Source organism: Arvicola amphibius, chromosome 7, assembly GCF_903992535.2.
Source record: "Arvicola amphibius chromosome 7, mArvAmp1.2, whole genome shotgun sequence".
Taxonomy (NCBI): Eukaryota; Metazoa; Chordata; class Mammalia; order Rodentia; family Cricetidae; genus Arvicola; species Arvicola amphibius.
The window spans coordinates 78596157-78710840 of record NC_052053.1 but is presented as its reverse complement, the minus strand read 5'-3'; the positions used below and the strand labels follow the sequence as shown (position 1 = coordinate 78710840).

The 114684-nt window shown below is 49.8% G+C and overlaps 1 protein-coding gene across 3 annotated transcripts; it reads left to right on the top strand.

Annotated features, from left to right (window-relative positions):
• Positions 1-1984: 1984 nt before the first annotated feature.
• On the top strand, positions 1985-111732 carry Rin3 (Ras and Rab interactor 3). Of its 3 annotated transcripts, none has more exons than XM_038337021.2 (10): positions 1985-2581; positions 31279-31486; positions 43985-44102; positions 71608-71680; positions 79773-79864; positions 89326-90810; positions 92805-93113; positions 103881-104012; positions 108551-108714; positions 110658-111732. In XM_038337021.2, the coding sequence occupies exons 1-10, from the start codon at positions 2541-2543 to the stop codon at positions 110976-110978; spliced, it is 2943 nt and encodes a 980-aa protein (XP_038192949.1). In that variant the 5' UTR covers positions 1985-2540; the 3' UTR covers positions 110979-111732. The 3 variants fall into 3 exon arrangements, with proteins under 3 accessions (XP_038192949.1, XP_038192952.1, XP_038192950.1); XM_038337024.2 differs by lacking the exon at positions 1985-2581 and adding an exon at positions 2662-2785; XM_038337022.2 differs by lacking the exon at positions 1985-2581 and adding an exon at positions 3167-3290.
• The last annotated feature ends 2952 nt before the right edge of the window (positions 111733-114684 follow it).

Sequence of the window (114684 nt, the reverse complement as noted above, 5' to 3'; positions counted from 1 at the left end):
TGTGGCTGACCTCTATGCCCAGCTTCCAAACAGGAAATTACAGGAATTATTGAAGGAGATGGCAAAAGAGGTGACTGTGACCCAGGGATGAGTTAGCCTTGGAGAAGAGATCCCTGCAGGGCCTGGTGGTGGTCCCAGAGGGAGGCTGCCAGCAATCTGAATACAGAAAGGGGAAGTAGCATGAGCTGGGGTGGCTTTCTGGAGACCACACTTTTTGTGCCTTTCACAAACAAAAACTAGTTTGATTGGGACACAATTCAACCAGCTAAAGTGTATAATTTGATGGTTTTCATAGAGCCACAAAATTGTGCAGCCGGCACCACAGTCAATTTAAAAACATTTTCATCACCACCAAAGAAACACCATAGCCACTGCCAGTCTGTTCTCCACTATCCTCTTCCCCCAGCTTCTAGCAACCACCAGTTTATTTTCTGTGTCTGTGAAATTGCCTATTCTGAACACTTCATACAAATGGAATGTGGGTTTACGACTGGCTTCTGTCACTTAGCATTGTCTTCAAGATTCATCCATGTAGCTGGGCGGTGGTGGCGCACGCCTTTAATCCCAGCACTCGGGAGGCAGAGACAGGTGGATTTCTGTGAGTTGGAGGCCAGCCTGGTCTACAAGGGCTAGTTCCAGGACAGGCTCCAAAGCTACAGAGAAACCCTGTCTCGAAAAACTAATAGCAAAAAAAAAAAAAAAAAAAAAAAAATCATCCATGTAGAAGCACCATTTTGTTTGGACCCCATTCATTTTTATGGCTGAATTATATCCCCTGATTAAACTGATTAAATATCACTTACCAGGTGTACTCATTTATAAGTTGGTGCATGCTTGGTTGCCTCTACATACTGGCTACTATGAGTAGTTCGTATTTCTTTCTGTGCTGGGGATTGAACGTAGGGCCTCACATATATGTGCTAGGTGAGCATTCTACCACTGAGCTCCTGCCCCAGCCCTGGATAAAATAAATAAGGCTAGTATACACAGTCATAATATAAGGTTATTACTGGACACATCATGATGGATAGCTTTGTCAACTTGACACAACCTGGAACCTCTGAGAAGAGAGTCTCAATAAGGGATTGTCTATATTAGTTTGGCCTGTGAACAAGCTGTTGAGGGGGAGTGTCTTAATTAAGTTATTGATGTGGGAAGACTCAGCCCACTGCGGGCAGCACCATTCCGGCACAGGGCGTCCTGAACGAGTGGAGAAACTGAGCTGAGCACGGGCAGATAAAGGCAAACATGCACACATTCATTTCTCTCCGCTCTTGACTGTGAATGTCATGTGACCAGCTGTTTGACAACCCTGCCCTTGACTTCCCCACAAGTAATTGTAACCTAGAACTGTAACCTAGAACTGAAAGCTGAAATAACCCCTTTTGGATGTACAATTGAGGGTAGGATCTCTGGATACAGGGTAACCTTTTTGAGGAACTACCAAGAGTGCTTCCCAAAACAACCACCCCTGGTTCCCTCCCAGTAGGAGGCTGTTAACGATGCTTCTCTCACTTCCACAGTCAGGTTTGGAGGAAATGATAACAGAGAAGTAGAGGTAAGGGGTGTGCGGACACTCTAGCAGAAGTGTGTAACAAGACAGGGTTATGTCTCTGGTAACTAATAGCCAAGGATGTGGATGGACGTTGGTTACTCCTATAATGCACAAGACAGTCCCAAGCGCAAAACTTACATCTGTCCCCAGTTGACTAAATAGTGCCCAGGCTGAGAATGAATCAGACCAGGTGGTATTTTGAGGTCTGCTGTTACCCGTTCTCATGGGCTTGGCAGGCTCAGGAGACATTTTTGAGTGGCTGGACATTTAAAGGAGAGGCCTCAAGCCTTGAGGTTGTTGGATAAGCTGGCAGGTTTTCTTCCTCTGCCTTCCTCTGGGTGGGGTACCTAGCACAGGTGCGTTAGACGACAGGCTTGACAGACGCAATCTGCCCTGTTAAACAGTGCGCTTATCAACACGGGCAGCATCAAAGGAAGACTGGAGCGGCTAAGTGTCAGGGATGTGGAGGAGGTGCCCGGCCTTGGGAGCTGAGGGTGGGCTGTGTGGCTCCCTCTGGGATGGAGGAGCTCTCAGTCGTGCCCTGGGCCTTGTCACCTGCCGGCCCTGAGCGCCTCGCTGCCCGGTGCCAACTTGGAGACTTTCCTGTAAGTTTCCCTCGCAGGCTCCCCGCGCGGGCCAAGGCGACAAGCCCGCGGAGCCCTCGACCCCGGCACCGCCCGCCGCCAGGCCCGGCCCCAGGGGCGCGGCCCGGCTTCTGCGCTCCCCAGGGGGCTCCGGGCTGCAAGCCGCCGCCGCCGAATGGCTTCTGACAAAAAGCCCTTGACCACCAGGGCCGGCCTCTTCCTGCGAGCCCCGCGCTCTGCGATCCAGGAAGTGGAAGCCAGCGGCCCCGCGCTTCCCCACTGGGCGCGCTGCTGGCGGCGGCGCTTGGCCCGACCCTCGGCGAGGGACAGCGCCAGCGCCACGCGGAGGTCGCCGCGCCCCTGAGCCCGGAGGATCCGCGTCCCCAACTGTGGGCCCCACGATGCGACGCGCCGAGGCGCCCGCGAGCGCCCACCCCTCCGGGTAAGTGGCAGCCCGCGCCCGCCTCTCCCCAGGTGGCCCGCGTCCTGCACCTTTGGTCTGCTTGGTCACCGAGAGTCCTGGCTGCTCAGGAGGGACCCTGAGCTGCGGACGTGTGGGTGTCGTGTTGAGATGGGGGCCCCCTACCTCCGGCCCAGTAGGGACCCAAACCAGACGTGGGTTCTACAGGGAAAAGGGGCGGCACTGGTGAGTACAGCACTTGGCCAAACTTTCGAACTCAAACTTTTCTAACTGGAAAAGCAGCGCACATTCCCCGCGGCTGGGCGGATTTGGTTAGAGTATATGTGTATTTGTACTAGTTCGAGCCCGGTGTGTCTGTGTAGATATGGCTCCTTCCCAGGCTGAACTTTGGATGCAAGCATTCGTTGTCCTGACGCAGCCAGCCCCGTGCACCCCAGTGTACCGCTGTTCTGCCTGAGCCCTAACCCCCCTTGCACCCTCATGTCCTGGGGCTAAGAGGAGAGTAGGGTGGTAGATCAAAGGCATCTACAACTTCAGGAACCTCACCAGGCAGCTGATCCTCTGCCCTGATTGAGGCGCCACCGGGATCCCCTCCGCTAGCCGGCTGGATGGACAGGGACAGTAACCTTTGGACTGTCCTCTGCTTCTGCTAAGCCTGGTGTGTGAGGAGGGTCTAGGGCGCTCGGGTGCATATGGTTGGCGGGACCCCAGGGTACAGATTCATCATGAAGTGAGTCAAACTAAATGGCTTGGGGACTGCTACTTTTCTGCTCTTTCCTACCCCCCCCCCCCACGAGAGATTAGCTCGCGGAGGGTCAGTTTTAAAGCGGAACAGAGTAGGGAGCGATTTCTGTGAAAGCCTTCCAGGACTTTCTGAGGTGCCATGGCTGATGGGCGCATCTGGGGCGCCATACCTTTGTATTTTCGTTTAAAAGTCCCGGGCCTGGTCTTGCGGCTGGCTGGCTGCTTTAAGTCTGTGACCTCATCTCCCAGGGCCTTGGGTCTCCACTCGGTAGAACAGGAATTCTGTACCGATCTTGTGCGGGGGAGGGGGGGCTGGGAGTGGCCTGTCGGGGCCCTTAAGTCATGTAGATCTGATTGCCTTCCTCCTACCCCCAATCAGCCACAGCCCGGAAATTCTGTGTTGATGCTTCCTTCGCTGGGGAACTGGGAATTCTGATGCGGAAGGGGACTCCTGGGAGCAAGTATCTGCTCTACCCTGGGTGGAAAGGTTAAGCCGGCTAGAAAAGGAGGGTGAGAAACCAGGCTATGACCTCATCTACTTCCATTCCCCACCCCCCAGCCCCATCCCCACCCCACACCCCAGATGACCTGGCCTGACCCATTTCCTTCTGCTTTTCCTTATTCGTGCCTGCTCCAGTGATTTAATCCATGCCTCAGTTTACCTACAAGGATAAGCAATAGTCACTACTCTTCACAGGCTGCTTTTAGGGTTAAGTTAGTCGAAAGCATTACGCAGATTGGCCGGGAGGCGATGTCCTCGATAGTTATTATGATCATTGTCATCTGTTGGGTGGGGACCTTCCTTTTGCCAACTGGGTGATTGGGACAAAGTGCTCTGACCTCCGCCTCATCTGGAAATCCTCCTTCACTAGGGTTGGAGTGAAGGGATTTTGGTGTAGAGATGGGGGGAGGCTATGAGCTGGTATGTGTGAACCTGACACTCATGTGTGTGTAGAAGCCAGGCGCTGATGTCATGTGTCTTTTTCAGTCGCTCTTGGTCTCAATTTTTTTGAGACAGTTTCTCACGGGACCTCACTGATTCAGCTTGCCTGCCTGGCCAGCGAGCCACAGAGGTCTGCCCACCTGGTGTTACATGCGTCCCGGAGAAGCAGACTCAGGCCCTCGTGTTTACACAGCAGGCAGCTTACTGACTGAACCTTCTCGCCAACACCCAGAGGAGTTGTATCTAAGCCTCTGTTTATAGGCAGTATAGGAGCTAGGCCACTCTCTGACCTGCTTACGACAGCGCCTGGTTCACGCTAAGCACTCTTGAGCAGAAATTTGCTGCAGGAAATGTTTGTTACTTTAGAGGCTCTTTACGTGGGAACGGTTCCTAAGTGTCCTGTGTTAAATCTCGTACGTAGGGCAGGGCCCTCAGGCTAACATTTTCAAAATGTCCTTTCCTACCCCCACTGGCAGAGGGCTTGCTACCGTGAGTGGCTACTGTCTGTGTACAGAAACCAAAGTGAGCCTCTAACTGACAGCTGCTTCTAATGGCCCTGGTCCCTGCTCAGGGGTTGGTCCCTTCCAAGTCCTGGGGGGTACTTTCTAACACACCCTGCCCCTGAGCTACACATCTAAAAACCCAGAGGCCTTTCACCCCAAAACATCCCTAGGCCCTGCTGCCATCAGGACTGGTCCTGAAAGCTTTTTGAGTCTCTTTGCACCCTACTGGCCCAGAACCCTCTCCTTTCTGGAGTGGGAGGCATTCAGATAGCTGGGGAATGCTACTACCTGCAAGCAACCAGGATAATGTCACTTGAGTTCTGACTCCTGTATTGAGGGTCTTTACAAGCAAATTCTGCTCCTTCTTGAAACGGTTGACTGGGAGAAGAGAAAATGCAGAGAGGTTGCCAGCCATGCTGGGGGCAGCCATTTTTTCCCACCAACTGTTGTGGGAGGGATACACTTAAGACTGTTCACAACCCCTCAAACAGGCTCTGCACACTGACTGGTATCCTCAGAGGACGGAGGAACCATCAGAGCATTCTAGACAGGTGGTCAGAGGAGGTCACTGGGACGAGAGGACATTCAGCAGAGGCTAAGACAATCTAGAACACTCAAGGGGTGGGGCGATGCGGTTAGCGGGAGCTAGAGCTACAGAAAGTGGGTCTTGCAGGGGTTGAGCAGTCTTGGGTGAGTGCTCAGGGCCTAGCTGAGGTTTGCACAGAGGGTGACAGACAGCAGCTGGGAGGTCCCGTACAGTAGCCTGGTAGTCAGGTGTAAACAGGATGGACCGGATGGACCACTGAGGCAGGAGGAGTAAGAGTGGCAGACTTTGTTGATGGATTGAAATTAGACTGATGAAATAGGGGATAGGGGCAACTCCAGAGGCGGAGCTGGTGGAAGGCAGCTGCTCAGGATCACACACCCAGCTGTGTGGAGTCCTAGGAGATTGAATAATGGTGTTCCTTGGAGCCTGGGAGAGCTGGAAGTTTTCTAGGCCCAGGGGAGACGTGGCAGGCACCCCACACCACCCTGCCGTGGAAAGCGTGCCCTATACATTTTCCCAGGTTTGCTGTGTTGAGGATTTATAGGTTTACTTTAAATTGTATTTGTAAAAGAATTCCTTTCTTAGAAAAACTTGGGTGGGCCCCTGACCCAATCTGTCCTCAGTGTAGCAATGAGGAAACAGAGACCCTGAAAGAGGAAGATGAACTTGGGTCTCTGAGCCTTTGGCCTGACATGATACAGGGGTCCTGTTGAGGCCATGCTGACCAGTCCTTAGTCTCTCTAGGCTCTGAGACTCAGAGGTCTGAGACTCAGGGAAGCCCCTGTGCAGGGCATCAGCTCCTACAGCTCTACTGTCTTCTCTGACTTCTTGGCGTTCAGGGTCTGATGTTCTCAGGTTGCCTTGACTGGCATCCACCTTCTGACAGAGACCCTGGCCTGAGGCAGTGAAGGGTTTTCTTACCAGGGATGTGGGGGAGGAATGCAGCTGGCATGGCATGGAGGAGTCTAGGCATACCCATCCCTGCGGTCCTCCTGGACTCTCCTTTCTATCTTGACGCCTACGTGTTCTGGTCCCAGGTTGGCACTGGCATTCTGACACAGATGGAGTCTAGACATCACAAGTAGAAACACCTATAGAACATCTCTGTTGGAAGCAGAAGGGGGACATGGATCAGGGGCAGGTCCCTTACCACCCTCTCCACCTCCCACAACTAGTCCGCAGAGGGAGTGAGAGCTGGCCTTCAGGGTCCCAGCGTGACTGCCGTCTCTTCCCTCGGGCCCTCCCCCAGGTTCCACCTGTCATGGCCAGTGAATCATCTCTTGGTTCGTGTCACTAGACAGTGACAAATGAGCTGAACTGGCAGGCAGCCATGAAGAAGAGGGGGGAAGTAGGTTTGGAGAAGCGAGGAGCCGGGAAAGGCTTGGAACTGGGATCCTTGGCTGGCCCGGAAGGGAGAGTGGTTCTGCACTCCCCAGAAGTGAATGGCCCGAAAGGGAGGGTGGTCCTGCACTCCCCAGAAGAGAATGGCCCTGAAGTTTCTCCAGTGACTGGAAAAAGAAGGCATTGGCTGGGGCTAGAGGGGGTGATAGATGGAAATGATACAGATCTGTGGAGGTGGCTTCCTAGCCACTGCAGGAGTTTGAGAGAATCATGTCCCCAGAAAGAACCCAAGCACAGGGAAGGGGATCTAGAAGAACCCCTGAAATTCTTATGTGTCCCTTTATCAGCCCCTTATTAGTGAAGGAATAGGTGACTATGAGTCACCTTGTTCTCACTTAGTGGATGATTTCGTTAGGGTTTCTATGGTTGCGAAAGAACATCATGACCCCAAAGCAAGTTGAGGAGGAAAAAGTTTTTATTTCATCTTACACATCTGCATCATAGTCCACCATCAAAAACAAAGGTCAGGAAGTGGAAGCCACGGAGCAATGCTCTTACTGGCTTGCTCCTCGTGGCTTGCTCAGTCTACCTTCTTATAGTTCCCAGGATCATCGGAACTGCCCACAGGGAACTGTACCTTCACGCATCAATCACCAATTAAGAAAATGCAGCACAGGCCAATCTGGTGGGGGCATTCTCTCAGCTGAGGTTCCCTCTTCGAAGACGACTCTACCTTGAGTCAAGCTGACGTAAAATTAGCCAGCACATTGGGTTATTGCAGACCCGACAACCGATTCTAGGCCTTTCTATCAAGGCACCCCCTGCCCAGAACTTGCCTTTTATTCTTAGAATCAGGAAGTTGCACTACTTTGTCCCCAAGGGAGGTCTGGACCATGGAAGTCTCGACTGAAGGACCTACGGATCAAAACCACAACTGTAGTGGCTTTTCCCTCCTCTCCTCTGTGGCACAGTGTTGAAAGTTCGAAAGAGGACAGCTGTTTCAGCTGCGTGGAGGACTCTCAGGCCAGGCAGGGAGAGCAGCATGCCCCTCCAGCCCCTTGTCACCGTCAGGTGCGTGCCCCTCAAAGGAGTGCAGGCCCCAGGGTCTTTTCACAATCCCTATCCTGGAAGGTAGAGGGGACTGGATACCCAGGACCTTGTGTGGGGACCCGGCTGAGCCCCATTCCACCATGATCCTTACTGACAGGATGTTATGAGCCCCTCTCAGGGATGGGCAGAGTTGAGCATCCTGAGCCTGGAAAAGAGATAGGTGGAAGTTCTGGGGTCCCTGGCTGCTTCACAAGGCTTCAATTGCAGATCTCTGAACTCAGAGAAACTTGGATTTTAAAGGCACTGTTGTTGGGGAGGGTTGCAGTGCTGGAAGGGAGCCTGTCTTTCTTTGATCTGAAGACTGTTCAGGGGCTTGCATATATAGAGATCATCTGCAGAGCTAATGGGCATCCTGGGGTCCTGTCCCCTCTCAAGTTTGGGAATTGGTTTCCTAATAAACAATTCTCTGCAGCTCTGGTCTCCAAATATCTTATCTTTGAACAGCTGCTCCAAGGATATCCAGTAATTCCCTCCAGGGCTGGCCCATGGGCAGGAGGAATAGGGTCCTGCAATAAGACTAGGGTGCATGCTTAGGGCAGGCCGTGAATGGGCCTCCTGCCGATGGCTAGAAAGGTGACCCACAGAATAGTCTAGAACATGCTATTCCCTTTCCTAAGAAACAAAGGCAGACTCAGAAAGGAGGCTTCTGGGCCACCTCTCTGTTCTAGCAGTTAAGGGGTAATGCTTTCTCATATTGTGGGGTTCAGTTGACAAAACTGGTCATGCAAAAGAGCTGAGTCTGAGCGCTCCCATGGCTAAGGCCAATGGTTTCCTAGTGGGGCTTTGACTGAGGGTGGGTGGGAGGGCTTCTCCAGGAAGGGTTGACATCAGGCCGGTTCGAGAGACCTCCCAGCCACATTGGGAGAGGGTTGAAGGGGAGGGGAGAGGTAGGGAGGGAAACAGAGAAAAATGTAGAGCTCACTAAAAATCAATTAAAAAAAAAGAACAGTAGGGAAGCCCCAAAGCTTTCAGTTGTCTACACGGTGTGTAAGTTGCCTGTGACGTCAACCTGAGACAAGGTGGAAAGATGGAGGTCAGAGGAGACCCTGCCTGGGAAGGGTTCTCTGGCTGCCTACCAGAGTAAGGTCTCCTCACCACACTCCCAGGCCTTCTTCACATCACTCAGCCAGTCTCTGTGTAGGAGGCCAGAAAGTGACTCTGTGTCCTCCATCTCCATTCAGTGTGTGAGAGTGTCCTTGAAGGAGAGAGAGAGGTGCACAGGCCAGAAGAATCTATCTTCAGATATCAACAAGGCAGAGGGAGGGCTTTCTCAACTCTGTATCTCTCAGGCTGTCAGACTCAGCTTTTCACGGAAGAATCTGGAAGTATCTTGGTTTCCACTTCAGGGGCCGTTCCTCTCCCCTAGATAGAAGCCTGTGAGGGCTGCGCCAAACCTGATACAAGGCTGATAGTAAATAGTCACAAACTTTGGAAAGGGTCACAGAGGATCTCATGGTGTCTCGCCAATTCCTGGGATGTTCCCACTCTGTCGGTAGATTTAAAAGAATGAACCAGCCAGAGATAGAATTTTAGTTCCTTTCAGACAAAGCGGCCCACCTCTAGAGGGTTGTGGTCAGGCTTGTCTGTGTCAGAGGTAGCTACAGTGAGCTCAGGCCACATCCTATAAAGCATTGGCCCCAGGCTCTGGGCTAAGACTGCATCTTCCTATTCAGGGCCAGGTGGACTGGGGGGGGGGGGGGTTTCTCTATTTCTGGCCTGGGAAGGAAAGAATCTTTGAGAGAGAGGTAAGGGTGGGCCTTAGATAGGCTATCCTATTAGACACTGCCCCCTGGAATGCTGGCCTCTTATTGTTGCCGACTCTGAGATCTTCAAACAAGCCAAGAGCTTGTTTTCTCTAGATGAGACTTGAGATGCCTTTGCCACTCCACTGATGAGTGGGGCCCAGTGGGGATGCTGAAGCCAATGGGAGGAGCCTGTTTTCTTAAGGGCTGGGTGGAGTGGGCTAGCCCAAAGGGAGGACCTCTGGCATTGGGAAGCCCTCCTCTGTAGGCTCCCTGGGGCTCTGAGGTTGGTGAAAGAACAAGCCTGACTTCATCTAGACTGAACGTCTCTGGCTAACTAGGAAGACAAGATTTACCCAGTTCTTTGCCTAGACTCCTCTCTCTCAGCCTCTCAGAGGCTGGCCATGTGGATATGTCTAGGACATTAAGTCAGCTTCTAAGGATGGCATTTGATGACACTGTCGGTTATACCTGTATCTTCCTGCTCTGCGTGTTAAGTAGAGCCTCCTTCTGAAGCATATTCAGACATTCTTTCAGTCAGTAAATATCTTCCTGTTCACTCATTCACCCATTCTCCTCCAGCCACCTATCCGTTCATCCATCCCTAACCCGCTCAGTTATTCAGACAGCTAGCCATCTGTCTCCCACCTGTTGATCCATCCGCCATCCACTCATTGTCCTCCTACCACCAGCCAGCATCTGCCACCTGTCCACCCTTTGATTGCCCCTTTATATAACCATCTAGCCAGAAGTCAGTCCATCTATGTTCCATCTGTCCATCCACTCACCTGTCTATTCATTCATCCATCTATTCGTCCCTCCACTCACCCATTCATTCATCAGTTCATCTCTCCATCATCCATTCATCCATCTCTCTGTTCATCTGTCCCTTCATCTATCTGCCCATCTATTCATTCATCTATCCATCATTCATCAGTTAGCCACTCACTGAGCACTTAGACGTCTAGACGTTTCCAAATCCACTAGGGAACAGAAGAGAGGCATGCGCAGAGCTGAAGTACTAGGTACTCTAGACAAAGGTGCTGAGGGGGTACTGCCATTGTCTGTGGTGAGCAGGGATAGCTCTGGGGTCATGTCTTCAAGGGTGAGTGTGTATTAAACGCTGAGATCAGGAATCCAGGGAAAGGAATTCAGTTAGGAGTTGGATTGAAGTAGAAAAGTTGGTACCAATAGGGCATGTGTGTGGAACCCTGAAGAGTCTAGTGTGGAGCAGGGAAAGGTGCTGTGTGAAGGCGTGGAGGGGCTTCTACTTGGCTCTCTGTAGAAGAGTTTGGGGTTTATTTCCCATAGTGATGAGCAGGGCCTGTTCCTCCACTCAGGGCTCAGCAGTGGTAGGCAAGATGCTGCAGCTGAGCCTGCCACAGTACCTCCTTCCTCTCGCATGGCTAATGGGGTGGCAACCCCAGCTCCCACAGTATTGTCATGGTGACCAGCCCTCTGGACTGTGAGGCCATGGTGTTCTCAGCCCTCTGGACTGTGAGACCATTGGGAACTCTGTGTGCATGCGTACATGTGTGTATGCTTGTTCATGCACATACATGCTGTTACGCATGTGGATATTATTGATCCTCAAAAATAATTTTTATTACATACTTCAAAAATTCATGGACAAAAATAATGAAATTGAAAGCCTCAAACATTTGTCTCTTAATCTGTACCCTGATCAAATGTGTGTTTGTATAATTTTAATCTGTGTGTACATGATAACTTGTGTTCCTTTTTTTGCACCAAGGGTTACTTCCTTCCATGTTTCTACATATACTGGGGACATGTGTTGCCTGTCAACCATCATAGTGCCATATAATGTCAAATTACATTTTGTATGTATGCCATGTGCACAGTGGAGATTAGAGGATAACTTCTGGAGTCGGTTCATTCCTTCCTTCATGGGTCCTGAGAGTAGATCTCAGGGCATCAAGCTTGGTGCCAGGTACCTTACCCACTGAGCAGTCTCTCTTGCCTATGTTATAGTCCATGTAATGAACAGAGTCAGCTTAGTCATTGCCTGTGTGGACTGTTCATCATCATCCCAAGACTCTGTGTTGAATGAGACCTCTGAAAATGTGTGCAGGTCTAATGTTTAGGGACTTTTGATTTTCTCGAGAGTAGTTCTGGTCTCTATCCAAGGACCTTTATAAGAGTAAAGAAAGCCTTTGTGGTTGGCTCCTGCATTTTAGGTGTATAGAACTTTTAAACCAAATATTTTGCAATTTTCTTGCAAGTAGATATAGTCATTTGATTTTTAAGTTCAGGACAGAGAGGTGTAAGTAGGAAGTGAAGTTTGCCCTTACAATGAAAGGATTTGTGCTTCCTATTGGCTGAAATCAGATATCATGGCTGGAGCTGAGGCAGCCATCTTGGATTCTGAGGTAAACTTAAATGCAGAAGCTATGCGAACTGGGATAACAATATAGTTAGGGTGTCAAAACATAGGACATCACCCTCACTGTGGACTAATTATCCAGAGTCACACACGTCTCCTCAGATGAGGGAGGAACACATTCATCTTGTTTAAATCACTGCAATTTTATTTTTTCTATTACAAATTCTATTCCAAGTAACAGAGTTTTCTATTTTTTATCCATACCCAGAAATACTAAACTGAATTTTAGGACTATGTATGAGTCCCTGTTCTCAGTGGGGGCAGAAAGGAGAAAAAGAGAAAGGAGAGGCCACCCTTCCAGGACTAGATTGCAGGCATGTGAGCTTTAGATTTCGCTGGAAGCTTCTGGAAGCTTCTGGCTGTTTATTCTGGTTCACGTCTGACTGCAAAGCCTTGTGCTCTGGGATGCGTCATACCTCCTCAAGACTGTTGCATGCCATGGCGCAGGTTGTTCACTGGCTCAGATGTGCCTGGCTGAGGGCGTGCCAGTGGGGGAGGGGGAAGGAAATTGCATTTTACTCCTGACAGTTGTGTGGGAGGTGGGGTGGGCTCAGCCTGCTTCTGGGAGAGCAAAGAGCACCTTTTTCCAACTTGTACAGAGGTACTCTGTGGGGCCATAGGGGACCCCCAACCAAAGAAAACACTAATTAGCATATGTAGGGCACAAAATACTCAGCCCAGAGGGACAGTGACCAGGGCTGGGGGGAGCTTATATTCCAGGGCTCAGAGGGCATCCCCCTGAGTGAGGGATGTCAGCTCCCATGGGGCCACCCAGACATGTATCCACTCACTCCGGTGCCCTTCGGTTTTCCCTGGAATGGACCCAGTGTGCCCTCTGTAAGCAGGCTGCCACTTCCTAACTGGATGAGTTTGCGGCCCTCTGAGCCTTGGGGCTTAGCAGATATTTCCTGTTTTGACTTGGGATCTCACTGGGTTGGTATGCCGGTTTGTATATCCAGGTTCTCACAGCCCAGGCGGTGGCTTCCAGTTGGGGTGATCACAAATACAGGCACCACAGATGTCTATGCCTAGATTTCCATCGTGGAACCCACATGGCTGTCCGAGCTGACGGATAAAGAGAGTGGGTGGCCCCAGCTGTGTAGGCTACTACAGACTGAGCAAGGCTCACGGTCTGCACCAGAACTTAGCAGAGGAGACAGGGTGCAGTGGGGTTGCTTAGAAGGGAGAGTGCATGGGACCTTACAGGAGCTGTGTGTGCACGGCTTAGGTGGGGTGGGTGCTACTACCTAGGCTCCTCTCCAGGCAGCTCCTCAGGCACAGGGACAGCCATCGCTCAGGGTACTCTCAGTGAGGCCTGGACACTGTGGTTAGAGAAGCAGGGCCTAGAGCAAGCTGGCAGGACTCACTTTCCCATCTCTGCCTCAGTTTCCTCATTGTACAAGTAAAGTCATAACTGTTCCTAACCCGTGGAGTTATTGCATTTTGTGAGTTAATACGTGTTAGCAGTTTGAACAGTGTTGAGCATAAAGGAGGTGTCCCACGAGGTGCTGTTCTGAGGGTCCCTGTGCCTCACGCTCTTGTCGCTGTCACTCAGACTTCTGGCAGTAACCCAGCTCATGGGGTTTCTGTGCCTTGTGCAAACTGGTATCTAGTTCCCGACCACAGTCCCCTCTGACTTGCTTTGAATGCTTGGGATGGATGCTTGCCCTCTCTGGTCTTCGCTTCCTCTGTGACTAGAGCATGGAAAGGCAGAGGTCCCATGCGCTTGTCGCAGAATGAAGTTAAGTGGTGAGTGGCCTCTCAGCCCTCTTGCAGTGACACTTCGCAAAGACTCATGACCCCTCCATTTATGGTGGGATGAGAGGCCTGGGTGCATGTTTCTTGGGAGACCGCCCCCCAAATTTGGAGGCTGGGAGAGCCTATGACAGCTGCCACTGGCCAGTCCTTCCTTTTTCTCCCAAGTGCATCCTCTGCCTCCACTGGGAGCTGAGAGCAGGCTGCTGCCAGGCTGTATGTGGAGAGCCCCTACCCTCACCTCTCACCCCCACCCTCACCCCTCCGATCCCCACCATACACAGGTCTTGTTTTCCCAGGGTCCTGTGTAGAAGCCAGGCTCACAATGGCTACTGCTGGTATCGTAGCATGAGGACATTTCCGGTGGATCCTCATACATCATGGCTTTTGTTTGAAAACCTGCCGGCTGGATAACACGTGAAATTCTCTAATAGTGCCTGCCAAGAGCTAGCAGTCCTCTGATCGGAGGACAGGTGGCAAGGTGGACACGCGTCCTTCCACGGTCTCTCCGCCTCACGCTGCAGACAGATGATGTCCTTGTCAGAATACCCTTCACATTCTTATTGTACCTGTTGTTGTTGTCAGTGGTGGTCATTTTATTGTTCTGAGTGGCCCCAATAGCACTGAAATGTCTTGTCCCTAGCACAGGAGGCCATGGTGTGCCTGGGAGAAGGTCTGTGGGCTCTGCAAGCTTCTGATGTGTGTGAACTGTGATGTCGTGGCGTGTGGTGTTTGCTAGTAATGAATGGAGGATGTGTGTTCAGTCAGCACAAAACTGAACCTTAGGCTGGCCAGAAGCCATGAAAACAGGCTTCAGTATTGGCTCTCAGTAGCTACAGGAGTAAGACTCTACCCTCTGAGGATAAGCCTGCCACCTCCCTCCGTCCTAGGCCTCCAGGCTATAGAGTGTCTGCTTTATCTGTAGTCTGCCTAGAAAAGCACATACTGTCTTAGGCCCTGCCTGGGGCCTGGGGCTTCCCTCACCTCCACTAAAGTCTGAGTTTAGAAGGTCAGCAGTCACTGCAAATGGCTTTGTTCTGTGACTCTAATAGAAGAGCATGGTTATTTGTGTGTCATTGGGACAGGGGCAGGGACTCTGGGCACTCTTGGCTGTGCCCTGGTAACCCCGCTTGCATCCTGAGGATCTACTTCTGACCGCACTGTTGAAAATTCTCCCTATTGTCACCATCTTCCAAGGCTGGAGTTCTGGTGCCTCTTGGCAGGCCAGGAGACAATAGCGTTGGAACCAGAGTGAAGCTCCGCCCCAGCCAGAGCCTCTGCTTAGCCACAAATCCCCTGCATTCTGTATCCTGTGCCACCCCTGAGGCTCACAGCTGATGCCCTCCATTCAGGAATGCCCTGAGTTCCATCGCCCCAACCCCACTGCAGGGTGACACCCAAGTTGGAAGGCACAGAAAGGATGTCAGCTTCCTACTTGCTAGTCTCACCTTTGACACCTGCAGACCACACTCTGTCCTTGGAATTCCAGGGACACTTGAAACGGATGTGTGGGGTATATACCTGAGTGTCTTCCTACAGCTCCCATTCTCCCCCACCTCAGTACCTCACCCTGCCTCAAGTTCACTAGCCAGCATCTTGCCAGCTCCTGCTGCTATGACAAAATGCCAGAGCCGGCACCTTTTAAACAACAGTGGTTTCCCTCTCACCGGGTTGGGGGCTGTAAAATCCAAAGTCAAAGTGCTAACAGGTTGGGTGTCAGTGGGGCCATTTTCTGTTTCTCACAGGCTGCTGGCTCTGTCCTCACATGCAAGGAGACCAAGTTGTGTCTGGGCCTCTATATGAGGCAAAAAAATCCACCCATGAGGCTTCACCCTCTTCATTATATAATCCCTTCCCAAAGGTACCATCTCCTCATACCATCCTACAAGGTAAAATTTTGCATTGAGCATCTGAAACACACAGACATGGGTCTGTGACAGCCAGTATCTTAGCTTCTTCCAGCCTGGCGCTTGAACGCTCAGACCTGTCACATGTCACATCTGTTGGGGTAGCTGGGCGTATACGAACAGGGAGTAACTGAGTGGCAGGGTTCCGGGCCCAGGCAGGCAATGCTGTTTGACTTTTGGAGGTTGCTTGGGAGGTGACTCCCTTAGAATCGACAGGAGAGTCAGCCTGGGGTGCACACATGGCATACCTGACACCCAGTAGAGGAAATGTGGCCACAGCCACTGCTTGGGAGGGTGTCAGGTGACTCACTGTCACAGATGCTGGAGAGACGTGATGCTTTGATGGTTTGTGCAAGATGCGGGTCAGACCTGTGTCCTGTCTGCACCCTCTCATTCTTAGCAGTGACCCAAGGAGAGGCAGCTGCTGGAAGCCACACTTATGTTCTGAGTCACCTCTCCATTCAGAGATGGGGACTCCTTTGTCAGAGGACACTTTCTCCCTTCCCCCACTGACATCCATGCCCTCCAGTAGCCCTGTGGAGCAGATGGGGGCTTGTAACCTTTTTCTTATTTTACTGCCAAGGAAACCCCGATTCAGAGCAAGTCGATAGCAGAGGCTAGACCAGAGGATTGCTCCCTTTCCAAGACAGAACTTTTCCTACCCTACTCGAGTAGTACCCTGTGCAAGTTGGATGGTGGCCGTAGCTGACCATTTATTTAGCCATCTCTAAGCTCCAGATGCCCTGGTTCTGGTGTTCCCCCATAGCAGCCCTTCCGGGTCAGCCAGGGTTGGTACTCTGACTGAAAGATTGATATGAGAGTCTCAGTACACTGCCGGCAGCTGCCTGGGTGAAGAGCTTGGTCTCTGTCCTCTTCTGGCATGAGTTGTGTGTCCCCTGCCAAGCTCCTGTGTCAGTGCGTGGTGGGGTCTGTGTGTGTTGTCTCTTCCTTCCTGCCACCTCAATTCCAGATGGTGAGACCCCTGAATAAACATGCAGCTTACAGGGCCAGAGGCAGGGTGGCTGTGGGACATGGGAGACACTCCATGCTATACTACTCAACTCTAGAATAGCCCATCTGGGTGAGGCCCCCACCCATGGCTGTCTGCACCTCAAGCCTCCTTGGTCCGGTTTTTTCAACCGCTCCCACTGTGGGAAAAGAAAGCAGCAGAAACAAGGAGGACACCAAACTTAGGGGTCAATAAAAAAGCCCAGGAGCCCCGGGGCAGCTGGGGTCAACCTGCTAAAGTCGAGGCCTGGTGTCCAGCCTGCCGCATGGCAGCTCCTGGGAGAAAGCCATCTCAGGCTGGAGCTCTTTCCTGAGCTGCTTTCCCAGCAGGGCTGTGCTTAGGGAAGGGACACACAGCAAGGATGTGCTTCTCTCTCCTGGGCCCCCTTTGCTTTCCAATCGAAAACAAATCGCAGGAGACACAAGGTCACGAACACCCTGAGAAAGCAAACAATAAAGAGGTCCAGGTCTGCCAGATCCCTTGGGGTAGCCACTGGCCTCGGGTACCTGTCACACACCGAGTGAAGCCCATGAAGACCGCACTGGGCGGTGTAGGTCTACCAGTTGTCCCATCACCCTAGCTTCCAGGAGACAGCTCTGGCTAACACTACAAACTAGCAAAGCCAGCAGCCACTGACTAACACTTGGGATGAGTTGGAGCCCTCTGGACCCATCTTCTATACTGATCCTTTTGTAGTATCCTGGAGACAGCGTCCCTGCACTTGTCCAGCCCCACATACACAATCCTGTCTGATGCCCCTGGCTCTGGCCCTGTGGATATATGAGGACATTTTCCCTCCTTTTTTCCCCTCCAGAGGAGGGATCTGAATGTGCTGGCTGGCTTGGATGAAATACCTAATGATTCACTCAAGAAGGAAGGGTTTGTTCTCTCTCACGGTTTCAGGTTCCCATCATGGTCACCGGGCTCAGTTGCTTTGGGGTCTGTGTGTCCAGACAGAGCATCATGGCAGGAGTTGTCTGCCTCACCGTGGCCCGGCAGTGTGAGAGAACCGACTTGTGAAGTAAAGCCACGTTTCCCGAAAGCTAATGGAGCCATCATCCCCCAGTGAATGACCACACAGATGAGGTTGGGGTCCCTGTGGCCTGTCACCTCTCTCAGACCTCACCTCTTAACTCCACTACCGTGGGCCCTTCACTTACAGGTTTAGGAGAGGCACTTCAGATCCACTCTGTGATGCTGGAACACAGAGAAAGCAAAGGGCCTCAAGTGTGGGGAGTCGTGGACCAGTCTTCCCCTGGCACCATCAGGGTGTCCAAGATGCTCCCAGGCAATGAGCTGGGCTTTTGAGTGCTCCAACCCAAATTCTGCTCTGTTTCGTACAAGAAACACAGATAGGCAAGTAGCACGTAAGTCTGGGTATTTTTTCTTTCACTTTGTGTGTGTGTGTGTGTGTGTGTGTGTATCTGTATGTCTGTCTGCATGTGATGTGTGGTGTGTATGTTTGTGTATGGTGTGTGTGTGTGTGTGTGTGTGTGTGTGTGTGTGTGTGCACATATCACCTATGTGTGCTCTGTATGTAGAGAGCTGAGGACAGCCTTGGGCTTGGGAGCCTTTTGCTTTTGGTTTGAGACAGGGTCTCTCGTTGCAAAGCCAGCCGGCCAGTGAGCTCCAGGGATATCTCCATCTCCCATCTCCCACTTCTGAGATTGCAAGTATGTGCCGCTGCGCCCAGCTTCTTAGGTGGGTTCTAGAGGTAGAACTCAGAGTCTGCCGTTCTTTGAGGTCGACTCTTTACTGACTGAGGCTTCTCAGCCCTATTTGTCTGTCTTCATAGTTTCCTGTTACTTTCTGGTAACAACAATTAGTATTAATAAAACATAAAAAATACAGACTGTGCAGGAAAGTATAAAGGAGACAGAGATCTCTGTATCTTGATGTGAAGAGACCCATGGTGCCCAGCGCCGTCCCCATGTAGAGCCAGGGCCAGGTTCCCCTCTCCCACCCTGGGGGGAGGGGTGCTGTGTCTGTCTTCATGGTTATCCCTACAAGTGCTAGTCAGATTTTCAGCCTTTCCCTCTGCATCCTCCTTCCCTCCTCTCCCTCCATTCTCAACACCACCGCCACTCCATCCGACAGAGAAACTCAGGACATACTGTTCTGTCTTTTGCCACTAACCACTTCCGGTCACCCTTTCCATATCAGTGCGCAGCCTTCTCTCTCTCTCTTTTTTTTTTTTTCAGTTGCATAGTTCGTCCTTCATTTTCCTGATCCCTTATCAACGGGCACAGAGGTCGTTTCCAGCCGTGTCTCCTGTGCAGACAATGCCCCAGTGGCTCCAGGGAGCACTGGTTGTTTCAGGAATCATGTTGCACATGGCAGCTCTATCTGCAAAGATGACTCTCCTCAGCTGTGGGGTCAAAGGGCATGCACACCTACAATTGTGCTATAAATTAAAAGTTACCCTCCATGGAAGCTGTACTACCCAAAATTCCTGCCAGCTAAATGTCCCTTGGGAACCTTTTAATGGCTGTACTAAGTTCATCATCTAAAGTTGCTTTCTCTGTAGGTCGAGGATGGATGGATATTGCCAGTTGCCTGGAATGCCAATGTGTCTTTATTTGTCATTCCTTTTTTCTCCTCCACCCCTGCTCTGTGCTGGGCCTGGGCCGTAGACATCCTCAGCACCAAACACAGACAGGGAAGGAGAGGGGATCTTCATGGGTGAGGGTGTGACACCTTCACCGTTTGATTTTCCCTATTTCCTCAGCTGTGAATCCTGCCCCAGAAAACACTTGCATTCTTGAGAGATCTCCTTGAGGTAGGTTCTAAAACAAAACGGCCTACTACAGATACACTTAGCCCAAAGAGGGCCAAGCCCTGAGTGGGACTGCATGGTGCAACTCAGCCACACATGGGGCCTCCTCCTAAGGAGAACTTGGCTTGCTTGGAGTTTCCAGCCACCTCTGGTATATCCCCAACCCATAGCATAGTCACATGAATATTCAAAATCAGAAAGAACATCTGGGTGCCGTGGAAGGTCCTCCCTCTCTCCACCAGCTCTCTGTCCCCTCTGGGCACCTCGTGGCCACCTTTCTCTCTGTCTCTGCACAGGCATCCTGAGATCGTCCTGATATGAATGTTCAACACATGTGCCCAGAGCTTGTCCCTGCCACAGGGACCTGGGTCCTGTGCCTTTGAGGGTTTTAGCTTCAGTCCTGGCCAGTACATGGGTTGCTGAACCCTGCCTTCTCCATGTCTAGTGATGCCTCTAGGTGTCTCTTTGGGGCGGGTGCAGGATGCCAGCTACTCTCTTCTTTAATGGTTTATTTCTAGTTATGTGTATAGGCATGTGTCTATGTGTAGGTATATGCACATATGAGTGCTGGTACCTAAAGAGGTGTCAGGTTCCCTGGAACTGGAGTTACAACTGGTTGTGAGCCACCCAGTGTGAGTGCTTGGAACAAGCTCAGATTTTCTGCAAGAACAGTACACGCTTTAATAATGGAGCCATCTCCCGAGTCTGCCAGCAGCAATGCTTACTTCAAAAGTATTGTGATCAACCTAGACTGAGCAGGTCTATAGCAGAGCTGAATCAATATAATAGATGGGTGGATGGATGGATCAAGGGTTGTACCAACATTATCGGGCATTGTTTTCACTGAAGCACAGTCTCAAGCTCTTAGAACCAGCATATAAAGTGCTAAGGCTCTCATCTCACCCCCACTTAAATACATGTGCAGAGAGGCAAAGACAGGAGCAGTCACTGGGATTCTTTCTGCAGGCTGCCTGGTTTGCAAGCTCATGCCTTCAGCAAGTTAGTTTTGTATCAGTTTCATGCCTCCTCTAACAAAGCTAATCCTTCCCAAATGGTTCCACCAACTGCGGACCAAATATTCAAATACTTGAACCTATAGGAGCCATTCTCACTAACAAAAAAAATAAAAAACAAACCCACACAGCCTCCATCAGAGTGACCTGTAGACAAGCCTGTGTGGCATTTTATTGATCAGTGATTAATGTGGGAGGCCCCAACCCACTATGGGTGGGGCCACCCCTGGGCAGGTGGTTCTGGGGTATATAAGACAGCAGGCCGAGCAAGCCAGTAAGCAAGCAGCTTTCCTCCATGGCTTCAGCCTCTACTCCTGGTTTAGTTCCTGCCCTGACTTCCCTCAATGGTGGGCTGTAATCTGGACCTATAAGTCAGATAAGCCATTTCCTCCCCCAAGTTGGTTTCGGTCAGTGTTTTATCACAGCAATAGAAAGCAAACAAGACCACACCCTAAGCACCAGGCAACTCAGCCCTTGTCCTACCGATGGCCAAGAACCGGGACAATCACCTGCAAACTGGGACCTGATGGGAGTACACAGTCCCACCCACGGTGAAGAGAAAGCAGCCAGGGACAGAGACATAGAGGGTGCAACACTGTGAGCAAGTCAGAGCATCTGAGAAACAGGGTTAGGGCTGGCATGTCATGGTAGGGACTGCCATCTGAAGAGCCTGGGCACGGAAACCACTGCCTCTGTGGCCTCCGTGGGGCCCATTTGAGGGGTGAGTGTGAGTCCAGAGGGAACGCTGGAACCCATGGTAGATTCAGGAAGGCAGGGCTGGGAACGGGGCTGGGACCGCTGACTTATGAGAGACAAAGGCCTCTGCAGGCAGACACAGAAAGCTTGAAGGCTTCTGACTTGCCAGACCCCTTGATGTGGGCTGTGACGTATGAATTGAGGTGACCTGGTCTGCTCTCTTTATTTCCGGGGGCCGGAAGACCTGCTTGAGTTGACTTCCCCTCTGAGGCTGTGGGCAGCCTGCAGAATTGGTCAGTGCCGGGCACAACTGTGGAGGGTCTATCTTATCCTACAAGTCTTTCAGCGTTAGGAGAAGGAGAAATCCGTAAAACATGGGCTCTGCTCACTGTCCTTGAAATCCCACGTGCCTGTGGGTACTGGCCTGCCCCTCTAACAGTCATTCCACGCTGGAAATGGGCTGCCTGTGTCGGTGGAACACCAGTGGAAGAAGTCTGAATCCAGCTACTTCTCCTCTGTCCCACAAACCCTGCAGCTCTGCTTTGCATCCTGTGTCTCTACAGACCAGCCCAGGAAAGAGGCAGCAGCTGGGGCCGAGCTGTGCACACTCAGGGAAAAGGATCTGGCAGAAGAGACAAGGCTGGCCTGGCCGCCTGCCTTTTCTGTGCTGTCTTCTGAGGCAGGGCCAGCCCAGCTAGAAAGAGAAGCCTTCAAAGGCCCACAGCCAAGGGTCAGATGAGACATGGAATTCACAGGGCTGGAAGGACCTTAGTCTTTGGCCTGAGAGAAGCCCAGTCAGTATATAGAGTAGCAGGCACAGCTGTTCTCCCATGTGGAGCACCCCACAGACATTACAGACTTTACTAGTTGATCCCCAAGTTCTTGCTCTGTGGTGCACTTGGTGTAACTGTCTGAGCACTGCCAAGCAGCTGGGGTTCACGTGGGGGGAGAGTCGACCTACCAGACATCTGAGGTTGAGCCCAATCGTCTCCTTTTCCTGAAGACGCTGCTGAATAGAGAGAGGGGAAGGGTGGTGTCTGGTTCACGATCAGACTCCATGCCCAATGCCACACCCGTTCTGCCGACAATAGCATTTGTTCTGAACCACTTGACTCATGAGTCCTTGTCTTCCTTTATGTCTACAACGTAATGTCACCCACAGACAAATTAATTTGCTGTAATTTCTGCAATTATTGATGATCTATAGGAAACTGATTCTTGCCTCCTTAGGTTTTGTTAGCAAGAGTTGCATGGGTACCTAGAATGTGGTCTGTCCATAGAAAGCGATGTGGCCTGTCGATAAGAAATAAAAGGTTGCCGGGCGGTGATGGAGCATGCCTTTAATCCCAGCACTAGGGAGGCAGAGGCAGGCGGATCTTTGTGAGTTTAAAGGCCAGCCAGAGCTATAGAGTGAGTTTTAGGACAGGCTCCAAAGCTACACAGAGAAACCCTGTCTCAAAAAAAAAGGAAAGAAAAAGAAAAAAGAAAGAAAAGTTGATTCAGAAGTCCTGATAGACTCTGCTAGTCACCACCCTCAGGCGGGTGGACCTCGAGAATGTTCAGCAAAGTGGAAGAAACTGAACAGTGCCCAGGTCCACTTACAGGAAATACCTAGGACAGGCGAGACGGTAAAGAGAAAGTGCGAATGAGTGGACGCTGGTGACAGGGGATGGGGACTGGCTAGTGACTAAAATATCCTAAGACATTCTAACACAGCTGCACAGCTGTGACAATACTAAAAACCATAGAGCTGGACCCTTTAAGAACTATTCCAAAAGAGACTGATTGGTCAGCATATTTCTCGTGGTGGTGTGTGCCAGCATGCGGCTTGTTGTCTGTCTGGAAGAAGCCGCTGACAGATGTTCCCACTGAGTGCTGTTCAGCCTGGATGAGGACTGTTCAGCCTGGATGGCAGAAGATCCTAAGTGGAAGGTACACATTCTGTCATCACAAAGTCATTGGGGGAGGGCTGTCACCACAGCCCTGTAAAGTGCAGAAGAAGCAGAGTCTCTCAATGAATCTAGAGCTCAGTGATCGGCTAGACTGGCTGGCCAATAAACCCTGATCCTCAGCACTGGGATTACTGGCACACATTGCCACCCCCAGCTCAGTCCTCATGCTCTCACCCCGTCCCTCTCTGTCCCAGTCCTGCCTGTTGTCCCCTCAGCCTTGCCTCCTTCCTGACACTGGTCTGGGGACCTCATTTACCGGTTGTCATTTGCTCCATCAGTGATGGCCTGAGTTCTCGCCTGTGCTGTCTCTGTTAGTTCTTCACTCACCACTAAGGCAGGTGGTATAGTCTCCTGGTTATACCAAGGCTGTGAGGCGCACAGGGTGCAGTGACCTCAGAAGGAGGGTCTTCCCTGGGACTGTGACCTGCCTTATGCTACTGTGAACATCCTAAGTCCAGGCCGACAGGTTCATTGACCCAAGTCCTGTAGCTGTCACAGGAGAGAGAGGAACAATCCCCAATGGCCTTCTTGGGTTTCTGCCACGATGTCCTAGAGATGGCTGCCGAAGCTGCTCCCTAAAAATGCGCTGGACTCCAAATCTCTGGGTGGCCATGGACTGCCCCCCAGGCTGGGCTCTCCAATTCCTTCCTAACATGGATGTGCAGGCTTCTGACCTGACTTCAGAGCTCTGAGGAGGCAAAGCACAGATGTCAGCCACATGGCAACCGAGAGTAGCTGCTGCTGTCAGGCTGCCCAGGAAGGTGGTGAGCCCCTGTCCCTCCCCTCGGATGGGGTAAAGGGCTGTGCCAGCCGATGGAACAGGTTTGGGTTCCTCAGACTACCTTCCCCAGCACCTCAGAGAAGGAGTGCAAGCATATGGACTTTTTGCTTTTTCAAACAAATGTTGGAGTGCAGGGCTGGCGAGATGGCGCAGCAGATGAAACACTTTGCTGCCAAGCCTGACGGCTTTAACTTTGAGCACCAGGACCCACGTGATAAAAATAACCAACCAAACTCTCACAAGTTGTCCTCTGACCTTCACACTGTTGTAGCAGATGGGATCCACATCCACACACAATAAATAAACATAATTTAAAAATTTAAACTATTCCAAGTCCAGGGAAACCTACAGAAAACTCAGTGATACCCTGTGTAGCTGCAATCCAGCTTGTGACATTCCATATTTGCCTTGTCTTTCTTTTTAGTTGTCTTTGAACTCTGGTCGAAGGTTCCCTCACCTCTACCAGGGAGCACCCTCACCCCCCTTTGCCAGGGAGCTCCTTTTCCCCACATACACCAAGGAGCACCCTCAGCCCCCATGACAGGGAGCATCCTCAACCCTCCCTCCCCCTTGCCAGGGAGTTCCTTTACTCCACTCACACCAGGGATCACTCTCACCCCCCGGGCCAGGGAGCACCCTTCCCCCCTCACTAGGGAGTACCCTCACCAGGGAGTACCCTTACCCACATGGGTGAACTGTGGCCACAGAGGAGACACACAGCTGTCATGAATGCTTTTGGACTCGGCAAGCAGTTTGATTATTGCTCTCTGTATTCTGGTGTTTTCGTTTGTTTGATTTTAGGGCTTTCTCTTTGGGCTTCATTCCAGGCTCCTGGGGTAACTGCAGGAACAGAACAAAGAATTCCCGTGGCAGCGCCTCTCTTATGGATGTGAACACTGTGTCTCCCTCCTCCTCCCCTCTTCTTTCCCCTGACTCAGCAGAGCACTAAATTTCTCAGGCCTTGTTTGTTTTGTTGTTTTTAGTTTGTTTTGTTTTGCCTATCAGACCTCAGTGACTTATTCTCAGAGCTGAGGATATACGTCCCTTTCACCTCTGCCCCAGAAATGCAATGGGAAATGAACACCAACTCAGTCTTCAGGATTCTGAGATTCTGTGCATTGGGTGGTGTCAGTTGCCTTGTGACAGCTGAGGGCTGACTGCCTGCAAGTTTATCTGTCCATTTCTTATAGACTGGCACTTTGTGAGGGGGGTTCCCATGGTATGTGCAGGTATGGTACATGTGAGCAGGTGATATGTATGTGTTCGTGTGTGCGTCCATGCATGCTAACATGGAGGCCAGAGGTCGATGCTGAGGTCTTTCTCCACCATTCACTGCCTTATTTTTTGAGAATGGATCTGTCACTGAACCTGGGACTTGCCATTTTTGTTAGACAGCTGACCAGCCAGCTCCAAGGATCCTCCCATCTCTGTCCCTCCCTCCAACACTAGGCTACAGGCATGTGCTCTCACACTTGTCTTTCATATGTGTGCTGGGGATCTGAACTCATGTCCCCCTGCTGGCACAAAAGGCGTGTTACCTACAGCCAGCGTTCTGCCCTGGAATCCACTTTCCTGGTACGTGCTGTAGCAGCGGTGGCCTTTGTCACCATCTCTAGCAGAGAAGGTGTTGGGAAGTGTGAGTGACAGTGTCTCATCTCTCAGATCTGACAGATTGTCATGTGAGCGGGCACAACCTTCGGGTTGTTCCATTCTTAGGGTATGTACCCCCTGGTGCCTGCCTAGCTTTTAGGGCCTGAGAAACGGTCCTTCCTAGCCTCGGTCTGTTACCTGCTTTGCTTCCCAGTAAGTGAAGCACAGTGGGCATGAGAAATGGGGTGGATCTGGGTAAGATGAACTGGCAAGTGACTACAACGTCTAGGTATCCCTGGGAGAAGCATGCGCGGCCAGCAACATCACTGCCTAGAGCCCAAGTGTCGCTAGGAGAAGCACATGTGACTACCCACGCCATTACCTGGTGAGGCCTAGCTGAACTGTTTCCATGGGTCAGGCTTCTCCAGCTCCATGGAGCGGATGAGGAAACTGTTGGTTTAAGATGATTCTCATCACGGAAGCAATGTGTAATCATAATGATTCGAGCATATCTCAGAACTGTCTATAATGATGCCTTGAGTGCCCATCTGGAAATTATTCCTTGTGCATATTTATATGTTTCTGTAGGTATCTGTTCCCAAATAAGATTTTTTTTAAAAAAAAAAGATTATTGAATTTTCTTTGCCAGCTACTACAAGAATATACAAATATAGAACTTAAAAAAAATCACCTTTTTCTAAAGATAAAGGTTTTAACTAATTTTTAAAAACTATTTTTATTGCATTGATCCTTTAATTACTTATTGTCTGTGAGGGTCTGTGTACCATGAGGTACGTGTGGAGATCAGAGGACAAGCTGTAAGGGTCAGCTCTTTCGTTCTACCATGTGGGTCCTGGGGACCAAACACAGACCTCAGACTTGGCAGCCAGTCCTTTTACTCACTGAGCCATCTCATTGACCCGATTTTGGGAAACTTTTTAGTGCAATAGTTAGAAACAAATTCCAGAGCCTGACCTTAGGAGGTTTCATCTTAGGACCCTTACCTTGATTCCGCCTGGCAAGACCCTTTCTCCAAGTCTCTACATGGGTACTGGGGTTGAGATTTAGACTCTCTTTTAGGCACACAATTCAGCCCAGTACAGCAGTCATGAGGGTGACAGAGCTCGCATCACCTCTGTGAAGCTCTTCCTGCCTCCTCTGCTTCCTTGGAGCCTTGTGCAGAGTATCTGGGCTTTGCCAGAAGGTATAATAATAGGTGGAGTGGCATGGCTTTTTCCTGGTCCTCCCATCTCTCAAACCCTCCAGTTTCTATCCAAGACTGCACAAGAGGTCTCAGTTCTCCCAGTAAAGCTTCCAGGAGCTCACCAGGCAGCCAAAGCCCCTGGCTCTTGGCCGGGAAACTTCTGTCCTCTCTTCCAGGTGGGTGGCAGTTAGCCAGAGCCCAGGCTGCCATTCCACTGCTCTGACCCCACAAGGTTTCTATATTCTTCCCACTTAGGTTCATTAGGCCTGTGACAGAGTCCAGACCTTCCTCACTCTTCCAGGAGCCAGCTCTCTCCTTCCTTCCGGACCAGAGCTGCTCAGAACATCCCAGAGAAACTGGGTGCTGAGGGGCAGCTGACCACAAGCACATGAGGCAGCAGAGTGTCCCTGGACAGCTATAGGAGGGGAAGGCTGTGGAGCCACTGGAGCCATTGCTTAAGCCTTTCACAGAAAGAACATCTACTTGGAGGGCTTCTGTTTGTGGCAGAGCTCCTGTAAACCCTGGCCTATTTCCTTTCTGCTGTCAACTCTGTTCATCATGGCCCTGTCACTGTTACATGTCACGCCTGTTTGCTTCTTTATCTATGATCAAAGATTTCAGGGTACAGCGGCCTCAGCATCTACTGTCAGGAGGGAGGGCGTGGGTGTCAGAGTCTCTGCTCTGCCAACCGATGACAGGCACAGTGCCAAGAGGGTTCAGCCACTGTCACTGACAGCAGGAGTCACAGGCAAAGCTCAGAGTGGGCCAGCTCAGCACGTGAGCTCATGCCTCCTGCCTATCCCCTGTGGACAGTTGAGAATCCAGGTTTCCCGTGTCATCTGTCTTTAGCTATGACAGATACCACGTGGTTCTTTGGTTTCTTCACTCTTCCAACCTCATATGAAGTCTACACCTCCCAGGGGACTTGGGTTCTCCAACTTCTATACCTTGCCAGGAGACAAGGGCTGTGGCCTTTGACGTCTTTCAGAATTCTCTAGGCCAAAAAACAAACAAACAAACAAACAAAAACCAACTAAGGACTCTGAGAGCCAGCCTCTGTCTTTTTCATGCTCAGCATGGACCTAGAGAGGCCTCAAGGAGCTGACTTGCCTTGTAAGCATCTTTGGATCCCGTGTTGAGCTGATCCATGGTGCTTGTCACTGCCAGCCATGGGAACTACCCTGGCCTTGCCTGTCTGTCCACCAGCTGTCCTTCCGGCATGAGAAGAGTTCTCCCTGTAATTAGTTTCTTGGTCAAGAAACGTGGATTCTCTTGGCAACTGTGTTTGTGTTCATGTCAGGCTGCATGTTTCCTGTACATTTGAACTCATGGGTTGCTCCCCAGGACCAGATGTGAGCAACGGACACAAGATAGCAACACACAGATGTGAGCACCATCCACTCCAGCCAAATGTGCTGAGTCCTCATACCAAGTCCACACAGCGGGAGATGGTAGCAGGAAGAGAGGAATGCCAGCCAGAGAGCTCAGGCATAGGAACCCAATAGCCAGCTCTGCTGGATCACAGGTAAACACTGCTCCATCTTCAGCAGACGCTGCATCAGACTGGCACAGTAAATCCTGCAAAGTAATCCTGCAAAGCAAAGACATATTTTTTTAAAGTTAATTGAATTAAAGCCCAGAGAGGTAAGATAACGAGCCTAAAGTCACACAGCCTGATTTCAGATCTGGGCTTCTAGTATAGCAATTGGACTTCATCTGAATGGCTTTCACAGGATGTGAAGAATTTTATCTGTTTCCTGAAAAAGTAGTTACAAGTTAAACATGCGAAAGAGCAGATTTTGCAGTGAATAGTCATATCTACCACTTACCCTTAATGTTTTTCTCTGTTTACATTATTGCATGCCTTCATATATCTGTAAATTCACTTTATTTTTGAGCATTCCAGAGGAAATTCTAAACCTCCCTGAATACATTAGCATATGGGGTGTTACCTACAGAGCTCAGTATTCAGTTACCGTTCTTTGCTGCTTTAGTATAAATTGGATAAGAGCAAAGTAAACATGCAAATGTAAGTATACATGTGTTTGGACTTCACATTGATTCATGAGATCTGTTTTCTTTTGCCCCTGCTTTGATTTAGTGTGGGCATTTGTGATTGGCCCATGTGGTTTTTCATCAGTGGGTCCCTTATTGCTAGCTGTTCTCTTGTGTAGCAGCCCAGCCTCTTCATCCTCCTCCCATCCATGAGTACCTGGGCCAGTTTAGAGTTATTGAAAGTTAAGCTGCTATGACCATTTCCTTGAAGCCCATCTTTTTACAGATGTGGCCTTTCATTCCTTTGGGAAACATGCCAAGGAGTGGGACCTGCCATGGAGCCCGTGTGTTCAGGTTATGACAACTTGTCCTGTCATCTTCCAAAGTGGTTGTAGCAACTTACATTTATACCAGCAAACCCGAGAGCCTTCTAGTACCTGAGCCACCCTCAGCAAAATGGGTGGGAATGGTCCTTGTGTCAATCTTCTTGCGCTATAGTATGACCTTGTGCTTTTAATTCACATGTCCCTAATAACGAAGGATTTTTAGCACCTTCTCACCTGCCTACCGATTCAAGCACGTTGTTTTTGGAGAATCTGCTCAGATCTTTTGACTTCCCTTTTTAATTGACTTGCTTGTTACTCATGAAGTATGTGTTTTGCAAATATCTCCCTCCAGATCAACGGGCAGAGGTGTGTGCATGCATAGATCCACGTGTGTGTGGAGAGAGAGGACAAGCTTGGGTGTTATTCTTCAATTGCCTTCTGTCTTGTTTTTTGAGACAGGGGCTTGTGGTTTGAATACGAATGGCTCCCATGGGCTCAAATATTTGTCATGCTTAGTCATCATGGAGTGGCACACACACTTGAAAAGAATCAGGAGGTGTGGTCTTATTGGAGTGGTTATGGCCTTGTTGGAGGAAGTGCATCACTTGGGGGGGGAGGGCTTTGAGTTTTCAAAAACCCAAGCCAGGCTCAGTGCTGCCTGTGGATCCACATGTAAAACTCTTAGATACTCCTCCTCTACCATGTCTGCATGCATGCCAACATACTTCCTGCCGTGATGACAATGGACTGGGCCTCTGAAACTGTAAGCAAGCCCTAATTAAATGCTTCCCTTCATGAGAGTATCTGTGGTCATGGTGTCTGATCAAAGCAACAGTAACCCTAAGACGCTAGATCCCTCACTAGCCTGAAACTTGCCAAGGAGGCTCGGCTGCATGGCGAGCAAGCCCCAGGCATCCGCCTGCCTCTACCTCCTCAGTACTAGGACTGCGAGTGTGTTACCACCATGCCCAGCTTTTTCTGTGGATTCTGGGTATCAAACTCAGATCGGTGCTTGCCTGGCTGATGCTTTACCTTCACTCACCCAGCCTTGGGTAGAAGTCTTCAACTCTAAATTAACTATTTTTTTAAATACAATAGTTATTTCCAACATTTTGTCTCATACTTTTGCTTATCAGCTGGCATGAATCAAATTCCCCTGAGAACTATAGGCAGATAGGCCGTTCAAGCAGGAGACTGGAGAAGGATATGCAGGTTCCTTGGGGTTGATGGACCGCTGCCTTTCAGGGAGTCCTTTCAGGATGAGAATGCCTTGAATATTAGAGCACTGAATTCTCTAGGAAGTGAGAGCCTCAGAAGCTTTTAAAGCAAAGAAGCACAGCTTGAGGTCCCTGAGACTCGAGTTAGAGTCTGGAACAGTTTCCACTTGGTCACCCGAGAGCAGCAGCCTGCAACTCACGATGCCGTGAGGACTGTGGGGAGAGGGAGTGCATCCGCCTCTGTCTGCAAAGATGGCAGACTTAGGAAACTTGAAGTCTGGTCCAGGGAACAGGGTGTCAGAGGCTGGGGCTCTAGGGAGCTGCTTGACTACTTAGAGAAAAGGCTCTCTGGCTGAAGAACTCCTGCCCTCTCTGACTTCAGCTTCCACATGCATCCCTGTCACCTGCCCCCAGCCCTGAAGTTCCTCCTGGTCGCCTCTCCCCCAGACACCTGCCGTTTTCAGTCTAAAGTCACTGTGTCCTGGGGTCCTCTTTGGCCTTCCAGACCCCCCGACCTTCCCCTGCAGTTCCACTGCCCAACCCACTCCACCCATCCCTTTTCTCTCTGGGTGGTTTGTAGGGATCCCTTCTCTTTCTTTTTCTCTTACCATTTTGCACATTGTGGTCACCTGGGCCTAGGAGGCTCTCAGCCTGTATTTTCAGTATGGACCAGTCACTCTTAAGCCAGTGACCAACATGTGGCAAGTCACACGAATGGCTCAGGTCTCTCTCGTTCATGGTGGTAACTATATGGGCATGAACAGGTCAGAATGGAGCTAATTGTATACAAGTCATGTGTACATCTCATAGCCTGCCAGTTGTTCTTCAATTAAAAGGTTTCAAACCCTTCTTCAGGGATCTACTCAGATGCCACCATGCATCTTTGGGTTCACCTGGGCTGAAATTAGCCAAGGTGTCAACTCTACTCTTGTTATATTTAGTCTCTTCTCACGCCTTAGCTGGCTGCTTCTGTGTATGTCTTACTTGCTATAATGATACATGCCTTAGATGGGGACTCATCTGTTGATATCATTCCACAAAGGGCCCTGGCCACATAGATGTTAAATGAGCAAATAGGGTTGATTCAGTCCCTACTCATTGTTCTCCTTCTCACGGATCTCTGAAGAATGTGCTGACCATTTGCTTCTGTGTCCTATTTCCAGTCCTACTCCAGATGCTGGCAAAGGAGAGGGAGAGGAAGACGAGGAGAAAGACAACATGAGGCTTGGTCTGCCCACCACCCCAAAGAACTGCATCCCACGCCGGGGCATTAGTGTCCTGGAGAAGCTGGTGAAGACCTGCCCAGTGTGGCTGCAGCTAGGGCTAAGCCAGGCGGAGGCTGCCAGGATCCTGCAGCGGGAGGTGGCTGGGGTAAGTCAGTTCCTCCACCCAATGAGGATGAACTCAGGATGCACCCCACTGAAGTAGCTGCATGCAAACAGATGCTGTTCGCTCTTCTTCTTGCCTCCCTCTGTTCCTCTGTCATGAGTTTATCTGGAATCAGCAGTGGGGAGGTAAGGTGTGTGCTAGCAGTGCCGTCTGGGGCATTCAGACACCAGAGATACAGGACTGTGCTGACTTTCTCTGACTTTGAGGGCTGAGTCAATGACCAAGGACAAAAGTATCAGAGGAAACATGGTTTAGATGCCCCTTGTTTATAAATAAAGTCAAGAGGCCATGTGGTTTCATTAGCAGATGTTTTGGAGTTGGGCTTTGAGTTGGTTTCTGGGACTCGTTTTTTGTTTCTTTGAAATGAGAGCTTTAAGATCTTCTCTCCGCATGCTGTTCCCAGTACATGGAAAGAGAGATTGAACGGTAGATGGTGGATGGGTGGGTGGATGGGTGAGTGGATGGATGGGTGAATAGATGAGTAGATGGATGGGTGGATGGTTGGGTGGATGGATGGATGGATGGATGGATGGATGGATGGATGGATGGATGGATAGGTGAGTGGATGAATGGGTGGGTGTATGGGTGGGTTGATGGGTGGGTGGATGGGTGGGTGGGTGAATGCGTAGGTGGGTGGGTGGATGGATGATGGGTGGGTGGGTTGATGGGTGGGTGGATGGGTGGGTGGGTAGATAGGAGTATGAATAGATAAGATGATGGCTGGATAGACAGAGGTGACCAGATGACAGTTGACAGAATGAGTCAGAGCGCCTCCCCTGCTCCTGTCACCCCCACACATATTTTCTCAAATGCTATTCCCTTTTGAAAACAGCATGTAATTTGTTTTAATTATAAAAGTGATCCATATATGCATTTGTTATTTTTTTTAAAAAAAATCGAGCTGGACAGAAATGAGCAAAATTGTCAGAAGTAAAATGTCTATTAAAGGCTTTTCCACCTACTCAAGGCCAACTCACTCCCCAGAAGACTTTTTTTTTAAAAAAAAAAAGTTAAAGCAAAATACACATCTCATCAAAACAGACATTTACAGTGTACCACAAGCATTTGGTATGCTCTGGGCACTGTGCTGCTGCCTCCATCAGGTTCCAAGACATTCTCTTCACCTCAAAACACAGCCCTGTCCCCAATAAGCAGCTCCTATCCACTTCCGCTCTCCACCCAGGACCCATTGTGCTTCCACAATCATTTCGACAAGGACCAATGTGGCATCCTTCAGTCGTCTTCCACACAGTGTCCCACACCCTAGCAGTCGTGTTCCCCAAGGAGTCACTGTGTCCTCTCCCACTGTCTTCTCAGGAATGAGCCCTAACCCCCTAAACTACCTAAGGCAGCTATTGCTTCTCCTTCCCAGGAGCCACAGGGAGGCAGTGGCAGAGCCTGGATTGACCCTGGGCTAAGTGCTCCTAGAATCTATCTCACTGTGTCTGTTTGATACTGGGGACTACAGCTTCCTAGCTGTTCTCATCTGCTTGTAGCTTGTGGCACTTCTCTGTCTCCTGGGAATCGTCCTTGGTCTAGGACTTGAGGCTTGTCCCTCACCCCAGATATATAAGATCTACAGAACTGTCATTTGTGCCTGAAATCCAGGGTGACTGGAAGCCAGGGGACCTCTAGTAGCTAGTCCCAGCAGCCCTGTCACAGAGTGTAGGGCTGGGAAGGTGATAACATCCCTGAGCCCACCCAGCCCACCCCAGCTCACAGGTCAGCCTGAGTGTCGGTCCATAAATGCCTCTTTTCCTGGTGCATGGCAGAAAGAAGGGAAGCAGAGAGATGCTGTGGCCCAGAAAACAAACCCACTCTTTATTCTTCTCTAAAGTTTTCTAGTCCTTTAGTGACCAGGCCCACGCAGCAGGTACCCCTAGCAGCCTGTACCGACCCCTGAGTCACAGGCTTCACCCTTCCATTCTGTGAGGAAGCAGCTTACAGGCGGGTCAAGGAGCAAACAGGTGGCTGCTGTATTATTTGTCCCTTTTCCGTTCCTGTGACAAGCGCTGTGACCCAGGCATCCTTCAAAAGGAAGAGTTTATTTGGGTTCATGTTCCCAGAGGAATGAGTCTGTCATGGAGAGGTGGCAGGAGGCTTGGTGACTGGAGTAGCCAGCTAAGAGTTAACGTCTTACCCACAAGCACAGGTGCAGAAAGAGCAAACTAGACTAGGAAAGACTTTTACTCTCAAAGCCCACCCCATTTGGCACACCTCCTCCAGCAAGGCCATGCCCCTTGAACCTACCCAAACCATGCTGCCAACTGGGGACCAAGTGTTCAAATGCCTGACACTATGGGGCGACATTTATCATTCAAGATGACCATCAGGAAGGGTGTGTCCAGGGTGTGTAAAGGTGGGTCTAGTGACTGAGTAGTAAGGAACAGACCTACCCCACCCCACACCCAGCCCCTGGAAGAATACTGTAGGGGTCAAACCACAAACTGAGGCAGTAGAAGTTGTGGCCTTGTCAGAAGCATTTTTGTGGCTGGAGTTAGGCTTAGTGGTGATGTAAATGTTGTGTTTAGCAAGCACCCCCATTCCCCCATACCATCCTTTCTTGGCATCTTCGCAGTCCCTAAGAGCAGAGATGGTTCTGTTTGGGTTGTTTGGGAGCATTGTCCCTGTGCTGTCCAGATACCATCTTGTTGTCAGAGAGGCTCTGCTTTTATCATATTTAGGAACCCTGGGGAAGCCTGAGCTGTTTCCTCAGCACCAGCCCTTTAGAGCCACTGGTGTCCTGAGAAGAGTCCTCAAGAAGCTGCAGAAAGCGAAAGAGGTCAGCAGAGGTTATAGACACTAACTGAATCTCTCTGGAAGGCCGTGTGGAGCACATACCTCAGGGCTCTGTCACCTGATGGTCGGGGAGCTTCGTGCTATTCATCAATCCATTACAATTATAGGGGTTGACAGCTCATTTCCCAGCCCTTTCTCTCAGCCTTTTCTGTGAGAACAATCCCCTGCCAGGAGCAGCCCTGAGGTAAAGAGATGTGGAGCTAGCTGCAGGAGGCAGAGCTGCAGTCTAGGAGTCTAGGGATGGCCCCAGTGCTGAGCAGGCAGCAAGACTGCTAGCCCTGGGAATTGAGGTCACCGGCCTCAGGTTACAAGGCCGGTGAGTGGTGGAGCCAAGTCCAGGTAGAACTACCTGAGGCAGAGTGAGGACTAGATCAGCAAAGGAGAAACAGGAATGAACCAAACACAGTCAACCCCATGTCACCATACTGCACCTGCACATTAACCACAGATGGAAAATGTTTGAGGGACAGCTGCCTCTGCACTGAAGAGTGCCGACTCTAAGTCATGCAGGGTAACTCCTGTTTACACAGAACTGGCCTGGCTCAGAGATGGCAAATGCTCCCGGGCTGGTTTAAAGAGTAGAGGAGGATGTGAGCAGGTTGTATAGAGATTCAGGCGTGTTAGCTAAGGACAGGGATATGTTCTGAGAGGTGATCACGAAGTTATTTTATTGTTGTTGAGCCAGCGACCCAGGACATACTCGCATAAGCTAGGATGGCCACTTGCCGATATTATTTGGTCCCTGCAGCCGTTTCTGTCAGCTAGATATAATCAGCATCCCCCTCTCCAGATGAGGAACTTGAGGTACAGAGATGTTTACTCATTTGTCTAAAGTTACACAGCTAGGAAATGTGGGGCTGGGGAATATAACTCAGTGAGTTCCAGGCCAGTCTGGACCATGGTGTAAGACTCTCTTCCAAAGAAAAAGGAAAGAGAGGCTCATGGTGTAATCTTCAAAGATGCTGGGAAAGCCCTTTGCTGCACAGTGTGGTTCCCAGAGAACCAGTGCAGTGATGTCATTATTTTGAAAAACACAGACACCATGGGTGGTCCTTGTACTGTAAGATACCCAGAAATCTCCTGGGACTACCTCCTGAAGCATTGTGAGAGGCAGCCTTTGTCATGCCTGGAGCCAGCCCTCTTGTCCCCAGTGTCTGTGTGACCTTGGCCACATCTACTTCTTCCCCAGGACCTGCCTCTACTCCCAGCCTCTTCTCTGATAAGGAGTTGGGAACACTGTGGCCCCCTTTTTAAAAGGCAAAAAAAATTATATGTATCCAGCAACAGGGCAATTAGAAAGTTGCCTTTATTTGTTCTGCACTCAGGCTGGTTTGTTATTTTAGCTAGAACGGTTTTAGAGTTATGGAAAAGTTGCAAGCATAGAACAGAGAGTGCCCTGTACCATGAGAACAGAGCATGCCCTGTGCCCACCCACATGCAGGCTCCCCCACTGACAGCAGCCAACCAACACTTGCCACAGTTACTGTACTGGTTCTGGTACATTCGTGTGAGTTAAAGCCTGGAGTTGGTCCTACCTGATGTCCTCTGTCTGTCCCAGGACCCTCTCCAGGTCACATATGCCATGCAGTCATTATACCTCCTTTGACTTCTCTTGGTGGGGACACTTTGTTAGACAGATTTGAGGAAGACAGATTGAGGACTTAGCAGAATGTCCTCCATTCTAGTTTGTCTAGTGGTTAGCCATGGGTTGACAAGTCTCAGTGAAGTAACAGAGGCAAAGCCAGGGCCAGCCCGTCTTTCAAAGGTTCTGTGTTAGTCAGCCCAGCACTCCTTGGTAGACAGGAAGTAATAGAGCGAATCCTATCGCCTCATGGTGGACAGGAAGTAACGAGCAAAGTCCATTATCTCATGGTAAACAGGAAGCAACAGAGAAAAGCCTATCAACTCATGGTGAACAGGAAGTAATGGACCAAAGCCTATCACCTCATGGTGGACAGGAAATGATGGAGCAAGGCCTATCACCTCATGGTGGACAGGAAGCAACAGAGCAAAGCCTATAACCTCATGATAGACAGGAAATGGTGGAGCAAGGCCTATCACCTCATGGTGGACAGGAAGCAACAGAGCAAAGCCTATCACCTCATGGTAGACAGGAAATGGTAGAGCAAGGCCTATCACCTCATGGTGGACAGGAAGCAACAGAGCAAAGCACATCACCTCATGGTGGACAGGAAGCAAGAGAGCAAAGCCCATCACCTCATGGTGGACAGGAAGCGACAGACCAAAGCCTATCACCTCATGGTGGACAGGAAGCGACAGAGCAAAGCCCATCACCTCATGGTGGACAGAACACACACAGCCAAAACAGAAAGGAGCCAGAGCTATATAGGGACCCTCCCCCAACTGACCCATTTCCTGTAGCCAAGCCACACCTCCCAAGGTTTCCAGAGCCTCTGGATTAGCACTCTAAGATAGAGACCTTGGCTTCAAGTCTTTAATACATGACTCTTCTTGAACACGATTTGAATCACAACAGGTACCAAATCGCAATGCAGTTTGTCCCAGTGGTGCTGGCCTTGCTTGCCCACTGCCAGTTGTGACGTCTCTCTCCCTCACCCTCGTTTTTGCCCTCTTCTTCCCTACCACTCTTTGGAAGGAAAGTCATTCTGCTGTAAGGAGGGACATTACACCCTGCCTCCTGGGTGACAGGGCTCCAGAAACACTGGAGTTCTGCATAAGATTCATCTATTCCCCCTTTCTGCTTAATCCCATCCATCAATATATAACCCTGAGACTAGCTTTATACTTTGGGTGCAAACTAATCTGCAACCTTGTATTTGGACCCCTGCTATGGAGGCCAGAGGTCAACCTCAAGTGTTGTTTTTTAAGGCTGTTTTTTTTTTATTTGTTTGTTTATTGAGACAGTCTCTCTCATAGAACCTGGTCTCATTGTACCTTCATCAAGGAGGCAAGGCTAACTGGCCAGTGAGCCCCAGGAATCCTCCATCTGTGTCTGCCTCCTCAGTGCTGGGATTACAGGTGTGTGCCACCACATCGGGCCTTTGTTTGTTTGCTTGCTTGCTTACTTGCTTGCTCGCTTGTTTTGTTTTGCTTGAAACAGGGTTTCACTGTAGCTTTGGAGCCTATCCTGGAACTAGCTCTTGTAGACCAGGCTGGCCTCAAACTCACAGAGATCTGCCTACCTCTGCCTACCGAGTGCTGGAATTAAAGGCATATGCCACTACCACCCAGCCACACCGGACCTTGTACATGGGTTCTGGGGATCAAACTCAGCTCCTAATGCTGCAAGGCAAGCACTTTACCCACTAAGCTATCTCCTAAGACCCTAATATGCAACTTTTGTGGAAAGCTGTCCACATAAGTTTCTCTTGTGGATTATGATGGTTGCGTTTTATCAGCTTGACACATCTAGGGTCATCTAAGGAAAGGGAGCCCCATTTGAGAAAATGGCGGTATCAGATTAACCTGTAGGCAAGCCAATGGGGCATTTTCTTGGTTAGTGACTAGTGTGGGAGGGCCTAGACCACTATGGGCGATGCCACCTCTAGGCAGGTGGCCCTAGGTTATATAAGACAGCAAGCAGAGCAAGCATAGAGTCAGTATGACTCTATGGTTTCTGCTTTGACTCCTGTGTCCAGGTCCCAACCTCGAGTTCCATGACTTCCCCCAATAATGGATCATGAGCGCTAAGATGAAATAAATGTTTCCTCCCCAAGATACTTTAGTAGAAAGTAAACAAGAACATGGCTCTTGTGTCCCTTTGACCCCAGCACTCTGCAGCAGTGAATACAGGTGTCCTTGCCTGCATTCTGTTTGGGGCACTTACTTGTTCTCTGGCCATACAAGATGCTGTTATCTTGTGTGCTCTACCTCAGCCCAGGCACCAGCCACATCCTGTGCCTCCAAGGGACTCACTCTCCTAGAGGCCAAGGTCTGCGTGTGACCTGGATCTGTTGCCACTGAGTTGTCATCGTTTCCAGGTCAAATGACAGTTGTCATTTATTTATCTATTTATGGAGGCGAAGGTTTATCTATTTATGCCACTGTGGGAGTGTGGAGCTCAGAGGACAGCTTGTGGGAATTGGTTCTCTCCTTCCATCATGTGGGTTTTGGGGAATGAACTCAGGTCATCGGGTTTGGTTGCAAGTGTTTTTCCCTAACAGATAGTCTTCAATGAGAAAAGTCTCTGTGGTAGTGAGGGATTAACTTAAGAGCTGTGGGAATGTTTGTTGTCAGACAGACTGGCAGACTCACAAGAGTGCCAATTCCATTCCGACAAGTTTCTTTGGTAATACAGAGAAGTCCTATTTCCCTCTGCGTGGGAGTCTGAGGCCGGGAGAGCAGTGGCATTGACAATGGTGGGGAGGCTCAGCTCTGGTCCCTCTCTCCTCCTTGTAGCAGCCATATGACCAGGGCCACACTCTGCATCCACGCTTTGGAAACAACTCTGCAAGGGGAACACGTGGCCTGAGTTTGGCTTCCAGTTGTGTCACCTCGCTTGATTCCATCGCTGGCTGCCCTCAGAGGCCCCAAATGTTACAGCATCAGCCTCCAGACCAAATGCTTAGTCCTTTGACTCGACTTCAAAAGCTAGGGTTCTTCTGTCTAACATCCTCAGACCTGCTGGGCCAGAGTGGAGGTACTCTGTGGGGGCTGGGACATTTGGATCTCTCCCTTCAAAGCTTGAGAAGCTAATCCATCACTGGCACCAAGACGTGTTTCTCCTCTCTGAAAGAGAAGCTGTTGGCACACTTTAGAAGCTCCCAAGGTGACTCTGAGTGGTGGCCAGCCTTGAGAATTGCTGCCTGGGCCTTGCCATGGCCATGTTGTAAGTCAGAAGAGTGAAGAAGAGCTGCAGTTTCCCCATGTCTCGTAGACGAATCTTGGTCAGTGTGTCCTTCTGTCCACCATTCTGAGGTCTCTGATCTTCTGTGTGCACTCCCCAGCTCTGTTGGGGTAGGAGCCTGGAGTGAAAGGACCACAGCTGCATGAGCCCAGGATGGCCACTAGGCTCCCCATCTTGACCAAACTAGATGCATCCTCATAGGCCTGATGGGAAAGTTCTCCAGCTGCAAGCAGCTCTGGTCCAACATGAAAGATGAAAACACAGCCATTTAGAGTGTATCTAGATTTGAGGTTTTATTTATTTGAGGGGATTGCTGTGGCTATATACTTCTTTGACTGAGTCTTTCCCATCCCAGGTATTGCTGAAAACATCGGTCTGTTCAAAACCCATGTTATCCTATCCCAGCACTTGGGAGGCAGAGGCGAGGCAGATGAATCTCTGTGAGTTCAAGGCCATCATATCCTGTCGCAAAAAGAGAGAGACAGAGAGAGAGAGAGAGAGAGAGAGAGAAGAGAGAGAGGGAGAGAGAGAGGAGAGGGGAGAGAGGAGAGATAGAGGAGAGGAGAGGAGGAGAGAGAGAGGAGAGGAGAGATAGAGGAGAGGAGAGAGAGGATTGGAGGAGAGAGAGAGAGAGAGAGAGAGAGAGAGAGAGAGAGAGAGAGAGAGAGAACCCACGAAAATTAGACATCCTAGCAGGGAATGATCCATGGTTGTACATGTCTGCAACCTCAGCACTCAGGAGGCTGAGGCAGGAGAATCACTGCAAGTTCGACACTATGCTGGACTCCATAGCATGCTTCAGTCCAGCTTGGACTACCTAGCAAGACACTGCATCAAAAAAACTAAACAACAAAAGTACTCCATACTGGCCAAGACAGACAGGGAAGGATCCTGAGTCGTCTGCACCAGCCTCAGAGATTGGCTCAATTCATCACAAAATGAACTCTCTTGTAGCCTTGCCGGGGAGTCGGGCTTGGAAAGCCCCCAAGGTACTGGAGCAAGAAGAGTTTTTTCTACAAGAAAGCTTGGAATCCTTCATTGTTTCCTTTCCTACAAAGCCAGCTCAGAGAGTGACCTCCCTGCCAACCCAGAGCAGTTCTGCATCAGAATTTAGAAGGATACAACTCTCCAGACTCAGCACCCAGGGCTCTCACCATCGTCTAGTTCAGAGTTCAGCTGGAGGAATCCTAACTGTCCAGATGTTAAGCCCCTTTGTGGCATGATGCTCAGTGGCTTACGCTGTTTGGGGAAAGCTGTTCTGCTGTCTAGGGGTTCCTATGGATTGTGTTGGGGGAGCTGATGAAAGGAGAAAAGGGGACAGAAACCAGACAGCTGACCCAGATGTCAGGAGGTCAGGTAGGTGAGGACTCTAGGACCAGCGTAGCCTGGTAACCTGATGCTGGTAGCCTGGTTAATGAGGGAAATGACTCAGGTGCAAGCACCTTGGCAGTGTGGGCAGGAGAGTGAACAGCTCTGTGACTAGCCACTCTTGTGAGTGCCCAGGAATGAGCAGAAGTCCTCAGTGCCTGCTCCTCCCACTTGCATTCCCACGTTGCTCACTCTGGCTTCTCTCCACTCAGAGCCCAGACCTGAGGGCTGCAGCTTTTGGAATCAGGCCTGCCTGGTTCTCTTGCTACAGGAGCCTCCTGCCCAACCTGTCACTTTTCTAGTTCAGAGATGCTTAGGTGGACAGAAATAACAGAATTCCAGACATGTGCAACTGGAGCTAGCCGGCAACATTCTACTGTGGTCTCATTGCCTGGGCAAGAATGAAATCACAGACAACCCGATGGAGCCGGCAGGCAGGCTAGGATCCCTTTTCAGTCCCCCTCTGAAACCAAGGCCCTAAAAGCCTCCTGTTATCATAACCTCATGCCTGGTCGAAAAAGGTACCTACAAATGACAGATGCCCCTGCCTCAGGAAGTTCCCAGGGTTTTGAGGCTCTGCACCAAGAACTGGAAACAAAGACCAGCTGTATTTCCTACTGTGCCACACCCACTCATGCATTCATTCACATGTATTTCCTCCAGCTCCGCTGGTTCCCATGGATCGGTAGACAAGGAGGCGAATTGACCTTGAACCTCTGTCGAAGAAACAAAGTGACTTCATATTTGAGAGACATCTTTGGGACAGTTAAAGTTCAGTGTCTCAGCTATTGTCTCTAGGCAGAGAGTGAGGTCTAAGAGGAGCGTCTAGAAACAAGCAGACTAGCAACTCCTCTTCCCTTCTCTCCACTTCTGCTTCTGGTTCCCATGCTCTCTCTACCCTGCCCAGAAGACACACACACAGACACACACACACACACACACACACACACACGCACGCACACACTGTCTTCCCACTTCAGCTAACTTCCAGAAGTGCTATGCATGCTTGTGAAGAAGGAATCTTTTAAGAGCTTGGTGAGAAGCTTATGGGAAGGTCAGGCCTGGGACCTAGAGTCAAGGGGCTGAATTTAAAACCCATCTCTAGCATCTCCTGTGCTGTCTTAAGCATTACCTGGCTCTTCTTACCCCTGCTTCCTCATAACCACACCCCCTGTAGATTTAGTATGAGAAGATGCAAGTTCCGGCTTGGCGCCAACTGGAGAGACGCACATGTTGGCTGCTGTGGATCAGGAGCAGCGAGCTCACTGTGTATTTTAGTAACAATGCTGCACACATGCCTAAGATGATCTGGCAGTGTCGTGGTGGGATTAGTAACCAGTAGTCGTGGCAGCAGAATTTGGAGGCTAAGGAGAGGTCTTCTCCAGAGCCGCCCACACTTGAGGTCATGTCCTCACACTTGGGGATGTCCTGGTGTCCTTGCTCCTCAGCCAGTCCTCAACAGTTTGGCCACACTCCTGGTCTTGGGAATTCCAGCTGAGCTATTCGGGACCTGAGCCCAGGAGACAGAGTCCAGGGGCAGAGTAGGGATGGAGGGAATGGGAACACTGACTGAGTGCTTCCCTTCCTTTGACAGTGTATTCAAGGAGGCTGGGAATATTCCAGAAGGCGTCACCTGGGAGGGAAGGGCCAGCTGAGCCTGAGAAGGACCTTATTAAACAATAGTTTGTAACAAAGGAGAGGCCTCTCATTGTGACTGCACCTGGGAGGCCACTGCCCCTGGGGACCACACGGAGTGGAGCCACTGCATAGTCAGAAGTCGTACAGCCTAGGAGTCTATAAATAGGCGGTGCCCGTCCTGTGTCCATGGTGACCGCGGTCAGTCAGTACTGCCTTAGTAGAGCACAGACACACGTGTCCCCTGGCCCAGAGGGTCGTCTGTTGGTTCTGTCAGCTCAGAGGGGATCTGCAGCAGAAGAAAGCCTCAAAGAACTTCATTTCAGGTTAAGTCAGGGAGCCCTTGCATGGTGAAGATCCTGAGTATCCTGAGGTGGCTGGATCCCATTCAGCCCTCACAGCCAGGAAGACATGACTGTGTGTGTGTGTGTGTGTGTGTGTGTGTGTGTGTGTGTGTGTGTGTGTGTGTGTGTGTGTGCGCGCGCGCGCGCGTATGCATATATGTGCATTTATATGTATATATCACATATATACGATATATATATATATATATATTATACAGTGAGGCCTCTCTGTTGATACACACTGTTGTTTTATAAGGTCTTGACCAAGCCAACCTTCCTGAGTTCACCCTGTGGTCCAGGCAGGGATTTACTCAGTCACTACACCCTCCCAGAGTAGTGGGCAGTGATGGTCAGGGTCTCTTCATTTCTCACCTGTAAAATGGGGGCAATAACAAAACTCACACCATGGGGTGACAGAGAAAATTAAGCCAATGAGTATATGATGTACCCTGACAGTTCCTGCCACAGAGAGTTTCAAGTTAACTGGTTGTTATTTTTAGCAGGGACTGACAGCAAAGGTGTGTGATCCCAGCTACTCAGGAGGATTAAAAGTTCAAGCAAGGCCCATGTGAGCTAAAGAGTGTATTCAAATCCAGCCCAAGCAACTTAGTGAGACCTGTCTCAAAGAAAAATGGAAAGAGGGCTAGGGCTGGAACTTAGTGGAAGGGCCTTGCTGCTTCCCTGTGTTCAATCTCTAGGACCATAAAGTCCAAACAAAGTATTATTGCTCTATCATCTACCTCTATCTATCTATCTATCTACCTATCTATCTATCTATCTATCTATCTATCTATCTATCTATCTATCGATTTTTTAGGTCAGGTTTCTCTGGTAGTCCTAGTTATCCTGGAGCTTGCTCTGTAGACCAGGCTGGCTTTGAACTCACAGGGATTTGTCTGCTTCTGCCTCCCAAGTGCTGGAATTAAAAGCATGCGCTACCACCGCCTGGCTGCTATTTTTGTTTTTGCAAAGGGAAAAAAAGTATAACCTTTCTAATACCTAGGATTGTTTCCAACAGACATTCCCCACCTCCACCCCACCCTTCCCCACAAAAAAGCTGGGTGTTAGAGAATGAGTTGAAATTTTAATCCCAGCACTCGGGAGGCAGAGGCAGGCGGATCTCTGTGAGTTCGAGACCAGCCTGGTCTACAAGAGCTAGTTCCAGGACAGGCTCTAAAGCTGCAGAGAAACCCTGTCTCGAAAAACCAAAAAAATAAAAATAAATAAAGAAATTCAACCAACTCCCAACTACCAGGGCTTTTCTGAGCCTGGATCCTGGACCACCCTCATACCAAACCCCACTCCCACCCATGCATCAGCGGAGAAACTGAAACCCAAGGACCTCCAATTTGGGTTATGGGTCAGGTTCACTTTTCTCAAGGGATGTGTGACCACTTCCCCTTCAAGTTCGTTTCAGGTGCTCCTGGATGATTTCCACCCTACCGCTGTTCCTCTTGCCTCCACCAAAGCTTCCGATTCACTGAGCCTCCGCTTCTGCCATTTCAGATGTTCCTCGTGTGCCGAGACAGCAGCCTGAAACGCCTGGTGCTGTGTGTCCACTTCCCTTCCCTGAAGGATAGCTCCACTGAGGTCCTGGAGTACCCCATCAAAGAAGAAAAATCTGGTAAGTTCTCACCTCACCTTCCTCCCTCCAAGCGGCAGCAGCAGAACCCGCTAGCTACAAACCCTCCTTAAAACTAGAATGGGAAATATCATTTTTAGAGTTGGGTCCAAGGTGGCAGTTTGGGTCGGGTAAGTGTTTGAGAGGAGACATGTGTTGGTGCGTCTCCTGTGTCCACATTATATGGACGGGGCCTTCCTTGACCAGGCTTGTTTCAAACTCAGTTTATCACTCAAACGTTAAAATTGCCAGGCATGGTAGCACGGGCTTGTAACCCTAACCCCTATAAAACAGCGACAGGAAGGTTCACTGCAACCTGAAGGCCCACCCAGCTACGCAGTGAGTGTCAGGTCACCAAATGTCAAATTAGAAGAGCTCTATTTCAAAACATTAAGCAAAGTCACTGTTTATTTCCACTTTCTATGCTCGCAACTTGGTTGGCTTTGCTTCCCAGTAGCCGTAGTTGAGTTCTCTCCCATGTGTGAGCACAAAGGATGATAGCAAAAGGGGAGGAAATAAGATGCCTGGTGCTGGGCTCCGGCGATGTAGTAGTACAGTCTCAAGTGGCGATCCAGGGTGTGTCTTGTAGCCTCTCAGGCTTTTTCTTCTGTCAAATGAAACTAACGATCACTGTCCTATCTCTGTCCCAGAGCCTTTGTAAGGGTCACACAGGCAAGCACCTTCCAAAGGCAAAAGTTCAGAGCTGGGGGGTGTGGTGCTGAGGGGACCTGTTTGGGGGTCTCTAATCCAAGCTGGCCTCAAACTCACAGTCCACCTACGTCAGCCTCTCCACTGCCAAACTGATAAGTGCACACACACCACCACGCCTAGATCCCAGGGTGGGTTTGTAATGGTAAAGACATTTTGGTTTGGGCCTCTTCTGACCTAGGCTCACCCGTCTGAACCAGCTTCTGCATCCTTTCAAAGACCGTGTTCACATGTTAAGTTTTAAAACCTAAGAAGCCCGTGACAAGCATCCATAGGATAAAGCTGGGTGGTGGTGGCACACACCTTTAATCCCAGAACTCAGGAGGCAGGGACAGGTGGATCTCTGTGAGTTCAAGGCCAGCCTGGGCAACAAAGAGTTCCAGGACAGCTAGAGCTGTTACACAGAGAAACCCTGTCTCAAACAAACAAACAAGCAAGCAAACAAATAAAAAGAATTCATAGTACAATTGAAGCACCAGCTGACACCCATAGGAACAATTCCAGGGTGTTCCCTGAACCTCGTCACCCCCGTCAACCACAGAGTGACAGCAGCTAAGGAAGCTACAGTAAATATTTCTATGCTTGTTTTCCAGACACTGAGAAAGTACATAGATGAGTAAAACGGAGGTCCTGGCCTCGGGAGGTAGGGGGATCCAGTCAGGTTAGAGGGTGGGGGCTACGCTAGAGCCACAGGTGCTACTGCAAGGGTCTCCTGTGGAAGGGTGTAGCGGGCCCAGAGCCCCCTGCTGAGGGAAGAGTCTGGGCGGGCGTCTAAAATAAACAGGCTTCAGGACCGGGTCCTGAGTGAGTGAGGGTGCTTGTGTTAGTTCTACCAATGGAAAGTAGAGCAGGTTCCCCATCCTGCTGGGAGGAGGTCTGGGTGTCTCCTGTACCCGTAATCTAGTGGCTAAAACTCAGTCACATGAGCAAACCCAACCGCAAGGAACCCTGGGAAATGTAGTCAATCATGTGCCCAGGAAAGTAGAGCTACTGGGTTTGAATGAACTGCTGGGAGTGAGTGGCTCCCTGAGTATGAGGGTAGAGGTGTGGATCTGGGAGAGACCATGGAGCCAGTGCAGGAGGATGGAGTTCTCAAAGAGAATGGGGGTGCGTAAACTAAACCACTGGGGTACGTAGTGTCCTTTGATGACTCAGGAGGATTGGAATCGTTTGGGTTGTCTCCTGTTTCCCTGGGTCCTTTTTTTTTTTTTTTTTTTTTTTTTACGGCCAGGGAAAGGTGACCTTCACAGTGCCTGGCACACAGGGTCCTGGATGTGTTTGTGACCCTTAGGCCACAAACTGATGGTCTGGGATTTCAGGATAATCCCGCCTCTACTGAGACGTCTTGACTTCCCAGAGTAGGCTGCCACACATTAGTTACCCCTGGACTTCTAGGGACCCAAGGGCCTTGAGTGAGTTTTCGCCTGTAGGACTGGCAATGTGCTCAGGTGGAGGTGTGCCCAGGGCTTTGTGGAGAGAGTACTGGTTCAAGGCAGGGTTCCTGAGATTTTTGAGGTGATGGGAGAGAGTGGGGCTGGCCCAGAACTGGAGTTCTGCTCTGTTCCTTTGTCCTCTGTACCTTTTCCACTTGCCTGCTATCGCGTTTGGGGCCATCATACCTTAAGGTGGGTCTCTGCACCTTAAACACAACACATCCCTTGCAAGGCAGGATGGTGGTTTGATTTCATGTCCCCTTTCCAAACAAGAGTGGGACAGTGGTGACGGTGGCTAGGGTTAAAACAGACCCAGTTCAGAAGCATCGCGGCTCTGGGAAGGAGCCCTCGGGACAGAACTGGCCCAATCCCGGTTCAGCTTGCACAGGTGGGGATTACAGTGAGCGGACGATTCAGTGGGGTGCTGGCTGGAAGTGGGCGGATGGGCCCCACTTCTCAGGGATGGGTATAGATGGGTATAGATCAGAGAGCCGGGGCACAGGTTCCCGCCACTCTTGAAGGGGTTATTGCTAAAATGGGAAGTACCAGGAGGGGCTCTGAGAAGGCCCAAGGGCCAGTGACAAATAGATCCAGTGACTGTCCCCAGCAAAGTCCATCTTCAGGGTTCTGACATGAGGTTTAAGTTGAGGGTAAGAGGTCTGCATAGCTAAACAGACCTGGCCAAGGGGTGTGGTCATCACTGACATGTTTTCAGAACGGCGGAGTCTCTTTGCTGGAAATAACCCTCCTCTAGCTGGCACTAGGGCTCCAGCCTTTCCCTTCCCCGAGTGACCTTTCAATTCTTTGGAGACAATGACTTCAACAGTATGAAAGCCCAGAGAAGGGGCACCAATTTCTCCCGAATATCTTCATTTCTGTCAAGATACATCAGACCACTCAGAAACAGGAACACTAACATTTTAGGTTCTTGGTTTCCTTCAAGGGCCACATGGTAAAATTCCCTGCATTTTAAGGTTTTAAATAAAGTCAGTGGTCAGCTTTGCCCTGAAAGTAATCAAAACACAGACCAAAGTCATCCGTGTAGCCTGGTTCTTCAATCCTTACTTCTACACGTTGATCCCAAACACAGAGTTGCTCGTGGTTTGTGTATTCTGTTCTCTCTTTACATTACTCTGCTGCTTCCCTGCCTCAGCAAGTCTAGGTTCCGCCCTCCGTCCTCTCTTTTAATTCCCCTCTGTTGCTGTCATCAGGACTCACCACACACCCCGGGAGGGGAGTCACAGCCTGGTTGACTCTCACCTCTGCCTCCTGCCACTTGGGTGCCTGGGGCAAGAGGCTCCGCCTCTCCAGGCCCTGGCACCTGAGGTAGGGATAATGATGGTGCCTTTGCCAGAGTCCTGGAAGGAATTTGTTGTCCAGATGACGTAGGATGTGAGACTCTGTGGCTGGGTGACTGCATTGGAGTGGCCGGAGGAGGAAGCGGGAAACGCAAAGGCCCAGGGCTAGAATTGAAGCTTTCTGGGTTTCCCCACATGGAATGGAGGGAGGAGACCAGGGGGTGCCCCCAAAGCACCCCCTGGTCTTGCGTTGACCGCAGCTGTGTTTTGAAACACTTGGAATCCCTCTCTGATTTCTTTTGTATCTTTTTTTTTTTTTCTGCCTCTGCCTTTACCACGGCCCACCTTCCCTCTTTGGTTTCTTAAAAAGATTTTTCTTTGCCGGGCGGTGGTGGCGCACGCCTTTAATCCCAGCACTCGGGAGGCAGAGGCAGGAGGATCTCTGAGTTCGAGGCCAGCCTGGTCTACAAGAGCTAGTTCCAGGACAGGCTCTAGAAACTACAGGGAAACCCTGTCTCGAAAAACCAAAAAAAAAAAAAGATTTTTCTTTGAAAAATCCTAATCCTATCAGCCAGGCTGAGCTTGTAGCGATAACAGACTATCCTAAAGCTTAGTTTCTTACACACAGTAATATGAATGTGCACATATGATTGTGACACACGTATACAAAGGAACGCGTGTGTTAACACTGATATGACACAGACGTCCTGCAGCTAGGTCTTTTCACACTGCCGTGCTGCTGCTGAACCTTGCCCATCTGGGGAATGAGAGAGAAAGCAGAAGTCCCTGCTGACTCTGGAAGGTCCCACTCAGGAACGGCAGCCACCACTGTCCTGCAAAACTCAGTGACCGAAACAGGCCTCATGGCCAGGCTGGAACCCAATAGGATGGGAAGAATACTCTCCCCTAGTACATGCGGCCAGCAGGAGGGGAAGTGACTCAGAGATTAAGCAAAAGAGGTTTTACAGCAGGATTGCACCTATTGAAGGAGCAGAGGGAAGGGTGGATGGGACTATGCCAGCTTTTGGGGCAACCTTGCCCCTTGATGTTGCTATGCACAGCCTGTCCTAGAGGACCCTGTCCAGGAGCATCCTTCATCCTAAAAGTTTGAGCCAGGAGTGTGGGAGACTTGTGCCTGATTGTGAAGTATTTGCACATGTGTAGTGAGTTGTCCTGGGGCTGAGACCTAAGCCTAATCGGGAAACGTATGCTTCATACACACTGTATACACATAGCCTGAAAGGGACTTTTTTTCTTTTATCATCTTTCCAGTGCACCTGCCTTTTAACCCTACTTGTCAGTTGACCTCAGGTGTAGAAGTCCTCGCGCGTGGCATGATGTTGGTGGACCAAATAGTTTTGGAGTCTGGAGCATTTCTGATCTCAAATTTCCAGATGAAGAGTGCTCAGCTGAACCTGCCTTTTCACCAATATGCATAGAGGTGGTGAGGATGATAAGCATATTCATGGGATGCCATTTTCCTAGTGGTTGCTAAATAAAGGAAGAAGAAGCCCCATTTGTGACCTCTTCTCTCCAGAGCAGCTCTGGTGGTAGCCAGGCCCATGTAGGATGTAGGCTATGCTGTACACAGGCCTGAGCCACAGTTCATCACTGACACCAGTCCCTCTGGCCCCCTGACCCTTGGCTTTAGAAAGGTCTGTCCACCAATACTGAGTAAATCGTCACTCTCAGGTGTGAGGTTTAGGTCAAGTTGGGTACATCAGCACCTGGAGAACAGCCAGTCTCCTCGGCAAGTATGGTGGATTCTCATGATGTTTGGTGTGGGGATCACCAAAGATGCAAGGAAGACATCTTGGGGTGTGTCCTCCTGGGCAGTAGAGATGCATGTGGGCATGGCAGAGTTTTGCCAGAATGCCCATACTCTTGAGCATGATTGTCACTGGCTGAAGCCCTAGAATGACCTGTTTTTGAATGGAGATGGCTCAAGTCCTGAGCAGATGAGAAATTGTTATTCATAAAGGAGGGATTGGTGTAGAGACTCCATATTTTAGCAGGAAGGAGGTGAGGCAGGTTTGATTGCTTTGTGGGAGATGTTGCAAGCTTATCAGTGCAACCCCCCCTTTTTTATTTTTAGAACATGAATTTTGGATAGGGTGACCGTAGGTTCTAGATTTTTATTCTTGTAAGAAGATGTCTGATGTCCTTGTTACAGTTTCTTCATCTGTGAGTTGAGGGGATCTCCCGAGCACAGCTGTAGACAGATCCAGGAAAGAAGCTACAGCAGGGAAGCAGTCAGCATCTTTGTATCTAAATGTAGACATTTCTGGGAAGAAGTCCTGAGCCCCACGTGTAGCAAGTGCTCAGCACACAGCAGCAGTTATAATTAGCAACCTGCAGCTCACACCTCACAACCCCTCATTTCCTGTGCTGCCCATCCTGAGAACGGCTCTAAAAAGCAAATGCAGCTTAGGCTGCTTAGTGGCCACAGGAGCTTGGGCTGAAATAGCCATGCTTGACTTCTTTCTGTCTTCATCATCCCATCGCTGAGCTTCCAGACCCGAAGTTATGTCAGGATGAGACAGTGAGGTCAGGTTAGCTCTAAGAGCTCCACTGCAGAACCTTGGGAAACTAACTTCCTCCTCACCCTCCTCCTTGCCCTCCTTCCTTCTCCTCTCTCCTCCTCTTCTTTTACTTCTTAGTTTTTGAGATCTCCCAGGAACGCTGGGCGATGGTGGTGCATGCCTTTAATCCCAACCCTTGGGAGGCAGAAGCAGGCGGATCTCTGTGAGTTCAAGGCCAGCCTGATCTACAGATTGAGTTCCAGGACATGCTCCAAAGCTACACAGAGAAACCCTGTCTCGAAAAAACAAACAAACAAACAAACAAACAAACAAACAAAAACCCAAGATCTCATAGGGGAGTTCAGGCTGGCTTCAAATTTGACTTCTTCCTGCCTCAACTTCCCAAGTTTTGGGGTCACAGGCGTGCACTACCGTCCTCTCTACTCTCCATATTCCTACCTTTGTATTTTTTGAAGCGCAGGCTAGCCTCAAATTCTTCATCTTCTGCCTCCTGCGTGCTGTGATTACATGCCTAGCTTTTTCTGTTCTTTTCTCTTCTTTCAATTGATTTTGAACCATGCTTACCACTGTTTGCCCTTCCATTTAAACCGTCTTATTTTATTATGAGCTTTCTCAGCTCTGTGCTGCTAAGCGTGTCACAAAAATGTATCCCCAGTTAAGTACCTACCGAATGGGTTTTGAGGGAAGACACGTACAAGGGGCTAAAACACAACCCCAGTCCTGGACCAAGCGAAGAGAGGCACTCACAAGCACAAACAAAGCCACTGTCCTGAATCCTATAATATAACTGTGCTCTTGAGACATCAACACTCTTTATTCCTGGGGGAGATCACTCGGCCCGGGGCCGGGGGAATTGAGAAACAATGATTGAGGAAGAACTTTGGGGAACAGGCTTGAGGCGTTGAAGCCACAGTTTTCTTGTCAAAGCTCAGAAACGAGGAAGCCGTGCTGGTCAGGAGGTAACTGAAGAGGAGACAAAAATCAAGGCTGCCAGGGTGAAATGGACTGGGTCACCAGCAGCTGTGACAAGCACGCCACACTGTTAAGGATGGAAAGGTTTTGAGCAGGAAGTAGCCCAATGAGATGGATGCTTTAGGCCCCCTGGGCTGTGTGGCAGTTGGCAGGGACAGCAACCAATCCCAACAGGAGAATAAAGACGGGTTGTAGAAGACCACCAACGGTAAAACTTGGTGACTGTATAGGCTGGACAGCTGGAAGACAGGGTTGTGGGTGGGCCCTGGGGAAGGAGAGCACTCTTGAGTGGTCATGGGAGCACTGTGGGCAGGCAGGAGAGTCCAACAGGTCAGAATAGGAGCACTCAGCAGGTGCCAGTGCCTCGTGAGAAAACTAGGGGAGCAACACTTCTCCAGGAAACGTGAACGTGGGAGCTAGAGAAGTTTGTTTTGTTCTGAGAGACCTGGACTTGGGAGATGTTGACAGAATCTGAGAAAGATGGAGAGCACAGGGTCTTCTTGGTGGTGAAAGAAAAAGATGGTGAAAAGAGGTTGGTGTTGCAGTGAGTGGTCCTGGCCTGCGTGGGGTGGTCCCGGTCTGCGTGGGGGTGGTCCTGGCCTGCGTGGGGTGGTCCTGGCCTGCGTGGGGTGGTCTCCGTCTGCGTGGGGGTGGTCCCGGTCTGCGTGGGGGTGGTCTCGGTCTGCGTGGGGTGGTCCTGGCCTACGTGGGGTGGTCCTGGCCTGCGTGGGGTGGTCCTGGCCTCTGTGGGGGTGGTCCCGGTCTGCGTGGGGTGGTCCTGGCCTGCGTGGGGTGGTCCTGGCCTGCGTGGGGGTGGTTCCGGTCTGCATTGGGGTGGTCCTGGTCTGCAGGGGTGGTCCTGGTCTGCGTGGGGTGGTCCCGGTCTGCGTGGGGGTGGTCTCCGTCTGCGTGGGGGTGGTCTCCGTCTGCGTGGGGTGGTCCCGGTCTGCGTGGGGTGGTCCCGGTCTGCGTGGGGTGGTCTCCGTCTGCGTGGGGGTGGTCCCGGTCTGCGTGGGGGTGGTCCTGGCCTGTGTGGGGTGGTCTCCGTCTGCGTGGGGGTGATCCTGGTCTGCGTGGGGATGGTCTCCGTCTGCGTGGGAGTGGTCTCCGTCTGCGTGGGGGTGGTCCTGGCCTGCGTGGGGTGGTCCTGGCCTGCGTGGGGTGGTCCTGGCCTGCGTGGGGGTGATCCTGGTCTGCGTGGGGTGGTCCCGGTCTGCGTGGGGTGGTCCCGGCCTGCGTGGGGTGGTCCTGACCTGCGTGGGGGTGATCCTGGTCTGCGTGGGGTGGTCCCGGTCTGCGTGGGGGTGGTCCTGGCCTCTGTGGGGGTGGTCCCGGTCTGCGTGGGGTGGTCCCGGTCTGCGTGGGGTGGTCCTGGCCTGCGTGGGGTGGTCCTGGCCTGCGTGGGGGTGGTTCCGGTCTGCATTGGGGTGGTCCTGGTCTGCAGGGGTGGTCCTGGTCTGCGTGGGGTGGTCCCGGTCTGTGTGGGGGTGGTCCTGGCCTGCGTGGGGTGGTCCTGGCCTGCGTGGGGGTGGTCCCTGTCTGCGTGGGGGTGATCCTGGTCAGCGTGGGGGTGGTCCCGGTCTGTGTGGGGGTGGTCCTGGCCTGCGTGGGGGTGGTCCTGGTCAGCGTGGGGGTGGTTCCGGTCTGTGTGGGGGTGGTCCCGGTCTGTGTGAGGGTGGTCCTGGTCTGCGTGGGGTAGACCTAGTCTGTGTGGGGGTGGTCCTGGTCTGCGAGGGGTGGTCCTAGTCTGCATGTATATGACTGCCCACCCTTAGGGACTTTGCAACTTCAAGAAACCCATCTAAGGGACAGCAGCTTGACTCGGCTGTTTCTAGTCTAGAAGCCTCTACTCAACGCCCCTTCTTCTGAAGGTAGTTATAGAGGGTATCAGGGCCAAGCCCTAGGGTCTCCTGGCTTGCTGTCTCTGGCCTGGGTGATCTTGACTCAGCATGTGTCTGAGTCTATCTGTTCTGCTATAACAAATAACTGGGATTGGATATGGTCTAAAAAAAAGACATTAATGTCTCACAATTTTGGGAGCTAGGAGGGCCAACATTAAGTCATAGGTAGGTTACATTCTCTGCTGAGGGCTGCTCCCTGCTCCAGCATGGTTCCTTACTGTCCTGTCCTTTGGAGGGGTAGAGAGCTGTGTTCTCCATGGAAGGAGGTGGAAGGACCAGTGAGCTAAACCCTGCTTGAGGCCTTGTAAGCCCTTAAGACTGTGGTACAGTTTAGTGGTAGAACACTCACCCAGCACACACAAGGCCTGTATTTCATCCCGGCATCACACATTAAGTCAAATAAAATAATTAAATTAAGAGATGGGAATGTGGCTACATTGCCTCACACACATAAAGCCCTGGGTCCAGTGCCCAGCATTACATAAAACCAGGTGTGGTCCATGTGCGTGTACACTGGGGGCAAAGACAGGCCTATCCCTGGGGCTCAATAGCCAGACAGGGTAGCCTAACTGGTGAGCCCTAGGCCAGCAAGAGACTCTGTCTCAATAAATAAGGTAGATGACTCCCGAGGAACAACACCCAAAGTTCTCGTTCTCTCTCTCTCTCTCTCTCTCTCTCTCTCTCTCTCTCTGTCTCTGTGTCTCTGTCTCTCTCTCTCTGTCTCTCTCTCTCTCTCTCTCTTTCTCTCTCTCTCTCATTAAGACAAAGAGAAATCAGTTAGAAACCTCACCCCTTTATCAGACATGGATGTATAGTGGGAGCTGCGGACTGCATTCCTGCCGCCTGGTTAGCTTATGCCCCAAAATAACAACACACAAATTGTATTCTTTTAAACACTGCTTGGCCCATTAGTTCCAGCCTCTTATTGGCTAACTCTCACATCTTGATTAACCCATTTCTAATAATCTGTGTAGCATCACGAGGTGGTAGCTTACTGGGAAAGATTCTAGCCTACATCCATCTCAGGTCGAAGAATCATGGCGACTGCCTCACTGCCTTCTTCCCAGCATTCTCTTCTGTCCACTCCACCCACCTATGTTCTGACCTATCAGGCCAAGCAGTTTTCCTTATTAATTAACCAATGAAAATAACACATAGACAGATGACCCTCCTCCATCATGGATGGATGCAGCAGGCAGAGTCAGTGAGGACACCGTTAAGCTCAAGAGCCTACCAACTGGATGGATGTCCCAGACTAACTAGACCCATGGACCACTTCATCAACCCAAGCTGTATACACATCCTTCTCCCGTCACAGGAAGTATCCATCAAGCAGACCACACTCTGGGTCAGGAGGTTAAAAAAAATAGAAACCAGATCACACAGACTCAAAGTAGGAATTGATGAACAGAACAGAAAGACAGTGGCAAATCCCTGCTAGATTAAACAGCACATCCGCCATAATCCCAAGTCAAAGGAAAAATATCATGGAAAATGTGTAAATGCTTTCAACGAAAATCCAAACTTCACAAAACGTGTAGAGCACAGTGGGCAGCACCTACAGGAATTATATAGCATTGAGTGCGTACATTAGGAGAGAATAAACTCGGATTTCCTATTCAGTGTTCTCACTGGCTCTGGAAACTGAAAAAGACAATGTGACATTTGACCCTCATTCCCGTCAATCGTACAGGGACCCATTACACCTCTAAAGACGCTGTAGGCAGAAGAGACAAGAAATGTATGTGAACATACCTAAGACCTGCCAAGTACAAGAGTGATCTAAATACTGCTGTGTGTTCCTGTGTTCATCTGCTCATGAATATGAGTACTTAGCATTTGTCGGTGCCTGGATGATGATAAGAAGGCGTTTCCTGTCTTCAAGTCTGGCCAGGGAGGCAGAGCAGGCAGTTACAAGTAGTAGGATTGGGGCTCTTGCAATCAGGTGAAAGGACAAGGGAGGGTCTTGACGGGATGGGGGTTATACTATAAGCAAAGTCCTGGAGAGAGTCCAGATGTGAAGCTGAGCCAGAGTTGGCTCCTAGGAGCCACTAGGGTATCTGAGTGAATGGGAGCAAGAATGGACAAAACCAGACAGTGGGCTTGTTTTTGTCCTGTGGTTCTCAGGATATCCCTGTGTGGAACACCTGACATAGAGGACCTACCTCTAAGGAGAGGTCCTAGACCCTTAGCTCTGGGGAAGTCTGGGGAAGTTGATTGCCACCTCAGCACACCTCAGCTCACTTCCCAGGTTTGCTTTTGCTACGGGGTTTTCCAGGCAGCACTACCCTAAGAAGAATGAGCAGCTGTAGAACCATTGTGAGCTTGGACAAACCCCTGGGTGTGGCTACCAGTGAAGTGGGTTCATCAGACTTCCCCTAATAACTTGTTATGTGTCTTCTGTAAGCCATTCAATTCCTCTAGGCCTGCTGGGAAAGGGAACTCCTGACTTCTCCTGGCAAGTAATAGATTCGAAGTGCCTGGAAGAATAAGGCCCCACACCTTTGCCCAGCAATCGGTGTCCTACTACTTAGACCAGAAAGCCTCCCCACAACCCAGAAAACATGTTACTGTGTCCAGAGAGCCTAGCTGCCTTTGAGGAAGTCATATTAGTGTACCTTTCTCACCAACAGGGCCAAGAACTTCTGGGAAGTTCCAAAAAATGTGTCTTCTGCGGCACTCAGTGCCTGACTCCCCACACTTGTCAGAATCAACGACTGGTTTGTTTGTTCTTTGTGGTGCAATTGACTCAACCTTTATTATGTTTATTGCTCTGTCTTGGTTATCACAGTGTCAACATTTAGGGAACTTGCCCTAGAGGAATTTCCCCTGCTGGAAGGTTCCTTTTATGTAGTTCCCTGTCCAAGACTACCCTTGGCACCTCCAGTGATAAAAGCTAAAGTCAAAACTAAGTCCTCAGCAGTGGGCTCTGAAATCTTAAGCCTTAAGCCCCAGTTGTTGGGGACAGCACATGGCCCATCTATCTCCACTGCCTCTGAAGCAAGTCTTAGCATCTCTTCTTTGCAGCTGAGCTATTGGCACCCAAGGATGTTAACTGGGATTCAAACAAGTCAGAGATGCCTGACTCTTTAACCAGAACCTAGTTGTTTCTGGTCATGTCTCTGTGTTCTTCACTCAATGGACTTTCCAAGGGACAGAGGAAGATGGCAGAGAGGGAAATAAAGCAAACAGTAGTCCGGTCAGTCATTAAAACTCTCACAGTTGTATCATTGTTTTCTCTTTGTGTTCCTGACACAGAGCCAGAACTGGGCAAGGGATCAGGTAGGGCTATGTGACTTTAGCGAGGAAGGCCATGGGGGTGTGAGTTCCGGGCCTGATCCTGACAGTTGGGCGTAAGCAATTGTGTTCTGGGCTATGGCCCTAGTAGTGCTAGACCCAGTCAGACTCACTGGGGAGAGCTGGCTGTGCCTCTTTCTAGCTAGGGAGTATGTATATCATGAAACCGGCAGGGGCCATATCCAGAGTGGTTTTCCCTGGAGACCTGATTATGACCATTGTCCCTGCTGCTACCAATTCCCATCTGGGAAACTAGGGTGTGAATAGCCACCCCTGGGCCTTGACTTGTATGTAAACATCTTACAAACCAAAGTATGGTGTGTGTGTGTGTGTGTGTGTGTGAGAGAGAGAGAGAGAGAGAGAGAGAGAGAGAGAGAGAGAGAGAGAGAGAGAGAGAGAGAGAGAGAGAAAGAGAGAGAGGGAGGGGGAGGGAGGGAGGGAGGGAGGGAGGGAGGGAGGGAGGGAGGGAGGGAGAGGGAATCTGAGCACACTGTGATAGGTGTGATAGGATTGTAGTTTCTGGAGAAATGGATGACAGATGGCTGACGAGACTCAACTACTCATGGCTTTTGCAGTCTCAAGGAACTTTCTCAGAGACATCTGGGGTGCTTCTTGTTGGCTTCAGCATCCTGAGGACCACAGCCTGTTATTCACAGGAAGGATGCCGTGGAGATGGCCCATGCTTTTTCTTGAGAAATATCAGTGGCAGGGGCCGTGTAAGAAAAATCCAGCACACAGGCTTAACTTTGAAGTTCAGTGGTCACAAACCATGTGGATGAACCTGGGCAGGAGTTCAGTTTTCTTTCCTGTGATCCGTGGAGCCTCCCTATAGCAGACTTTGTGGGAGACCCTTAAAGAAGGATGTGTTAGATTGTGGGACCCTCTGGGCCTCTGATGTTGGATTCCTGCCAGTCTCCGGACTCCAGCAGGATCCCAAGTTTGTGGAATATGGCTCATGGATTGGTACAAGGATCTCCCCCTTCTAACCTAGCCTAAAACATTGTCCATATGCCTCGCCCTACACAGAATTATGATACAAAAATCATTTAGTGAAACTTGGCTGCTTGCTGGGCTTTCACTAAGTATAATGGGATTAATGAAGGAATATTGTATAATAACAGTCATTTATTAAGCATTTGGTATGAATTATTTATTTTTCAGTTTGGAGACAGGCTCTCTCTACATGGCCAGACTTGCCTTAAACACGCTATTCTCCTGCCTCAGCCTCCTAATTTCTGAGATTACAATTTAATCTGTTTATCAGCTTTAGGATATGGTGCCACACTGTGGCGGATTTAGGTATTTTGTGATACTTCTTCCTTCTTGAGGTGGAGTCTATTGCCCCTCCCTTAAATCTTCTTTGGCCTGTGACTTCTGTGGTCAACAAAATAAGCAGAAATGACTCTAGCCAGTTCCTCTTAGGTTTTCAGAGAGCTGCCACTTCTTCTTAAACTCTAAGAGTCAAGCTGCCTCCACCCTGGAGAGAGAGGCCTGGGAGGGAGATGGACCTGACTGACTGTAGCCTGTTGACTTTCCCTGCCAAAGAACTAGATCTAAGGGGAAACATCTTGGATCCTCCAAACGAGGCCAGGCCCTAGTTTATACCAGTCAGTAAAAAAGTCAGTTCCGGTACTCAACTTCATATGGAAAAGCAAAAAAGAAAAACCCAGGATATCTGAAACAATCTTGTACAATAAAAGAATTTCTAGAGGCATCACAATCCCTGACTTCAAACTCTACTACAGATCTACAATACTGAAAACAGCCTGGTATTGGCATAAAAACAGACAGGAGGGCCAATGGAACCGAAAGGAAGACACAGATATTAATCCACACACTTTCAAACACCTGATTTTTGACAAAGAAGCAAAAACTATCAAATGGAAAAAAGAAAGCATATTTAACAAATGGTGCTGACATAACTGGATATCAACACGTAGAAGAATGAAAATAGGCCCATATCTATCACCATGCACAAAACTCAAGTCCAAATGGATCAAAGACCTCAAAATAAAGCCAGCTATAGTGAACCTCATAGAAGAGAAAGTGGGAAGTACACTTGAACACACTGGCACAGGAGACCACTTCCTAAATATAACCCCAGGAACACAGACACCGAGAGAAACAATTAATAAATAGGACCTCCTGAAGCCAAGAAGCTTCTGTAAAGCAAAGGACACGGTCAACAAGACAAAATGACAGCCTACAGAATGGGAAAAGATCTTCACCAACCCCACAACAGACAGAGAACTGATCTCTAAAATATACAAAGAACTCAAGAAATTGGTCATCAAAAGAACAAATAATCCAATAAAAAAAATGGAGCACAGACCTAAATAGAAAACTCTCAACAGAGGAATCTAAAATGGCTGAAAGACACTTAAGGAAATGTTCAACATCCTTAGCCATCAGAGAAATGCAAATTAAAACAACTCTGAGATTCCATCTTACACCTGTAAGAATGGCCAAGATGAAAAACACTGATGACAACTTATGCTGGAGAGGTTGTGGGGTAAAGAGAACACTTCTGCATTGCTGGTGGGAGTGCAAACTGATACAGCCCCTTTGGATATCAGTGTGGCAATTTCTCAGAAAATTAGGAAATAACCTTCCTCAAGACCCAGCAATACCACTTTTGGGTAGATATCCAAAGGATGCTCAACCGTACCACAAGGACATGTGCTCAACTATGTTCATAGCAGCATTGTTTGTCATAGACAGAACCTGGAAACAACCTGAATACCCCTTGACCAAAGAATAGATAAGGGAAATGTGGTGTATTTACACAATGGAGTACTACACAGCAGAGAAAAGGTAATGACATTTTGAATTTTGCAGGCAAATGGATGGATCTAGAAAACATCATATTGAGTGAAGTAACCCAGAACCAGAAACACAATTATCATATTTATTCACTCATAAGTGGTTTTTAAGAATAAAGCAAAGAAAACCAGCCTACAATTCAGAATTCCAGAGAACCTAGACAACAATGAGGACTCTAAGAGAGACATACATGGATCTAATCTACATGGGAAGTAGAAAAAGCCAAGATCTCCTGAGTAAATTGGGAGCATGGGGACCATGGAAGAGGGTTGAAGGGGAGGGGAGAGGCAGGGAAGAGAACAGAGAAAAATGTAGAGCTCAATAAAAATCAAAGATAGATAGATAGATAGATAGATAGATAGATAGATAGATAGATAGATATAGATATAGTCTGTTCCCCAAGCCCAGAAATGTCACCCAGCTGAGCACTGCCCATTTCTGACCCACCAATCATGAGTTGTAAGAAGATGGTTGTTATTTCTAAGTCTCTCTTCTGTTTAATCTTCTGTTACACAGCAGTAAATAGCAAGAATCTAACGCCAGTTTTCAGAAGCTGATGCAGACCAGAATCACACTTTACTGACAGCAAAGCCGGGATTTAAAGCCCGGCAGCCTGCTCCGGGCACCTGCTCTTACCACTCCATGGTTCTGTTTTTTTGGCCAGTAAAATGGCTCCACAGGCAAAGGCTCCCACGACCAAATGTGACAACTGAGTTCCAACCGCAGGACCCATGCACATGGTCAAGGAAAATCAGCTCCCATAACTTGTCCTCTGAAAGCCACAGGGGCACTGTTATGTTGCCATGTGCACTGTGGCTTGCCGCTCCCCTGCATGTAAATCAATGTAATTTATAAAGCCAAAAATAAGTGCTGCAGAGCTGCACACCTATAATCCAGCATTTGAGGGGCTGGAGGAGGAAGCAAACATGCGAGTTTGAGGCCATCCTGAGCAACAAAATGAGACACTGTCTCAGGAAGAGGAGGAAGAAGAGGAAGAAAAGAGGTAGGAGGAGGAAGAAGAGGAAAAAAGAGGAGGAGGAAGAGGAGGAAAAAGAAGGAGAAGAAAGGAAGAAAAGGGAGAGGAGGATAAAGAAGGGGAAGAAGGGGAGGAAGAAGAGAAGAAAGAAGGAAGAGGAGGAGGAGGAGGAGGAGGAAGAGGAGGAGGAGGAGGAAGCAACAGCAGCTCCTCTTAGGAAGCTTCTATCCAAGAGGAGTCATTCACTTGCCATAATTAGAGGTCTATTTTCCTTGGTTTATTTGTTTATTCAATTTAAGTGCACTAGGTCCAAGGTACACATAAAAGTCTATACTAGAGCAATGTGAAGAATCCGCCAAACACTGGTGATGGGTAGGTAGGTGGACATGTGGAGTGTCCTAAAGGACAGGGAGAAATGCCCGATTTGCACCAGAGAGGAAGTGCTTATGAAGTGGCAGGACAGCTCATGCAGAGTGCCAGGGTACTGGGTATGTTCAGGGGAACTTCAGAGTGGGCAGAATGTGAGCATGGGGGGGTGGGGGGACAGAGACCCAGATGCCAGCCAAGGCCCACAAGGTTGTTCCAGAGCTGAGCACCAGGCCTTGAATGAGCTCAGCCTTTGTCCAAAGCCCTCCAGACCCCAAGGAAGAACACGTGGGTGGGGACATCATCTCATGTGCCTTTTACAGAGAAGTTGCATGTCTTTCAGAGTGTATGTATGTGTGTGGGAAGAGGGGTGGGGGTTAAAGGCTAAAATGCAAGAGAGGCCCTGAGGTTGAAAACTAGAGCAGCATAGTCTACAACAACAGTTAGGGGCAGCCTGGTGGAACCTGACCTGGCAGTCATGGTTGGCACGAGAAGGAACATGTCCTGAAATACCTAAGAGAACAGGCTTGCAGGAGGCAAATGAGCTGTGGAAGGGAACACAGCAAATGACGTGGCTCACTGTGGTACCTGACATGGGATTGGCATGCAGTGGGTGCTTAGCATATAGTTACCAAATAAAGGCTAAATGAACTCCCGGTCTACCTCTAGGACGAGGACAGCGTTTGGGGTGCAAATTGAGGGCTCGTAGCAAAAGGAAGCAGCTCCCAGGATAAGAGGTTAAAGTGTGTGTGTCTTTTCATGATATTCTTGCCAAGAGGCCCTTTCATCCCTGCAATTAGAGGACAGTCTGATCAGCTCTCCTAGTGTGGTAACTTAACACCAAAGAGAATCTGAATTAAGTCGCCTGCTAGAGAAATGTGGAACCTGAGTCTGCCTTGGAGGACTGCCAGCTTGCGTCCAACTGAAGGGTAGAAAGGGAATGACTAGGGATTGCCTCCAACAGCAGCGATACCCCTTCCTGACCTAGAGCTGTGGTAGGGGTGGATTAGGAGCTGTGGCCTGTGCCTGCAGGCTTATGGGGAAGGTTCTAGCAAGGATATTCCCCACTCAAAACCTATGCCCAAGTAGACGTGGTGAAGAAGATGGATGGACTCATCAAATTGACCAATAGCTAGACAAGGGGATATCCCCATCCATACCTCCAACAGCCTTGTTCTCCAGGGCTGCAGACTCCTGGCTGAGCAAGGGCTCAGTCTGCCTGGATGCTAATGGCAGTCAAGAGGAAGTGGATGTTTATGATAGTCTCCTACAAGCAGAGTACCAGTTGCCCAAGACTGGCCCCTTGTTCCTGATTCATGATTCACACTGGCTCTCTGTTTCTGCATTGCTAGTTTAGGACACGGGAAACCAGACCCTCTAGGGCTGAGGTCCCCATTGAGCTCAGTTACAAACTTTGATGTGGGAAGCCATGTACGCACCAGCAGCAGGCTAGGAGCTGCTATCCAGAACACTCCCAGTCACTTCCAGGTGCTTCAGGACACACACCAGTTCCTATCCGGTCCTCCCTTGTTATAAGAGGCTGTCCTGGGCTTGTCGGCATTCCCGACCTCTGACCACTAGGTGCCAGCAGCGCTATCTCCTGAGGTACAACTGGAAGTATCTACATGCATTGCCAACTCTGGGGGACCAGTTTGCTCCCAGGTAAGAACCACGCTGTGTCTAGTGTGGTGACTCTCAAGCCTTAGAAATGGGACTGAATGGCACTAAGATTACACGTGAGTGCAAAGCACACCCCAGATCATTCACACTTAGTATGGAAAAGAGAACGCAGAATGTCTGCTCCGTATATTAAGTATATTAAGAAGCTAATTTTCCTTATGTTTGTAAGATCCTGAAGTCAAAGAGGTGTTCTCTGGCGATTCACAGTGAGCCCTTCATAACACTTGGAGCTGACCTCCCTATCAGGGTGGCACTAGGGCCACTGCCCTCCTCCCTTTCCCCTTTTCTTTTCATGTGTGGGCAATCACGAGACTCCTTTGGCTGGTTCAGTATGGCAGGGAAAAGGGCTGGTTTCCCGGGTCCACAGCTCCCTCAGCATCCGCCGCCCCTCTCAGCTGTCTCCTCCCAGAAGACCTCCCATGTCCTAGCTTTTATTTAGTCTTCCCTGACACTTGGCAAGTCACAAATCTGTCCAGTGTCCCCTACCGTTTTGTCATCTGAACCTATAAATGGTTTCCAGCTGAAGCTCCCGTCTGCGTTGTGACAGTTCGTCCTGTGTTCCTTTTCAGATTCTTGAAGCCTCTTGTTTGCATTTGCTCGAGAACGAGCAGCTTCCAAAAACAAGAGCCTTTTATTAAAACAAGAATGGTATAATAAGGGACCATGCGGCTGTCCCTGTGGGGCTCTGTATGTTATTTCATGAATGCAAACCTGGGGAGCATGAAACAAGAACCCCCCAAAAGACCCTAGAGCTAAGACGGTGACAAGAAATGAGGCTCAGGCCCAGTGTTCTTCATGCTTAGCCCAGACTGAGCCTGTGACACCTGTGGCATGGTGACATCTTGTTCTAGAGAATAAGATGTGAGCAGTGCCCAAGTCAGAGGGATTCGCATTCTGCCCAGGAAGGCCTCCCAGGTGCTGTCTTCCAGTATCAAGGGAGGAAACAGGCCTGAAAGAGAGGCTCTGTACTGACACCAGGCAGGGGGCAGAGGCTGGTTTCCTGTGGGAACTCTCATGTATCTTCCTAACCCCTATGCCTTCTGCCAACGCCACAAAAAAAGTGCCTACTGAGCTTGCTAGTGGCATCTACCAGGACCTGACCACACCTCCGGGCCAGCTACTGAACATTCCTGGTTTCCTGCCATTAGCAATGACCAAGGCATTCGGAAAGGACCCACATTTTTTTTTGTTTTTGTTTTTGTTTTTGTTTTTCAAGACAGGGTTTCCCTGTAGTTTCTAGAGCCTGTCCTGGAACTAGCTCTTGTAGACCAGGCTGGCCTCGAACTCAGAGATCCGCCTGCCTCTGCCTCCCGAGTGCTGGGATTAAAGTCGTGCGCCACCACCGCCCGGCTAAGGACCCACATTTTAACCTCTGCCTGGGCCTCCTTGGACCTGTCCCATTAGCTTCCAGCTGTGGTACCCCCAGGGCAAGGCTCACTCTGTCCCCCACAATGCTCCAAATCCTGCTGGGTCCCTGGTTGGTGGAGAATTTGGACCTGAGGAAGATTATTATATCCAAGGCCAGGATCTGCAGAGATGGGCTGTACTTTGAGGGTTGGGCTGGCTGGCGGGAGCACAGCGGGCGCTCTTCAGGACCAGCCAGGCAGTGGACCCGGGTACATATTAAACAACACTCTCCCAACTGCCCGAGCCTCACTCTGTGCTCCCTCCACACCCAGGTGCTGCCACAATTGAAATGGCTACTCTCTTTCACCCAGCCTCGGGAGCATGCCACTCTGACCTTTGCACATTGACCCTCAGGGCCTAGGTCAGCCACTGTGGTTCTCACCTTCCCTCCGAACATGAGTCTCAGAAAGGCTTGGCTTCAGTCTGTCACTAGAGATGGCTTGACTGTGTCAGCATATGCAGCCTTGACCTGTAGTGGGAACTAGCTTTCCCAGCCTCGCTCCAAGCCTTCTCCAGAGGAGACAGGAGCTTTTCTAGGTTGGGATGGAGGTGAGAGGCTGGTTAGTCCTTCTCTCGTCCTGACTGCTTCTGTTCTGTGATAGCCCTATGGCTGGCAGCTCTGGTCACAAGGGACTCTTTTCAGCAGGTTCAGATCTCTTCTCCTGGCTCCCTGGCGAGATAATTGCACTACAGCAAGATCTCAGTGCAAGTGAGACCTTAAACTGTGGGGCTCCAGGACTCCCCTCCCCCACCTCCACTTCTCCACCCCCACCCCATAAACCTCTGCCCTCTCTGGGAACAGGGGAAGCAGCTTTCCTAGGTTTTACAAACTTGAACTGAGAGAAACAGGCAGTCCTTCCTCTATGGCCAGCCACAGACTGGCCAAGAGGTAGTTCCTGTGGCAGTTACAGTTACTACCCAACAGCCTACATACACACTCATGCGCACACACACACACACACACACACACACACACACACACACACAACTGTGGCCCTCCAAATGGGGACGGAGCCCACTCCTTGCAATGTTCTGAAGGGGACACTGTGGCTGGGAATGGGATGGTCCCTGAAAAGCGTAGAGAGTAGGGGTGATGTTTCCCTTCACTGGGGGGATCCCTGCAGGCTTTATTCTCTCCCTAGTTCCCAGCCTCTTGTCACCCTCACTCCCTGTCCTTGGAGTTTGCCTTTTCCTGCCAAGGACTTGGTCAGTGACATAGTGTCCCTTTAAAGTAGGGGTGTCACAGTCTACCAGCATCAGATGACCCAACCCTTTCTGGATGACAGGAGAATTCAGAGATTAGATCCATAGTTCTTCTCCAAGCCTTCAAAGAGGTTAGTCTCTCCAGGGGGAGGGGTGCCCAGCTTTCCTGAACCCCCTTTCACAACAGTTTCCTCCTGGGGCAGATCAGATCCATTGCTTGTTCATCCCTTATGTGTGCACCGCGAGGCCTGACTGCATGCAGGATGAAGCAAACTAACATCTCTCCACCCGCCCAACCCCGTTTTCAATCTTCCATAGAGAACAAGCAGATGGCTACATCAATGTCTACTTCTAGGAAAAAGCTCCTGACGGGTCCCCAAGCCGTGAAGAGGAAAAGTCCCCGTGGTCCTTCAGTGAGGTTCATGTCAGTTTTCCTACCCACCTACCCTTTGTTTCTACAGGCCAGGCTAGGAGCTGACAGTGACCAAGCCCTTTATGTGGGCGTCACAACCAAACATTTTATTAAGAGCTCCTGCTGATAGCCTATTGGAAGTGAGATCTCCAAGCCAGGACTATACAGAGAAACCCCATCTCATGAGAGAGAAAAAAAGAAGTGAAATATCTCTGGTTAGTGGAGCTGTCTAAATGTGGAAGGCTGAGTTTCTGTTTCCTAAGTAAATGTGTACCCCACACATACAGTAATCTTTGGCGAGGTGTATCCCCTTTTGATGTTTTTGTATATTCTCATCAAAGCCTGGGGTGAGGGTCCCAGTTGCCCAGCCTTTACTTAGTGGTGGCCCTTGTCACTTAGTGGTGGCTCTTGTCAGAGCTCTCCCATGCTATGTTAAAGAACACAGCACAAAGGACAACTTTTCATTTGTTGAGTACACTTGCCTCAGCCCCTGCAGATTTGTAATGATTAAAACCAGGCATGGTCTGGGCTGACTTCCAGACCATCTATGAAAAGGGGTCTCTGAGGAGAACAGTATGGGTAAGACAGCAGGAAAGACGGTGGTTTTAGTGAGAATGGTGACCCATTCAAGTCCCACAGCATAGTAACTGCCCTGGTTACCTTTCTCCTAACCGTGACAGAATTCCTGGCAAAGAAGCAGCTGAAGGAAGGTTGGGTATGTTTTGGCTCAGGGACTAAGTGTAAGGGTATAGTCAGCCATGTTAGGAAGGTGCAGCGGGAACGGGAGGCGGCTGGTCCCTTTGCATCTGTACTGGGGAAACAATGAGATACCCATGCCCATGCTCAGCTCACATTCTCCTTCTTGTTAAGTTGAGGACCCCAGTCTACAGGATGGTTCTGCTCACAATTGGGGAGGGTCTTTCCAGCTTGGTTAAACCTCTTGGGAAACTCCCCCACAAAAATGCCCAAAGGAATGTCTCCTAGGTGATTCTAAATCCTGCCAAGTTGACAGCAAAGTGAACTTCTAAGTAAACCGTTTCAGAGGGCAGAAGACTGACTGTTAGTGAGAGCCGGTTAGACACGCTGGGGTGGATATGCAATGCCAGTTGGGCATCTCTAATCTAATGGATACATTTAGACAGCATTCTGTCTTTGTTCCTTCTTAAAGCTTTAGAAAGATAAGTTGGATTTGGAGTGAATGTCTACAAAGCATAGATCTGACAAAAGGCATGTATCTAGGCTTTATCTCTCAAAACTCATCATCAAAAATGAATACTCAAAGCCAGGCAGTGGTGGTACACACCTTTCATCCCAGCAATCGGGAGGCTGAGGCAGGTCGATCTCTGTGAATTCGAGGCCAGCCTGGGCTACAGAGCAAGTACCAGAACAGGTTCCAAAGCTACAGAGAAACCCTGTCTTGAAAAACCAACAAAACCAAACAAAACAGAACAAAATGAATGACCACTATGACTGGAGAGATGACTCAGCTGTTAAGAACACTGACCGCTCTTCCCGGAGTCTGAATCCCAGCTTCTACACTGCAGGTCACAACCATCTGTAACTCGAGTCCCAGGAGATCTGGTGCCATCATCTGGCTCCCATAGGTACTACATGTACATGGTGCACAGATACACATGCAGGCAAAACACCCATACCCATAGAAATAAAGAATTTTTCTTTTAATTTTTTGAGTCAGGGTTTCTCTGTCTAACTGCGCTGGCTGTCCTGGAACTCACTTTATAGACAAGGCTGGCCTTGGACTCACGGAGACCCACCTGCCTCTGCTTCCTGAATGCTGGAATCTAAAGTGTGTGCCACCATGCCTGACTCAAGGGGAGAAAGTTTTAAATGAATAACCCACACACAGTCAATAAACACAGACAAATGCTCAGCCTCACCAATCTTTAGGAAAATGTGAATGAAAACTACAGGATACACTTTAGGCCCACTGGGATGGCTGCAGTCAAAACGTCAGACAGCGAGTATTAACAAGGGTGTGGAGAAACTGGAACTGCCATACTTGACTGATGGGACTATAAAAGTGATATCGTTGTGGAAAATAGTTTTGTAGTTTCTTTTTTGTTTGTTTCTTGATTTTATTGAGCTAATCATTTTTCTCTGTTCCCCTTCCTTTCTCTCCCCTCCCCTTCTACCCTCTCCCATGGTTCCCCATGTTCCCAATTTACTCAGATCTTGTCCTTTTCTACTTCCCATGTAGATTAGATCCACATATGTCTCTCTCAGGTCCTCTTTGTTGTCTAGGTTCTCCGGGATTGTGATTTGTAGGCTGATTTTCTTTGCTTTGTGTCTAAAAGCCACTTATGAGTGAGTACATATAATATTTGTTTTTCTGGGTCTGAGTTACCTCACTCAAAATGATGTTTTCTAGCTCCATCCATTTGTCTGTAAATTTCAAGATGTCATTATTTTTTTCTGCTATGTAGTACTCCATTGTATAAATATACCATATTTTCCTTATCTATTCTTCAGTCCAGGGGCATTTAGGTTGTTTCCAGGTTCTGTCTATGACAAACAATGCTGCTATGAACATAGTTGAGCACATGTCCTTGTGGCACAGTTGAGCATCCTTTGGATATATACCCCAAAGTGGTATTGCTGGGTCTTGAGGAAAGTTGTTTCCTAATTTTCTGAGAAATTGCCATACTGATATCAGTTTGCACTCCTACCAGCAATGCAGAGGTGTTCCCTTTACCCCACATCTTCTCCAGAATAAGTTGTCATCAGTGTTTTTGATCTTGGCCATTCTTACAGGTGTAAGATAGAATCTCAGAGTTGTTTTGATTTGCATTTCTCTGATGGCTAAGGATGTTGAACATTTCCTTAAGTGTCTTTCAGCCATTTTAGATTCCTCTGTTGAGAGTTCTCTGTTTAGGTCTGTACTCCATTTTTTATTGAATTATGTGATCTTTTGATGACCAATTTCTTGAGTTCTTTGTATATTTTGGAGATCAGTTCTCTGTCTGTTGTGGGGTTGGTGAAGATCTTTTCCCATTCTGTAGGCTGCCGTTTTGTCTTGTTGACCATGTCTTTTACTTTACAGAAGCTTCTCAGCTTCAGGAGGTTCCATTTATTAATTATTTCTCTTAGTGTCTGTGCTATTGGGGTTATATTTAGGGAGTGGTCTCTTGTTCCAATGTGTTCAAGTATACTTTCCACTTTCTCTTTTATGAAGTTCAGTGTGACTGGCTTTATGTTGAGGTTTTTGATCCATTTGGACTTGATAGTGATAGATATGGATCTATTTTTATTCTTCTACATGTTGATATCCAGTTATGCCAGCAAGTTTGGCAGTTTCTTGAATGGACAGAATTACACCTGATTGATAAATTTTGCCTCTCATATGCAATCAAGAGTACACGAATATGTCCATGCAGGCTGTACACAAAAGTATTCACAGTAGTATTCTTTATGCCAGGTGCTGTGGGTACTGTGCCAAACACCCTCCCAAATACTGGAGGTGCTGTGGAAAAGAGGAGAGCCATAATAGTCTGCCTTTTGCAGTTCATATATTTACAGAGCAACAAAGTGAAATTTCTTTTTTAAGAAGATACCTAATAGCTTTCAAGTTTCTTATGGCTGTTCCATCCTAACATTGGTATTGTAAAAGTCCAGAGCCAACTTGGCACATCTCTACCTGTCCCCAGTCCAACTCTGATGGAGGGTGGGTGCTAAGGTGAAAGGCTTCCTTCTCTCTGAGAGGCAGATTCTGATTGCCGTCCCCTGTGGCCACCTCAGTACAGACTGAGTCCCACCGGTTGGCACTAGAGCTTCACCATGTGAGGTCAAATCTCTGGAATATTCTGTACTAAGACTCTTACTGAGGGACCCTGGAGAGGGTAAACACTAGCAGTCCACCATGACTGGTTGGCCTGGTGTCTTTGTCAGGAGACACAGACTGGCAGGCCCTGTGCTGCAGGATGTTGCCAAGTGCAGAAGTGGGTGCTGGATGTCCCCAAGGCCATGTAAAGGCAATGTGAGGTGGTAAGGTGACCTGGCCTCTTGGCAGTAGTGGGGTCGGGAACTTGTCAGTTTTGGGCAGCTTCTGAGGAAATACTAGAAAGTCATGTTTAAGGGACACCTTTACCAGACCCCTACTTATAGAAGTCATTCTTAGGGCTGGAGAGATGACTCAGGAGTTAAGAGCACTGGCTGCTCTTCCAGAGGACCTGAGTTCAGTTCTCGGCACCTACATGGCCGCTCATAACTGTCTGTAACTCCAGTTTCAGGGGCTCTACTGCCCTCTTCTGGCCTCCACAGGCACCAGGCATGCATGTGGTGCACAGACATACTTGCAGGCAAAGCATTCATACACATAAAAATCAAATATGGTATTTTTCACTAAAAAGAAGTCTTCCTTGCTCATTATAAAAAAAATCCCACCAAAACAATAGAGAAAGGAGAGCTGAGCCCACTCTGTAGAGAATCTTCCTCATCTTCTTTAAGTAACAGCTTTATTTCAAATTTATTTAGATGTGTTTATTTGCTGCGCTTGGTATCATATATTGGCCCATTTAAAGAATATAATTCGGTGGCGTTAGTGTATTCAGAGTCGGGCAACCGTCACTACTCTTTAAGAATGTTTCACCACATCTAAAAGAAACCTCGAGTTGCCTAACAGCGTGAACATACGCGGTGCTGCTGAACTTGCGGAATAGGCCGTCTGTAGTTTAGCACAGCACCCCTCATCCGAACCTCCCCCACTTTCTACCACCTCACCCGGCTTACACATACCATCCTGAGCAACTACCCGTCTTCTCTCTAGATAGGGTACGTTCTCGCTTTCCACACCAGAAGGTCCGTTCTACCCTGCGCTTTGTGGGCCTTGGCTGTGCGCCTGGTCTAGTGGTATGCTGGGCTCATGGGCAAGAAAGCAAGACCTTCTCTGTGCTTTGGTGTCCTGTGTCTTCAAAAAACCCATTTTATTTAAAACAAACAAAAAAAAGGACACCAAACATGACAAAGATTTCCAAACAAGGTCATATGTCATGTCCTAAGCATCAGGACATCATTATTTTTGTTTTTTTTTGTTGTTGTTGTTTTTTGTTTTTAGGTTTTTTTTTTTTTTGAAAGGGGAGCATAGTTCACTCCTCAACAAATGGGTACACTGTACTGCTGGTTCACAGTTGTAAAAACTGAGGCACAAAGAGCCTGTGCAACATCCTGATAGAGATCTGATGCCCAGATGCCCACACATGACCCCAGCTGGTGCAATATTAAAGGTCTCGGGACGGAAGGTGGTTTATCCCATACCAACTTCTATGCTCCGCAGCTCCAGAAGGCTATGAGGCTCTGTCCAGACTAGCTCACCTGGAGTTCAGGGCCCAGACCAACTTCTCAGGTTCAGGGCACCCAGACCAGCTCCCTCAGGTTCAGGGCACCCAGACAGGCTCCCCTGGGGTTCAGGGCCCAGACCAACTCCTCAGGTTCAGGGCATCCACACCGGCTCCCCTGGGGTTCAGGGCCCAGACCAGTCTCCTCGGGTTCGGGGTGCACAAACAGTCTCCCTCGGGTTTGAGGTGTCCCTTTGGGCCTCTAGGGAGAAGAGCTGTGAGCATATGTTGGAAGATCTAAGACCATAGACTTTCAAGATTTCCAGATGGAGCCACAGGGGACATTCCTAAAAGGCAGAAACACCAAGCACAGTTTTGTTTTGTTTATTTCTTTATACATTTTTATATCTAACCAAACAGGAAGCCATAGTCTGTTTGTCATAAAAAGATAAATATGATTTTTCTTAAAAAGAATCACATGAGCTGCTGAGAACAGTACTAGGAAAGTGGAGGCAATTGGAATATGTATATTTGTGGATATGTCACTCTCTGCCCTGTGGGAAACTGGTCCAGGCTTTGCCAACCACATAGCAGGATGCTATCACCTAAATGATAGTGTCTTTAGGGTTTGAAGCGCTGTTCTCTTGGAAGGTGGGGGACACTGAGGCATTGAGAGGCTGTCAGTTCCAGAGTCAAAGCTAGGCCTGGAAGCCTCTCTTTCTCCCGTGTCACACAGAAAACATGCCAGAACTCAGTTCACATGTTGTTCAGCACCAGAGGCCCTGGGAAGCCCAATGTAGACTCCTGAGATTTGGGAGCAAAGCTTTGCAGAGGTTTGGTCATGGGCCTTAGATTTGGGCATCATGAAAGCCAGTACCTACTGAGATTGTCATTAGCAGCTGGCTACATATGACATTCTACTTTTATAATCTAGACTCCTGTTCACCAGAAATGATGACTGTGTTTTAGTTGATATCAGCCGCAGTAATTGGTAGTCCTTGAATTCTCTCAACACAGTGACACCTTGAGCTCTGATTCCACTGCCGTTGGCAGCTGATACATACGGGGATCCTTCAGGAGGTGCCAGAACCTGCAGAGGACATGCAGGCGCGATCCACCTTCCAGATCTAGGAGAGCAGCCAGCCCCTCCCCTTATCATTAGAGGATGCTTACAACAGCCTTTCTTGTCTCTCCCCAGTATTGTACCTGGAAGGCTCAGTTCTTGTGTTTGAGGACATCTTCCGACTCATTGCTTTCTACTGTGTCAGTAGGTGAGTAACCTGGCCCCAAAGGAGACTGTGGGGGAGGCCTCCCTTCCTGTCCTAACTGAAGCCCATTTGCTGCAATATACCCATCTGGTTACAACAGACATCAATGCAACCTTGGGTGTGTTTGTGGCATGGGAGGGGACAGAGTCAAGATGGAGGGTATGCAGTGAGTGGGGACAGTCCCTTGTCTTTGCTCTGGTAACCGCAAGAAGAGAGATCGGCTCTGATGTTTTCTGGACTCTTTTGGGGAGGACTTTTCTGCTAGCCACCTGCCCATCTGGCTCTCGTTAGTCTTGCAATTTCTAGTGTTACCAGCACCAGGGACAGTTTGGAACCTTGAGACCAACTGGTGACGCACAGTACAGAAGGAACTTCCTATAGCGACAACAAGAAAGGCTGATGCCCCTTGGTGGGTGGGAGCCTGGGATTGTTCAGCTGGGCAGACCACCGTGAGTTCCGCTCCACTCACTCAGAACTAGTTTCCGATCAGCAAGAATTTAAAAATATACTTGGTGCCATAACCCATCAGCTGAAGCTACAGGGCCTGCACAAGGGCTGACTCGATGTTTGGTAAGATGTATTGGGGTCTTTGACCCCAGGCTACGTCTGCTGAAACACATGCTCCATCCCTCCCACCCTCCAGGCCAGCAGAGCAACACTGATCATTAGAGCTGATGCTGACCTCTCAGGCTGCCTAACGAGGGCTCCTCCAGTGCTCAGTGGGGCTCTGGGGGATTTTTATACCCACTACTTTCTTTTTTTGTTTTGTTTTGTTTCTTTTTTTTTTTTTCTGTATAGCCCTGGTTGTCCTGAAACTTACTCTGTAGACCAGACTGGTCTCGAACCCATAGAGATCTGCCTGCATCTGCCGCCCGAGTGCTGGGATTAAAGGAATGCGCTATGACTGCCCAGCCCTACCCACCACTTTTAAAGATTTTTTTTAATATGTCTTAATGTTTGCTTGCAAGGCCAGAAGACAGCATCATATCCCCTGGGACTGAAGTTACAGACAGTTGTGTGTCACCATGTGAGTGCTAAAAACCAAACCCATGTTCTCCATAAGGGCAGTAAGTGCTTGTAACCACTGAGCTATCTCACCAGGCCCCTCCACATTGTCTTTTAAAACCTTGCCAACAACCCCACAAGGGTTGTTCCTGTTGCACAGATGAGGAAATGAAGATGGGTAAATGGCAGAGAAAGCTCTACCACCAATGAACCCTGAAGTAATTCTGTGCACTGGCTTGGCTCACTAGACTCACAAGAAAATAATTGTAGAGGTCCCAGACCTTTATGCTTTACAACACACCCAACTGTGGGAAGATGGGCCTTTTAGAGTTAGTTAAAGAGCTCTGTCCAGTATTTGGCATGGTACAATGAATGAATGGTCAGAAAGATGGTTGGAGAGGAGAGAAGGATGGATGGATGGATGGATGGATGGATGGATGGATGGATGGATGGATGGGTGGGTGGGCGGGCGGGTGGATGGATGGATGGATGGATGAGTGGGTGGGTGGGTGGATGGATGGGTGGGTGGGTGGATGGATGGATGGATGGATGGATGGGTGGATGGATGGGTGGGTGGATGGATGGATGGATGGATGGATGGATGGATGGGTGGATGGATGGATGGATGGATGGATGGATGGATGGATGGATGGATGGATGGATGGATGGGTGAGAATACAGACATTAAGCTGGATATATAACACTTCAGAGCCCCAACTTCCTCTTTCCTAAAAGGGAGTGCTTTGATGCAGGAGGAAGGCTGAGTTGATGTCCGTGGAAGAGAGAGCTAGGACACTGCCTGGGACCCCACAGACTCTCATTCCATTTCTGCCATTTGAACTATAGGAGAGTTTTCTGGGCTTCAGCTTGGTGTCCAGGGAGATCAGGAGCCACAATCCCCTAGCTTACCCCTGTTGCTTCCCAACCTCTCCTCTCTGACTGCTACTTCTCCACAATCCAGGAAAGCAGGTACCTGTGGCTCTGCCTTCACTCCAGAGATGGGCCTGACCATGTTCTGGGGGAGGTGCATCAGGCAACAAGGCCTGAATGCTGAGTAGCTCAGGAGCCAGAGTCCCAAGCCTTGTAGCTGTGTGACTCCAGGTCTGTCACCTGACCTCTCCGGGCACCCTTGTCTCTCTGTCAGGGGACATTAACAGTTAAGTATGATAGTCTGCAACTTGGAGATTCTAAGATGCCACCGGCAGACTCTTTCAGAACCAAACACCGGAGGGAACTGAAAATGCACTGGAGATGCTCCGTGTAGCTTTGCCTCCTCCAGGGAGTGTACTGGTGAATATTTGTCCAGTCTATATTTTCATTAGAACTGTGACCCAGTCACCACACTAAACCCAAACCCAGCCCTCAGCAAGCCCACTGGTTTCTTCCTCTACAATGTGTTTCCCATTGGGCGCCTGAGGTCCCTGTGAGCTGGTGGCTGCTCATACAGACATTCCCAGGATAGCACCCACTAGCCCTAGAGCTCAGTACAATGTACACTTCAGCAGAGCAGGAATCTCAACCTTCTCACCCCTAGTGCCTGACAGATTAGGAGCTCCCTCTCGGACGCTTGTTTGTGAGGGTCACAGGTGCCAAAGCCTTCAGAAACAACCCCCCCCCCTCTGGAGACCCCAGTTCTTACAAGAAGCTCTTCAGTTCTGACAATACCCAGCAGCTCGGTGATGAGTGTGCAGAACTGGAAATGTGACGGCTGCCTGAGCGTCTCTATGCTCAGTGGTGCCTACTCATCTCTTCCTAACCCTATCGTGGCCACACATTACAAGGCTAGTTAGTCAGTAGTCCTGTCCCCGGAGCTGTGCTGAAGATGTCTGTTTGGGCCTTAGCAGAGTAGCAAGTACAGGCTAGTATTCATAAAACCATGCTATGTGTTCTTAGTGACGTTAGAGATGAGGAAACTGAGGCTGAAGTCTGACTGACCTCACGTGGCACAGCCAAGCTCTGAAGTCAGATTTGAGCCCTGGCCTTGTACCAGGCTCGTAGAGGAAAGGACACGTTTGTTGCTTCTCTCCTGTCTATCCCTCTGTATATGGAGCTGGAGGCCCTGCTCGTGAAGAGGATTTGGGAGGCCTGCCAAGGAGGGCAGGGAGACAATTCCAGGTAGAGGAAACAGGACAGGCAAAGGGTAGTGCCAGGTGGTGGTGGCACACACTTTTAATTCCAGCACTCAGGAAGCAGAGGCCGGAGGATCTCTGAGTTTAAAGTCAGCCTGGACTAATGAGTGAGTTCTAGGACAGCCAGAGCTACGTGGAGAAACCTGTCTCTAAAAACAAAAAGCAAAAACAAACAAGAAAAAAAGTAAAGAAAGCCATAGCCACCTCGGGAGTGGCTCCATGGAGAGGACAGGACAGAGTCATGCCTGGAGTTGCAAGGGCTCCCTTTTGTAGCTGCTATGAGCCACGTCGTCTCCCATGGTTAGACAGCCCCAGACAGAGCAATATGGCTGCAGCAGGAAATGGGGTTGAGGGAAGAGAAGAGCCAAGAACAGTCAGGGACCACTGAAGTCTTCTGGAGTCATGAAGAGATGTCACCCAGGTGGAGGGGGGCAGCCAGTGAAGAAAAGAGGCATGGCTGTGGAGATGGGAGACACTGGGGCGGGCTTCCTTCCTGGTGGTAGATGCTTAGTCCCACTGCTTCTTGAGCATGGTGCCAGACACTCAGCTAAAACCCTTACCAGGATCGTGGGGTCTGATCCTCAACACAACCCCGGTACAGGGTCAGTTAACTCAAATAAGAGCTGTTACCCAAGATGAGGAAGGAAGGAGCTCTGTGGGCCCATCCTCCCTCACATTTGCCCCACACGGTGGCTAAGCCACCACCCTCCTCAGGGAGTGGCTCACTGGTCACTCCCACCTTTGAAGATAACTATCATCACTGTGCATGCAAAGCTCTATTCCCCATCAGTGGCTCAGAAGGGTTGGTGGTCCAGGCCTTATGACTGGCATTGGAATTGGGGGACTCCTGGGAGTTACTGAGCCTTGAAGTCTACAGAATCTGATTTCACTTCCAGGTAACTAATGTTGGGACCAAACTAAATGATTAGGTGTCTAGTATCCAGGGAATGAGAGGACCGGATGATGGCATAGAATAGAAAAATCTATTTTGTGACTTTGTATGTAAGAAAGAAAGCTGGGCTATATTCTCCCCAAAAGTGTCCTAGATAGGTGGAGTAAGTATTGTGTTGCTGAACTTGTGTGTGTGTATATGTGCATACATGTGCATACATGTGTTTGTGTGTGTGTATATGCTGCTTTGTGTTTCTTACATAGGTAAAAGGTTTTATCTAGAAAAGGGGCCTTCAGAGAATGGTATAGGTACCTAGGGGCATACAACTGGCCCTCAAAAGTGAGAGGGGTTGTTAAAACATCCACTCTGAAAATCCCACTTTTAAAATCTTTATTTCTCTGGTGCCTTTAACGGGGCTTTATAGTTCATAAGGAAACAGATATGAATGTGTACATACAGAGCATCTGTAAGTTTGATTAATTCACTGTTTGACAGCCTTTGCTTTGGTGGGAGGTCTATGACTCCCACCTACATGATCCCCACCCAAGCCTGTGCTCATTAAGATTTACTTGTGAGCTGTTTAGAGATACAAGTTTCATTACCTAATTCCTTGAGTCAATTCCCTATACACTCCATGTGTGTGAATGCTGATGTGAGCTTTCCTAGGCCCAGTGATGTTCCCCTTGGGCTTGGACAGAGGAGCCTGCACTTTTGACCTCTTCCCAGGAGTTCTGATCAGGGAAGTCTGCAGAGAACAGACACTGAAAGCCTGGTGTCCAGTGTGTCTTTGGTCAGTTGTTGGTAGGTTTATGGAGATGCACACTGACCTAGCACCTCATCTGAGGGTTATCTGTTGTTACCCCAAAGCCCAGGGACTTCACAGTTTGGGTGTGACTAAGCTTGTTTTGGGGCTGTCTACCTTCCCCACCTTCACACAATGCTAAGACTTCTTTAGTTGGCAAACCACAAACTGGACAATTTGCATGTCATTGTCACTGACAGAGGCCACCACTAAGTTCATGAAAGTGGGCTGCTTGGTTGTACTCAGGACAGGAAGGACAAAAAGTACCATAATCTGGGAACGATTTCTGTTGAGGTGTGAATGGGTATAAGCTTGGGAAAAGAGTAGCAAATGCTAATCTTGAAGTATTCTATCCCGTGGCTTATCAGGCTCACTAGGAATCTACCCAAAAGGAATACTAGCCCAGAGCAGAATCACCAGGAACTAAAATTCTTCCTAGCAGTGTTGTTTGAGTCAATGGCAGTAATGCAAATAGGTTTTTGCTTGTTTGGTCGGTTGGGTTTTTTGGTTGTTGTTGTTTTGTTTTGTTTTTGTTTTTATTTTACTAAAAGGCAGTACAGTCTAGAAATGGAAGAATCTGACCTTAGACCCAATCAGCATTCAAGTTCATACACTGGCATTTACTTTTGAAAATAGTTGTGTGTGCATACGCACACATGCACACATGCAGAGAAGATGAGGGAAGTAAGTCACACCCTAGAATCTTGACAGTGGGATGCTGAAGAAGAAAGACAGGAACATCTTATTTTAAACACTTGGGTAATGTTTAATTCTTACAGCAAATATGTCTTTGTTTCTAATTTATGAAACAAAAGCAGACCGTAGGGCTGAACTCTATGTAGCTCAATGGTAGATCATGTGCCTACCACATGCAAAACCCTGTGTTCCATCATCACCCCTTACCTTAATCCCCACCCCTTACGTGAAAGTCTAACATCTTTATTACATGTATCTATCTGTCTGTCTGTCTGTCTATCTGGGTGCACATGCCATGGTACAGGTATGGAGGTCAGAGTACAGTTTGGGGATTTGATTCTCTTCTTCCACCATGTGGATCCCCAGGGATCTAATTCTCATCCTTGGCTGCAAGCACCTTTGCCCACGGAGCTGTCTTACCAGCCATCCAAAGTCTAGAGTTTTAAAAAATGAAGACAACAGTAGTGTCAATATCCCAGGCAAGTTATGAGGCCTGGATAGGAAATCAGAGACTCAACAAATAAATAAATAACAAGTAAATAAATAGCAAGTGATTTGTGGTGCTAGGTAAAGGTATGGTTTTTTTTAGCTGAGTGGTCTTGGGCAATTATCTCAACCTCTCTGACCACCCCACGCCCCGTTACTGATTGTAAAGCTACCCATGTGGTTGCTGCGCTCTAACAGTGTAATAGTGATGTTGTGTGATGTTGCTTGGCTAGCTGCCCCATCCTGTGTGATGCCCTAGATGGAAGGAGTAGGGAACTGGGTGACGAAACCATTGTCAGCCAAGTCTGGAAGGAAGAGGCCTATGGTGTGACTTTGAAGGGTACGTGTAACCTAAGCAGATACAAGTAGAAGGGACCGGCGTCTAGGAATAGGGTGCATTCACTACGAGGAAGTGACTATATTGAGGCGCAGGCAAGGGGTGGGAACATTTAAAGAGCTTGCTGGAGAGGTGGAGCAGCCCAGGCTGTCTCCTGTGTGCTGGGATTTGAGGCTAGGTGCACATAAGCACCCTAAGAAAGGTAGTGAAGTGACAGAATTAGACTACTGGCAATATGAGAATGGAGTGACCTCTGCTGGCCACTGTGATAGACGTTTTTCTGGGGACAGGAACCATCTAAAACCACACCAACAAACTAGAGAGTCAACCAGGCAAACGGAGGTAATGGCAGATGAGTTTTGTCAACCGTTGTAACTGGAGGTTTGGGTAAGGGTAGCGAGGAGGGGAGTAGACCCTGAGGACCTATCCAGAATGTTCCGAGCCAGACTTGTGTAGAGTAATGGGCAGTTGACATCACAAGGCCTCAGGTTCATAGTGGAGTCACAGGATGGTGGCTGGAGATGCTGCAGTGCTTCCTGGCCTAACTGTGAAAAAGCCAAAGCCACCCCCTCAGCAGTGCTTTCTTCCCTGAGGGGAGCGGCAGACACTAATAGAAGCCCCTGGCAGAGAGCCTCGGGCAGGTGTAGGGTGGTCTGGGGCCCCCGCCATGAGGACCCTCCGTCACAACCATTGATGCCGTTCTTCTTCAGCTCAGTGTCCCACTGTGAACAGGTCTGTTAGTCGCCATGGTATTTATGGTACACTATAGGGTTTCCAAGACCTGAGACATTGCCTCACCCCTGCCAGGAACTGGAAGCCCCCAACTGAGGGTTCCAAGGAAAGGAAAGACAGAAGGGAGGCAGTGATGGACATGGGTGGAGGGAGATAGCTCTCCCAGGCCAACAGGGAAGGTGCCCAGTGAATGACAAGTGGATGGATGAGATTTCTTTGCTTGGAATTGGGTTGGAAAGGAGGTGGGCGGGGCATCTAGGGGGCAGTGGTGGAGCAGGTTGCTAATCTTGGTATCTGTTTTTCAACTCTGCCATTCTATGCCCTCTTGGTCAATTTCTGCCTTCATGGAAGGAAGACAGGCCAACAGGGGAGAGAGGAGGAGAGAGGAGAGAGAGAAATAGCTGGAAGATAATAGGCAGGCCCTGAATGCCCGGATAAAGCATGGAATCAGGACTAGCCATCCTGGCTGCAGAGGCAGTCTCCGGGCTGGAGTCCGGAGGACCAGGATCCAGCACCATCTACCCACAGCCCATTGCGGCGCCTGAGAAAAACCCTTTCTCCCTTTGGGCCTCAGTTTCCCTCCGTCTGAATGGCTGCTGAAGATCTCTGTACGGACTCTCAACAATGTCCCTGCAGATGGCAGAGGGTGCTGGCTAAATGCTCATCAGGGCACCCCCTCTATGCTAGCCTGCCTACCTCCATGTGGAAGGCCAGGGTCAGAGGTCACTAAATATGCTTAAAGAAAGTGTGGACCAGGCAGGGAAGAAGAAACAAGGGGATTCTCCATGCTTCCAGGGCCCTTTCCAGGTCTCTGAAACTAACCCGAGATCTGGATCTTGCTGGCAGCTCCCTCAACTACAGCCCTGTCCCTTAACCCCAGGGAAATGCCCAGGTTACATGAAAGCCCTAGCAGTGACAGGATGTGAGACGGGGATCTCTCTGGACATCTGGATGCTGGAGAATGAGAACTCTGATCCTCCTAGTACCTGACCTACACAGCCTTCCTGTCTTCACAGAGACTTACTGCCCTTCACGTTGCGGCTGCCCCAGGCCATCCTTGAAGCCAGCAGCTTCCTGGACCTTGAGACCATCTCCAACCTGGGCCTGGGTAAGTCTTCCCTGTAGAACCAGAGTTGGTGGGTACTGAGGTGAGGGGGGTACTAGGATTTCCTCTCTTGCATTAATCGGAGTTCTCTAGATGAACAGAGCTGTCTTAGTGTCCTGTGTCTGTGGAGTCATCATGACCATGGCAACTCTTATAAAGGAAAACATTTAACTTTTAATTGGGGCCAGCTTACAGCTCAGAGGTTTAGTTCATTATTATCATGGCAGGGAGTGTGGCCTCATGCAGGCATGACTTGAGCTTCTGAAACCTCAAAGGCCACCCCCTAATGGCACACTTCCTCCAGCAAGGCCACACCTACTCCAGCAAGGCCACACCTCCTTAATTCCTGTCAAGTAGTGCCGCTCCCAAATGACCAAGATCTCCAGGCTGGTAGCTTCTGGAACTCTAAACCTACATATGTTGGGGAAAGGAATTCTTCTACTTCTGTGTGGTATAGAGTAGCGTGTTTAAGGCAGATGTTTCAACAGCCTCTGTAGCCCAGGACTTCAGCGCCCAGAGCTAGGGTATGTCTGTAGACAAAGCATCTTTATTACGACTCAGCTGCTCACAGGACACTGTCTGCAACTGACTCCCAGAACCAGAAACACCAGCATGATAGTTACAGTGTTGACTGAACAGAGGAAAATTAGCCCAGACTGAAGAGTCAGGTCACAGAAGAAGCAGACCAGAGAAGACATCCCCCCACCTCAGCTCCAAGGCCAAGCTCTAACCCGCTCCCCAAGGGGTCTGGCGACAGCCGTGTGAAAGAAGAGCTCAAACCCATTCCACACTGCTGTACTGGTCCACCGAGTAACTGGAGTGAGCACTGACTTTACATATACTCATCGGCCCTGTTCTGAGACTCAGGCACAAGTCCCTGGGGCTGATATCCAAGACTCCCTGTAAGTTCCTCCTGGGAGCACTTGCTGGATGGAAAGAAGCCATTCAATTTAGGAGAACCAAATTCCTGACTGGAACAGAGTGGCCTCAGGCATGGAGTAATCTAGAGATGGAAGTCATCACGCAGGAAGCCGAGGGTGGTGCAGAATGGCCTGCCAGCAACTTCTTGGGGAATGGGGCATTAAAAACCAAGTGTGCTACACCTAAGAAACCACCTGGAAGGTTCTGATGAGATGAGGCAGACTCGGCAGATTGACGTTTTCCCAAAGCCAGGGAAAGGTTGGCTTTCCAGTCCATCTCTGGAACAGATGGAGATGTGCAACTGTCAGATGCCTGGCCCTAGCACGTGCAAGCTGCAGCCATGCCAAGCTTTGTGTGCTCCAATGATAACTGCAGAGAGCATCTGCCAAGGGCCCAGGCACCCGAGGCATTGTGCTGAGCCTTTGCGTCACTCCTCTGCCAAGCGTGCCCAACCTTCTGACATTGCAACAGGAGGCTGTCACCTGCAGAGCTCACACAAAAGAACATGCAATCAAGTTACAAAAAAAAAAAAGCTCATAATGTTTGAAGTAACTTTATAGTTCTGTGTTGGGCTGCATTTGTTGTTATCGTGGGACTCATGCAGCCTGTTGGCCAAGGACTGGACACACTTGTTGAAGGAGAAACCTGAAACCTACTCAAACTTGTATGGAGAATTCCTGAGAAGTGGAGTCCAGAGCCATCGGGTTTTGTGAGCAACAGCCTCTGCTCTGTACCACAGCCTGTTGTACCCTGTAGCCTGCTCAGTCAGAGCCCCTGTTCCTTAGCCCACCAGCCTTCCAGGCTCTGCCTCCAGCCCCATCCCCACATAGCCACTGTTCCTCAAAAAGATCTCCAGGGAGAACTGGGATAATAATTACCAGCTGCGCGGGAGGGGCTTGAGGACAAGTGTTCTCTTGATCTAGTCAAAAGCATGATGGGAGGAAAATTCACCAACTTAGGTGCATACATTCATTATTAGATTTTACACACACACACACACACACACACACACACACACACACGTAACGTTAATCTAATTAATCTTATCAATAAAAACTGGGAATCAGATATTGAGGGTAAGAACCTTGAAAGGTCAGGAAACAGGGAGCAACCACAGTCACTTCCTACTTCCTACCATTCCTTCACCAGAATGGGGCTGAGAGCCTATCTTACTACTTCCTGTCTCCTCTCTGTCTATAGTCCTCCAAACCTCTATGGTCAGCTAGTGGCTAGTTCTGCCCTCTGACTCTAAGCAAGCTTTATTTGTCAGCACACAATCAAAATATCACACAACACACATCTCTCTCACACACACACACATACACTCATACACACACACACACCACACACAATTTTGATAGAGGAAACCATGGGACTCAAGGTGTCTAAAGAGCTTCCTCAACGTTAAGCAGAAATGAAACACTGGTTCATGGTACCACATGTATTGAAACATGATGCTTAATAAAAGAAGCCAGACTCAGAAGCACTTGTGAAACTCCCTTGTAAATGTGCTCAGCCGAGGCAAATCCACAGATGTGGAAGGCAGGCTAGCGGTCACCAGGTTGTGTTGTTGTGGCATTCGAATCCGCTGGGAAAGACCAAAGACATAGACCCAATTCAAATTTAGATTAAATGAATTTATTCTTACTGCTAGCGGAAGAACGTAGAGCCAAACAGTGTGCCATGTCAAAGGGGGCTAAAGGAAGGGTTTATAGAGGTGCACATCAGAGATGTTATCAAAGGTGTACAGTGACCTATGGGTCCACAGCTGGACAAGAAAATTGCTTTACTCCCTCAGTTGTTTCTCTTTCCCCTTGTGTAATAATAGAAAGGCTACTTTATCCCAGTCCCACGGAGATAAGTGAGTTTACAAAAGCAGAAAGTGAGTGGTTAGATTCCTTACAGTAGAGACACCATTATCCTATTCTTAGCTCACCTGCTGGCCACTAGATATCACATGCATTCCAGGGCAAAGGTCAGCAGCCCATAGGATGCCTGGTACCACATTTTCTCTCGCCATCTCAGGGGAATTATGTGTAACTTATTACACAGGTCTGAGGACTCTGGAGGAAATGTCACTAATTGCCTGGGATAGAGCAGCACCATCAGGTTAGAGCTGGCTATCATATTACCAGACCCGGCAGAAGCAACTTAGAGGAAGAGAAGCGTGTTTGAGCTCATAATTTGAGTGGATACTGTACACGAACTTTTCTGTCCTGCCAGCCAGTTCCCAAATAACTACACAGAGACATATTATTAATCATAAATTCTCAACTGATAGCTTAGGTCTGTTACTAACTAGCTCTTACATTCTAAATTAACCCATTTCTATTATTTTACTTGCTACCATGTGGCTCATAGCTTGTTATCTCATTTTGTACACGTCCTGCTTCCTCGGTCTCTGGCTGGCAACTTGCAAGACTCCACCCTTCTTCTTCCCATCATTCTCCTGGGATTGGCTCTCCTGCCCAGCTATAGGCCAGTCAGCCCTTTATAATCAGTGAGAATAATACATATCTACAGTGTACAGAAAATGTTCCACAGCAGGATACAATCCATGGCAAGAGTTTATGTCAATGGGATGTGTGTCTGGAACATCTCACATCTCCACCAGTAAGCAAGAGAAGGCTATAAATGGGACCAAGTTATAAAACCCCAGGCCCACCTGCCAGTGACCCACTCCCTTCATCCAGGATCACTGCTGGGATCCAATGCTGAAACACCTGCCCCTCCAGGAAATATTTCACTTTTAATCCATCAGATGGGGAGTGACTGACAGCGGGCATGGAGTTTCCTGGGATGGGGGCGTGGCTAAAACACGCTAGCAGTTATTATAATGACAATTGTCAGGGAAGTTTTGAATAGGTGAGTTATGTGGATGATATTCCTGTTGATGACAGAGGGATGTGGACCGTAAGGCTTCCTGTAAGAGGATGTGATAGGAGCTGGGTTCGCACCCGGGGCTTTCTCTGTGTCTTCAGCTGTAGCCATTGCCATCACACATCCTTTCAGCCTGCGCACTGCCTCCTGCTCCTCAGCTCCCTCCTCCCCGTGCTCTGGCTCCAGTGGAAAATAGCATGGTGCCCTTTAGCCAAGGGAAGGGGCTGTGCTTGATGTTGAGCCAGGGAGAGCAGCGAGCCCTCCCTCTGCACCGTACCTTCCGAGCACTTATTTTTTAAGACATCTTTTTCTTGTTATGAAATCCCAGCATGTTGTGAGTTTCTTTTTAATTGACAAGACCAGAAAAAGACGAGGCTGAAAATCATACATGATCCCTCCACTGCTGAAAAAATACAGTTCTGCGTCTTGCCTCTCGCCGTGTTTTGTGTGAACCTAGGTGTGACTTTTAGTTGTTTTGCTCACACCCAGAGTCAAGAAGTGTCTAGTCAATGGTAGATTCACTGGGTTTTCAGTGCACCCAATGGTTTCACAAGCATTCTTAGTTTTTGAGAAATGTTTGCTTTCTCCGTGTCACTGTATTTTATTGTACTTGGTTTGGTTTGGTTTTAATGAGTAGACTAAGCTATTTAGACAGGGATGATGTCACCAAAGGAGAGCTATTCTCCTGCAGGCTCAGCACCATGGGATGGCTCTTGAATGTTTGTTTATGAGCTGACACAAGAAAAGCCAAGTTTAGACTTGGAAACACCACCGTTCAACAGTGCAGGCTCTGTAGAATATCATCCTGGGTGCAGCAGGGGCCACAAAACTAACGTGAGACTGAGCGGCTTGCAGCTATTTCTAAATGCAAGAGGGAAGATGATTCTGTGTCGTGGCTCTCCAGTATGCCTGAGGCATGTAGATACTAGTGGTTTAAAGACAGGGAAGTCACACACTGTGTAGCTCTTCCGAGTGTGTATGTACCTTGTTTTTTTTTTTCCTTTATAGCATACAGTGAGAATATTTCCTAGTTAATAAAGATTTGTTAAAAGTTTGTGATCGGGGGAAAGGGGAGACAGCTCCATCGATAAGCTCAATCACTAAAGGGCTTGCGGTGTAAGCATGAGGACCTGATTTGAGCTCTAAAATCCACATTTAAAAAAATGGGTGTGGCGGCTTGATTTGTAATCCCACCACTGAGGAGATGAAAGCAGGTAGGGTCCTGGCTAGCCAGACTAGCTCATTGGTGAGCTCCGGGCCCTCAAAAAGCAGGGTGGTCTCACTCCAAGGTTGTCTTCCAGCTTCCACGTGCACACACATGTACCTGCAGGTGCCCACATACACACCAAGAGAAACACTAGAGTTTGAGCGAAAGTCCAACAGCCCATTTATGGAATCTACAAAGATATGTATTCCCTAAGTTCCCAGAGCTTTCCAACCATTCCCATGGTATGTGAATCATTACTTTGCCCTCAGGTACCACAATCCAGCACCTGGCACATCACAGGTCTACCAAACACTGCAGAGACTGAGCTGGCAAGACATGCCTCCTACCCAGGTTCAGAAAGCCTTGGTACCAGCAAAATGGCTGCCTCAGTGTCGGGGTCCAGTGCCAGCCCGGACCATAAATTATTTCTCCGGACCAGAGGGGAGGTGTGGGATTAAAGATACAACTCACATGACTATATTGGGAGGGAGTTTTCAGTGATCCCTCATGAAGTCCTAAATTCACGTCCTGAAAATCCGCCCGCATTTATTCTCCAAACAGCTTTTATACCAAAACATAAACTGAGGAGAAAATTCATTAGCATTCTGTTTCCTAGGAAACTAGGCAAATAGCTGAGGTCACATCCACACCTATTCTATGCCCATTTTGTCACGCCTCCCTATCTTCCTGCTCTGTATGCCAGCTCTGTCACATAGGCCGAATTAACATCTCTATCCCAGGCATCCTCCAGATTACAAAGAAGGAGCAGAACAGCATTGGCATATCCTGACCCTTTGTCTGTAGCGGTCTTCTGTGAGGCCAGGTGCAAACTATAGCCTGGAAGTCTAGCTGTCACACAATGTATATGGGCCCTGTATGAGATATGGCCCTACACCTCAAAGGGACAGGCCCTTCTTTACCGGAACTTGGGCGGCTGAGCCAAGCCTTGGCATGGTGCCACCAGTCCCTGCCAACTGCTGGGACTTCATGACACAAGGTTCTGCTTCCCCAGCCTTGGCTCTCTGCAAGCTGCAGGAAACTTTTCAACTTCCTTTTTTTGTTTTGTTTTGTTTTGTTTTAAGCATAAAGCCCTGAACGGACTGCTCCATTGCTTCCCTTACACAGTTGCAGGCCCTGATATGTGGCCCCTCGGTGCCCAGCATCACCTTCCCCTGGAAGTAGCATTGCCTTGAAGAGCCTGTACCCTGTTAATTGTCCTGGGGGCAGGCAAGCAATAGCCTGAGCCCTGGACCTCAGGGGAGCCCCCAGTGCCTGCTCCACACTTGTGAGATGCTATCAAGATATGGAGATGTGTGTTGTTTTACTCTGGTCCTGCTAGGGACCAGTTCTGCAGTCCAGTGATAAGCTGGCTGACGGTCCTTCCCCACCTGGAGCTCCTCTGCTCTCTATTTCCCTCCTCTCTCACTGTCTCATCTCCTCATCTTCCCATTCCACCTAGCCTGCGAAGTGAGACTGGCCGGTGTCCCATACCCTAGAATGCTGCCTCTGCTTTGACTAAGCTAGTTCACTCGCTAGTGTTGGGTGCCAATGCCTGGCCCCTGCTCACTGGAGCACCATCCTGGAAGCTGGAGATGCATGTATGGAAGAGGCCCCAGAGCTGCCTTCTAAAGCCCAGAGTGTGATGAGCGCTCAGACAAAAGCATGGAATGGCAGTCCTGATGCTGGTCCCTGCCGTCAGAGTACCCAGCAGGACTAAGGGACACAGGCATCCTGCACACGTCAGTCTCCTAAGACTTAGAAGGCCAGTCTTAGAAGATTAGCAAGAACCTGGCAGGGAAGGAGGGAAATCATTTTAAGCAGAGGGAACAGCATCCGCTAAGACTCAAAGGGTAGGGCAGCACATTTGTCCAGGAAGAAGTGAATGGCAGATGGAGTGAAGACCCAGTAGACAATTCTAGAAAAGACATATGGGGGCGTATCTCCCAGGCCTTGAGTGTCCTAGGCAAGCAATGATGGGAGAGCGTACCCGGGCATTGGCAGTTCTGGACATCAGCTACGCCATGATTTTGTCCTTCATCCACATGTCTTATGGGACTGTGACGTGAGCATGGAGGGAACTGAGCTCAGCTCCCTGGGACTACTGAATAGGTCACCTTTCCAGCTGCCTGAGGCTCCTTGCTAGCAAGACTTCAAAGGGACTGGACTGCTCTACTGGGCTCCTAGAGACTTGGGTACAGTGTTTTCAACGCTTACTCCACAGAAAGCAAGCATATGTGTGTTCTGGGTACCCAGAGTTGGTCACTCAGAAGTCGGGTGCTGTCCTGGAAGGCTAAGCCACAGCCTGGCCATCATGAAGAGTGGCCCTCATGTTATGGAAAACAACCTAGCCTGGTCACGTCTTACTCTGTGGCTACGATGTGCAGGGAGGGAGCTTTGCATGTTATAGAAAGTCACATGAAAGGTCGTCATCTTGTTATTGTGGTGACAGCTGGGTATTCTGGGCTGGCTGCCAGGTGCTGCAGAGTCTTTCTAGAGCTGAGCTCCATGGTGAGTAGCATGCTTCTTTGGTGCCCACAGTTGGGTAGATCACAGCTTGGGTTCTATCATGGGGGTGGACCCTGCTCACACTGATGGGCGTTCAACCTCAGGCCACCAAGGTCTTTGAAGATGCCATCAATAGAACTGGCTCTGCACGCCCCTGCCATGTTCTGACTTCTTCTTTAACAGTCAAGAACCTGTTGTGGCCATGCCTGGTGGTGCAGGCCTGTCATCCTAGCTGCTCTGGAAGCCGAGGCAGGAAGATTGAATGTTCATGGACAGCCTGGGCAACTTAAGAGGAACGAAATGTATGCCCTGGCAATGCTGAAGCATGCATGGGCAGCCCATGTATGGTGGTTCTGTTGAACTTCTCCGTATTGGGTTTCATGGTCTAAGCTGATGAGGACGACTGATCGGGTCTCTTCCTCAAGAGGGTACCTTAGTGAAACCCCTTTCTCAAATTTTGAAAACGTTAACCAGGCGTGGTGGAGCACCCCGTTAATCCCAACACTTGGGAAGCAGAGACAGGCGGATCTCTGTGAATTCAAGGCCAGCCTGATCTACAAAGCGAGTTCCAGTATAGCCAAGGTCACACTGAGAAACCCTGTCTTGAAAAAAAAATATTAAGGCTAGGGATATACCTCAGTGGTAGAGCACTTGCCTACCATGTAGGAGGCCCTGAATTCAATCCCCATACCAGAAAACAAAACATAGGTGCTGCTATGTTCTTAGCACATCTCTAGCTGGGGCAAGAGCCACCGGCCACCCACTGATAGGCAGAGCAACTGAGGTGGGAAGTGGTGCAAGTTCCTCAGAAGGAGGCAACGGGTTAGTTTGACCTGTTCAACCTCCAGCACTCTGTGACCTCGGTGAATACATTTTTGCTGCATCACTGCCTTCATCTGTAAAGTGGGGACGAAGCCTGTGCCTAGGGCTCATCGAGACAGTCCCCGTACAACTGCAGCCCTCATTCCTTGGTGACACCGTTAGCACTCCTTCACATAGGCACCTTACTGAGGAGCCGTGGGAGAGAAGCTTTGTCCACCGTTCTCCCAAGAGTCCTGTGCAGCATGGCTCATGCTCTTCCTTAAATGAACTTAAAATGAACACATTGAGCAGGACTTGGGTCCCATGTTTCTCTCTGAAAAGAGCCATTCTCATGAGTTCAGGGTAGCCTATTCTCCAGACGTCAGAACCCTGTATCTTTGGGAGGCTCTGAGCATCCCTGAGTGTTTGCTGGTATATGGTACCCAGAGGCCAAGATCTCTCAAGCCAGGCCTTGCCTTGTTGGCTTCAATCACAATGAGGCTATGAAGACTGGTTGGTGGATAGCCAGCAGGGCAGGGCTTGCTCAAAGGTAGGAGCTGTGTCCTCACTTGTCCCATAGCCTAGCTCCTCAGTGTCAAGACAGCACGTCACAGACAGCAGCCTGTAGTGGACAGCTATAGGTCCAGTTCTGTCACCCATAATTCTCTGGTTCCCTTTTCCTGTGTGTGCCAGCTGCAGTGGCAGTGAGTTCTAGCCCCTGCCTATCATAGGTTTTCCTCCCAGCACCCTGTAATGTTACTGCTGAGACACCCATTGGAGAGTCAGCTAGACCAAGACCTAAGACACAGACTGCCCAGGGTACCCGGCTGGAGAGCTGCAGGCACAACTTTGTTCCCCCTGTCCCCACCATGCCCTCCTCCCACATGCCCAAAGCCACAGTCAATCCCACCCAAATCATAGTTCTCCATGGCAAACTCTCACATGGGCACAGACCTGAAGCTGGGCTTCTCATGTCCCCTCCCAGCTCTCCTCCACCCTCTGCTGGTGGGTACACAGGGGACTTCCCCTCCAGGCAGGAAGTGGTGGGAGAAGTTTCAGAGTCCAAGAAGGGAAAACAAACCTACACAAAAGCAAAGGCCCTTCCCCCACTGCTAGGAGGACTGACTGTCTCTGCTCTGCTTTCCCTCAGGCTTCTGGGACTCCTCACTGAACCCTCCAAGAGGTCCTGTCGAGCCCTTCAGAGGCCCAGCCCCTGGGGCCCCTGCAGCCTCCAGCCTCCGGCCCACAACCCATTACACAAACTGTTCCTGTGAAATCGAGCTGTCTGTGGGAAATGACCGCCTTTGGTTTGTGAATCCCATTTTCATCGAGGACTGCACCCTACCGACTGATCCACCACCTGTCAGCTGCCCTCCACGCCCTGTGCCTGCCACCTCGGATGCTACCTCACCCACCTCTAAGGGGTCCCCACGCCGTCCCCCACCTCCACCCCCGGTACCCACCCTTCCTCCAGCAGGCCCTGTCCGGCCTCCTGTGCCCCCTGCACCTGCTGGTCCTTTGCCCAACTCCCCACTAACACCCACCTCTCATCTTGCACCCCATGCGCCCGGCCCCCCAGGTCACCCAAACCAACCACCCATGACAGCCTGTGAGAGTCTCCCACGTCCAGCTGTAGGCCTGGGCCCCTTTGGGGAAGAAGAGATGAAGCCTGGAACAGCTCCCAGCCCCTTGCAGCCAGCTCCTCCCCCTCCACTGCCCCTGAAGAAGGCTCTTCCAGCGGCTCCTCCTAGACGGCGCGTCTCTGAAAGGGTGTCTCTGGAAAGCCAGAATGTGGGGGCTGCAACAGACAGGGACCACCCAAGTATTTCCAGGACAGCCTCTCTCAGCCTACCTCCCAAAGGCGCCGTGAGCAGTCTTGGGGACAGGCCTTCAAGGACCACAGAGCAAGGCCAGGAAACAGAGACCAAAGCTAGCCATGCTGACAATATACCAGTGCCTCCTGGGAAGGCCAAACAACCCCCTATTCCGCCACCCAGGAAGAAGCGGGTCTCTCGACAGCTGGCCTCCACCCTTCTCAGTCCCTTGGAGAGCCCTGAGCACCCCGTACAAGAGGCATCCTCTGAGAAACCAGCACCTGGTGCACCTTGGGAAGGCTTGAGTCCAGCCCCACAAGCCGGGATGCAGCACCCCCATACCCAGGCCAGCACCTGTCCCCATAGCTCTCCAGAGTTCAAGGGCTCCCTGGCCTCGCTCTCAGACAGCCTGGGTGTGCCTGCCTCCGCCACCGACCAGGACTCCTACTCCACCAGCAGCGCGGAGGAGGAGCTGGAGTTCAGCAGCCCCAACGTGAAGAAGAAGCCCTCGATGATCCTGGACAAGGCCCGCCACCGCCTCAGCTTCGTCAGCTTCGCCAGCGTCTTCCATGCCTTCCTCTCCAGCGACCGCAAGCTGTATAAGAAGGTGGTGGAGCTGGCGCAGGACAAGGGCTCCTACTTCGGCAGCCTTGTGCAGGACTACAAGGTGTACAGCCTGGAGATGATGGCCCGCCAGGCATCCAGCACTGAGATGCTGCAGGAGATCCGCACCATGATGACCCAGCTCAAAAGCTACCTGCTACAGAGCACCGAACTCAAAGCCCTGGTAGAGCCCAACCTGCACTCGGAGGAGGAACTCGGTCAGTGCCAACTTGGGAGGGTGGGAGTGGGGGCAGTGCATCAGGACCCTCAGGCAGCCCTGGGCACAGAACGGCCTCTGGAGCTGCTTGCCTAATGGCCTCGTTTCTTTCTTCCTCTCCTACTGCCCCACAAATCTGCTGGGCCCAAATCCCTCTCTCCGGCTCCACTTGTAGGGAGCCAACTCCAGGCAGCAGCCCGCTTTCCTGACCACTCCTATCAGGCAACCCACCAACAACAACCCTCCCCTCCCCCACCAGCCTCTAACCCAGTAACCTTCAAACCTCTCTGCAATTAGGATTCTTGGTGATCTGTTTCCCTATGGCACCTCCACAGCTTTATATATACTGAAAAGACTCAGGCAGAACACACTGCAATAACTGGGTATGACAGCATCTACCTGTAGTCCCAGCACTAAAAGTGGAGGCAGGAGGATCGCGGGATCAAAGCCATTCTCAGCTATATAGTGAGTTGGAGGTCAGCCTGGACTCTCAAAAAGCAAAACAAAACCAAAAAAAAAAAACTGTATTGAGAGATTTGGGGATTACCTGATAACCATTACTGCCCCTGCAAGGCACCGATCTCCTCCTTGTGGTCTTGCACCTTTCCTCCTTTACCCAGTAATTAAGAGCATCAGTTTTGGCTGGGCGGTGGTGGCACACGCCTTTCATCCCAGCACTCAGGAAGCAGAGGCAGGCAGATCTCTGTGAGTTCGAGACCAGCCTGGTCTACAAGAGCTGGTTCCATGACAGGCTCCAAAGCTACAGAGAAACCCTTCTCAAAGATGCTTTGACACTGCAGGACGACAGTTCATAGCGAGAGGTCCTAGGAAAAGAGACTATTAAGCACCGCCTTCCCTGGAGGAGGCTGGGCTTTGATCACTGGCTCCTGAGGACCGATACAGTCACCAGGCCACAATATTAGGGCACAGGAGTAAGGTGGTAGGTGGTACGTTGAGGTCTAAAACTGGCATTGTGTCCTCAGGAGGCTGTAGCTATGTGTGCACCCCACTAAGATTAAAGAGCGCACCTGGGCAGGATGCTCAGGGTGGTACATCAGAAGGCCACCCACTGACTTTTTCCACTAACAGTTACCGCGTCCCTGAGAGCCAGGCATTACCCCACAGAGCTCATCTGGGGAGGAAGTGAGTTATATAAGTAGTTTGACAGAGTCCTATGCCTCCAGCTCCTCACCTGTTGTACTGGAAAAATAATAGCAGCAGGCTGATCACAAAGTCCCTCCTAGACTCAGGGAGCTCTCGTTGTGACAAGTGTCAGGAAAGTCAGGAAGCCATGGAGGAAGATGACCTAAGTGTCAAACAGGCAGGAAGTGAGGTTTAGAGGCCCTGGGAGAGGTAGGTCACAGCATCATGGCCTCCAAGGTTTAGCATTTCTGGAAGGGACCAGGCTGTGGCAGGTTCGAGGCAGGAGTGCCAGGGCCTCACGTGTGCCCAGCATGGCTCTGATCCTTGATCTGGGGAGGAGCAGAGAGACTCGAGGCGAGCAGAAGTACAGTCATGACAAGATGCACTGGGAACAGGTAGGTGGGCAGCGCACTGGGCACAGATCTGTCCATGGAAGCAAAGACAGGCAGATCTCTGTGAGTTTGAGGCCAGCCTGGTTGACAATGAATTCAGGACAGCCAGGGCTATAAAGAGACATCCTGTCTTGAAAAACCAAAACAAACAAAGAATAACTTTACTGGGCACCCAAACCCTTAGTGCACAGCTGCCCACATTGTACACTGCACAACTGCAGTATTCCAGAGCCTTCTGAAGTATTGCTTATGGGCCGGCTCTGTTCCTGGCTCTGGGGGAAACACTGCATTGGAGAGACCAGAATATTAAGCATGGGAGGTTCTGGTGCCAGTGTGTCTTGCATATCAGAGCTAGGTAAGAACCAGGGATGGAAAGGCTGTGTTGCCAGGGAGCAGAGCCAGGTGGCAGGGCCTCTGCAGCTGCTCTCCTCACCTCCGCGCTCTCACATCCCCCCCCCAGAGGCCATTGTGGAGTCAGCCTTGTACAAGTGTGTTCTGAAGCCCCTGAAGGATGCCATCAACTCCAGCCTGCTGGAGATCCACAGCCGGGATGGATCACTGCAGCAGCTTAAGGAGAACCAGCTGGTGATCCTGGCCACCACCACCACCGACCTGGGCGTGACCACTAGCGTGCCTGAGGTGGCTGTCATGGAGAAGATCCTGCAGAAGCTGAGCAGCATGCACAAGGCCTACTCGCCCGGGAAGAAGATCTCCATCTTGCTGAAGACCTGCAAGCTCATCTACGACTCCATGGCCCTCGGCAACCCAGGTAGGCAGGCTGGGCAGAACTAGGGCAGGACAGGAGTGGGAAGCATTCCCTGGTGACGTGGGCAAAGATGAACAGGTGCTTCCTGCTGCCCACAAGACCTGCAGAAAGCTGGTTATACCTGTGCCCATGCACATCAAGAGAAGGCACCCTGTGTACTGAAACATGGTGACTCAAACCCAGAACCACTGTGCCTCAGCGCTGGAGGGTAGAAGTTCACGATCAAAGTGGGGCGGGGCTGTGCTCGTTCTAGGCACTGGGTAAGATCTGATCCAGCCTCACTCCAGTCTGAAAACCCAACAGTCTTCACTCAGTACTCCCCCATGTGTTCCATGTCCATATTCCCCTCTTAGGAGGACACAGGACACAGTGGCTCAGGGCTGCCCTACCCCAGTGTGATTTCATCTCAGCCAATCCCATCTGCAATGTGCACTTCCAAAAGGTCACCTTCTTGGCTCTTTAGTATGTGTGAACCTAGAGGGGATGGGTCCAGCTATGGCAGTGTTGATAGTAGCTCACGGTACCAAAGAGAAGCTGGTCTAGACTCACTGAAGTCACCGGGAGCTGCCGATGGAAGATGACCAGGCCCATCTACACCCAGGTGGGTACCTGGACGTAGGCTTTCTGGGTGAACCTCAGACCATAGTATCTTCATCCTCCAATATGTTGTCCTAGGCATGTACCTGTGGCCAGCTGGAGTCCAGCATAGTAAGACCTGGTATCATGATGGCGTGGCACTCTGACCTGTCAATATCACATTGCAGGGGGTCCAGAGAAGAAGGGAAGAGGGGAAGGAGTGGAATGACCAGGTCCTTTTGTAGCCAGTTTACCACAGCACTCCTCTAGGTACACGGGAAACAGAACCCATGCTCCTTAGGTAATAAAATGCTGGCCGGAGTTCATCCCACACCCAGACCTTTAGCTAGATGCCCTCTTGCTGATGGTCACCTGTGTAGTTAGTTGTACATGGGCCCTGGCAGATGACAATGGGAAGAGTATCACACCACAGTTGTGACCGCCTAGACTTGGGTTCCGATTGCCCTTCCCACTTGTAGGGCCTAGAATGAGTCACTTATCTCTTTGAGCCAGCCCAGCTTCCTCATGGGAAGAGGAGCTAGATTCTAGGGGGTCAGAGCCACACTTCGCCACTTGCTGATATTAGAAACAAGCTGTGACGTTTGACCCTGGTGCCTAAAACCAGCAGGTGCCATACCTGGAGCTAGCCAAGAGACCCCTCTTCCTCTGCATGTTCCTTAGGAATGAGGCACCTGGCAAAGCGGTTGTTGGTGTGGCACTGGGGCATGGAACGGGGTCCCCTCACCCAAGCCAGTTTCCCTCATGAGCCTGGCAGAGGCTGCAGCTCCAGGTTGGAAGCCCTCTTTTGTGTAGGACCAATGTGTGTCCTGCAACTGAGAGAGAGCAAATTGAGGTCCTGGAGGGCCTCACCACACGGGGATGAAGCTGTGTGATGGCTGTGTTGCCATGGAGACGTGTGGTGAGAAGCAAGGGGACAAGTTTGTCCTTTGGAGGCTGGGGGTCTTGTGCAGTTCTGCAGACCAAGAAACAGGCCTAGGCTGGGGCTATAATTGAATCCTGCCTAAAAATGGCAGCAACAGTGGGCAGCCTCCAGGATTCTGAGCCTTACTCTCGGGCTGCAGAGTCAGCCCCAGAGGCCCAGGACCCAGGGAAGGTACCCAGCATGCGTGATGGCAGCAGTGGGAAGCTGAAGGTCAGGGGCCCCTCATGGCTGATGAAGCAAGCTAGGGATGTCACATGCTTTCTCTTGTGCGACAACAGGAGCAAGGCCTGGGGCATCCTGCTTGAGTGTGGGGGAAGCAGTGTGCTGGGTCAAGTCAGAAAGAGAGGGCAGGGGCGTGCAAAAGAACCCAAATGTCTATCTGGGCATCTGGGCCCTGATGCCTCTAGTTGCATAATGGTCCAGGTAATGCAGGCACCAGCCTCAGTTTCCTCCTGTGTAGACAGGTGTAGGCTCTGGGGCTCAGGTGGACTGTGGCTAGTGCACCGCCAGATGCTCACACTTGCTAACTGCCTGTCTGGCCTGTGGCTGTTTCTAACTGAGGAGTAATTTCCACCAGGCTTTCCAGGACTGGGGTGAAGTCAAAACTGAGGACCCTGCCATTTCATTCTCTGAGTCCCAGTTCCCTGTAGACCATGGCTTCCTGAAATTCTTTACAAAACCAGACACAGGGACAGACGTTCAGACACCAACATTGCTTAACTATGAATTCAGTGACTGAAAGCTTGCACTGAGGGCAGGGAGGAGACTAGCCAGCTTTGAGGAAAGCAGAATCAAGAAGATATTACTGTAGAAGGGGGCCAGCCAGATACAGGAATCTGAATGCAGGACAGAGCCAGTGGGACCTGAGATGACAGGCAGCCCAAGCCAATGGTTCTGAGCCATGAGGCTCAGGACAAGGTCTAGAAACCACTGGGTCTAGAAACCAGTGGGCATCCAGGGGATACTGAGTTCCCGACCACTGAGGCTAAGCCCTGAAATGGGAGCCCAGTTGCTGTAACTCCATCTTGGGCTGCCCCACTCAGACACTCAGCATCTTCACTTGGGAGGAAGCTGCTCACCCACCCACATGGTGCTGTGTTTGAATTCCCACGTCCATGCCCTGATTTTGTATGTTAAACCTATGGGACCTCTGTGTGGGCACCATGTGGGTGCTATACCCAGAAGCTGTCGGGTTAGCCAGGGGCTGTGAATTTACCTACCACTCAACCTCAGTTTCCCCATTCTTAGGCTGTGTGGTCCCAAGTATGCTTGTTCTGATGATGGAATACAGAGTCCACTGTCTGTCTACCATGTTCCTGAAAATGAGAAGGTTGGGTATTATAGGCACGGATCAGAGACCAGAGGACACCTACTGAGACTTCTGGGTTCGTATATGCTGAAACAAAGAACTGAACCAGGACATGTGGGTAGTAACAGAAACAGAGACAGCTGATTAAGAAAAGGGTACTGTCAAGAATCCAAGGATGGGAATAGGCCAGAGAGCTAGGAAGGGTCAGAGGCTCCAGGCCCCGGGCCCTGAGCATCCCTGTCCTTTATAGGTCACTTACATAGCAGCGCCTTCTGCGGCACTTGGAGATCGCTGGACTTTTCTCCTTTATCATCCCATTTATTACATCTAGCCCAAGTGAAAGAGGGGTTTCCATCCTTCCTCTGCCATTGGCTTCTTGACATGTCAGTTTTGATGCCTCTGAACCCACCTTCCCTATTCTATCCTCCTATCTCAGAACCACATTGTAGATCCCAACCTTCTATGAAGTATCTGGGGACTTCCCAAGGTGGGACACAGACACCTGCGCTCAGACTGGCCCTACCTCCTACAGAACCACACCAGTTTCACACGTGGTATTCTGCATGGGTTTTGTCTGAAATAAAATTTCTGGGAGTGTGTCTGTCTGTCTGTCCCCGTACATGTGCACTAGTAGAGGTATCTTTTTTCAATAACTACCTGCTTTTTCATTTTTTTGAGACAGTATCTCACTGAATCTGAAGCTCATCAATTCGGTTTGGCTGGCCCACCAGTATACTTCAGGGATCCATCTACTTGTTACACACACACACACGCACACACATGCATACATATGCACACACATGCAAGCACACACATACACACAAGCACACAAACACACATGCATACACATGCGTGTACACACACATATGCATGCGCACACGTGCACACTTATACACACGTGCATGCACGCACACATGTATGCATACACACATACATGCACGTATACACACGTGCACACACATGCATATACGTACGAATGCATACACACATATATACATGCACGTATACACACATGCACATACATGCACACACGTGTGCACATACACGCACACACACGCACCATGCTCAGCTTTTGCCGTAAGTGCTAGGTGTCAGAACTCGGGTCCCCATATTCATATAGCAGTCACTTTATCAACTGAGCCATCTCCCCAGCCCAGGACATTTTTAACCTGTCATTTGAAACTGATTTCAAACTTAAGATCTTTCAATGGAAATTGGCTCACTGAAACAAGGATGCCCAGGTACCCTTGTGAGTTTTTATCCCAGAAATTGTCAAGTGCTTTCTCCTCCCCAAACACACACAGTTTCTCCCAAATCACATAGGTTGTCTCTCTGGACCCTTGCCCAGTTGGTGCTATCCTGAGTCTATGTTACAGACTCTGGGAGTGCCAGACAGGCTGCAGAGCTCTCATGACAGCTGTGGGCGTGTCCCTGTGTAAGCTTCTGCAGGTATAGCATCTCTAACCGGGTCACAGGTTGTCACCTACCTCTAAAGGTCCTTGGGAGCTCAAAAAGGCTTAGGAATTAACATCTAACAATCGCTACATTCAGTTTTCTCTAATGCATTACATTTCAAGGGCCTTTCTTTTCTTTGTCTACACTGATTTTCTATTATTTACTTTTATTATCTTAATCATATGTATGTGTGTGTATCTGTGTGCTGAATATGTGCATATGAGCATAGATGCTCTAACAGAGAGACGATGGGCCTCCTGGAGCTGGAGTTACAGCCACTTGTGAGCTGCTTGATATAGGGGCTGAGAAGCAAACTTGGGTCCCCAGCAAGAGCAGCCTGCACTCTTACCTGCTGAGCCATCTCTGCAGCCCCGAGGCTGGCATCTGAGAATGCAGGTTTCCTTTCTGCATTGTTTTTACCTAAGCTGCAGTTTCTCGTTTCGTGTTTGTCACACTTTCCTCACAGTTGCTGACTCGGTTACCTTCTCTCTGCTTCAAGCAAATTCTCCAACCAAAGCAGCAGAAGAGAAAATGGGGTCTTTTAAACCTAGAGTTCGGACTGGGAGATGGCTCAGAGGTTAAGAGCACTGGCTGATCTTCCAGAGGACCCGAGTTCAATTCCCAGCAACCACATGGTGACTCACAGTCATCTTTAATGAAATCTGATGCCCTCTTCTGGCTTGCAGATACATATGTAGGCAGAACACTGTACACAGAGCAAATAAATAAATTTTAATAAATAAATAAATAATAAACTTAGAGTTCAAGGTCCAGCCCATCTTGGCTGGGAAGTCATGACAGCAGGGGCTTGAAGCAGCTGGTCACAGTGCATTCCACAGTCAAGAAAGAGAGCAATGAATGCTGGCTAGTGCTCAGCTCACTTTCTGCAGCCTCCAAGGCCCAGGTCTTGCCCAAGTAAAGATGATTCACCTCATCTAATGTGAGCAGGTCCTGTGATTGACTTACCCAGAGGTCCACCTCCCAGGTGATTGTAGATTCTATGGAGTTGACAGCTAATACGATCACAGTTACATGGGGGTGATACTTTCTTAGCTGCATCTCAAGTGACTCGGATTCTCTTCAGACTTGACACTGGTCAGTTTCAAGACTAGGCTCCCCCACCCTCAATTCCCTACCCCACTCCACTCCCTTCCCTGTTCCCAGAAGCTCATGCTGTCAAGTGTCAGGCTGTAGCCTTATGACCAACATCCCTGTGCTGAAGGCCTAGGAGCCCTTCAGCCACAGCTATAGCCTGTGTTGAGCTCATCTCTACCCTATGTTCAGCAGAACCCCACCACACCTGCCCAAGCACTGCTCCTGGACCTCAGGGTCCCCAGACTTCTGACCCCTAGACCTCAGACTTCCTATACCTGTGACCTAGGCTTCAGGATACCTAGACTTTGGGCCACTTAGTGCCTTCGACCACCTAGACCTCTACCCACCCTGGACCTCGGGCACTCCTCTCTGAGGAAGAAAGCCACCACCTGCCTCTCCTGCCGTCACCACACAGGGAAGAGAAGCTCATGCCCAGCCTGTAGGTCCCATTTAAATAGAAATCCAACAGCTTGGCTGTGGGTGGAACCAGTTGAGACAGCAAGAAGAGGGCTACACTCGGAGTGACAGGAGCCAGACGTAACTGGTCATGCCATCCTTTTCTGAAAGACAACGGCTGTCACACCAGTCTAGACCTGGCCAGAATGCAACCCTGGAGCCACATCGTGCCAGACCTATCCTGTAATCACTGCACCAGCTGGTCATCCTGCACAAGCGCCAGCCCTGGGGATGGCAACTGAGCACAACTTTGAGGTCCTGGGTCAGGCAGGCTTGGAAGTTAAAGAGACAAATGACTTTGGATAAACTTGGCATCCATCATACCTGGGAGCTATGGGGTTTCTGCAGACTATGAAAAATGGCAAGAGCTGTTATGCTTTTAGATTCTTATGCTGTATGTCTCACAAAGAAGCCATTGGTACCTCTGAACCATCAGAGCTAGGCAAGGGAATCCATTCCTAGAGTGGGAAGAATGACCAAAGCATCCTCAGAGAGAGGACGGCAAGAGGGTACCCAATTGAAGATTCTAACCAATATACATGCAGAAGACGGGGGCTGGAGAGATGGCTCAGTGGTTAAGAGCACTGGCTTCTCTTCCAGAGGACCTGGGTTCAATTCCCAGCACCCACATGGCAGCTCACAACTGCCCTCACACAGACATACATGTGAACATGGAATAAAAACAAAGTACAAGATAGATGGATGGACAGACGGACGGACAGACAGACAGAGGGATGGATGGATGGATGGATGGATGGATGGATGGATGTAGAAGGCACAGAAAGGACTTGGAAGGTGCAAGGATTGTCCTCCATGTCTTTAGTAGTGAAGCTGACTTTGACTCTTTAAAAGCTGCAGTTGGCTTTGACAAGGATTCATAGGGCCATAAGGTGTAGAACCAATAGCTTGATAATGAAAACCAACTTCCCTCATCATCTAACTCCTGACAAGGTCCACATGACCCAAGAATCCACTGATGGCTCAGGCAGGGACAGTAGCTGGAGAACTGGCTGGGAAGAGGACTCTTAATGCAGACCTAGGGGCCTATGACGTTGCCTGCATGTGGAGGGGACACTGAATTCTACTGACTGAAGTCACCCATGTTTGTTGTTGAGACTCCTCGTGCTGATATGGCTTTCAAATGTCCCGGGCATTGACATCTGGAGTGGCAACACAAACCCCACCATCTGATGCCACCATGGGCCAGGAAGGCATAGAAAGTGGGGTGAGGCTCTGGGTATCCAGGTGTTTGCTGTTCTGAACCAGGGGAGGAAGGGTTTACTTCATCTTACAGCTCCGGGTTACCGTCCATTGTTGTAGGGCAGTGATACCAAGGCAGACAGCAACTGAAAGCCTCACATCCAGGGTCAAGAGCAGAGAGAACCAACGCGCAGATCCCGTGCTCGGCTAGATCTCTCTCCCAGAGACAGTTCTAGGGCCCAGCCCATGAAATGGTACCACCCACCTTGAAGGTGGGTCTTCCTACATTAGTGGACACTTCAGACAGTTTCCCCACAGACATACCCAGGGACCGTCCAGATCCAGATAATTCCTCAGCCCTACACTCTTTCCAGTGGTTCTCAACCTGTGGGTCTCAACCCCCACAGGTTGGAATGTCCCCTTCACAGGGGTCGCCTAAATGTAGTGTGAAGCGGCAGGACTGCGTCCGGCCACCCAGCCACCGGCTAGCTTTACACCCGAAATAATTACACGGAAACTGTATTCTTTTAAACACTGCCTGGCCCATAGTTTTAGCCTCTTATTGGTTAATTCTCACATCTTCCTTTAACCCATATTTAGTAATCTGGGTAGCACCACGAGGTGTGGCTTACCAGGAGAGATCTTAACCTGTGTCCATCTCGGAGAGGAGAAGCATGGAGACTCACTATGGCGAATGCCTGAAGCGTCTCCCCAACTCTGCTTCCTTGTTCCCACAATTTTGTTCTGTCTACTCCACCTACCTAATTTTCTGTCTCTTAAAGGGCCAAGGCAGTTTTCTTTATTAATAATGAAAGTAACACATAGACACTCCTCCATCACCTAAACCCATCACAAAACACAGATATTTATATTACTGATCATAACAGTAGCAAAATTCATTATGAAGTAACAAGGAAAACTCATTCCATGGCGAGAGTCACCACAACATGGAGAACTGTATTAAAGGGTCGCAGTGTTAGGAAGGGTGAGAACTACTGGTTGTGGCAAGTTGACATTTAAAGCTAACCAGCACAGTCCTTATCCCCGAGCCAGATAAAGCCCTGGCATGAGGAGGCTGACACTGACACCAGAGAGTTGGGCAGGCAGGAGACTCAAGGAATGCCCTGCTCTGCTGTGTCTCTGCCTGCAGCTTTGAACAAGTTAATAGAAACACCAACCCCACCAGCTGATGCCAGCATGGGCTACTAGAGCAGATGAAGTCCTGAGGTGTCCAGGTGTTTGTTATCTGGACCAGATGCTCCAGGAAAGCTACCCCTTGTTCCCACGTGATGTTAATTTTCCCAGTATTTCATGACAGGACCCAGAAACCCATGTTTAAGGGCATCAGACCTAGTGGTGGGAGTCTTTAGGGATGACTTCCAGGAGAAAGAAAGGTATTTGAAGCCACAGTGATGTCTGAGGGCAAAGGTCCAAACAATTTAGTCATGAGCCCTGAGCTGCCCCAGGGCTGTTGCGTCAGCTACCTGCTTTCAGGAAAAGCCCACTCAGCAAAACCAGGGAGTGAGCTGAGAGAGAAGGTGACACATTGCTGAATCCTTCCCACTAGCTCAGCACTCTGGAGGCCACAATCTACCCCCGTTCTGGCTGGCCCCTGACTCTCTGTGTATGCTTCTGTTTAGGCTCTATCAGTATATTTTCATGGTGTCTGCAGCCACTTTGGTAACAGAGCCTCGGTTGAATAGCTGGGAATCAGAATGTATGTATGGCCTAGGAAAACAATAATATGCCTGCCTGGTGCTGTATGCTACCTTTCTAAGACATAATGCCCCTAGATGACTGTACTTAACGTCAGCTTCTCATTTGACGCGCACCACACTCCTGAGTAACAGACTGAGTTGATTATTGTCCTCCCAGTGTTCATGGAGGCTTGTCACAGCCTCCGGAGAGGTCTAATCATGCAGAGCTACAGCGACTGAGCTAGGGTCTTCCTAATTACCTCTCCCAGTCTGCAGGGTACCCAGACGAGCACTCTTTGGCTTATTTTTCTGAGCAGGTGTTTACTCTCAGCCGGGAGGTGGTGGCCCACAACTTTAATCCCAACACTCAGGAGACAGAGGCAGGCAGATCTCTGCAAGTTCAAAACCAGTCTGGTATACAGAGTGATTTCAGGACAGGGCGAGAGAGAGAGAGAGAGAGAGAGAGAGAGAGAGGGAGAGAGGGAGGGAGGGAGGGAGGGAGGGAGGGAGGGAGGGAGGGAGGGAGAGAGAGAGAGAGAGAGAGAGAGAGAGAGAGAGAGAGAGAGAGAGGTGGGAAAGAGAAGAGAAAGAGTTCACTCTCTCTAAAGTCCCCCAGCCCATTAAATGTGCAGAAGTTTCTCTGCCACCTCTTGGCAGTGTGATTAGCTCATCGTGTGCCTGCAGATGGTGAACAGATGGAACTGGGAAAGACAGAATCTAAAACCAGGAAACACAGGCTGACATTGGCAGGGCGTGAGCTCTGATCCATGCAAGCCAGGTGTTCAGATCACAGGGGAATCATTTCACAGTTACACCCATCACCCCAGAGCATAATGCCTGCCACTTGTTGTACGTCTGGAAGAGTCAGCTAGGAGCTCATGTGTTCCACCTATGCACACAGCTTGTGCTGGTCCTTAAGCAGACATCAGGCCTCAGTGTCTGTGTACATGCTCCTTGCTCCTTGCCTACAATGCCCCCCCACACACACACAGACATACACACACACACACACACACACTGACATCTGGTCCCAACAGTGACCAGCACAGCCAAGCACAGGCTCCCAGCTCTGAGCATTGCCCTACCCTTAGCGAGGCTGGACCTGTTGATGCCCTGGAGGGCATCAACACAAGCTAGGGGAAGCTAGTTACGCATCTCCTCCCATCTCCGTGTTCAGGTCTGCAGTTTGAACTTGGCCACTGTGGAAATGGTCACATTATGGAAATAGGCCAACCCTGCAGGCCAGTTTCTGTTTCTGCCTTTCTCTTGGAAAGTCTGTTGTGAAGCATCTTTCCCCCAATGGGGCTCAGTTTGGACCACTGGTAGTGGTGAATCTCAGGCACAGCGGTGCATCTTGGTGGTAGTGATTGATCTCGGGTAGTAATAGATCTTGGTGCAGGAATGAATCTCAAGTATGGTGATGTTCTCAAGTGATGGATCTCAGATACCACCTTGGGCGGGAGTAGATCTCAGCAGTGGCTCCCGGGGCAGTGGTGGATCTTAGGCAGGGCTGGATCTCAGGTGCAGTGGTGGATCTTAGAGGCAGTGGTGGACCTCAGATGGTGATAGATCTTAGGCAGGGCTGGATCTCAGGTAGAGGTGCGTCTTAGGGCTAATGATGGATCTCAGGCATCATGGTGGATCTCAGGCAGAGGTAGCTCTTGGGTACAGGGTTGGATCTCAGTCTTTGCAAATAGGGAAGAATTTTCCCTGAAGAAACCCACGCCACATTAGCGGGTCCTATGATGTGCGATAAGAACTTAATGACCCAACAAGCAGCCAGGGATAGCCGTAGGAGAAGAATGAGGAACGAGCAAGAAACCAGAGTTTTGTTGCCCCAGCCCAAAGCTTTCTCAGTTCCTTCTTGAGCCCTGTACCGAGCCACAAGCCTCAGGGGGCTGACCCAAGGAACTGTTAGGGTCCTCGCTGTTGAGTCATGAGAACATGGAAACCTAGTTCCTCCAGGGTGCCCCCCGTACCCCCATCCCTGAGTGGTTCACAGGCACTTGGCACTCACAGCTTTCACCCTCTCCTTGCAGGGAAGCCCTACGGGGCCGACGACTTCCTGCCTGTGCTCATGTATGTCCTGGCCCGCAGCAACCTCACTGAGATGCTCCTCAACGTGGAGTACATGATGGAGCTCATGGACCCCGCCCTGCAGCTGGGAGAGGGTGAGTCAGCATCACCCCACACCCACCGCCATCTCAAGCCCATCACCCGCTCCCAAGCTGGGCGGCCCAACAAGGGCTTCTTCGGTAGGGCCGGATTCAGGTTAAGGCAGAGGGACGTGCACGCAGGCCCTGCCTAAATAGCTTGTTGATCAAAAAGACAGAAATTGTCACCATAGCGTGACAAAACTGGCCATGGTAGAAAATTCAGAGACTGGGAGCAGGCAATCAGACAGTGCAGTCATGGAGGGCTTCTAGAGGAGGTGGTACCTGGACTGAATATTAGAGGGCAAGTGGGAGCCAGCAGATAAAGAAGAGGAAGGAGCTGGTCATAGTGGTACACACCTTTAATTCCAGTATTCAGACAGCAGTAGTAAGTGGATCTCTGTGAGTTCAAGGCCAACATGGTCTACGTAGTTAAGTTCTAGGCCAACCAGGGCTACATAGTGAGACCCCGATTCAAAAATAAACAAATGAAAAAGAGGGGGGGGGTGGCATTCTTCCTGTAGGGCACAGCAAAGTCGGTGGTATAACGAGAGACTAAAGTGGCAGAAGGTGTCATGTGACTAGTAGAAATCAGGTCTTAGATGGGAGTGGCCCCTCGGACCCTTGTTTATCCAGCCCTGGCCAGGACTTCTGTCTGTAGGAGGAAGTTGCTGAGAGGTTAAGGGTTTTGTACTCCCTGGCTGAATGAAGGAGAGGTATGATTTGCTGCCCCATCCCTCAGTTTCCCTTCCCTGTCCTTCTACCCACCACTTCCTCAGGCTAGGACCTCAGCCACCCCTCCCTAAGAATCCCTTGAGATACAGCAGCCCTGCTACAGGCTCAGAGGGACCACGACACATCCTCTGGGCTTCCACCCTTGAAGAATGGAACTAGCCTCCCAGGCACAAGTGTCCCCTCTGGGCTTTGTGGTTCTTGAGAGAGGCCGACCGTCTTTGCATGTGTTTGCATCTGCCCACCTCCGGAGGCAGAAAGCCTGGCCTAAGTGCTTCCTTGAGGTCTTCACAGCTGGGGGACCAGGGAAAGCTGAGAGCTATGCTGTCATGTGTAGATTCGGGCTGTGGCTTTGATACCTGGAGCGTGAGGTTTTTTTTTTTTTTTTCCTCTTTAGTTAAGTGTTGCCTGTCACTGGAGAAACTTATTTCCTGGGAAGTCCAGGAATTCATAAGAAGTAATGTTTTTCAGTCCATCAGTACATCTGTATATCCGTCCACCCTTCCACCCACCACCATTCATCTGTCCATCCACATGTCTATCCATCCATCCATCTACTCATCCATGCCTTCATTAGTCCATCTACCTAGCTAGCTCACTATCCTCCAGTTTATTACCTGTCTATCCATCCTCCATCCTCCATCTATTTACCAACCCATCCATCCACCCATCCGTTTATCTATGTGTCCATCCATAAACTTACCTACCCGTTCATCAATCCACACATACATGCTTGTCATCTGTCTACCCATTCCCCCTCATATCCATCTACCAAGCCGTGTATCCATTGAACCACCCATGCCAGCCATGGGGCTGCAGTGCAGAGACTGGAGCCTCATGAGAATGAGCAAGCCCCTCGCTCGGCACCCACTCTTACGACCCCCATCTCCTCAAGGCTTCCTCTCTGGTTTCCATGCCCTGTGAAAGCACTCAGAGATTGAGGAAGTTGGCAAGGATCTCTAGCCAGCACTCCGCCTGCTGAAAGAGTGACACCCACCCTGAGACCACAGCCATGAAAGTCCTGGGGACCAGGGGAGGGGGTCCAAAAAGGGGGCACTGTGCCGGTGTCTGCACGGGCTCACCCCCTGCCTGTGGAAACACTGTATCTCCTATCTGTTCTCCTGACCCCTCCAGAATGCAGTATGCTGTGATTTAGCACATGGTCTTTGCAGCAGGCATTTATAGTAGGAGGGATCAGGGGGTTCCTGTGCGAAGCTGGAAGAGATGGTGGGACCCCCTTCTTATACTTACCCTTTACCCCAACCCCAAATCAGAGGAATTGCCTAGCTGGAATCAACCGAGAAGCCAAACCTCTCCCACAAGTGTCTTCATAGACCTTTTAGCTGATACACCCTTCCCAGGCCTTCTGACAGCTGCCTGTGCACAGTTAATCTCTCCAATGGGGATTTCCAGTTAGTCCACCACATACTGTCCAGGAAACGTCTACAAAATTTACAGTGGTGTCGCCTGCCGCCTAGTGTTCATAGCAGGTACTACATAGTATACCAAAATTAGCTAGAAGGGCCATGACAGATGTGTAAGGCTTGACGGATCAAGAGAGCTCCAACGGGGCTTGGAGTTCCTCCCTTCTGCCTCTGAGAAGACCAGAAGTCCCCAGAACTATTATCTGAGCTCATATAACTGTATTACCTAAGCATGGCTGAGCCCAATACCTTACACATCAAGAAGCCAGTGGCTGCTTCAGGGTGCCCCACTCTTCCCTGAGACTCAGAAGCCGACCATGCTTAACCTTGCCCTGCTCTCCCTGCCAGAGGGGTAGGACCCAGGGCTGTGCCTGCACAGCTGAGCCTAAGGAGTCTTGGAAGTGAGCATTTTCAGGTCAGGGCCACTTCCTCAGATAACAGCAAAGTTAGGATTGGAAGATGGATTGGGGTAGGTCACTGGCAGAATCAGCCTTACGTCCAAAATCATTGCCCTGGCCTTAATCGCCAGGAAGAGCAGTCTGGGGAGTGTCGGGGATGTGTCTAGGGCCAGGAAGGGAGCAGGATGCGAGGAGAGGGGTGGTGGGCCGTGTACTGTGTGATCTTGGCCATGTCAGCCGTTCTTTCTGGGATTCAACTTCTTACCTTTAAAGCAAAAGATCTCCACACAGTTCTCAACTCCCAGCAAGCTAATGAGCAGATAAACATCTGCAGAATATCACCTTTGAACTTAAAATTCTAGCCAGGCAGTGGTGGCCTACACCTTTAATCTCAGCACTCTGAGTTTGAGACCAGCCTGGTGTAGAGAGCAAATTCCAGGACAGTCAAGGCTGCATAGAGAAAGCATGTGGTTTGTACAGCTTGAAATACCTTAAAACCTCAATTAGAGGAAATGCTAGAGGTTAAGGATATTTTTAAATAAAACATTTCAATGAGCCAATATTTTGTTGGGTGACTCAGTGGGTAAAGGCAGCTACCGCCTAGTCTGGGGACCCCGGTTCAATTCCCACAACTCATGTGGTGGAAGGAGAGAGCTGATTTCTGCAAATAACCCTCTGGCCTCCACATGAGTGCCCACAAATATATGCACACATGTGTACACAACATAAAGTTTTAAATGTAATAACATTTTTTAAATGGACAGTATCTGACTTTGTAGGTCTGGCTGCCCTTGAACTTGCTAGTAAACCAATTGGTATCTAATTCAAAGATCCACCTGCTTCTGCCTCCTGAGTACTGGGATTATGGATGCCTAGCATCAATAATCTTACTATTTTAATCCTTAAAAACTTCATACAGTGAAAAAAATTCCTCTACATCTTTGAAAATTATTTATATAATAGATAATATATATATACAATAGATAATATAGGGAATATATTCATGGATAATACAGTACATATATAATACATGAATATATACATATGCATGGATAATAATAATATACATATGTAGATAATATATTCATAGATAATACTTATACATATGTAGATAATTATTCATGGATAATACATATACATATTTTAAAGCATGTGTATGATACAGTGAGAGAGTTGCCTCCCAGTGCCTTCTTTCCCCACCTGAAGCATCCCTCTCAGTTTCTTATGCATCCTTTATATTTTAAAACACTTAAAATTTTATTTTAAATTTAAAAACTTATTTTAAAATATTATTTTAAAAATATTGAGTTTGGATGAAAGACTTGGAGGAGTTGCTAGATCTCTTTGTCTTCTTCCCATTATGGCCGCACTGAATAAATATCCTCAGCCAGATGTGGTAAACTATACCTTTAATATCAGCACTCAGAAGGCAAAAGCTCAACGATTTCTCTGAGTTCAAGCTAGCCTGGTCCCCATCATGAATTTCAAGCCAGGGCTAAGTAGTATTATATGTTTTATATATGTGTTATATTAAATATATATACTATTATGTAATAATATAATAAGATTTATATAATCGTTTTGTTTTATATTGTATATAATATGTATTATGTGTAACAATTATATATTAAATGTATAATTATTTAATATATAGTTGTTATACATTATATATTTATATATAATTATTTAATATATAATTGTTACACATTATGTTAGTTATATATAAATATATGTCATATATAAAATAAATGTATATTTTCCAAATGATTCCTTCTTGAAATGGGCTAAGGAAAAATGTGAGCTAGTCTGTACTGTAAAGTACCAACTAGTAAGGCTGCCCAGTGCACTACAGTTGAGTGAAGCCTCTGAAGCAGGTTGTGGAGTGTGGATGCCCCCTGGTGGCTATGGCAGGAAGGGCACGTCGGAAGCTTGGAGCAGCTCCCTCCAAGTGGGGGGGGGGATCCAGACCTTCCTAGCTCAGTCTGTGTCCTTGACCCCACAGGTTCCTACTACCTGACCACCACCTATGGGGCCCTGGAGCACATCAAGAACTACGACAAGATCACAGTGACTAGACAACTGAGCGTGGAGGTGCAGGACTCCATCCATCGCTGGGAACGTAGGCGCACGCTCAACAAGGCCAGGGCCTCCCGCTCCTCTGTGCAGGTAATGCTGGGGACCGTAGTGACTGTGCTCTGTGTTTGGCTGCTTTGACCTGCCAGCCTTAATCTTAGGGTGAGCGGTGGGCATCCCACAGAGGAATCCAAGGCCTAGACTGTAAATCTGCCCACAGCTACAGATCCTGGGTGGTCATAGAAATGCCACCAGGCAGTGTTATAACTCAGTGGGCAAAGTGGTATGGGAGGAACAGTCATTCCACACACCCCAGGCTGCATCAAATCTAGCCACCCATTTGTCCCCAAATAGCCCAGATCAGCTCCCTGTGGCCCAGCATCCACCCATGCTGCTGTAGCTCCTTTTCTTTACTGGTTGTCCTCTGAGGAGCTCCTCTGACAGCCCCTCAGTACACCACACACACACACACACACACACACACACACACACACACACACACCAGTCCTCTGCCCTGCACTGCCTGCCTTCACGTCCCCTTGTGCCATGTTGTTGATTCTCTGTATGAAGCTCTCATGTTGGGGAGGACAACGCCCACGGTTCATGTGTCTCAGACATACATAACCCAGAACCTGGGACACAACAGGACTGCCATGCATAGAAAATGGAAGGAGTTGGACCAGGAGGCCAGACAACCCTCCAGAACTATTGATGGTTCTGTAGACTACGCATAGAAAATGGAGCCCAGTCCTCTGAGAGGCAGGAGGCCTAAATTCTGGACCCAGGTTTGAACTAAGAGTTGATTCTATCCATCCTCTTTAGTTTAGCAAAAGAGAACATAAATAAGCCTCTGTCCTAGAAAGTCCTAGATTAATCACTGGGGGGGAATGGTTACCCAGACTTGTTGTGTGGTCTCGAGCCCCCTCAGAAACTCCATTTCCTAGTCATGTCGGCTAACTGAACAGAATGAGTTCTGACCCCATCCATGTTCTGAGCTGCCAAACCAGCATCTCTACTCCCTTCTCGAATCAACAGCTTCTTAGAACCAACGGGGAGGGAAAAGAAAGTTCTGGCCTCAGCTTCTGCCACTTCCCACGGTGTAAATACTCCCAGCAAGGTCAACTTCAACTTGCATTGCTGAACTCAGAGTTAGAAGGAGATGCATACCATAGACTGCCCCACGCTAGTATATATTGGCGTGAGCCAGTGCCAACCCACCACTCTCACTCCCAATAGACCTCTGTCCCACCTTCCCCCTCTGGAAGGGACAGAAGACCCTGGCACCCTGAAAGTGCACACCTCCCTATAATATGGTCATTGGTGTTTTCATGATTGTGACTGACATTGCCACTCCGTCCACAGTAGAGCAGCCACACACACATCATTTCACACTGACTTGGGGGTAGCGTGTGGGTCTTGCTACCTTGAAGTTGGGACTGCCCTCCCTTGGGAAAGTACAGAATGAATGATTGGACTGGGAGTGACAAGGGAGGGATAATGGAGAACCTGCAGGCTGCCGGTGGTGGGGAGGGGGGGTTGTAACTCCCTCGCTGCCATGATTCAAAAATGATTGAATCAGCCAGGAAGTGGTGCTTAGCTGGTAAAGGTGCTGGCCAGGCAAACTTAACAACACAAGTTCAAGCTCTGGAATCCATGTAAAGGAGGACGGGAGGAAATCACCTCCACAAAGTTGTCTCGGGACTTCACATGGGCATTTGGGGCATCATGCATATACACAATAACTAAATCTGCATTTGAAACATGACTGAATCACCCAGGGTAAGTCCAGTGCGGAGGTGAGACCCAGAGAAGGAAGTTACCCTCCAGGCTCAATGGCAGCGTAAGAGGCACAGATGCCCCAACTCTGAGCTTCACAGCTGTTTGAGACCCCCCCCCCCCCCCGTCCAGGGAAGTCAAAGACAGGTCCAGTGCCCTGCTCCTTTCTGCTGGCCCTAGCTCCTGATGTTGGGATGAGGGTGACCCAGGATGCAATTGGCCAAGCTGGTGACCTCAAGCCTCCTCCATCTCGCCTGCAGGACTTCATCTGTGTGTCGTACCTGGAGCCTGAGCAGCAGTCACGGACACTGGCATCACGGGCGGACACAGAAGCCCAGGCATTGTGTGCACAGTGCGCCGAGAAGTTTGAGGTGGAGCAGCCCCAAGACTACCGACTCTTCGTGCTGGTGGATGGACGCTGCTTCCAGCTGGCCGACGAGGCACTGCCGCACCGCATCAAGGGCTATCTGCTCCGGAGCGAGCCCAAGCGAGACTTCCACTTCGTGTACCGACCCCTGGACAGTGGCCGGGATGGCTCAAGCCAACCTTATCTAGTGGTGAGGGAGCCCAACTTCCTATGAGATGGCCCACCGCTGAGCTGTGGTGGCAGGATCTCCTGAGACTGGGAGGACAAGGACTGGGCTTTCAGTGGCCACTCCCAAACTCAGTCATCTGAGTGTCCGGCCACACATACTCCCAACATAGGTGCCTGTGTTGGTCACACTGGTATGCCACCTGCCGAGCGTGCCTAAACCAACAGGGCAGAGTTCCAGCCTGAGGCACCATGTTCTTCATTGGACAGTAAGGACAACAACAACAACACGAGGCTCAGGAGGAAGAGGCTCTCAAGTCAGCTGCAGCAAACAAGCCCGACCCTGCTCACCCAGCCCCTCAGACCATTCCCTCCACCTTCCTTCCCCAGGTCACGTCCCATCCCCTTCTTTAGCCCTAGAGAAGAGCTCACTTTCCCCAGGACTGGCTGATGAAGGGGGTCCTGGCCCCAGCTGCTTGCTCCCTGAGCCTCAGGTTGGAGCTGAGATGTTTCACACCAACCCAAGATCTCAGGAATTTCTCTACGTGTGTGCTGAAGAGAGCCCTCACACATCCCTGCCTCAGAGCTTGCCTTCAGCTACCAGACTACCCAGACTGCCAGGGCTTCTGAGCCCAGCTGGAAGCAGTCAAGCCAGCTCCAGGGAAATGGACAAGTTCAGCCAATGCCATAAGACTGGGGGGCGGGGGTGACTGAAGGACCTATCTCCTGATGCAAACACCATGGGTCATTGGTGTTGACAAGATCCACTTGGGGGTTAATAAAAGCCCTTTTGCAAATGCTAAGTCCTCTGAAGGGGCCAAAGTTCTGCTCACCAGTCCAGCATCCTTTGTTCCCGTCGCCCCAGGCTCTAGGTGATTTCTAGAACCATCCCTTCTACCCTTTGCTATTACTCTTAGGAATTCTTTTGTCCTCAGCTCTGTATGACCCTTCAAAGCCCATCTCCAGGAAGCCTGCATTGACTCCCAGTGTTAGTCATGCACTGAGGAACTAGATCTGTAAAGACCATGCTGGTCACAACTATCAGCAGCCAAGGACAACCTCTAGCATCGGAGCCTTCCAGGACTGCTGGGAAGACAGATGTACAACACCATCATGGCCAGTTTATCTGGTCCGGCCCAGGGCTAAGTGAGCTACAGCCTTAGCCCCAGTGATGCTTTTTACCTTTGCTTCCTCCCTGCCATCCTCCCTCCCTGCCATCCTTCCTCCCCGCCATCCTTTCTTTCTTTCTCCCTGCCATCCTTCCTTCCCGCCATCCTTTCTTCCTTTCTCCCTGCCATCCTCTCTCCCTGCCATCCTTTCTCCCTGTCATTCTTCCTCCCTACGATCCTTCCTCCCCGCCATCCTCTCTCCCTGCCATCCTTCCTCCCTGCCATCCTTTCTGCCCCATCCTGTCCTCCCTGCCATCCTTTCTCCCCCATCCTCTCCTCCCTGCCATCATCTCTCCCCTCCATCCTTCCTTCCCACCATCCTTTCTTCCTTTCTTCCTGCCATCCTCTCTCCCCTCCATCCTTCCTTCCCACCATCCTTTCTTCCTTTCTCCCTGCCATCCTCTCTCCCCGCCATCCTTCCTCCCTGACCCTTTACCGCCCATCTATATGACCTTTTTTACAGCTGTTTTTGAGACATGGCCTTGCTATTCTGCCCCCGCTAGCTTTGAACTCCTAGACTCAGCAATCCTCCTGCCTCAGCTTCCCCAGTGACCAGAACTACAGACACACACTGCTATGTCTGACTTTTACTCTATTGAGACTTAACTCACAAGCCACTTAATTCTCCTGGTTAAAGCAAATAATCTAACCTCCTGAGCATTTGAAAATCTGCATAGAACTCTATGACATTTTACTTTTAAAATGTGCATGTGTGTGTCAGGGGTATGTACAGGTGTATGTAGTGCCGAAGGAGGTGTCAGAAGCCCCTGGAGGTGGAGCGACAGGTAGTTGTAAGCCACTGGTGTTGGGAACCCAATTCAAGTCCTCTGCAAGTGCAGTTTGAGCTCTTAACTACGGGGCCACCACTCCATCCCCACAGTATATAACATCTGACACCCTCAAAATAAAACCTGCGATAACCCACTGTTGACCTTACTACCAACATAGTAGACCATAGCATAGGTTTAGGGGGTTTTGTTTTTCAATGTTTTTAATTTTTTATGTGTATAACTGTTTTGCCTGGATGTCTGTCTGCACCGTATGTGTGCCTGGTGCCTGTGGAGGCCAGACAAGAACATTGGGTCCCCTGGAACTAGTTACATGCAACTGTGAGCCTCCACGTGGGTGCTGGGTAATTGACCCTGGGTCCTCTAAAACAGCCAGTGCTCTTATTAACTAACAGGCCATTTCTCCAGCCCTGTAGCCCAGGACTTTATGTTTTGTGTGCTGTATTTGATGAAAGGGGTGAGGGGGCAAAAAAATCACTCTTTACAGGGACTTGAGATCAGGTGAAGAGTCAGATAAGCTCCATGTCCTTGTCCCAAGCCCTGAGTTTGAGCTCACAGCCGGCCGGTTTTGCACCTAGGAGGCAACACTATCTTACTGTGTTTGCATGTCTCTTTATTGGTGACGGTAGCAGGTGGGGTGTGTGTGTAAATATTTTTTATTTCTCGGTTATTTCTCTGTATTTTTAAACGAATCTCCAAAAGCAACCATGCTCCTCCACAGACCCACAGTTCAAACCCATGGTGTCTGAGGCTTCACTGTGCTCGCATTGCTGAGCCACACAACAGTCTCTTTCTAACCCTTCCACTGTCTCTGACGGGAAACTGAACCAGGCATGAAGGAGCACACCTGTGTCCTGGCTCCTTGGGGAGAGGGGACGCTAAGACAGGAGGATTCCTGGATTCTAGGCCTGCCTTGCAACATAGTGAGATCCTGTAAGAGGGGGCTGAGGGAACAGGCTTATACCATCAGCAGTCACCCCCAAGCATTCTCTCTTCCGTCCCTAGCACTAATAAGCTTCTACGAGGATTTGCCTATTCTGCACATTTCACATAAACAAAGCTATATGATACATGGTTTGGGGGGGTGTTGGGTTTTTGGTTTTTCGAGACAGGGTTTCTCTGTAGCTTTTGGGCCTGTCCTAGAACTAGCTTTTGTAGACCAGACTGGACTCGAACTCACAGAGATCCGCCTGTCTCTGTCTCCCCAGTGCTGTGATTAAAGGCGTGCGCCACCACCGCCCGGCACTATGATACATGGTTTTAGCAACTGGCTTCGTTCAACTGGCCTAATTCTGTCCCCTGTAGAGACTTCACTCCTTTTTACTGCAGTACAGTATCCCCTGCATGGATATAGCGGCGCCAATTTCACATCTCTAGCAAACCCATCTCTAGACCTTGAGTGTGCTGCACCAGAGAAACAGTTCGGGTGACCTCAGTCCTGGGGAGTTCACCTTCTCCAGGAGCCTGTGGCCTACCTGCTTTGCACCTGACCATGCCGCTAGAGACTCACGATGCAGACGGCCCGAGAATGGCTGCTTGTGATGGAGTTTCCGGGTTAGTCAGGCTGTTTCATCATGGTGAACAATTTAGGGGAGGGAGGACTTACTAATACTTTGCTTCCCTGTCTCAGGGTTTGGTGCACGGTTACTTGGGTAGAACGTCATGGTGGCAGGAATGCAGTATATGGCAGAGGGGGAATTCGACCCCTCTCAGTGGGCAAGAAACCGGGATCAAGCACACCCTCCACAGTACATCACCAGCAGCCTTCCTCTAGCCAGGCCCCACAGCCTGAAGCTTC

What these genes read in the sequence shown, in the direction of transcription:
- Rin3 (XM_038337021.2), top strand. Translation starts at nt 2,541, where the DNA reads ATGCGACGCGCCGAGGCGCCCGCGAGCGCCCACCCCTCCGG. An exon ending in GCACTCGGAGGAGGAACTCG is followed by an intron (nt 90,811 to 92,804) that starts GTCAGTGCCAAC and finishes TCCCCCCCCCAG; the next exon opens with AGGCCATTGTGGAGTCAGCC. An exon ending in CATGGCCCTCGGCAACCCAG is followed by an intron (nt 93,114 to 103,880) that starts GTAGGCAGGCTG and finishes CTCTCCTTGCAG; the next exon opens with GGAAGCCCTACGGGGCCGAC.